General features: G+C 36.7%; 1 protein-coding gene across 4 annotated transcripts; it reads left to right on the top strand.

Moving 5' to 3' along the window:
• The first annotated feature begins 775 nt into the window (after positions 1-775).
• Positions 776-87,633, top strand: CPEB3 (cytoplasmic polyadenylation element binding protein 3). 4 transcript variants are annotated; one of them, XM_050899220.1, is made up of 11 exons: positions 787-896; positions 969-1,686; positions 26,005-26,095; positions 38,322-38,378; positions 52,496-52,519; positions 57,256-57,423; positions 59,287-59,376; positions 79,674-79,792; positions 81,106-81,220; positions 84,038-84,219; positions 87,207-87,633. In XM_050899220.1, the coding sequence occupies exons 1-11, from the start codon at positions 787-789 to the stop codon at positions 87,432-87,434; spliced, it is 1,902 nt and encodes a 633-aa protein (XP_050755177.1). In that variant the 3' UTR covers positions 87,435-87,633. The 4 variants fall into 4 exon arrangements, with proteins under 4 accessions (XP_050755173.1, XP_050755177.1, XP_050755176.1 ...); XM_050899216.1 differs by having other exon boundaries at positions 776-1,686; positions 26,005-26,164; XM_050899219.1 differs by lacking the exon at positions 52,496-52,519 and having other exon boundaries at positions 787-1,686.
• The last annotated feature ends 28,424 nt before the right edge of the window (positions 87,634-116,057 follow it).

Below are 116,057 nucleotides of genomic sequence, written 5' to 3'. Positions count from 1 at the left end.
TGAAGGCAAATATAACACCCATCGGTGGCTTTGTACGTGAAGTGTCTCCACACACGCCCCCCCATCCCCTCGGTCATTGCGATCGCTTCTCCTGCCCTAAGCAAGCAGCGAGCTGTGCGGCAGAAAAAGGCCAGAAAACGATTGTGCAGCCAAGAACCGCTCCCGTATCAGTGCGAGATTTCGTGTGTGCTTTCTCTCTGGTAAATTTAAATAATTGAAGGCTTGTTTGTTAATTAAGGAAAATGGGTACCCGGCTCCTTTAAAGGTCCCCTAATAGAAAAGGGGGTGGAGAGGAGCGAAGACGGGTGTCTTTTTAACCTTGCTGAAGGACGCAGCAGTATTTATTGACGTATGCAAATAACCAGGGGGAGGAGGTGGAGGAGGAGGAGGGTGCTTGGAAAAACAGGAACCAGAATCAGTTTCTCATTGCAGGGTGAGAGCTCTGAGTTCCGGTGTAAGAGAAAAGAGACGTGGCGAAATTGCTGTATATCTCTGCCCTATAAGCACATCTCTCATTTAGACTGAAGGGAAACAAGGCATCAAAAAGGGTGAAGCATCTTAAAAAATATTTTAAAGGCAATCTAGCACGATCAAAGGGTACATATTCCTAAATGGGGGAGGGGGAAGATTACGGGTTTGCCTTGCAATTTGCTGTAGCGTAGCACTAGCAATAGGACGAGATTTTTGGCTGGCAAATAATTAAAACAGCCTGGTTTGTGGTATGAATGACAATGTTAATAATCTGTCTTTGTGGTTTTTTCCCCTACTGTTTCAGCTGCGCAAACCATGCAGGATGATTTACTGATGGACAAAAGCAAAGCCCAGCCCCAGCAGCAGCGGCAGCAGCAGCAGCAGCAAGATCCAAACTCATCAGAAGCCCCCTCTACACCCATCTCGTCGGAGACACCCAAACCAGAAGACAACAGTTCAGTGACTAGTATCGGCACATCGGCTCCTTCCCAAAATAGCAAGGAGAAGATGCAAATGGAGTCTCCCATTTTGCCTGGCTTGAGCTTTCACCAGCCTCAACAAGAACCTGCAGCCGGCACCTCCTTGTCTCCCTCCTTCGGCAGCACCTGGTCTACAGGGACCACAAACACGGTGGATGATAGCTTTTTCCAAGGGATTACTCCAGTCAATGGGACAATGCTTTTCCAGAATTTTCCGCACCATGTCAACCCTGTATTTGGTGGCACTTTCTCGCCTCAAATTGGCCTAGCTCAGACTCAACACCACCAACATCAGCAGCAGCAGCAGCAAGCTCAGCAGCAGCAGCAGCAGCGGAGGTCACCTGTAAGCCCTAATCAGGCACCTTTCGCCCAGAGAAATGCTGCTTACAGCCATCAACCCATCATGACCAGCAAACCGTCTTCCTCCTCTGCCTCCTCTTCTTCCTCCTCCAGCTGGAATAACCATCAAAATGCGGCTTGGAGTACACCTTCCAACCCTTGGGGTGGGCTGCAGGCTGGTAGGGACCCTCGAAGGGCAGTTGGAGTGGGGGTCGGCGTGGGAGTGGGGGTCGGCGTACCCTCCCCCCTCAATCCCATTTCACCCCTTAAAAAACCATTCTCCAGCAATGTCATTGCCCCTCCGAAGTTCCCACGGGCTGCACCCTTAACCCCCAAATCCTGGATGGAAGACAACGCGTTCAGGACGGACAATGGCAACAATCTGTTGCCTTTTCAGGTAAATGACTACATGCACCTTCTACGTGGTGACAGCTATCACAAAGTTGTATTTTTTTGCAGGGGTGTATTTCACGTTACTGTTCTATCTGAGAGGCATCTCCATAACTCATATTTGCATCAAATAGTCACCTTATATGAAAGAAGTGGGGTTGATCCTAGGGAGTGCATACACAAAGATTCCAAATTCTGGCTTAAGGTTTGTAGTCTTATTTTTCTTGTAACTTATTCTTAAATGTGACAGGGCTTTTTGGTTTTTTTGTTGTTTTTTTTTTTTTTTTTTAGCATCTGAAAGGTAGTAGCCTTCCTTCATGAAAAACAGGTTTGGCAGACTATGTTCTCTTGGTGCTGTGTGTTATAATTTATTTTTGTATTCTCTCATACGTGAGAAACAGGAGACATTAAAATTGCTGGCTTCAGTTTTCTAACTGGCCTGTTAATTTTAACCAAAGATGCTTCTTGACCTGAAATCCAGTTAATTATTTTATCACCATTGAAATAACTAATTGTCCTTATGTTGTGGTGGGATTTAATGGGGATTTAATATTTGTATAAGGTATACATATGAAAAGCTGTATATGTTTGATATGTACACCCTGCTGTTATATTCACAGTGGACGTTTTGAATACATCTGGAAGCAGCGTGGGTGTGTATGGAAAGAGTGGCGTATCTGTCCTTTCCAGTAAGGAAATGCCTAATACAATTGACGTGATTTAGAAATGGCAGGGAGGTATTGTATAAAATAAACCATTTTATGCTGTTCAAAATATTTGCAGAGAAAAGAGACAATAGGACACGACCTTCAGAGCCATATTGCAGTGGAGTCTATTTACTAGCTACATAGCTCTGAAATATTTAAAGCTGCAGTGCCCTTCACTGTTTTTTTTATCTATGACGACAAAGCAGATCAATTGCAGCTGAAACTGGGCCACATAGAAGATTTGCAATTTTAATGCAGAATGAAACCTGTCATGGTGTGAAATCCATTTTAAGTTGAAAAAAGCAGAGCATGCACTTGCAGCTATATCTCTACAATGTGAAGTGAATCTCAAATTTCTTCTAGGTTAGCTTTTTTAGTCTCAGACAAAGCGAAATTTTTTGTTTTGAAATACAGTGAAATCATTCATATATGCTTTCTCTTTAGGTAATCGCTTTCTCAACAAAGTATGAACTCTCAAACATTTTTAACTTATCAGTATGGTAAGAATAGCATCTAGATTGACACTTAGTATTAAAAACAAAATAAAAAAAAAATACACCCCCACCCCGCCCATTACTTTAAGAGATTGTTGAAGTAAAATATATACATTCCTGTGCACTTTCCAGTCCCATTCAAGGAGGGCACCTTATAGTCAGCCCTGAAATTTCATTTTGCTGCTTCATTCTGTTTAAAGGGAGAGTTGCTAATTTTTTATTGGCTACCCTAAATGAAGGCGGAGTGGCTTCTGGTGAACTGCTGGTCAATGTCTCTGAAGCACTGAAGTCTGGAGAAAGATTATACTTTAGACACAATATGCCTGGTGAAACTACTATGTTGCACAGAGCACAGCAACACAAAAGCTAATGAATATAGCTCCCAGTCATTTTTTAGGAGTGGGAAATGTGTTTCAATTTACAATTATTCTTTTATTTAAATTGTCTACATGTAAGACATTACAAATTCTGATAAATTTGAATTAGTAGGGAAAACAACAGTAAATGGTCTTATTTCTGTGGTTTGGTTGGTGAGATACATCTTTAATGAATACACAACTTCAGTATTGTGACTGTAAATTGTCACAAATTAAACTAGCAGATATTTAGTCATCACTAGGAAAAAAGTAGATAAATGTCTTTAAAGAAAATTTCATTTGATTTTAAAATTAAAGTTTTGAAAAGCTAACATATTAGCCAATATGTAAATTTGGAAACTTGTTTTCTTCTCTGTGAATTTAGCCTGGTATTTTCGTGTTCAACTGAAAGCAAATACTTAGCACCAGCTGGAATAACAGTCAGATTTCAGAGACTCAGAAAACTTGTATTTTTTTTCCTATTAGGCTCTTTTTAACACAAGCTGCCGAATTTTGCGTACAAGATTGTAATCTGGGTTAATGTTGATTGCTCCTATACTTAAATTGCCACAGAAGTCTTGAAACCATACCATCAATAGGAAGCAACTGTTTAGTTACATTGATAAAAATGAAATTCAAATTCATATAAGAGTTTAATATCTGCTGCCTGCATTCTGATTGCCTTTTTTCTTCTTCTTCTGCCCCCCCCAATTGGGCAATATGTTGACACAGTAAGTTCTGCTTGTCAGCACTCTCAAGTAATTCTGGCAGGTTTATCCATGTACATCTGCCACCCTTCATAACTGAGCATTTTTGATCTGCTTCAGAAATACTTTTCAGTAAACTTGCTAGCAACGTGTTAATGCATATTAGTAAGTTCTTTGTGCGAACCTGTTCTTTTCTCTTATGTTGAGATTATAAGACACTTAAAAATTTGTGGTTTATATTTAATTAATTCCTTAATAAGATGTGAAGCTCAAGACGTTCTAAGTAAAAAGAAAAATATTAATATGTTCACCAATTGAATTAACATCAATGATACCTATTTTTTAATTCGGGTCTTTGCAGTGATCAAAAATTTCAAGCAGAAAACTTCTATAATCAAGGTTTGTGTTCTGAGTCTGTAATATTTGAAGGCAGCTGATACTCAGCTACTGATATATCTAGTTCTAGGAAAAAAATGTTGTATTTGAAAATGTTTCTCTTAAGAACATGTATATAAAGCAATATGCTAGATGTCTTCATCCCCGAATTTGAGTAATACATTAGCGCACCTTGTATGTCAAAACCAATCAGCGTCTGTCCCAAGGAGTTGTGCTGCAGAACGTATCAGAACATTTAAAATATCAATTGGTAGGAATTCCCTTGGCATCTGCCTTGTGTTTGGTGTTGAAAAGAAAGTAAAAATGCTTTGAAGGAGACTGTTTTCATATACTTAGTGAGGAGAATTGATTGCACTGTATAAAAAAATTTGAAGATACAAAGCTGATAGTTGAAAGGGAAAAGAAAAGAAGCGATCGGTCTGGAATGAAATGTAATGTAGCAAATAAGAGTTGGAGATAAGATCACGGGAATAGATGTGGAACAAGGCCAGATATGAAATACAGAAATGTTGCCAGTTTGTTCTTCTGAATATTCTTTGGCTTCTGAGTGGTTCAGGTGAAGGTCCTCTGTTGTGATTGTCATGTGACAAGCAGTAGTGTTGTGCCATTATGCTAGGTGATCCTCATTTCTGGCATTTGAGGCTGGCATTAACTGGTTGTCCCTGGGACCTGGGCAACAGTTTGGTTCCTTTTTACAGCAGAGTGGTGGGGCTTGAAGAGAGCTAATGTCATCTTGTGCTTCTGAGCTGCTCCCAGAATTCTCTTTTCCTTTACTTCTCTCAGGTAAATAGTGTATTGCTTTTGGCCATATGAAGATACTGGGACACAGCTTGTGGGGTTAGGAGGATTGATAGTGCCTGAAATAGACCCTTGGAAGCATGGATAAGAAATTCTTTTTACAGTGGAGAAGATAGAGAAGGAATTAAATGTTTGGAGACCAGTATGCTAATTAAGGAAGTCTACCCTGTGGATTTTTAATAACACCACGACCACTATAGCAATTTCCCAGAAATTGTTCCAAGTTTTGCTGCTTTCTGAGTAATGTTCTTTAGAAACAATAAAAAAATGCAGAATTGCAAGTTTTAGATTTAAAAAATGCATAGCAATTTGGTGCTCTGAAGATTCTAGCATACATCAAGTCATTCTTGGCAGATTTACTGATAAATACTTCTCTAGCAGAAATAAATAAGGTATTTATTGTGGATAAAGGTAGTTTTAACATGCTATCTTTTGCAGGGAGACTGAGAAAGGGTTTTTTTTGGGGGGGAGGTGTTTTGGTGTTTGTTTTTTTCCTCATTGATTTCAATAGGAATTAGTCTAGACCCAGATAAAATTATAAGCTAAATTTAGAAATTATATATAACTTCAATATTTCATACTTAAACAAAGTGCAAATCCAAACATGCAGTGAGTTTGTGTATAAATATAAGTATATATGCATAAATATTTTTGTATGAATATCTATTTATACATTTAGATATAGATACACTAATTAGTAATACATTAGCAGGCACAAATACTTTGCATTGTACTAAACACACTGTAGTTGTTTGTTGAGTGAAATGAAGGGCAAGGGAATGGCCACTGTATAATGTTTATAATTCCAGTGTGACTTTGGTTGATGATTAATAGACAGCTCCTTAAGAGGCTGCTTTCTTTAAACATTTGAAGTTCTTCAGGCCTGTGATATTAGCCCATACTTAGCTTTCTCCATGCCAATACAGATTGATACTCAAAAAAAAATTACGTGCATACACACACATACATATTAATATACACGCTTATGCAGTAAACTAATGCAGAGTGATTTTTGTCTTCCAAGTCCTAGGGAAAAGAATATTAAATACACTATTCACTTCAATTTTATAATGTTTGTTCTAACTTCTTCACAGGCAATGAATTGGCTGTAGATTATTTGTCATAGTTATGTTTCTTAACACTACAGTAACCTGAAATGCATATTAGGATATCTCAGATATGTATACACATGTGTGTGTGTTAAAAATGATGACTGAATTAGAATGAGTTCATGTATTGGAACATTCACGAGTGTAACAAATACAGTTTTCTGTTTATGAGTAAAGGAGTTTTACTGGCTAATACACTCTGGTGACTGTAACTTTAAAGCCTTTGTTTAAGTCTAGATTTTTTTTTTTTCCCAACCAGAAATAGTTGCAATGCAATAAGTATTTGAAGAATAATTTTTAAAACACTGTATTTCTTTAGTCTAAATTTGACATTCTGGGCTCTGGCTTCTTGACAGTTTAGTAGGTAACCATACTTAGTAGCATTACTAATATCTTGAAAACTATTTCTTAACATGTAGTCTAATCTTAATTTTTCTTACATGATGACACACAAGTACTGACAGCCTGCAACTTTATGAACAAAAAAAAAGAAAAAAAAAGAAAAGGACCTAGTTGTTGTGGAAGTAACCGAGTCTGCGCTTCTTTTTTTTTTTTTTTCCCCTCCTCCTTTCTTACATGCTTCTGTTGTTACTATTAACTAGCACAATAAGTAGCCTGATTCTGAATATTAAAATGTGAGAACGCATGTCATGGTATGTCAGTAGTTTTCCAGTGTAACAGGCACAAGCCATACATGATGTTCTGGCCTTAGTAGTTGTGAAGTATTTTACAATTTTTGTTAGATTTTAAATTTGATTGAGTTCTAAATGTCTGTGTTTTCAAATTAATTAAAATACAGTAACAGTACGGAAGAAAAAGCACACAACTGTTTCATATTTGAAGTATGACGATTTGAGCACTAATTACTTACCAATTATTGTCTGGATTTTAAGTAACCAATTGAATCATAGATAAGTCCTCAAAGCTAGTGCAGGTAGAGCAGAGGTGTGAGTTCAGTATGCAGTTGATATTCTGAGCAACTCCATGTATAGGCAGGACTTCCTTAAAAACATTAAAGGTATTAATATAGAACAATGAATCAATAATTTTGTCTTAGAGATTTGATAAAGGAATTATCTGTCTTTGCTTTGGGAGGTAAGGTAGAAGGGAAGGTGAAGAGCATGGCAGTTTATTTTGCTATTTCCCTTCTTGGATCATCTTCCCCGGTTTTCATTTTTTTGCCTAGAGGCTGCTCTTGTGAATTGAATGTAAGAGGAAGAGAGACCTGGAAGAGTGATATTTTCCTGTTCCAGGTGATTTTCAAGAAGAAAATATGAGTTTGCTGAGTGGATGATGAACATTTACATTTCTTAGCAGTTGGTAAAATAGCTCTCCTTTCTTTAAGGTCACTCATGAGTGATTCCTGGCTGAAGCACACGAAAGGGAAGCTGAGAGATAGCACTGCTTAGTTTAAAGTTACATAGTGATCTTAAACTGTATACATCTGGATTTTGCTTGGACTGGGTAGACTACTGTGCTTTCAAAAACTTTTAAATTAGACTGAAGAGAAAAACATCATACCAAAGCTATCCAGTGATGACCTTTGAGAGAGGCTCTAAGGCTCTCTGGCCTTTATTTGTTTTTCTTTTTCCTACTGATCACTTGAGATAGTGTTACAAGTTTGAAAATACTATTCATAAATAAAAGATGCTTGTCCTAGAAATTAAATCAAAACATTATTCCAAATTGTGGCATAAACTCCCACAGGAAATAAAAAGCCTTTACTAACTTCACTGTTTTTCTCAAAATAAGCATGCTGCTTTGCTTTTGCTTTTATCATAGTAACATGTAGTATGTTATTTAAGGAAAAGGATCTGTTCAAGACCTTTAGCATAATGGCAGTTAGCAGACTTTAGATAGAAGTAGTATCTCTTTTCTCTTTCCTTTCCCTATTTCCCCCCACTCTGTCTTGTCAACTCCCAGAAATAAGTATTGAAAGCTTTTAATGTATAATTGTTGGTTGCAATTAACTGCTGAAAATGGAGAACCATATTCTATAGGCATGAAAGAGGATTGTTTACTCGTATTCCATGTCTTCAGAAAAATCATGTTTTTATTGTCAGAAGATATCAAAATCTACATAAAGAAATTCTGTATGATCTTCAAATGGGAGGAGCAATTGAAGTAGGTGGAAGTTACTGCCTTCTCTCAGGGGCAGTCAGACTGTTGTGCCCTTCTAGCCTATTGCAAGCCCAGTTAAGTGCTTAGTTTCGCAAGATGCTGCCTGAAGTAGTTCTTACCATTTCTCATCTCAACCTACTTGTTCGGTATGGTGGGGTGGAAATAAAATTTCCGAAAGGGCAGGAAACAGAGTTTTCTAATTTCTGTTTACTCATCATAAGGTCAGCTGAATTTCCCTTTGGACTCTTTTTGGTGCTATGTGGGCTAATACCTTCCCTCCTATAGGGAAACTTCCTAAATGTCCACATGTGTTTAGAGATATCTTTTTTTCCCCTCTAGCCAGCAAAAAGAGTAAGTAGAACATGTAGTATGAGAGAGAAAAACTATGCATATTTCCAAGCTTTAGGCAAATTTTCCTTTCCGATTAATATTAGTATTTTATGTATAAATATACGCAAAATATATCTGTATGTACAGCTATAATCTATATCTGTGTATGTATAAGCAGTTCATTTTCTCCAAAAAACAATTGTAATTAATTTTCAGTAACACTTGCTTTAGAACTACATCGACAAAGTAGGTTTTGCTGTTATTGAGATAATTTGCCTTTTTTTCATACTTAAACCTGTTTTTTCAGTGGCTGTGTGAGTTGGAAAAGAACTCACATAGTTGGAAACTATCATATTAGTTGGAAAACTAATAGTTTTCCATTCTCATTTTCTAACAAGTATGTCAGAGTTAGTTATGTCTAACAAGTGTGTTAGACTTTTCAGTTTTTAGGCTGCTGTGACATTTTATACCTTCTGTAACTAAATTTAGGGTACCACTACCATGTTTTGTTTCATTGCTACTTCTTTATTTCATTTTTCCCTGTTTCATTTAGTAGAAATTTATGAGAAGTGCAAAAGCATTGCTTTTAAGCAATTATAAGAATATTGTACATACCGATAACAAGCAGGTGTCTCAGTAGTTAGATGAATGTACTATTTTTGTATATAGAAATAGATCTCCATTGGTGTAATCTTTTTATTATTACTTGTAAATTTTAGAATTTAAAAAATGCAAGTTGTGAAATGTCGCAGAAACTTTGCTTGTGTATCTTCAGACTTGGTCAACATTTTCATTTTCATAAGTTTCAATTATATGATGTGTCTTTTCCTACAAGTTCCCAGTAGCATTGGTGACACACAGCTAATCGATACCTTCCTTTTCCTCGTTGTTTAATGTGGCTTTGTCTCTTTATTGCATGCTTTTCAAACTGATCCCAGAGATAAAATTGTCAATTTTTCTAAGATCTTATAGAAGAGAAGCACTGTGCTGATCAGGATAGATATTGATCTGCTTTGTCACAACAGTGTTAGGAGAAGGGGTGGTATGATCTCCATTCTAGGGATGTAAATAAGGGACACAGAGTTTGGGGAAATAATTTTCTTCTCAATGTTCAATCTGAGAAGACTAAAATGTTGGGTTTTTTTCTGAAATATTTAGCATATATAGCTCTTTGAAAACAGAACATCTGTCGACTGTCTCTAAGTTTGCTGTTTGTGTGAATCTCAAATTAGGCCCCAAAAGTGAAGAAAACGAATTGTCACTTGTGAAAAGTTTTAGTTTAAGTTACATGCCAATTATTCAGGAATTAAGAACTTCTCAGCAGGGAAGAGAAAAGAAGCAAAATATTTAATTTCCTTAGTTGAGACCTACTTTTCTCTTCCTTCAGCTATGTCATTCTCTGTACATCTTCCAAATTCTGCAAGAAACAACATAGAATTTCTATAAACAAACAACCTCTTAATTATTCAAAAACATCACTGATGGGCACTGGATGAGATAGGGTTTTGTCGGAAAAATGGTTTTGAAACTTAGCTATAGTTTATTCATGCAAAATGGTAGAAATTAAATTGCACAGGCAGTCTTACTCTTCACTGTACTTCCTAACTTTTTTTTGCGTGTGGCTTTGCAAAATTTGCAAGAATTGCAGTTTTCTTTTAAATTCCTAGAGCTTAAGTAAAATACTTAAGCAAAACCACAGATTCTGTTACATGTTAGGATGATGACCTTCACATGATTCATCAGCCAAGTTGGAGTCTTTTGATCAACTCTACAGATTGTTCTTGGTTTAACAAAGTTAATGGAAGTAATGTGTACAGAACACATACAGTCAATGGGTTTCAGTTCAATGGGTGAAGTGTGATTTTGTGGGCATGGCCCCTTTTTTTTGTTTCATCCAGCCTTGAACTGTTCAACTCCACTCCTTTCAAACTTCCCTTCTACTTCTTTCTGTTCCTGTTTTTTGATCCCCTTTTTTACTGAGGCTTCTTATTTGAGTTGGCCTTCCCTATTCCGCTTTCTATGTCAAAGCTTCAAGTTACAGGGGAAGGCCCAATAAACGCCTGTAGTCATAAGCTGAATCGTGTTCACTTACTCTGTGGGAATTACTCCTGTGCAAACTTAATAGCATGAGAGGTTTTAAGTAGGTTTAAATAAATTCAGGGAGAATGGAGTTTTCAGAAATATTAGCTAGAAGTTCTAAATTTTAGGAATTCAGAAGTTTTAACCAAGTGATAACTTAGTCTGAACATGCTGAACTGATTTTCTTTCGCCATCCCTACACCCAGCTTCCAGAACATGTGACTTGGGATGGATTTTCACACAGATTGACAGAAAAATACTTCTGACATAAAATAAGAAAAACATTATGTCTTTAACACGGACATTTTTTATATATATAATTTTCTTATGTCATAATCGTAAGTGGATGTTCCAGTGAAATTCATCTTTCCTAAATGGAAGAATTATTGCGAAGGTGCTCATCTTAAAAAGATTCACCCTAAAAAGTTATTTTTGGCAACACTGTAAGCAACTTAAAGCTGACCTTTTAATGAGAAATGTCAGGCAACTTTAGAAAGTGATGCTATCTATAATGTATTATGTTTCTGAATTAATCTCTTCTATATTTAAGAATGGCTCTTCAAAACAAAGAAAATCACCCACTGAAGCTTTCTTGGTTTTGTTCTCAGAGTGGTAAAGGCTTTTTTTGCGAGTAAGATTTATTTCCTAAAAGAAGTCTTTGGAATTATGGCTTCTTATGAAAGTTGCTAAAAATAAAACATAACAAACACTTTATTTTAAAACACTTGAATGGTAAAATATTCTTTCAGAATAAATGAAAATTCATAATTCCTCATTGGAAGTTGCTGCTTCATTCTGCTTGAATCAATGGAAATGTTTTAGGCTCTTACTGCTGTTTGTTAGTTATCATCAAGGGAAAAAAAATAAAAGGAAGGAGTTGCCATATTGTCTTGAATGATTATGTAATTCCTACCTGATAAGAATTAAAAAGGCCAATCCAGTGATTTTGACTTGATTTTGAAGGATAAAGTTTAAATCATCACTATACCATCAGTACTACTACATTATCACTACTGTCTAGTTTATTTACACTGTATGTGTAGATAAACTAAATTTAGGAACAGGAACTAGAACCACCAAACTAATTATATTTTTCTTCAATTTTTTGTTATTTTTCAAATTAAGGGTTTTTTTCAGTTATTTCTGTAATTTTCGAAGTTTTTAGTGGTTATGCTTAGCCTTTTATCTGGTCGTAATGAAAAAAAGCAATTTTTATGTATTTATGTGTATGTTCTAAATCCTCGCTACAATGGTGGGTGGGTGTGTGTTGAAGTGTGAATTGCAGGGTTTTCACTTTTTACAAAGTCTTTCTTAACATCCTAAAAGGTGTCCTGGATGTTTCTTCAATCTTAAACTTACTATGCTTATCTCTTCCACTACCCTCAGATTTCTTCTGCCTCTATCCTTATTAAAAAAACAAATTAATAAAAATTAAAACCAAGTTGACAGTTTTTTGTTTCCAGTTTTTACTTTGTTGGTAAAATCAGTAATCATCATGATTTACTAAAGCTTTCTCACTGGCATCTAACTGTGAAATGCCATTTAATTTTAGTTATATGTCATACAATGTATGTAACAAACAATTCTTACCCTGAAAGCTTTTAGACTGTTAAACAAAAAAAGGCATGGAATGGGTGAATAGTTTTGGAGCTTGTGCCAAGTATCATTGGACCATCTTGTCAGCTCAGCTATGCTCAGTGTTATCCTTTATACATATATTTTTACTTTCACCCGGGATGGTGTTCTTTCATGGAATTGTAGATTTATTTTTGTATGCCATCTTTGTACAATTGCTTTTTCTGATGACTTTTAAAATAGTATTTTAAAGAAATATTTATGTTTAGTTTGGCTTACAAAGTTGCTCTATTAAATTAGAATATCTAAGAACAAAGCATTGCAAGATGCTCTATTAAATGTTAGATCATCTCAATTTTTCAAGCATGCCTTCCTCTGACATGACCATGATCATCCAGTCATTCTTTTTCTCTTTTCTATTTCTCTCTAACTTTCAAATTTTTCTATTTCTTTCCTGTTAACCTAAAAAAAGATTAAAAAAATCAATCTTTCCAGACCATCCAATTAATTATTTAAAAGGCAGTGTTAAGTTGAAAAAATTTGACTGGAAAATTTAACCCTTATTTATAAGAAAGTACTTGTGCTTTAATTCAAGTAATGCGTTTTTCTCATGTTCAGTGATGTTTTTTTAAAATCTCATATGCAAGTGTGACAAGCTCTTCTTGAATTGTTCTGAGCAATTCTTGTTTGTATATTACTGGTAATGCATTGATAGAGGTCCAGGAGAGCTTGTATCTGTTTAGTTTATCAGGCAGAAACCTAGAATGTGAAAGACAGAAATCTGAACTTCTTTGTAAAGTTTATCATGTGTTAAGCAGTTGGAAATAAGGCAGAGAATTAGCAACATGTGATAGACAATCATGAGATGTTATATGACCTTACAGCAGTCAACAGATCATACTTCAGAAACTTCAAGTCTAATATATTAAACTCCCATGTTCCCTGTGGTCTCACAAGGAAGTGTTTTCCAGACTACTACTCAGAGCTTTTTTTAGGCAGATCCTTTAACGCAATATTTTGCTTTGTGAAGGAGATTTGTTAAAAGCATTAATGAATTAACATGTAGGTAGCTAGTGTTACTACCATTTACTACATGACCTTTACAGTAACTGTACATTTGTAAAGGGTTAATAAATGATTAATGTATTAACTGATTGTTAGGGTCCAGCACATTAACAGATGGCTTATAACCAAATGTAATACCATCTATTGATGTGCTTAGTAACCATTAAGATGTATAATAACCAAGTCTGTCAAAAGTTTATAACATACTTTGTGGTTTTGAAACTTCCTTTAAACTACCTATAAAGATACCTTTTAGTTTTAAATTATGATTCCCATAACAGTCTGACCTAATATTTCATCTCGTTAAATAATTCTCTTACTCATGTATTCTTTCTAGGATCATATTGTTTCTTCCTGTGACATTTAAAAAAAAAAATTGAAAACAGTGAAACCTCTCACAGTAACCGAAAGGGTTTTTCTTAAAACTCACAAAGCCCTAAGTAGCAGCTAACTGTGCAGTAGGAAGACTAAGGCAGAACAAGAGGGTGGAGGAAACAAAACTCAGGGACAAGAAAAAGCAGGATTTTTATAATACAAAATGAAAGTGAAGTTGTGGCATTTTCGTATATGGTAATCCAAGGTGACAATATACCCATTCACTTTCTGTGGATGAGAATTTCTGAAAATAAAATCTTGCAAACTTTAGGCTGGGTTCGACGATTCAGTGGTAAGAGTCCTCAGCTTGGTGGCTCCTGCTGCTTTTGGCTGCTAATAAATGAAGCTGTACCCGTGACTTCTGAGTAATAAAAGCAACCATAATTGTCATAGAGTTTACAAGTAGTGTTTTGATGCAAGCTTCTGCAGACAGTCTTACCTCCCTTGTCTAAACAGGAACACTTCTGGCATGGTTTCACAAAGTAGAAATAGTAGATTACTTATATAACAATCTTTTTCTTGTTAGGCAAGGGAGAAGTAACTGACGTTGTGTGTGCCATTTAAAACTATTTGAAAATGGATTGTAGTAAATTTTACAATTTGTTTGGAAGGCTTCACTTTCTAGAGAAACTGAAAAGTTTTCTTGCTATTTCACTTACATAGTAGCCTTGTTTGAATATAAACTCGAACTGGTCAATGTTTCAAAATATAGCTCCATCCTTGGCTCTGTTGGGTGTTTAGAGGAAGGGGAATAATTTAAAAGAACAAATACAATGAAAATAGCTCTTTTTATGAATACAGATGTGGATAGATGCAAAAGGCAACCCTACTAGAAGTACCATTTTTCATACAACCTGCAATTTTGTTTACCTTTTCACACATAACATTTATACTCGTGGTTTATAATTGTCCAGAAATTAACTAATAAACTCTTGTCTTTCTCCTTTCTGTGTCCTCCTTTCTGCTTGGTGAGGTCACAGTTTATAGTGAAAATTTTTCCTTAAGGTCATGACCTTGTAGTTAGTGCCATTAAATATCTTGCTTTGCTGCAGTTCTTCAGATTAATTCAGCTCTTTCTGTATGATGAGCTTATCTCCTCTGTATTGATGATATCTTGTAAATATTATTAGCATGTTCCTACTTTAATAACCAACATTATTGATGAAATTGGTCTCAAGATTTGCCTTTAAGAAACTCCATTAGTAACTTTTCTTTAGCAGATTTCTCTGTTTAGCACTATCAGTTCTTTCCCTTTTTGTCATTTTCTTTCTTACCTCAATTGCACTAATTATCTTTTTTTCCCCCATTTCTGTAGTTACTTTGCTTGTAGCACCACATGAAATGCTATATTGAAGTCCTTGTTAGATCAGCCATATCATATTCTTTCAAGAACCAGAAACCATACTTTCCAGGATATTGCATCATTAACGTATGATGCTACATTATCTCTGCTTTGTGTTTCTTAAAGAGAAGAAATCTTTGAATTTCAGTCATAAAAACTAGAAACGGTGTTTGTCATCTACAGTTTCATACCCTGCTTCAGTTATTGCAGTTCTTTCATTTTTATTTTGCTGGTCAGATACACACAGTACTGACATTCTTACTTGGACTAGCTGGAGTTGTTCCACTAACTGTGCCTTACTGACTCTGGCTCCTTTTGATTACAGTGTTCACATGCACCTGATGTCTATTATTGGATAGATGATATTGCTTTGTCTCTTACTGTTTACCTGTCTTTACTGTTTACCCTTGTTTACCTGATTTTTCCCTCTGTATGTGAAGACCGATTATGGAGGCTACATTATTTTCTCCTGACTTCTTCTGATTAATTCTTTTATCAGTCTTGCTAGACTTTTTACTAGGCTTTTGTTGTTCAAGGTACCCATGCTGAACTTGTTACGGTTTCCCTGAATGTACTTAAGTGGCTGAACATCCTGGTTCTTTCCTTCTAGCAACATTTCTTAAGGTGCCTGTCGATCTTTATTACCTTGTACAAAAAAAAAGGAAAATTCTGTTGCAAATCAGGTAGGCTTTTATCTCAAGACATTTTCCCTGTCTGGAGCAATCTTTACTAAATTTGCCCTGTGCTAATCAGTTTAGCTCTTATAATGTAAAAGGAAAGCATTTTTCTTGCTCCTGTGAGTACCCTTTCCAATTTCTGCAAGGAGTTAACATAAAGAAGGTTTCTTTTTGGTTAACTGCCTGTTCATACATGTACTTGTATGTGATTTCTGAATTATTTTAATTCATTAAATCCAAATGTGCAGCAGTAATTTGAATGCGTAACACCTAACTGACAACAAAAAAATGCTTACAGCTTCTTCTCTTCTCAGAGGAAGAAATACCTATTCTGGTTGTTTTTAAGGGTTTTAACATAAGTATTCAGGCACCTTGTACATGAGACAGTTGTTCTTTTCCTCATATCCTGTATGCCTTTAAGCCCCTTAGGTAATAAAAGATGCAAGTATGTATAGTGTGATTCAGTTACTATTTTAATATATTTATTATATGAAATAATATATTTAATGTATTAATTTTGAATTTGTTATTAAACTGAAATTTTTCGTACATGGGATGATTCAGTACTCGCAACTGGAAAAATTCCTTCTTTGTTTACAAAATTTGATCTGAAATGGAATTGCTTGCATATAATTGATTTGAAGAGTTGCTTCTAATTAAAACATAATTTTGGGCTGGGATTTTTTTTCCTCTGCTTGTGCCCTTCCTTCCTCTACGTGGAGCTTGATGCTATGAGTGGTCTTTGGATTGCTACTCGCTGCTGTTTGCCACCTGTTCAGTTGCATATATGCAGCCTTTGGTAACTTTGAAGCTGATCAAATAGTTAATAGCAAATATTCTTAAATTAAAATTTCTAATGTAATGATGCTTTAGGAAAAGGATTGCCTCGTATCCCAGTGGCTACATAGGAGTCCTCAACTTATGTTTAGAAGTAGGTGCACAGCTCAAGACAGCCTGTAGTCCTGTTTCCCTTATGAGAAGGTGGCTGTGACAGCCTGGGATTCTATGATAGATTATGTCCTCGATAAAGCCCCAGGATGGAGAACATTTGCTGCCTAACTATTCTCAATCCCCATTAGGAAGAAGGTGGCAGAGTGGATTTTTGTGTGTACCTCTTTCAAGTAGGTTTTAAATTCTTGTGCCACAATTTGTGATGGATATTAATCATGCTGTAATAATACAAAGTTAGGACTTGGACAACTTACACGAGTAATTTTAGTAATTAAAAGTATATGGCAGCTAATAGGTTAAACTTTGTTTAAATCTCCTGCTGGATGCAAAGTGATGTCACACTGACAAGGTCACCTCCTTGTCTTCTCTGGAAGTTGATTTTCACTGAGAGTGTTTGTGGCCTGGTTTAGGCCTGTGCGTAAATATAGGTAAATGACCCCACTTCCCCCCCCCAACTATTCCCACTATCCTTAACATTTTCTTGGTTTCCTTTTAGAAGTAAAGGGCTATATTGGCATTGAAATGGCAAAATTACTGTCCTCTCTAAGGGTAGTTCTCCAAACCAGTAGGTGAAGATCTCGTCCTGTATGAACAGATGAAATGTCTTACCCCTTTTTTGTTGAAATATCTATCTGGAGTTCTGGCACCTACAAGTTTTTTTGCTCAGGAGGCACTATTTCCTGAGCACAACAGAAATGGAACAGGAGCCTGACTTGAAATATGCCAGTTAGCTATTATTTAGTCATGTTGTTCTTAAAAGCACAATGAGTTTGGGTGAGAGACAATATTTTGTTTGTCATAAGGCTTAAACGTTTCAGTGACACTTTTCTTTTTAACCTTACCAATATATCCCCTATCACTGATGATCAGTAACCGTACACGAAACCACTGTTTCTGTTTCAGAGAAATCCTTGAGATTCCTTTACTGTGGTGGCCATAGTAAATGAAGCTACTGGGCAACGGTGCTCAGACATCTGTTTGACAGTTATTACTTGTATTATTTTCTATCTCCCATTTTGTCTCATTATCCTATCATGTCATGAGACAGACTGCTCCTATTGCAAATCTCAGACAATAGCTTCCTTATACAATACGTCTCTACTGTCTTTTACATTATGTGGTCCAGACTGCGAAGCGTGATCATTCAGATCCTTTCATGCTGTAGCATCTCCAATACTCCCTTCTCCTCTGTTTGCAGTCTTTGCATCTTTGTAGCGCTTTCATCTTGTGATTTGAGGTTTGCACTTAACTCGTGCTGATTTAGCTGGCAAGGTATTCTTAGGTCAATGTTAGTTTTTCCTTGCCTTAGGACACAGGCACCATTCTACTGAACACAGTGGTAGAAGCCCAAAGGTAACTTATCAGTGTTGAACTCTTGCACAGCAGGCCAATGAACCAGTTAAATTATGTCATTTTAATAGCTCAAGGGTATAATGAATGGCCTTGTAAATTCTACTGCTGACATCTTTTTTTTTTCCACTTGCTTGTTTTTGTGAATTGATGATCATCTTGGGTGTAACTACTTTAATCCTGTATTTTACAAGTGTTAGAACCGTTTGTTACTGGGATCAGTAACTATAATAGAAAGTGGATACATCAGCTTTTTGAGATGCATTCAGCAACAGGACTGATGAGCAGATTTTTATCTAAAGCATCACGTTGAACAAAGTATCACTAAACATAAATCCTGTCAGTGAGTGCTCAGTCAATTGTAATGTCTGCAGATCATTCCCTACAGTAGTGTAATGGGTGTAAGAATAATAGCTGTTTTGTAGATTCTTTTGATTTTTTGGTTGTTGTGGGGTTTTTGTTTGTTGGGGTTTTTAAACACATTCTCTAATTGTTTTGATGGCAAAAGGAAGATGTTCGAAATATTAAGTGTATTATATTTCTGTTTGCTGGTAATAAACAGTATTCCCTATTGGGGCATTAGGTTAGGTGATTTAAGCATTTGACTAGGTGCTTCACTGTTTTTGAATCTGAGGTGGAGAAATAACACTAGTGATCATGTAAGTAGTACACTTGGCATGTTATAAAAGTCTGTATTGGAAGAATAGCTAAGGGTGCTTCAAAGAACACCATAAGTGGGCTATTGCTTAGTGAGGCTCTGATGAAAGAAATGAACAATATAATATAGAACAAGATATATATAAATATAGATACAGTTTGTCTCCAGTAGGGCCATATTGTGGTTTGCTCCCTGCAACTCCAAAACATGAATTGCCTAAACCAGGGAAAGAGTTAATGTATTCCTCTCAGTCTGCCCTGTAGTTACCACCTCTATTTAGGAAAAGGCAGGGTAAATTCTATTACTTTCCTCCCCGCAGTTTGCAAGCAAATATTGAATATTCAGTAACTTGTCAGGATATGCTGTTTAAGTGATTATGATGCCAAGTCTTATGGCTATAAAGCCTGAACATTTTTATATATATTTTGAGCATGTATTAAGTGTGTACAAAAAGGGAATCTCATCTTAACTGCAAAGTAAAATGACCTTTAAACTGAATAATATAATTTATATTAGTTTTTGTAGTTTTATATAATGCCTGTTCTATCTCTTCCTATTTCTGTGTTTTTTAGTTCATTTGGAAATAAAAATTGCAATAAAACCTTTACCTTTCTTTGTGGAAAAATTGTTTGAGTAGGTCAAGTTTTCAAGGCTTTTGGATTCAATCTGAGTTCTTGCATGTTAGCTATAAAAATTTATATAACACAAACAAGATGATTAAATATTGTTAACTAGAGTTCTGAAATGTTATTTTTCAAATTGTATGGAAATGTTTCCATAATCTATATACAATCAGGTATTGTTTTATATTTGTATTGAACTTCATTATTTTTCTTAGCTTTTTGAACAAGCTTTAAAAAATTCACCTTTTGCCCAGTGAACTTCTGAACACCTGTGAAAGTAAAATGTGCTACAGTTAGTTGTAAGAAAAGACAAATGTATGAAAAGTTGATGTGTTTCTTCTGTGGGCATTCCAAGAGCAATAATAACATAAGAAAACATTCCCCTTTTTGTTCCAGTAAAGGAACATAATAAATCGGGCTTAGTTTAATACTATCCAAAATTAACTGGAAAGATCAAAAAAGAAAGTGGAATTAAAATAAAATTCCATTAAGACTTAGTACTAGTAGCTCTGCTGTAATGTTCTTTATCATGGGCATAGGTGAATTTACCTATTTTTCCCTCCTACCTACATTTTATGCCTTCTTATTTGTTTTGTTTTATTTTATATTTTAATGAAATCCAATATAAGGAAAAAATTACTGAAATTTCTGGTTATTCTAGTTCTGCGTGCATCTGTGTTGTCAGTCAAGTTGTTACTGGCAGCATTCTAGCACCAAGCTGCAAAGGAAATAACACTTGCTGTTTACAGGGTTTTTTTATTCTTTTGCAAAGTGATCATTTTACTTTACCATGTGACCATATTCCTCAGATTTCCTATCTTTTGAAAGATTTTTTTTTTTCCTTTTTTTAAATTTTACTGAGAATGCAACTGGGATTGCATCACAGCTGAAGCTGCTAGGACCTAAAGACTGCTCAATGAGTATTTAGAGCCTGCTATGTGATCATTCATGTGCACCATCATGGCAGATTAAGCATGTCCCAAGCCGAACTTCCGTAATACTTTTTTTGCAGTTGCTGGTTTTGCTGCTTTGGATTGGGATACTGGAGCAAGACAAACTTGTTTTCCTTGTGTTCTTAGTAATAACCTCTGCTGCAGGTGCTAGAACAGAGTGAGTGAGCCCAGTTTAAAACAGTGCTGGGATTTTACCCCGTATTTATTCAAAGCTGTGCTTCCATTGACTTCAGCTTTAGTTGGCAATGCTTAGCAATCCTGTGCAGCCAAATCCAGGCTTATGTCAGGCACAGAAGACTGAAACACAGCAGTGACCACAGTGAAGGAAGCTTGCATTGATACGGAAGTTGTTTAAGCCATAAGAATTTTAGCCATTCCCCAGCATCTCATCTCTTCATTCTGATCAAAATACTACATGTAATGTCCCAGAATCTAGTAAGTAAAAAATGCTGAGACTTCTGTAAGCCTAACTGGTGTTTTGGTATTCTCCTGGAAACAGTTAATAGTTCAGTGAGTGGAGGCCATCTTGTTGCTTGGCAGAGTTGGGCTGTGTTGTGCCATATACTGGTGCAGGAAGCTTGAAAATCTAGGGCAGCATGAAAATGTAGAGCACTGAAATAAATTACTGAAACTGAGATATTGTTCAACATACAGGAAGCTTGGAAGATTAATAGGAAGTCAGTTAGCAGATGGACTGAAATATATAGACACAGGAAAATGTATCTTTGGAAGGGTCTAGGTACCTGAGGTTTTGCTGCTTGCGTACTAAAAAATAGGCAGATCAGGTGCATCTCTTGGCTCAATGTGTATTTTATGCTACAGATGCAGATGACCATGCCAATAAGGATTCAACACATGCAAAAATACATGGTTAAGGATTTTGAGTATGGACGATAGCTAGGCTTGGGCAACGTGTTAGATTCCTGACATGCCTTCTCAGGGTAAAAATGTTTACTTTGTGACTGTAGTTTAATCAATTAATGGTCAAGTGTCTTTGCTGTCATAATCCTCTGCAGAGACAGAAGAAAAAGATACAGCTTCAGGTTTTGGAGCAAGGTGCATGTTCTCCATGTCTCTGCCATAGGATATGTTGGTCATTTCCTTTTTTAGTTCATTAGTTCCAATTACTTTGGGCTACCTGTTCAAGCTGAAAGAGGTAGTGAGGAAGCCAGGCTGTATTAAGGTCCATTTAATGCCTATTATGGCCCTAGCTATAGATCTGGTCTTGGCTTTGTCATCCATAATGTAGTCATATATTGTTTTCACGTTCTTTACTTTTCCCTCTTACCAGTAAAGACACGGTTTGTGTATCTATTGGGAGGGAACCGAAGTAGTGCTAGGTATGCCTTGCCCTTACATGCCCATGCTCTGAGTCTGAAGAGGGCAGGACAAAGCACACCACATTACAGGGTATGACAAAGAGAAAAATTTCTTTTGATTTCAAATGATACACATACATGTCAATTACATAGTTAAGGTAGTGCTAAGTAATCTTTGTTTCGTAATTAAGATAACTTTAAGAATGTCTTTTCCCCTCTTGGAATTTGCTGACACACTGATGACACCTCAGCCATCTCCTGGAATAAGCAACACAGGCATCTGTCCTAGAGATAAACAGACCTCTTCAAAGCACTGTTTTGATATATTCCTGGAGCTGGTTCATTATGTGTATTGGATGGAGACTAGAGACCTCTGAAAAATTATTATGGTCGTGTAATTAAAGACTAGCATAATACATATGCACAGAAGTGTAAAATGCAGGTAAAATGCGAATTATTGTATTTTCTCATTTTAGTGTCTTGACTCTGCAGTTATTTTTTGGCAAAGTTACTGTTTGGGTTTTTTTTTAATTGACAGACAGATTATAGACACTGTATTTTGTGACATTTTTAATCAGCTTTACAAGTAAGATATTTAAAGGTAGAAAGTTGAGACCCAACTTCAACTGAAGGTCCATTTCATTTTGTGATCCTTCCAAAATCTGATTCTGCATATGCATTTGTAATTTTTCACTATGCTTAACATATACACTTTGAAGAAGTCTGTCATGGATGAATGTATAGATAACAGCCAAGGGCTGGAATTTAAAGTTCTGGGACCCATATCTTCTCTAAAAGTTGTTATTACTAAGCTGTTTTTATTTCTTTCAAGACTACTGTAAGAACTGAAATATGCTGCCATATACACAAGCAGCTAACAAGGGAGGAGCTGCTGTCTGTACACAGCAAAAGTACAATCCAACATGGGCAGGCTGGACTTTGCTAACTTAATGATTGCTGTGTAGCCAAAGGCAGTGCCTTGTAGCTGGAGATTTCTCTTCTACCCATAATGTAGTTTATCTAAGTAGGTCTTAGGATCTTTGTCTTCTCTAGAAGGTCCCAGGAGATTTTCCAGACTTGCTGGATTCTCAAACTTCTTTTCCAAGTTTTTTATTCTGCTTTATCATTCTGTATTTTATATTTTGATTTCCATTCATGGTCCTACTCCCAGAACTTCCTTGCAAAGTTCTCATGTGCTACTAAGGACCTTTATGAATTGTTTCCATTGTTGGGATTGTTTGGCAGTAGATCGGTACCCTGTGGAAACAATGCAAAAGGCAAATCCGGGAGATGGAACAGTATCAGTTCACAAAACCAGGAGAACCTGTTCATGCTGAGAAATAAGGAAACATCATCCTGTGCGTGTGTGTGCAGAAGCACCAGGCTTGGAAGAAATTGCTGAATTTAGGAAACAATCTTCAAATCTGCTGAGTATAAATGAGTTACTACTGAAATGAAAGCTACTAAGAAAAATGGTAGTAGCCCTTTTACTTAGGAGCTAGAATGTTAGCCCTGACTTGTTCATTTTACCACCCACACTACAGAATCTGTAGTCAGCATGCGTTATACTTATGCACATGCCACAACATACTCGTAAAAATTTGTTGTGCCTCAGTTTCCTTTACTTGATTTAGCTTGCTCAGGTATTATAGTGGGAAGTGTTATAATTGCCTATGTAAAGGCTTTTGATTAAATTGATCTTCCTGTGTCCAGTGTAGGTCTCATTTCATCTTGAAAATATATTGCAGGTTTGTATGCACCTTGAAAGGTTAGAAAGATCCTGCAATCTAGCAAACCTGTCCTGTATAGCCTTGCCTTTGATGCTTTGATTTTTTTTCTCCCTTTTTTTCACATGTGTCCATGTGCACAGCTCCTTGGGAAGTTTTAGAACAAAGTAGGACCTCCCAGGGATTTGCTGCTATAGTAGCATACTTAAAATATAACATACATATGTTAATAAAGGACAATTAAATTCAATTTGTAGGCTGTGTCCTCATCTGAACTCACTCCTTCCGGCCTCTAAGACTGTAATCTCAGGAATGTTTAAAGCTGGAATAAACTATCATTATGGCAAAAGCAGCAGTCCTGCCCTTTTGCTCTCCTGCCAGTGTTGGTTTTGCCAGCTCAGCTCTGCTACAGCTGTATAGTAAACCAGATTAGGGGACTGATCTGACTGAAAAATACTTCCCCACCCCTATTTAGGATATAAGCTGTATGCTTTCATATTTTCTTTTCAAAAAGATGCTATGGTTCAGTACTGTAACACCTGACCTGTTTACATATTCACAGTACAGGTATTTAAAAGGTATTTAAAAGAAACAAATAGAAAAAGACAACTAAAATTCGTGCTTTGAGGGAATAATATAGATCCTATTTAATCAAGTTACTAATATATCACAAGAATGGATTTTTTTTTTTTTTTTTTTACATCCAAGTTACACTTTTTCTTTTCAATCTAGCCTTGCATTTCTTTTAAGGAAGTAAATATGAAATAAAACAAACTCTTCTCTCCTACTGCATATTACCAAGCAGTGGGTTGTTTTAACCAAAATAAAGTTTTCTGTTAGGAAAAAAAATTACCTCAGTGTTTTGCTTTTTTAATTTGGTCCCTCCCTGCCCCCATCTATTTTAGATTTCCTGGGCATAAATTTTATTTTATATTCCATATGTATTGATCCACTTGGATAGGTGAACAAGTACTCTTTTAAATACGGTATACAAATGTTGGCATTCTAAGCAGCTGTAGAAGACATAAAAATCATCAACAATGAAAACTGAAAATCAGTGAGCTTGTTTGAACTTTAGTGCTTAGTATAGCTTCTAACAGAAATCAAGTACTATTCTTTGGACATCATGTTTGACTCTCAGAACATGCTCAATAGATGAAATAAATGTGTGAAGAAAATAACGCTAGTCCACTTATAGAAAATACAACACTAGCATGTTGGAGAAGGGAAGTGGGATCTTCAGTTTAGAGTAGGCAGGCTGTGGGAACATGAGATTTTTGGCAGTAAGAAGATCTGTATTTCAGAGCTTTCTGTAACAGCAAACTTTTAATAACGTGTATTTATTTGAATTCCAGAACAGGAATACTAAAAGAAAGCTTAATTATACCCGTGAACTCATTCTCTCCTTTAGTTTTATTTAACGACAACCTAAGAAAAAGAGGGTTCAAGAGAAATAATACTTATTAAGACAAAAGTTTTGTTACATTTTCTATGGATACTGCTGCTTCTTGTCTGAGGATTTTAGATTTTATTCTTTCAAGAAAGAAGATTATCTTGTAGTAACCAGCATGTGGAAAACATTGTTCCAGGAATTTTGGGGGCATGTTACAATGAACGTTTCAGTTTGCACAGTAGAATGTTATACCACTGTTTATTAACTGTAGCATAATATAGTGTACAAAAATACCCTGCTATCTTTTACATACTTGTGCTTTACTTTTTAATGATAGTGATGAGACTAAGAAAATTAATGTTTTTTAGAAACTGTCTGACTACAAGTGGCCCTTCTGTTATGCTGTCCCATTGCACACAGTACTCTAGATACATGGGCATAGGTAGATTGTTCCCTCCATAAGATTGTTCCTGAACTTTGAAACTGGTTATTTTAATAGGCCTGCTAAAGGTTGTTTGTGGTTTGTTTTTTTTTTTTTCTTTTTCCCTTTTACTTACTTAAAAACCAGAAGCTGAACTACAGTGAATTAAAAATGAGAGATTTAAACAATACAAACCAACCCTTGCTCAGGTTTTTGAGTGCCCTAGTGTGAAAGAGTTGCATATCCTATCTTGCTTATTGTTTTGTCTTGCATCTAGTGTACTTCCCTTAAACCTGTGAGATTCATGTTAGACATTTGAAGAATTACTTGGTACTTTCTGGAACAAATGTGCCTGCTGGCGCCTTGAGCATTGCTTGCTTCTGCTCTAATGTTAAGGTAGCACTGTGACAGAAGGCAGATGATGAAGCTGTAAAACAAAAATCTCCGAACTCTGAAACAATTTCATTTCTCCAGTGTAAACATTAATATTGCTTTATTTCTAAGTTCTTATTTAAATTATAATGTTTAGAATTAACTATTGTTTGTATCTATATTTTTAGAACTATTAAAAAGCCTCTCTGCATAGCTGTACTGGTGAAAGCAGCGGTTGCAAAATGAAGGGTATCATTGTAACGACTGTAGGTTTATATTTATCAATTTTTTTTGTAATATAAAAAGTTCTATCAAGAAGAAATGTAGAATTGGATGCTGGAATTTTATACAATAAGAAATGAGCTTGTGTTAGAAAATGATTTTTTCTGTAACAGTCTTTCTTTCCTTTTTTGTTTTTTTCTTCTAGGACCGGAATAGGCCCTATGACACTTTTAACTTGCACTCTTTGGAAAATTCCTTAATGGATATGATAAGGACTGATCATGAGCCTCTGAAAGGTAAACACTACCCTCCCAGTGGCCCACCAATGAGTTTCGCTGATATAATGTGGAGGAATCATTTTACAGGTTAGGAATATTCATATGTCCATGCTTGCTTGGTGTTTAAACAAAAATCAGCTTTTCAGTATTGCTGTAAACTTTTTGCTAATGAATGAGTTGTCAGTTATGTAAAACTTCTGTTTTCCCATCTTAAGATAATCATCTCTGCTGTTGGAAGATAAGGTGAACTGTGTATACATTTATTGTAAGTGTGCAATCATAATATTATCCAACTGGCATTTCTGAAACCTGGTTTTGTGTATGAGCAAATTGCACAGTTGGGTCTCCTGCTGCAGTCACTGAGTTCAGAAAATGTGTAGTGCAACTGGAGTCCAATTGTTATGTTCAACATCTTATTCAAAATTAATACTACTCTTATTTTTGGATCATCAGCTAGTATACAGGGTTCTAAAACAACCACTGTATCACACTTACTCTCTACAGTTGTTTCAGGTTTCTTTTAAAAAAATGGATCTTCATTTAGATTTCAGATTGTTAGGGGGAGCCAAAAGCTATTAGATGTTGTTAAGTGCTGGGAAAGTTTTGATTATTTATGCCACTAAACTGTGTTTGTTCTACCAGGTGTAGCATTGGAGATCAGAAACCATTTCTGATACTTAGCTGATACTGAATAGTGAAAGGTTGTGGCAGCATTTCAATGAATAAATATTCCTGATCGACCTGCACACTCCTCTGTCTTAATCTTTCATTGGTTAAGTTTAAAAATAGGTACACATTCCTGCTCACATGCATTCTTGCTGACTTTGAAGATGGAAGCTAGTAGTAAGCCATATACAAAGGAAGTATTGAACTAGAAATGATTCCCAAACTCTAAGAAGTCAGGACACTGGAACTGATAGAGAAGAAATTTAGTTGTGTGTGGCACTTCCTATGCTAATGCTTATATACATACTTTTCTGATGTCACAATTGCCTCATTTGCTCCCTTCCCCATTTATATATTACATGTGGAAAAATATTTTTTCTTGGTCTAAGCTCTTGTGCCTTTTTCACCATCTTTCTGGGTACAGAGGTTTTTTATAACTATACCAAATTGGGTTCTGTACTCTCAGCTCTTTTAACCTGTGCTTTCCACTATTATCTTGAAATTTGCTGTGCTATGGCCTTCACGTGTCTTTAACCATTATTCAGCTGTCTAAAATGGCAAGAAATACTGTCTCATGTCTATTCTGATCATAGTCCTCCAAAATAAGTGTTAACCTGAAACTTAGAAAAAACAAACTCAACAAAATTGAGATTTCTGCTGGATATACATTTCATATGGTTGGTATTAAAAAAAAAAAAAAAATCCAAATTGCTAGTAAGTAGATTTAAGTATTTATTGTATCTTATTAAATGTATTATAATCTAGCTAAAATGCCATGTTTTTTTAAATCAGTATTTATTTCAATATACAAATTGAGACCAATTTCTTAAAGACTGAATTTCCATATGAACCTAAGCATGGTAAAAATGAGAATGATTGGATTAGTAATTGTATTACTTCAGAAAAAGACTTTAACATCATATAAGTGCGATTTTGCTTATACTTTTATTATTGTCTCTTTATAACCATTTTAAAATGTTTTTTGATTGGAGTATTAGCACATAAAATAATAATGGGTACAAATCTTTAATTCTTTTGTGTTGTTGGGTCATTCTATCAGGAATAGTTTTCCAATACTCAGCTGAACTAGTCTATGTAAGTGTTGCAAGTGGCATATTCCACAGCTGCCCCTGAGTGTCATAACGCTATTTAATGTTGGTGTTTTGCATAAATTAGAAATGAAATTCTTGGTTTCATTAAGCATCTTCATGCTTTTCAAGAAAAGTATCCTGTCCAAAACAAACTTAATATTTTCATCTCTACTTTCATCCAATTTACATAGGAGACTGACTAATTTAAATGGACATTTGAAAGTAGTAGGAACTGTTTCCCTCTGCTCAAAAAGTAAAACCAAAGAGTTGGATATTAATTGTAAAGTTTGAATTGATCTTTTCCATTTGCCAGTGGGACTGTTAGCTTTACTTTTTCTCTAACAAACATTTCTGTCACTTACTGGATATGCTCTTTCTATCTCATTGTCTCACTCAGTGCTGCTCACCTGTTTTGGCCTTCCTGCCTCGTTACTTAGCTCTCTTCCAGTGTCCAGTCCAGTAACAGTTGGAGAAGTCTTGTTTACTATTAGTTATCTCTCTCTGCCTCTGCCCAGCTGTTTTTTTTCCCATTGATATAGTTAATTCCCTGTCTTGCTTTCTTTTCCTCCTCCCTCTAACTACAGGGCTTACTTTGCTAACCGCCAGCCTTGGCTTGACCTAGCGTGCACGTTCCTGTACTCCTGTTTTAACACTATGCAGCATGATCGGCAATATTTGTAAGAGTGGCTGTTTCAGGACATGTTCATTATCCCTTCCAAGAAGTGTTGTCTTCCTCTATGTTAACAGATCTATGTTACTATTTTAACTGAATCCTTTTCATAAAAACCTAACTATTTTTCTGCAAACATTGATCCACTCCTCAAATCACTTTCCTATTGCATTTTCATTGTTGCCTTTTCCATGAAAATTGGTCTTGACTCTTCCCCTGTACCTCCAACTTTCTGCTTTTCCTCTACCAAAGATGCAGAAGATTTTCAACTACTGTCCTTCTCTGCACCTTCCTCAGATTTCACTTAATCTTGTCTTCTAAACTCACTTGCTTTTTTCTTATTTATCCCACTCTCCTCTGGCTCTCCTCCTTAAAGTGGCAGCACATTTTAGTCTGTAATCACCTTGAGAAAGTAAGTGATCGACTCTGCTTGCTTTTGCTTGTTTCTTAAGTCATTGTCACATTTTCATTTATTTTCAACTTGAAGCTTTTTGAATATACTGGTTATGTACTTCAGCTTGATTTTTCAGTTCCTCATAGACATTCCTGTGTGAATGCCTCTTGTGTGAAATTTCAACCGCTCTTTCTGGAATCTTATTATCTTAACCAAATCTCAGAGCTACTTCCTGTTCATTTTACCTCCTCTGTCTTTCATAGTACACTGAGTGTGTTTTTTCCCTTTAAATCTTCCCTTCCTCTGGCATCTGTGACTGTTCTCTCTTAGGTTTTGTGTAGCTTTTTCTTGTGTAGATAGAAAGTAAAACAACAAAAATCCTGGTTTAAAAAACAAACAGACAAAGAAAAATAATGAGATGGCTTTCAAATGACTTTTTAAATTGTTCACCTTTTGGTAAACGAGCCTTGTTTTCTCAAACAATTTTAGCTAACAGCACTTACATGTCAGTTGGCCTTCAATTTAAAAATTTGGATAGTAAATATAAGGGGTGAAAAGATGAGTGCCAAAAGCCTCTGATTTTGAAAACAGAAAGATTTAATTCTAGAAAAGCTATACATGTCTTGGAGCCTCCAATGCATATTACAATGTCAGTGCAGCTATTTCAGGATCATTTCAGGCTGCCGCTGGCAACAAAGTCTTCAGCAAATGTGTATTTTTAGAAGTACTGGCTGTATATGTATTCATTAGTAAAATACTGCAGGTGGTTTATCTGAAGTTTGAAACTTTGCTTGGAACATAGCCCCTCCTGGCATATGTGCCCCTTCACATCCCAGCAGATACTTGAAAAAAAAAAAATTATCTTGGGTATAGAACAAGGGCTCTAGATTAGAATGTGGATGGGAGGGTTAACCGTAAAAGACTCTGATGTGAAGACCAAATTGAAATGGTTCTGGGATATTTTCTTCTCATTTTGGGGTGTAAGTTCCTCATGCTCTGCATTGTTCAGTGGAGGTAGTGGAGAAGCTCAGGGGTGAGAAAGGAAGAGTCTATCCTCTTGTTTGTAGTAGTTGAAGCTTCATACCTTCTCTGAATCTGAGGTATGATCAGACTTTGTCCTGCAGGCCATGGAAATCGAGTTTATTTTAAGGTCACCAAAGCAGGTCACTTTATAAAGCATGATCCACTTGGCCTTGAGAGGGCATGTGATTAAGTGACTTTTTTTGGGGGGTGTTGCTTTCAAGTGTGGAACAAGAGAAAGGCTGAAGGATTGTTAGTGCAGCAAAAACTAACTGATCCTCAGTCTTGCAATATTGAATTACTTATATTGAGCGAGTGCTAACTCAGTCTGATTGGCAGGCTGGCTTGGTGCTCTCCAGCTAGGAGAGCTAGGGTCACTTAGTTCTTTTTGGGTGTTTCTTGCTGTAAGAGAGATTTGATACCTAGCTCTGAGGTTTCTGGACTTAGATAAATTACCAGCTTATCCATCTATGTTGCATTTTATCTTGAGCCCAGTCTTGGAAGAAGGTGTTCAGTGTCAGCTCTTGTTCTGTTTCTGTCTAAAACTGATTTCTTTTTCTCAGCTTTTCCTGCCAGATAGGGGTACCCTGCTGTAGGTTCCTGTCTGTCCTTGTAGTTTGGGAACTGTGTAACTTTAGAAATTGTTTGCCATTTTCATGCTTTGAGATCTAAACAATGTAAACTCATTAAAAAGGAAGCCTTATTTTCTTTTCGCCCAAGACAGTTAGGCAGACCTCCTTACCTGCTTTCTCTGCCATCAAGACCAGCTTCAACGTTTTTCTTCTCTTTCAGTCAATACTTGTAAATCCCTTCCTCCTTTCAAAAAGGAGGAAAAAAAGAGGAAAAAAGTACAGTAAAGGAATTGTTAAGCTGCTTCTAGTTAAAGACGAATTACTGTATATGGCCAAGGGTATCTGGTTTTTCCCTGGGTCAGTCATAACCAGGCCTATATGACAGAAGTCTGCAATATCTTCTAAGATGTTTTTCCTGTACTGTCTTATTTATTTTCTGAGTTGCCAATGAAATATATTATGCTCTACAAAAACATGGGAGAGAGTTTTGCTTTAACGAGGAAAGGATATATTTGCAGTATTTTATAACCTGTTGGTATTTACTTACTGCTTCTACCTAATGCTGTAGGGCAAAATTGAATTATCAGAATAGCTATGGGTAGATGCTACTTACTACTGACTGAAACATTTCTTTCCTACATCAGTGTCTCCTGTCTATGGTGTAATATGTCACTGTTGCAATATGTTTATCCATGTCAAACTATTGCGTTACAACACAAACAGAGGCATTCTGATCTATAAAAAATATTTTGATCAGTAGTAACTAGCAGCTGCCTTTGTTCTATTTTTAAATAATTAAATAAGATATTTCAGCTGTGTTAGATCATATGCTATGCACATGTGCTACTGACAGGTCATGAAACTGAATCAAAATATAAAATTGAGGAGAGAAATCATGTCCCTTCGAAATATTTAGTTTAAATTTACTATTACAGTAGATAACTGTAATATTTGGGTTTTATTCTAAATCAGAATGGAAACAAACTTTGTAATGTGCAAATCCCCAACTAACAAAAATTCTGAGGTTTTCATAAAGTATTGATGTGACACATCTTCAAGTATGAGTATTTGGAGACAATACATGTGCAAGGAGAATTTCAAGAGTAGGCTTTATTAAAACTAATGGATATCATACTGTAGAAGGATAAATAAAATATGTGCTGATTATGTCATAATATTTCAGTAGAATGTACATGCTCCCTGACTATCTTAGCATTTATTGTTCTGAGATTGTTTGAGACTTTGAATACAAATGTACAACAGTTCAGAGGTAGAAACAGCATCTGTGGGGAAACTTTCTATCTTGATTTTCAATACTTAATATGAATGACACCCATACATTTGCACAACAGAAAACTGAAGTTACTGGAGTTACTACTTTTTAACTATTGTAAAGATTGTATCAAGTATATGAAAACTAAGTAAAATCTAAGATTTCCTGTTTACATTTAACTTAACTATGTTTATGAGGTTTGACAGCTGTGTTTGAAGATTATATGCAACTTAGACAATATTGTAATACTTCTAGAGTGGACCTTTACTTTTCCATCTTGATACTCAGTTAACTTCAGTGCATGCCACCAGATTTTGTTCAGCTCTAATTGTTCATGACCTTTTTTTAACCAAGCAATAAGTTTGCCACATGACCTGAGAAAAGTGAAGGTGAATGGATCATACTTGTGTTTGCAGTCAGCAGCTGAACACAAAGGTTGTGCAAATAGAACAAATGTTGTCATCTCAGTCCTAGAAATGGTGCCACCCAGTTAGAGCTTTTTGCAACACTTTCGTTAGAAAAAAGTGCACTGTAACAGCATTTCTCAAATCTCGATGCTCATCAGGCACCTTTCTGTAAACGCACATGAAAACCAGAGTGAGCAGACAGATGTGTTTGCACATTAATTTGTGTGTAAAATTAGGCCGCTCAAGCTAATCCTTTTAAAGGAAACATACTCTGTTTCCTTTCCATTTGAAACTCTGCTTATTTAAGAAAATCCTCTAATACTTTTTTTTTCAGTACAGAATATGACCATTAAATGGTTCATATTTCTTAAATTAAAATAAGTGCTTTCTTCAATGATCCTGTAGTATGATCATACTTCCTAATTTGCTGCTGGCATGCAGCATGTCCTTGTCTTTGACCTGCTGAATCTGTTTTGGGCAGGATTGGTGGGGGTTTTTTGTTTGCTTTATTTAGTTTAAGGAGTGGTGATACAGATATCAATTTTTCCTTCTCTTTATTTCCTTTTTTTCATTGTACTATCGAAGACTGGCCTCACAGAAACCTAAAGCTCTTTTTCTTTTTTTTTTTTCCTTTCTCACTTCTCTACTGTTTTGAGGGTTTTGTATATTTTAGCATAGATTGCTAATGGAAAAGTCTGCTTTCGTATTCATTTATTTTATTCCCCCTAAACTTGCCAATAAGAATACCAATATTACTCTTTTGAGTACGGTTCTAGAACTACACGTAGAATGGGTAAATGTGTACATATACTTGTCTACCCCTGACAAGTAAAGCCAAATTTCTATGTTCATCAGGTCTTGCTTTTAAAGTACTAGTATTTTGAAAATATAACTGTTTTCAAGCTAAAAGTGTTTGCAATACTTAAATATATGCAAGACTTTTGTGTTTTATTGGAGCAATGTAATTTACTTATGAAGAGTGCATTTCGTTGTAATGTATATGCTGTTATATTTTATAGGTTGCTTTCTCTACTGATGGCATATATTTAGTCAGTGATAGGAAGAAGTTAGTATCAGTAAGCTTTATTGCTGATATTCATAGCTGATAATTATACACTTTTGTTCACATTGCCACAATATATATTTGCACAGTAAAAATATATATGTGTAAACACAGTAATAGTTCTTCATATTTCCCTTCTAGAAAACAATAGTATTTTTGTTCTGCTGAGTATGTTAATGTGTAAAAGATATGTAAGTCCCAAGTAGGTGTTTCAATTATGGGTGTGAAAAAATAGCAGATAAACTTAACAAAAAGGAGGGGGGGGAGGGGAAAGAAAAAAAGAAAAAAAAAAAACCCAACAGACTTCTTCAGGGAGTTTTTATAATTCTTTATGCAGACCCTTGCTTACACAGTTCTTGCTTTTGAAATTGTTTTGGGCATGTATGTTGAGTTAGTGTAGCATCAATTTCAGGTGTCTATTTTTGGGGAAGAGGGGAGAGAATGATCTGAAGTCTACTCAGGTATAAATGATTAAAATTCTTATATATACACACATGCTTCATGCTTTTTGGCCATTTGTGAATCATGGAGCAAAGACTCATAGTTGAGCTGGAGTATGGGTGCTAGGTTGTGCTGTATGCTAACCCCCGAATACATATGGGTCAAAATAATCTTGTTTCAGATATTTGAGGGAATACTGGTCTTGCTTTGATTTTTGCACTTTTCTGTGTCTAAACTTTGCCCTACCCCACTTGCTACCTATCTGTCCAAATAACTATTGCTGTTTTGTAATGCCTGTTGTTGGCACCAACTTTGAAATCATCTGATAGAAGAGATAAGAATGATAAAGGAGGTATTATTACTAAGGAAGTATAGCACACCTAGTCCTGTTGCCAGTTTCATTTGACCTTGCCAAAGGAGTCTCTAGTCATAACTTGTAAGTGATATCAACAATGATCTTAAGAACTATGTGAGAGGAAGGTCTCATTCCCAGTAAGTTCAGACAGGTCAAAAGCAGGCCAGCTTTGCTGTTTTCTAGCAAATCTTATGCCAAATACCAATTGCTGAATTGCTGTAAGTGGTTGATCTTGGTGAAAATGATGAGGTGTAACAGTGCAAGAAGTTTTACTCAATATATTACCAATGAACATTGTTTCTTGGAACGTTGGTTGTAACATGAAAATGATAAGAATAGTTAACTGTAACCTTAAAAATCCTTCACTGAGTGAGTGTTCATGTGCAGGAGCAGACTGGATTTCACAAGTTCAAAAAACCATAGAGCACTTAAGAAGAGAAAATGAATAAAAAGAGAAAATTAATAAAAAGAGAAAATGAATTCAGAAATCTCTTAAAGCAAAAACAGTAGTTACAGATCTGGAACTGGTTAATCACTGGTGTTTGTTTCAGACATGGGAAAATAATGGTAATGCCAGCACATACATACAAAGATGAAATCAAAGATTGGTTTTATACTTAGTTGTAAACAGATTATGCTCATAAGCTTGAATATCTGCTAAAAGTAGTGGACTTTAAAGTTGAGATTAACGGGACCACTATAGGCAAGTCTGGCACTAGACACTGTCAAAAAACTGCAATAGTGGTAAAACTGTGCCTGATGTCCAGGTTTCTAATTTCTGGAACGACGTTCTTTCTCAAAACTGTTTATGTAACTTGAAATTATCTAGACAATTAAAAAAAAATCAGATTATCTCTTTGTGAAAGATTTAATAAAGAGATTTATGTGGGAAGGGTATACTTCCTTAAGTTATTGGAAAGACTTTAGAATTGTTTCAAAATCATGACTCCTTTCTACAAAGAATTATGAAATTCTTTGTTAAATAACTGTTTAAAAAATTGTTAAATACCATTTAACATCATCTTATTTCCAATATAATACAGAAGAGAAGATGCACATACTTGAGATGTGCATTAAGAAGGAATCAGGCTCTCTGCCATGACAAGCATGATACTGGACATGCAGCAGAGCACTTAAGCAGTCCAGCCAGAAAAGTCCCTCCAAATGCTGTTAGGAGAGAGAATTTAAGGAATTTAATGACATAAGATATGCAAAAGAGCAGCCTGGGCTATAGAAGAATCATTAAACTCTCATTTATACTCTGAAATGTTTAAAGAGCAAGAAGTATACAACTGGATTAATTTTTTTTTTTAAATTAGGAATTAAAAAGACTTAGGTAAAACAGTGATTATTGTTGCAGCCTAACTGCAGTAATATAAGTGTGTGTTATAAAAGCACATAATTGAAAATATACTCAGTAGATAGTTATGAAACCAAGACAGGCAAACTGAAAATGGCAGATGTACACTGAACACAAGTACTGGGGATGTTGTTACTGGAAGGGTTCCTATTTATGACTTCAGTGAACTGCTGGAGTCCATAACTGCTGTGCTCTAACTTCTCTGTGTTTCTGCTTATTGTGCTTAAGATTCTTGAAAAATAGAAATTTTATCCAGAGATTTCATTTTAAAACTCTAATTAGAAATATGTGCTTATATAGACTTCATAAAGGTTCAGGTAGCATACATGTACTTTTCGTAAAATTGATTGTTTTCCGATAGTCGTTTCTGTGTTTAACCCAAATATGTCCTTGAAAGTACATATTCTTAATTGCATCTCACGATTTTACATTGCACCTTTAAATGAATACATTTATAATTTCATTTTTGTGCTCTCTTCTTGTTCCTTAGATAATTATGCAGTTTTGTAATCTGCATATGGCCTCTTTTTTCAATTGAATAATTTGCTTCAAACAGCAAGATATTCAAATGTTATAGCTAATATGAAAGGCTAGATAATTATTGGTAAATAATTGTCTTATGATTGATGCATTACCAGTCTGTGTTGGATGCTTTTAATACAGGTGTGTTTTGAAAGTATTCCATTAATTTGTTTGTATAGAATTTGCACTAGGGGACCTCCGAATATGCACAGAATTATCGCACACTGTTGCTTAGCTCGGTGTGAGAACACGTCCTTCTCTTGTGCTGCTCTGTATTTTCTGCTCCTCTTAAAAGATAGCTGACAAGAACTGTTTAAAAATAGCAGGCCAAGGGCAGGTGACAAAATGTCACACAAGCAGCACCTGGTCCAGTGACAGCCTGTAGGGAGGAAAAAAACAAACCCAGATGTCACAGATACGATTCTATTTCTGAAGCTGGTCAAACAGCAGAATTTCAGCTTCAGCAAAGGAAAAGAGAAGGGCCCATCTAAGCATTATGCATTCAAATTTTACTCTAGCTTTTTCATAGCAGTTCCCTTTTTTATATTACAAGTATTAGTTTACAAGTAGAGATTATTATATACACCTTTTTGCTTTACAATACCTGTAACCTCATGCTCATTAATATACTGTTAAGGAAAAGGGAATTAATGTCAATCTGGCAAGACTTCTGAAATATTTTAGCACAAGCTTATACTAACTGAAATAATAGCAGCTTTAATGTTTCTGCAGTGCCAGATTAATGGAAAAATATGTATAGGAGAATTATGTCTGTAATTATGAAATCTGAAATAGTTAATGAAGACCTCGTTAAGAAGCTTTGCTCAAGGAGTTGAAAAGTAAAAATGGAAATTTTATTTACCTTCCTTCTCCCCCCGCTTCTTCCTGGAGGTGCTGTTTGCTTCATAGTCTTATTGTGGTGGCACTTTTTTCTAAAAGAATGAGAAAATTATAATGTGAAGAAAATATATATTTGCTTTTCTTAAACTGCTTGTGACTTAGTTTCAGAAATGTACTGAAACTTCGTGTTGCATCTGTTCAGAAAGACTATTAATTACAGCACATCAGTCTCTGACTGGAAATAGAAGGCTTTAACTTATTGATAGGAACTAAAAATGTTGGAGGAGATTGGCTTTAGTTCTGCTTTGTCAAAGCTTAATTGTTAAAACTTGGTTTTGCAGAAGTGCAGGAACTTAATGGTTATATTGGTTCTTCAGTATAGTGAGTGGGTCTTGAGCTCCCATATTTGAGTGCCAATGTAGTGAAGAAATGTGAACTGCCTGCTTCCTTAGCTCTCCCAAACTTAACCACAAATCTAGAGATATGGAGAGCATATGGAATGGATTACAACACTTGTAAGTAACTTAAGTTACTTACGTTACTTAATTGAAATAAATTTTTATGTGGCTATAATAATCCTTTTATATCTTTTTCCAGACAAGGACTAGTATCAATTACGGCTTTCAAATTGTTTTGGGGGGTTTAATTAAGAAAGTCCTGTTACAAAGTTTCTTAGGGGTAAGCTTTTAATACTTCAGCTCAGTTAAATAGTATCTAAAACTAAAACTACTCTGAACAGTAGTAGAGTTGGCTCATTTCTTGCTTTGATGGAAGAAGTAGATTTCTGTGGACTAAGTCTCCTTTGAAACAAAGTAACCGTGTGTGAATTTGTTCCCACTTCCAGTTCCTGAAGTCATCAGAGATCTTCTTAAGGCAACCTTTCAATTGTTAAATCTCACCTGAGAAAATCGGTACTATTTTGCATCTCTCTAGCTTCCTGGAAGCTGGTACTGGAAACTGATGGTCCCATATTATGGGTCAAGAATAAATATTTCTCGAAGTACATATGAATGTACCCCATGGGAACAACGCTCCCTCCAACCCGGTATCTTATCTCAAATAGTAAGTGATAGCAGATTCTTAGGGAAGAATACAAAAACAGGATAAGCACTCTGTCTCCAACGATCTGTTAACTCGAGAGGTTTTGGTGTGTCAGGTAGTATGGAAAATAGTGATTTATTTTTACCAATTAAGTGGAGTTTTTGTAATGCTGTACTTGTTATTTGAAGCCTACTATAAATGGCATAACTGCAGCAAGGATGAACTTTGAAGCCTTATTTTGAAAGGGTAAATGTAATACTTTCCTAGTACAAAGCAAAGGGATGTATTAAAAAATAATTATTTCATTGCTTATTTTGTTTATTTTGTGATTTTTCAGTATTTTAAGTACATAACACTAAAGGTACTACAGTGTTAAATGTCATAAATGTGTATTCTTGGGAAGTTGTATTCAGTAGATGGAGGATTTGGGTACGCTGACTGTTCATCCCCTTTAGCAATTTTTCATATTAATGAATTTAATTCAGTTTTGAAATAAAAAGATTAAAAATAGCTTTTATTTACATTGCAGGGCGTATGGGAATAAACTTCCATCATCCAGGAACAGACAATATTATGGCTCTTAATAGTAAGTAGTTAATATCTAATGACTGATATTGTCATGTTGAATACTCTTACATTTATTGTGTACGTAGCTGTACAGTCAGACATAAATATGTGTAATAATAATACTTGCATAGAAGTTTATGTGCACTCTCTTGAAATGATTTTCATAAATCAATCATCTCTGATTTTATTGGTAGAATTGGTGATTTTTTATATTAGCTTTATAATAGCTTTACGTGTTCCACTGGAAGCTTCATAATGCCTGTTATAGATAATATTGCAAAACAGTCTCTGTTGTTCCCTCTTCTGTGGGTGTGTATGTGTGTTAAATCTATAACTTTAATTTCTGATATCTCTCCAGACATATTTCTTCTTGTTGGGATGAGTTGTTACAAGTTTTGCATACAATTACATTGACTGATGGAGTTTACTTTGTTGGTTTCCCTGAAACATTATGTAGGCAGGTCTGGAGAGAATGTTTAGACCTCTAAATAACGAGGAAAAAGTGTGGGGCTGAACTTCACTGAAAGCTTATTGCTTTTGTTTGTGTTGGAAAATAAAAATAAATTACAAAAATACAGTCATGAACATAGGCATTCAAAAAACCTGCCAAAATGGATCTGGCAGCTCTAGAGACAGCCTCGTATCATGTAGTGGGGGGGATGGGGTGTTAGGCACCACCAGCATAATGTAGAACTGAACTATGCAAATCAAAGCATAGTTTTTGTCCGTCTAGTCCTAAGAAATGCTAACTATTTTGAAATGTCCATATTTGCTTAGAGTGTTGTATTAGAGGTGTTAGGATTAATTTACTGACTTCTCTAAAATTTTTTGCCTTTGCACTGTCTATATAAGTTATACTGTGTATAGATGAAAACTGCATTTTTTTGTGTAGTAGCACACAGAATTAAAAATTTTATAAATGTAAAGAACTGAAAATTTGTAATAGACGAGATGCAGGTTTTTAACATTTGGCTTTAAATGACAGCTTTTGGAACCTATAAGACTTTGCTTGTGCTCTTTTTCTTAGTTTTACACTGTTAATGATGAGGTGATATTTTGCAGAGTTTCTGTTGTCATAGCGTATATGCCGTATTTTCTTATGAGCACATGAAATTATGGGAAATCAAGTAATTAACTGAGAGAAATGCTCCATTTGATTAAAGACTTTATTAAAAGAGGAAGCTGTTCATGTGGGTGTGCGTGTGCGTAAAAAAGTTCTACACAGTACAGTCTGCTGCTGTTTGACATAAATTCTGGTCTCGATATATTTGTTGTTCTAACATGGGCCTTTCAATAAGCTGATTGCAATAGTAATATAATTGTGAAGATGGGAGATTATGATTGAATTTTGAGTTATTTTTAAAAATTGACAGTTACTATGGAATATATAGCAGTATTTCTTACAAAGTCTTACAGAGATTTTTTGAAAGACAGGAATGAAAAACTGATGCAAAAAGCTATACTATATACTGTACTATATCAAAACAGAGTTGTTTCATTTTGGGATAACTCACTTTTATCCTAAATGGATTAATATATTCTATTCTGACTTCTGTCATTGCTAGATAAATTTAAAAAAAAATAAAAATTGCCTTTTTAATGGAAATAATATTTAAGAAAATATTTCTTCCTGTCTAATTCCTTTGACATTTTTACAACAGCTATATAATGTAATTGTTTATAAAAAATAATGATCCTTTGCAGCTATAGTCCTGGTGTATGGCTAAAATATTAGTATAGCTAACTGAGGGACCTAAACAAAATATATTTATGCATTTCCAGTATTTGAAATATTATGGTTTTATTGAAATATTAACTGTTTACAGACTTACATAAACTGGAATCATAAATATGCAATTTATGCAAAATAGTAGCAATTGTTCTTTTGAATGAAATTCATCACAAATCAGAAGTCTGGATAAGTTCCCGTATATCTTCCCTCTGCTGCATCTCATCTCCCTCCCATTCTTTACTAGGTGAGGCCACACCGTTTTTGGCCATTACTAAAAGCCCAGAAGCTAGAATTATTGTACTGTGAAACCAGTTGGGTTTTGCTCTTAAATCTTTGAAGAGTTGAGAATAAAAGCAAGTATTCAATTACATAAGCTTAAAAATTACTTTCTGTGATTTAAATCCTCTTTTGTATGCAGCTAAACCTGAGAAATTTAGAACTATGTAATTCCCATGTGATCCATTACCTTTGTCATGGGGAAATATACTAAGGAAAGTTAGTCCGAGAAGAAATATTCTTTCCTGTGCCGGAATGGTTGTGGTTTGGGTTTAAAAAAAAAAAGTAAAATAAAATAAAAATTCCCCAAAGATATTTCATCCCAGTAATTTTTGGAACAATTTGGAGAACTTATGTAACTTCTTTAAATCATAATACTTGTAATATCTATATATAATTTCTGTGAAACCAAACACTGCTGAATCTGCAAATCCAACCTTCACATTCTATTTATAGTCGTTGCTACATAAGCATTTTTCTCTTTTCCTGTGAAGACACAGTAATAATCTTTAAGATTTATTACTCAAAGCTCAATTTCTCACTAACAATGTACGCAGTCTTTTGAAGCTGGAAGACAACATGGGCTCGTGCCAACAGCAATGCAAAACTTTACTTCACGTGTTGTAGGGAGAGGGGAAGTTTTCCGAGGGGTGTTCGTCTCTTTAGCTCCTTCTCATCCTTTATGGCAACACTTTCAACTGTACTTCAGCTGGTATCTGTATTTACTGATTACAGCCTTTTGAAACTAGGGATTTTCCTGACTGACTGTCTTGAGCTACTGTCTGTAAATGTTGAAGGGGATTGTTTGGTATGAGGGAAGGTGTTACTTGCTTAGTTGGCAGGGCTTAGTGTAGAGCATACTACCACCATTTTGTTCATCATTGTGCAAAGCTATAAATCATCATCATCTCAAAGCACTGAGTTCTGAAATAATAAAATTAGTGAGATAGAAGAGATTACTTTTAAATGCATAATTATTATGAATCTCTTCTTGTCATTAGTGGCCTTATGCTTGAGTACATACACAAACTGTTGCACATGTGTAGAAGCATGTTTATATTGTAGAGGCCCTTGAAGTTCTCTATCAGAATTAGACTTCTATTGAGGAATGCAATGTTCAAATATTCAGAGAGATCTGAGCAAAATCCTAAAGAGCATTTAAACAAAAGAAGGATGCAAATATTTCAATTCGAAACATTGTGCAAAGGGAAAAAGCTATAGCTTTTGTCTATACTAGCTCTAATTGAAATTTCTCTAATTGAAATTTCTCTAATTGAAATTTCTCTAATTGAAATTTCTCTAATTGAAATTTCTCTAATTGAAATTTCTCTAATTGAAATTTCTCTAATTGAAAGTGTTTTTAATCAAGTAGTGACATCAGTTTGTTACCTTTTCAATAATGTCATTCATACTGAGCTAAACAGTAGAAGAATTTTTATAAACTTTCACCTACAGCACCTTATTAAATACAATTGATACTGTAATTTCTAGGGGAAATGTGGCATAAATTGAACTATTGATTTTACTTACGTAAATTCATGTATGAACTTAAAGAGAAACCATCTATTGACGATACTTTTAGTAGATGTTTGCAATACTAATTAAAAGTTATGGTTACAATACTAAGCAAAACCTGAAAATAAATTAATTTGCTTTGCCAAAATTAACTCAAAGGTGTCTTCCATCCCTTTCTCTTGCTAGTATTCACTCCCATTTGCAGTCACACATTTCTGCAGCCGTTGCTTCTGTTTGGGGGACACTGGTCATTCTCTTGAGTTAATATGTGCTCCTTTTTAATTAGCTATGTAAATAGGACTAAATGATCAGCATGAATACACAGTCATCTACGTGCTAGGTAGTGAGCTATCTTTAATGATTCTTGTGAACTCCAGAAAGCCAACAATAAGCTTTAGTGGGAGGGAAGTGTAGCAGGTGAAAAAGGGAGATGGGAAATAAACGAGGGTGTGTGATCTTTCTAAGGAAGCACTGAACTGTATTGCTGGGATCCCAAACGAATTTCTGTAAAATGAGTTTAGACTAAAGGTAGGTAAACCAACAAATGAGAAGAAACCCCTTTGTGAAATGCTGGAATTTTGTTTTTCCTAAAGCTCCTCTGTGCAGTGACTTTGCACTGCTGTTGGGCTTCAAATGTTCCATCTGCTTCCAATGTTCATTCTTGTCTCATGGGAAAATGTGTCATCTGTGAGGTCTGGTACTATTTGCTCTCCATCTGACTGTCTTTTCTTCTTTTCATTAGCGTCATTTAGTTCTGTTTGTTCTGAGTAAAATAATTTGAAAAATACATTAAGGCAAGGGTTTAGGGCACCTTTTTAGAAGTTTGTGTAGAGATTTTGGTTTTGTTTTATTAATATAGATAATAATTATGTGGGAAAGTCGTTGTGCCATGACAGAAAATGTAATGGCAGCAAAACAATTTCATATTTTATTTTCATGCTTCTATTGGTTTTAAAATTGCCTTGTCTCCTTAAGACCTATTGTACTTGGCTCTTCCTGTATTCTGATGTATTGTTTTCAAACACATACAGTGTTTAGCTATAACAAAGTTGCTAAAATAGCATTTTCTATTTAAATATTTTGCCAATGCTATTGGTATACCTTGAAATGAACTGCTCCGAATAGAAGGTTTATTGAATTATTTTTGTCTTACAAAATCTTGGGTTGGCAGTTTAATAGCTAATAAAAGCTTGTTTTTTGTAGTGATAATATTCTGGGAAAATGTGCGGCTAAATTTTTAGAGGCATCAATCTCTTCTAATAGTTTGGTACCTGCATATAGGAATTTGCTGAGCTCTTTAGCCCAATTGCCAAGTTGGGTTACTAATGTGTTACTAGCTTATTAACATATAAGGAGTAACAGAAAGGAATAAAAGACACTGAGAGAGCTAATGAGGTTTGCAAAACTAGACCTAATTTAATCGTGAAGAGATCACAGTTTATTTAACTGGAGGGAAAAAATGAATGATGTAAATTGTGCCATGGCAAAGGCAGCAGGGTTCATAAGAGTCCCAGAGTGTGCGAACTGTCACTTTACACATAATCTTGTTAAGTTTTTCAGAACCAGCTGTATGGTTAGTATTGATGCTGCCTTGGGGGCTGTGAGGCAGGCTCGCTGGTATCTCAGAGTTCCTTCTATACCTGTTTAATTAAAAAAAAAAAAAAAAAAAGAGGGTGGGGAAGGCAGGGGAGCAATACAACATGCTTTTTCTTTCTTCCCTTCAATTTTTTATATTAGCATCTGCACTTTCTGAGATCTGATTTGGCTATTACTGAAGGCAGTATCTCTTATCAGTGACTGCTAAAGTCTTTTTCTAGCAGAGGAAGATTTCTTAAATTGCCTTCCTTTCAATCCAACTTTGTAGCTCTTTACTACCTTCTTGTTTGGTTCCCCCCCCCCCCCACTTTTCCTGCCTCATAACCTCACCAATGTGCTTTCCTTTCATCTATGTGATCCTCTCTATTGTGGGTGAATGCCATCTGTTTCTGCAGAATTTTAAGAGCAAGATTTGCCAGGCTATTCCACAAGCATTATATATGATGCTAGAAGAGATGAGACGGCAGTCCAGAATGAGGTTTAGTAGATTGGAAGCAATATGAAGGAAGTTCCTATCAGCCTGGCTGTTAGAAATGTGAGTTTTATCATTAATCTATTTTTTTAAACTAAAACAAAGAAATGAAAATAGATAAGCCTTCTCTCCTGCACAGATGCTTGGCTGCTCAATATGCCTAAGGAAGGAAGACCTAAGCTGTTTAAACAGTAGTTTTGAGTATCAAATGCAGTTCAAGTGTTTGATCAAGTGTTTGAGGTCCAATGCGTGGGCCTTAACTGCATAGAGCTTGCATGTAGATTGTATTTTTCTGATGATAGAAGTCTTGTCCTTTGTGATCAGCTTTTCTAGCCATAGAAAAAGGGGAAGAAAGAGCATTATTTTCTTAAACAAGCTGTTCTGTTGCATTGCTTGTCATGAAGAATAACCCCTCAAATCTCAAATGCTGAAACATGCTGAAGTAAAAATAATTGCAAATGCTATCCCTGAAAAAGGGAGGCCAGTGTTCTGCAAATAACAGATTAATATATAGAAAACTTTCTTTGGAAGCAAGTAGATTTCTGTGCACATAAAGCTCAGTACAAACATATTATGGCAAGGAACTCAAAAGTTAATATAGTGAATCAAGTTTAATTCTTCATTCTCCCAAATGTAATTCTTATTTTTCCCCATACTTTTATGCACATGACTTATGAGTTTTATCATGTCATGTTCATTTATCAGCTTGCTTCTTATCTAGATAAAATCCAGAAATTGTTATTCAAGAAATAGTATTTTATATGCAGTAAATTCATGCTAGTTCAAGCATTGGCCTCATCTTTGTATGCAAACTGTTCTTGTCAGCTTTGACTCCTATTTTAGTTAGTAAAAATGTTGAATTTATTCTAAACTACGTTTATGTGCATGTAATTTTTTTATGTTGATTGCTACAAATTAAGTTACTCAAACTGCTTCCACTTTAGCTACTACCTTTCATATACCTCCAACTGTATGAAAATCCACTTTTTAAATAAAACGTTCCTTACCTAGGTCCTATTCAGTGATTTTTTTTTTTTTTTAATTATTTTTTTTATTCCCTCCCCCCCCCCCCCCCCCCTCCATGTTTTGACAGTTTGTTAGATAACTTTGACCATTCAGACAGAGTAGCATGGACTGACAGAGTGATCAAAGAGTAAAGTTTTAATTTGTCTTGCTGGAAATGCAACTATGATTTTTCAGCATGGGTAATTTGAGACTGGTTGGTGAATGGCAGATACTTTTAAAATCATAAAGATGTAAATAAACTTTATTTCTGTATGTTATAGCAAATTAATTGACTGAAATTAGCAAAGTCAAGAATGTTTCCCGAAGGAACTTTGAATATGTGGCCCAAAGTTTAAAAGAAATCTAGCACTTTACAAAGATACAATATTCATATGTCTCATTTGAGAATTTTATTATGACCCAAAGGAAATCTTCAAATCAGTTGATAGGAATTCTGACTATGTTGCATGCACTTCTTGCATCTGTGTTTCTTGTTATATGCACACAAATACTTGATCTCAGTCTATGTATTTTAATGGCATAAAAATAGAGTTCCTAGATTATTCTGTTCATTTGCTTTTTGTCACTTTAGCAAAATGAGTTCTTCAGTGAGTTCAAGGTGTGTGCTACAGAGATATTGTTATAGCAAGGATACATTGCATAATTATACTTGATTCTATCACCTTCTCTCAGTTCATTAATTCATTTTCACTGGCGTTGTAAACTTGTAAACTTCCAGATCTCTAAGAACTTCAGAGACCCACTATTCAAAAGAAAAAACTTGACATATTTTCCTTTGTGATCTTAGAAAACTATTGGACAACTCATAGTGTCCTAAAGCAAGTATTGTTCTGAACTGCTGACTGCTTCAAGATTACAAATGAGTTTTCCAAGTTAGAAATAAGATTCTGGTACCTTAAAAATCAAGGAGGTTCCCAGTTCTGTCAAATAAACTTTCCTTTAGCCCTTCTAGCTCCAAAATTTCAAATCTGGAAATGTTGACTTTTTTTTCATAGAGATAATGCTATTTGAAGTCAATTTAAGGAGTGTCTTTAAGATTCCCTTGAAATGTGTATCTTTGATATTGTGGACACATTATTGCATGAACAAGATAAGTACCAACGGTGAAGAAAGTTTTTAAAAATCTCAAAATATTTTCTATTAAGTCTTCCATAAAATGTGATAATACAAATAAATGGTGTCACTTATTTCTGTATTTGAAATTACTTGATCAGATTCACTTTTAGCTATGATATGAAAAGAGTGTATATCTAGTTCTTTTGAGTTAATGTTTTATGGATTCACTAATTTATTATTTCCGTGAAAAGCTATTTGATCCATATACAATGTGCAGATCCAATCCCACATTATAATAAAGCAATGAAAAAAAATCAGAAAAGAAGTCTCATCGAGATCAGATGTCAGTAATTTGTAAGTCACTATCTTATTTGGCATATAAGATCTCATGGCTTAGACATTTTAGTTCATTTAAAATAAAGAAAAAATTTTAAGGGGTGTGCCTAACCAGTAAAGATTATTTTCATAGTCCAACATAATTTAATAACATTATAATAAATGTATTTTCAGTTTCTTAATTTTACAGAGTTCTTTCAGTAAGGAGCATCATGCAGTCTTCAGGCTCTAGCACAAATTAATCCTGTCCATACCTCTGCTGAAATCTGTGAAGAGGATCTTTCACAGCTTGTCAGTTTTATGTTGCTGTTAGAATATGATTTAAAAGACAAGTCAACAAATTAATTTGGCAATATTATCTCCTGTATGAACATACTAGAAGTACATCAGCTTGTCTATAGACTTAAGTTATCAGATTTTTAATAACGTTTGATGCATTTGAAAAGGTTCTCTAGGAAGTTCTCTCGCAAGTTAATAATTAAGCCATAATGAAGCTGCTGAAAGCTTTTGACCTGCTTGATGTAGGTGAACAATATTCAAGTTTCTATACAGAGCATATTCTTGATGGTAGTGATAGTAACATGTTGAATAAATATCAGCATGTGATTGACTGGCTTCATAAAGAAATATGCTTTAAGAAGGTGATTGTGTTTCAGTCAAGCTTCTTAATTGTTCTGCCAACTTTCTCCCTTGTGTAGCTAGCTGTCTTCCTAGGGGGAACTTTTCCCCACAGTTTCTGATCCATAAAAATTGAACCCTTAACTAGAGATTAAGCTGTTAGAGTGGATACTCATTGTTCCACATGACTAACATCTGTTGTCTCCAGGAGATGAAGTAAGGTGGTTTTTGTTTTCGCAAGTGTTTAACTTCAAAGGCTTGGTTCACAGGGATACTGAACTATAAGTTATTATTATGCCTTCTTGTACTGATGTATTGTGTCAGCATTTAATTGAATTGTCAGATGATACACGTTTCTAGGTTGAGCTTTTGTGTAGTCATCACTGATACCTATTTTTCCCAAGTGCCACCGATTTTTATTTTCTGTTATCTTATAACTGAAGTGTATTGTGAACAGTGCATACTACAAGCCTTGTATGAGTATAGCCAGCCCAGTTACAGGTGTGATTTGAGACCAGAATAGTAAACCAGTACAAGCCCTAAAGCATGCATAGTTTTTGTGGAAGAATGAAATAATCCTGTTCCATAGGAATAAATTAAACCAGTGACAGCACATAACTTTGGGTTTTTAAACTTTTTGTCTTTGCAGCCGTGGGTAAAGCTAATGAGGCTGATAATGAACATCAGTTTCACTGCTCTATTTCAATTTTCTCTATCCCCTTTGGAAGCTTTTTTCTTCCCTTCAGTTACCTATGCTTTTTCCTTATTTTGTATTATCAAAATAGCTAACTACTAGAATACAATTTTCTCTGGATCTTATAATTGTCCTTCCGTATAGTCTGTCTCTACTGTGACTGTACTGAGTTACCAAGACATTAAAGAAGCTGAAACACTTCAGTTTGGGGATGAGAAGGCTGAAGGTGAATGTGATGGAACCTTAGAAAAATCACAGGGGAATGCAAAACTGCTGTTCACCACGTTCCACAGGGCTAGAACTAATGGGGCAATTGGTGAAATTTCTGGTAGATCCATTTAAAACCCACAAAAGGAAGTGCTTTTGTAGTGCTTTTGGAACTTGCTGCCACGGGAATTTGTGGAAGCAGATAGTATCAGCAGGTTCAAAAAAGCATTAGACAAATTGTTAATAAAAGGCCTTTAAGCAGGTATTAGAAGTAGGTGAGAGTGTGCCTCCTAACATGTTTCATCCAATGACTGTGAATGTGAAGGTAATAGAAGAGAAACATATCACTGATAGTGGCCAGTCTAACATACTCTTTCTAGTCTCACTATTGAAGACTGAATACTTGTCTGAATGGTTCATTGGTCTTACCCAGCAGGGCATTGCATATGAGCTCTCACAGGTATTCTAGCTGAGCTATATGGTTCATGTCTACGTTTTAACATACACTAAGAATAAGTTTATAAGAATATGTTTTAGACAAAGTCCTTTCTTTTCTGTATGTTGTCACTTGGTTTCATCTCTTTCAAATAAATTGCAGAACTCCTGCCTTACTAATAATGATTCTCAGAAATTGTTGGTGCAATTCTGGTATTTATTTACATGGCTTGCTTTTATCACACAAATTGCACAATGTCCCTTTCTATGTTGGAACCTTCCAACACAAACAACAGAGCAAAACCAAACTTATTCCCAGCCTAAGTAGTGAGCTGAAGAATGAAGGTGGGTTGCTTGTTGATATACAATAAGCAATGTTCTGTTGCTTGATTGTGTTCTTGGTTTTCAGGATGTATATTAACTGAGCAAGAGTAACTTTAAACAGCAGAGTAACTTCCCTCGTCCACATAACTTTTTTTCTCTTGCCAACTTTGTTACACTGTGGGTGTTCTGGTCCTCTGCCTTTCCAGGACCATAAGCAAGGGTTGTTAGGTTGCTCCTTCCTTCTGAATCCTTGAGGGCTATCTGGCATGGATGTGCGCTTCTGTGTGTCATGCAGCTATGCTTGTCTCATAAACCACGTTATCTCAAGAGTTTTGTGGCTCTTCATAAAATTTTGCGAGTGTGTTCTGATGCCACCAGCAGACCCCTTCTCCCTTGACTACCAGATAGATGTTTGCAAAATGCAAGCCTTTGAAGTTCTTTTTCATCAGTTTCACATAGCCTTCTTTGAGATGTAGTTAAAATTTGAGCATTTCAGTTGAGTGTGTTTTGATTTATTGCAACAATGGGTAATCTTAGCTGCAGGCTTTTGGGAATTCCAATAGCATTAGCACTAAATTTACTTAATTGCATTGCCAGATTTGGGGTTTGGGGAGTTTGTTTTGCTTGTTTGTTAAAAGCTTAGAGTTCTGTTCTTCAACTTACAGTTTCATGTTTGTAAAAATACACTCAACTTCTGGGATGAGGTGAGTTAATAGTTTCAGGAGAGTTATCAGGAGGTAAAAAAGAATGTATTGTTCCTTTGTATTTGAGTACATGCAATTTGGGACATAGTGGTTATGTAACTTTCTACCTGTCAGTTAAAGAAAGTTGCAAACACTAACACAGTGGTGATCGTTCTGGGAGTTGCACAACTGATCAGTGCCTGCTTGCAACAATGTCACATTTTATATGGGAAAATGTGCTCATCACTTCTTAAAGCCGCTGTGTTTTCATTAACACTGTAGTGTTCTGTGGGGTGCCTAGGAAAGAATTACTTTTGTGTTGAATTTTGAAACCTTTCATGAGATGGTTTTCTGTGCAAAATGACATTCATATTTGGCACCAAAACCAGTATATGGGAGTGGCTTCATTGGTGGTGGGTACAATTTTGGGAGCTCCCAGTCTCTTTTCTTTTGTCTTCTGTTGGAATTGCCCAAGAGAGAAAGTAGCTTCAGATATATAACACCGGTAATTTAATTGTTTGTAATAGTGCAATAATTTTCTTATTGGCTCCCAAATATCTTCATTCAAGAATAATTTCTAAATTGTTTATTTTCTAAAATATTTACTCAAACTGGAGGAGTTATGAAATCTACCTGATGAACCATTCTTTCTGTTAAATCTGTTGTGCTCTGAACTTTGACTTATGAACAAGATGGGTATTTTTTATTAACTTGTCTCAAATGACACATTCTTATTTTGCGTCCTGTGTAAACAACATAATAAAGTGTGTTTTGACATTTTTAAGTTGCCATGCTGAGTAACTGTCAGCTTGTTGGAAAAAGTAACATTTTAATGTAAACACTGGATAAAACTGAGCTCATTTTCAAATTGTGTGTGTGTGTATGTATAAAATATAATCAACTATGGTAAAACTTCACCTTCTTTGAGTGTTTAAATGTGATGCAATGTTTTTAAATCAGCAAAAGCTGACTAGGCTGACTGTCTTGCTGTTTAAGTGGATTGTACTATTTTCCTCCTAGAATTTACAGGCAATTGTAAATATACCTTCAGTAAAACTTTTTTATGGACATAAAGATTATGTGTGTGAGTGCATATATAAGATAAAAGTAATATTATGCAGTGCCGTATAACATAGAAGTGTTAAATACATGAATGGCAATCGGTTATTCTAAAATTTACAGAAGTCTGTGGTAGATTTCTGCCATCATGTAGTGTTACCTTGTTCAGAGCCTAAATGTTTACATTAAGCGTATAAAGCTTTCTTTTCTTAAAAAGAAACACAGAAGTCTTTTTAATCTCATACAAAATTAATGCTTCTTTATTTACTTTTTAGATTGGTAGCATTCTGTTTGAGATGCCTCTTTCAAATAAATTACTCTCGAAATGTGTTAATAGCTATACTTTGATGCATGCTTATTTTTTGGTGTATGGGCATTCATCAAGACAAGGACTTGCAACATGAGGTCTGACAGTGATTCTTTGCCATCATAATAAGTAATGAAATGCGGCTTTAGCAGTAACTAGAAAGGAGGAGGATTAATTTTATTCTTGCTGCAGAGCCAACTCTAGTATTAATTCTCCCTATCACTTGCTGTGCAAGAAGCAGAGTCTGTTTCAGGGCTTACCAACTACCTCACTGTGGCTGAACAGTTGTTCACACAAACAGCTTCTACTGTTATGTAAGTAGAAGTAACTACTATGTATGTTAAACATAAATTGTGAAGCAGTTCTTCATCATAGCCCTTGAAATTTTTAATCCCGCTAATGAAATACTCATGTAGTTGATCTTTTGTGGCCTCATTGATGGTGGGAGAAAAAGACATAGGCGTATGGTGTCTGAGACCGTGTTTCTTCAGGGCTTGACGAAGAAGCTACTTGGGTAGAAGAGAGGTTACTAGTGCCTGTGCTGAAGGAGGTTCAGCCTTGCTCTGGGTAGTCCCTGGGGCCACTCAGAGGTGACAGCTGGGGGACCAGTCAGCAGATGAGTAGTTCTCAACTAGCCACAACTGATCTGTCACGTAATTGCTGGCCAAAGAAAAGTAGGTAGGGAAAGCTGAGGGGTATGGTGGGACACCTCAGGACGTGCATTTGAAGATGGAAGTAGAAAAATGGGAAGAATGGAAGGTTTTATGGTAGAGGACACTTGGGATATAGGAGGAGGGAGTGGGAACTAGATGAAGGGGGATTGTAGGGAGAGCTGAAGGAATCACATCTAAAACCTGGGTGTGTAGGGCAGGACCAGAAGGCATTGTGTTAGTTTTGGAAATAAGAGGTGGGGTTGGGAAGGAGGAGGAACACAAATAGTATTGCAATGAAGAGAGAAAGAAACAAAACAAGGCTCTATTACCTATTGCCTAAGCTCACTTTCTGTTGAAAAACTCTACCTGATCCCTAGCCTTCCACATTTGATTACCTTGGAAGACCACTGATGTCTTTTGTGAGAGATACAAGTCGCTGTGTAGAAGACACTGTTTTCCAGATTATTTTCTGGTATTCTAAAATTTCAGATCAAAAAATGCTGCCTTTTGCATTTCCCATGATATCACGAAATATGCTTCTGCACTTGTACAACATTGTGGATTTTGCCATTGACATGTCTCATTGAAATGCTGTATTAATTCTGGTAGTTATAAAGACGTTCTGTCAATCTGTTTTGATTAGTCTGAACGTACTGGCTATTGAGTTCATATTGTTTTGGTAGGATTTTAGTATTTACAGATGGTTATTTAAATTGAAACATAATCAGAAAGTATGTTCTCCACAACTAATTAATAAAATGCAGAATAAATTCTTTTAATTAGGATTACTGTTCATGATGTTTATTGCCTCTTAAAACCATAATCCTAAATTATTATTTTATAGTACTGTAAATCTGATATGCCTGATCTTTTTAATACCTTTGCTATGTAGAAAACTTGCACAGCAGGTATGTTCCTTTTTTTTTTTTTTCCTCTTCTTTCCCCCCCCCCTCCCCCGGCTGTGTCATCTTCAAACTTTTTCTCTTGTCTTGGGTTGTTTGAATTTCATCTTGCACTTTTTGAACATCTTTTCCTTCTTTATGGTGGGAGGGGAAAAAGAGAAGAGGTAGAAGCTACATTTTCTTTGCTTTTGGAGCTAAATCTAATGACAGCTGTACCGACAATTTTCTTCTGTGTTTACATGCAGCCAGGAGCTATGGGCGGAGAAGAGGTAAAAGTATTTACTAAATGTTTTGTTTGCTGAATAGTGGGGGAAATAAATATTTAGTTCTCTTATGATAAGATGTTACCAATTTTAACTTATTTGGTTGATCGATTGCTTCATATAAGTCAATCTCGTATTCTTCATTTGCAAAACATTTCCCTTTTAATAGCCGCTTAAAGCAATGATGATCTTGAGCTGATAACTTCAAGTGTGTTGCTATTACTAGTGAACTGGAGGATGACTGAATGTAAAGACTCTTTCATGACATATTTATGACTTTAAATGCATAGTGTTCAAAAAAAAAAAAGATTGTTTTCAAGTTTGGGGTTTTTTTGGTAGAAGTGCAGTGTGTAACTAGTGCATTGAACATTTCAGAAATACTTTTTTCTTAGATGAAACACCTTTCATTGAATATTACACTTGAATATTACATTGGATTGCCTTAGGTAGAACATCGTGAATACCAGTACTACTACTAACTGTCCTCAACAGTGAATATTGATAATAATAAAAAAATGATACAACATTTGAGCACACTTTAACTTTATTTCATCATAGGCAACCCTTAAAAAATAAAAGCAGTCTGAAAACATTTTACAAATGTACAGTGCTGCATATAAGTTTATTCTGAGAGATTAACGAACATGGACAACAGCAAACTTGCTGACTACCAAGAAAGCTACTAATGTAGCTTACATTTATGTACTGTGCTGTAGCTTACACAGAGTGGTTTTTATTGAGAAAATAACAGTGAAGATTGCAGCTTTTAACAATTAGTTAGGCAGTGCCATCTGCTTGGGGTACTTTGGCATTAAACTTCATTTTATCTGCTTTTTCATGTATGTTCTTTGACAGCTATGCATGTGACATCGCTTCCTTTTCAAAATGCAGAATTTGCATCACGTTTGTGAAGAAGCTTGGAGACAAACGTAGCCATACAAGCAAGCCAATAGCGTATAAGTAACTTGTAGTTTGCACATACGTATGGATTGAGGTAGTAGGCTGTACAGGCTATACTAACACAGTTTATAATACAGAATTTGAGCTGATTTTGTTCAAAGCCAACTAGTTTTAGTTTTTGATAGCTAAAACAAAAAGAAAAGATTTAAGTTTCCCCACAAACTTACCTTCCTATTTTTCCCCGCTTCCAGAGAACAGGCTATTGTTAACAGATGTTGAAAGCATCCTAATACTTATACTTGTTCAGTGCTCTCATGGTACTGAAACAAATTGGAAAGTATGCGGAGTATATAATATAGTATGCTCTCTGTGCACGTGAACACTGTTTAATTTCATTTTAAGATTGTGGCAAGTGTTTCCAGGTTGATCAAATGGCACCAAAGTAGGGAAGGAGGTGGGAATCAGTTGGACATTATTAACTTCTTGCAACTCATGTTTACTTGTAGAAGTGAAATACAGTAATACGGCAGTAATTGTGATGAATACACTGTACGCTGTTTTATACAAACTGTAGTGATAACAAAACAGGGCAAACAAGTTCTGAATGTGCTGGACTTTCAGAACTTTTTTTTACTCTACCAAAAAGCATGTTTCACTCCATAATAATTGTTTCCTATGTGAAATTCAGGCTTTTCTAGAGCAACAAGTAGATTTGTGTGTGTGTGCATGTGTCTTGTCATTAATGTTAGGGGTTTTGTGACTTGCCTTATTCATACAATATTAAAGTCTGTGATATTCATGCTTTTTCATTACGTTGAATTTTATAATGTTTTGAGCTTTCTTAACCTTAAGAAACATGAAATTCTACAATAGTCTGTTTAAAAAATGATGTGTTGTTTATCAAATGTTCTCATATATCCCTCTCTATTTTTTTTTTTTTACCATTTGCATTGTGGTAATATGCAGAGTACCCAGAGGTGAATCTATGCAGGGACTCATTTCATATTTATTATACTTGGATATTTTCATTACTGTTTGATTCTGTCACTGTGACTACGTATCTTCAGTGAGAAGAGGTTTTGTCAGAAATTTCTTGGGGCCTGCCATAACCTGTCAGTTCTCTACTTGATCCTCTGTTTTCTTTGAGTAAAGAGGTGACCATTTCTTTGTAGGCATCATGCTTAGAGCTGTTGAGTCATGTTCTTTTAGGTACCTTGTTTTTAACTTTTACAACCAGTTTTTCAGGTACGGATGTAAGCACAGCTATGGGAAATCAGACCAAAGGCTATTCTGCTACATTGACAACTCGGAGATGCCAGGGGAGGGGCACGGGAGTATAAAAATAGGGCATTTAGTGATGCTTTCCCATAATACTCTCCCAGAGATTTGCCTCTGGGGGTTTCCTGAGGTGATGTCTCAATATTTATTGCTTCAGAATGGGTTTTTCTCCTGTTCTTGCTCGTTCCCTTTTCTGAACCTACATAAACCTTTCAGCATCCTAAAAAGCCTGTGGCAAGGGGTTGCGCTGTTTGACTTACTTTCAGCCTTGCCAGGTACTGACTGTGTTCAATGCACTTCAGTTTCCCTTTACTGGAAGAGACAGTGAACAACCATTTCCCTGTTCCCTTGTCTGTATGCTTTGCATTATTTTAAATGTATACTTCATACATTTAACTCTATGCTTGACTTAACTATAAAGTTTTAGATCATCTTTTGCATTCACTTAAGTGCAATGCTTGTAGACTGTCAAGCATCTGGCATAACAGGTGATACCTTGCTTTTTAAGCTGCTGTGCATTTTTATTATTTTCTTCAGAAGTCAGCACTTAGCCTCCTGTGTAGACCTGTATTTTAGTTGAACACCTTGTTCTAGTATCTATTAATTTGATATGTCAGCTTCCACTAATGGCTCATGTTTGTTGTTTGTTTTATTTTTTACAAAAAAGTAGGTTGTGGGGGTGGGAATTAAAAGATTATTTAGCTTCTTAGTAATGTCAGTCTCTTACGGATATTTTCAAATTTCCTACTTTTCAATGGGTTTTCTGATTTGATATTTTTACACAGTTTTAGCCTTCCTAATTATTATTTCCCTCATGCCTGTGTTCTCTTTTATGCTGAAATGCACATGTTTATATATGTGCATGACCTGTTTGTCCATTAACAGAATATTCATCAATAGTCTTTCCTGTTTTATGCTCTAAACCCACCATTTCTGACCACCAGTCATACTAGAGTTTGAAGAGTAGCATTTCTAAACCCTTCTCTGATTGTGGCATTTACCCTAGTTTTTTATGTTGGTGCTTAAAAGCACAGTAGGATTTTTGCTTCAGTGGATTTTTGTATCTGTGATCTCTGTCAATGTTGTGCATTCAATATATTCTTTCTAATCAAGACTCTTCTAGTGCCTGGTGTTCATAAAAAATCAGGTTGGTGTTCTGTGTCAGTCAGAACATCTTTCCTGGTTTTTGTTTGTTAGCTTCTTTTCCATAGATAAGATTGCTGCTTCTTTTTGTAATCTGTCCTTTACTACTGGAGAATCTATTACTGATATTTTCAGTGTATACATTTTTCTGACTAGTGTCCCTCTGCATGTCTTGATTTTTCTCCTTGCCCTGGTTTTTATTTCCTGTACTTCCCTGTGCTGTGAATACCAGCATGGTATTAATTCTTTCTTAGGTCTTGCTGGAAGTCAGTTTCATGCCATCCATTACCTTTGAATTTAATTACGTGCCCTGCTATTTATATTTGTAATTAACCCCCCTATAAACTGTTTGTATCAATTATTTATAATTCCATCCCTGGGGAGCAATCCTCCGTGATATGAGGGGACAATTAGCCTTTTCAGAGTTGAGATGGGGTTCCTGTTTATACATCTCTCTACATTGCAGGATTTATTTTTCAACTCGAGTACAGAGAATTATTAAATTCTAAAGTTGGCGTGTTCTACAGTGTTGCTTACATACAGACTTTGCATATTTCTTTACTTTATCTTCTGGGTTAATAAATCTGATATGTGTGTATACTTTTGTAGTAATAGCAACAAATTAATTGCATCAGATGATCACAAATGAATCCTTCACTTTTCATTAACAAACTGAGTAGCAGCCATTTATGTTGCTTTTTGTTAATTCATTACTGAAAGGGTGTTTTAACACTGAGTAACAGCTTGACAGGCTGTCCTAGCTAACAACTTTTTTCTTCAAGTGCAAGTTTTTTGTGGTTTATTTAATAAGATTTTAGAGATTTTTTTTTTTCTTGTTAGCTAAGCTTCTTGCTTCACCTACATGTTTAATATCCACAATACAAAGCTTTTCTATGTTTATTTTGCTGTTTGCCCCTCTACTCAGATTGGGCCTCCGTTCACTCAAGGAGGAAGTGATGCAGCCCTTGCGGTTAGGACCCTGTAAAGCACTCTGAAGGAGACTGTCCTGCTCTGCAGTGCAATGGCTTGAGGGATCTGCTCTTTAAGATCATTCCTTCAAGATCTGTTATGGAAGATTTAAATCTCTAAGAATCAGTTTGAAATGTAAATCTTACAAAGGTTCTTTCTATAGCTATGACACACAATTCCGTCAGATAACTTGTTGGTTTTCATTGCTAGCCATTTGCAAGGGTTTGTTTTAAAGCTAAATTAGGTTTATTGTCTTGTAAGGATACTATAGTCTTGGAAAAATAGAAGCAATACTAATGAACATCATTTGGATAACTGGACCACTTAGCGGGGTCCTTTCATGCAAATTCTGTTAAAGCAAAACAGTAAAAGGAAAACATAATGTTTTTTACTGAAATATTTAATTCTCCAGGAAACAGCGTTAACTATAGATACTACAAAATCTGTTACAGGTCGGTCTTCACTCTTTCCTTTTGAAGATGGCTTCCTAGACGACAGTCATGGTGATCAGTCTTTATCATCGGGTCTCAGCTCTCCAACACGCTGTCAGAATGGTGAAAGAGTGGAACGCTACTCTAGAAAGGTGTTTGTTGGAGGTCTTCCTCCTGACATTGATGAAGGTACTGTGACTAAGTTACATTGGTGAGATGTGGGAATTGGCTTTCATGTAATTACTTTAAAAAGGTCAGATTTTCATAAAAGCAAATGTATTTTCCCAGGTATGCCGCTTGTAGTGCTTGTGGCATTATTTAAAACAAACACACACCACCACCCCCTGCAACACCTGAGAATTTACTTGACATTCTTTTGTACTGTAGATCAGAGGAGATGGAGACAGAAATGCCCGCATAGCAGGTCTTCTATTCTGCAATAGCAGCATGTGTTCCCACGTATGTAAAGTGGGAAAGCTGAAAAAGGGAACTTAGTGGGTACTGTCACTCCTCCATAGTCTTTCCTTGTTCTTTTTAAAAGATGTGGTTGACTTTAAGGACTTTGTTAATACAGTCCTTACCAAAATAAATTGGGCTTTAATTAATCAGCTCTTATGTCCAGCATATACGCAGTGTTCAGTTCACAAATGTAGGGCAATTAATATGGTTACAAAATAATAACCAGCTTAGTAGGGATGGTCAGTTTTTTTTTCTCAATGTCAGTCAATATCTGCTCTATTTGTGTGTGCCCCCACACACCCTGACTCGCAAACCAAAATTGTGATAGGTTTTGGTGTATTTTTTGTATTATAGCTGGAATCCACCACTATCCATCTTCAACTGGCATACATAGGGAATTTGAGGACGTCTTATAATGAAGAGAGAGGGATCTCCAAATCCGATCTACTAAATTGAAGCCTAAACCATGTGCAATTTTAATAAAGACATAGTATGAGTTGCCAATCTATGGTTTACAAACAGCTTAAATGCAGTTTCCATGTCACATAATGAGTTGCAGGACTGTCGATACAGGGACTGCTGGCTAATCTGAATCCCCAGCTGTAAGAAGAAGCAGGCCAATAGGTACAACTGATGTGAATATTGCTGGGTCACTCAGAATCAAAATATATGCCCAGCCTATCCTGTGAGGAAGTAACATGGCCACTTGGGAGCTGTTACCCTCTTCCATGAGAGGTCTACTCCAGTAACACCTTCTTCCTTCAGCTCCTGGGTTATGCAATATGTGTTTTGTGGCTCTAGTCGCTTGAAAAATCTGACCTGCAGCTCATGGGGTCAGATAAACTGGACACATCTCAAACAGCAATCAAAAAATTGGAAAACCACTGCCTTTGTCTTCAAACTCTTCTCCTGATGGACTGTTGCTCTGATCTGTCTAGCATCACATTAGACACAATTTTAAACTAATTCTTTCTTTAAAGTACATAAATAAATGTATTGAGAAAAAAGATTTTTAAAAATAACTGACAATACTTTTTTGTGAAGCATTTGCATGTAAACCAAAATTGTCCTATAGGATAGTTTGAGAAGTGCGTTCCACAGTGTTTCTAAATTGATGCTTAAAAAGCAAAGGAATAACTTGGTAATTCAAGGCAGATTTCCAGAGGGGACTGAGGAAGGTGAAATCCCCACAGTCACATGACCTGATGCAGCCTGCTTTCTAGGGCATGCTACAAGGAATGGCCATGCTGACATGGAGCTCCTCCGTCAGTCCCATGTGGCTGCATCTGACCCTGCTTTGTGGTTATAATTAGAAATAGACTGCAGCTGAAGCATATTCACTTCTGATAGATCATGTTTGCATTTAATCCTGCTGCAAACTTGCATTAGTGGAATGTAAAATTACTTTTTTAAGCAGCCATGTGTAGCATAGAAGTGAAAGAATATTTAGGCATCCTCTATGTACATTATTGCACTTTTCACTGTTCTTAATAGGTGTAGAAAACAGTCTGTCTTTTTTTTAAAGTAAGAATTTTTACCTTGCCACTGTCAGTCTTCAGATTCTCTCTAAGGTGCCTCATTTGTTTTTTGTAGATGAGATCACTGCCAGCTTTCGTAGGTTTGGACCTCTTGTGGTGGACTGGCCTCACAAAGCTGAAAGCAAGTCGTATTTTCCACCTAAAGGTAATTAGATTAAAATACATTTATGTAGGCTGTTCTGGTAAAAGGAAACTATGTCTGCAATGTGGCAATCCATTACAAAGAAAAGATTTGACTCTTTATGATGCATTTTCTCTCTTTCAACAAGCATATTTTCAGCAGTTGTCATGACAGAAAAAACACAATTCAGTGACTGAAATGTGGTCCTGTGTGTGTACTTCTTCAGCAAGTCTGGAGTCCTTGAATCGTGCCTTAATTTATACTAGGCGTACTTTAGAAGGCAAGTTGCAGAAATTTCCTAGTGCTGATTCTGTTGCAGTTTGCGTATTGTAGACACCATAGGCATAATAGCTGGAAGTCACTGGTGGATTGGGTACACAGTGTTTTGTAGAGGAGCGTGAGTCCGCTTTGTATTGCTGCTGTGAACCGCAGCAACGAGCTCTGCTAAGAGAGGGCAGGCTGGCATCGTGCACCACGGTCACAGAGTTTCTAGGTTGGAGCCGATTTGGTTCAGGGTGGTTTAGAGTGTGTGCAGGTGGGGCAATCTCATATCTGTCAGCAAAACACTATGCAGGCCTGTTTTGGTTTAGAAAGAACAGTTTATGGGAAATCTGTTTGGGAGAATTACTTGGCTAAATCAAATTGCTCTTATTGTATCCTAGTCTCTCAAATGATTTAGTGTTATACTATATACATTCTATTCTCAGTCACACGTGCCTCTTGCATATAGTGTGGGAGTTTACTCGTGATCTGAAACAGTAGTATGAAGTTATACACAGAATTTCTGATCTATATGTTAAGATTTTCTGTTCTCACTGACCTTGAAAGCTCTTAATTGCTCATTAAGGCCACTGATTATTTTGGCAGAACAATGGGCTGTTCAGTCGGTGAACTAGCTAATCCTACAATAGTTTGATAGATATATTTTGACTGTAAGAAACACACAAATAAAAGCCAACTTAATTTATTTGGAAGCTTAAGTGCTGGAGGCGAGATAACTCTGTGACAAATGCTTGCCCTGTAAACAGTATTTGTGGCACTTAAAAACAGAACAAAAACCCATACATGCTCCCTCTTTCTTGTTCCATTCTCACAACTCAGCCTTGCTGTCAGTAGTTATTATGCAACATCTGTTCTTGAATTTAAAAACAAAACAAACAAAAAAACCCAAATCCAGCAACAAAACACCCCAAACCTCAAAAAACCCCCATATATTCCTAAGGATAGTTGGTAAAATACATGATTTTCCCTTTTTATTTTATTTTTAAAGGTCTTTAAGGTCTTTCTGGCTAGTAAATTCCGATTGTACCTTCACTTACAAGTTAAAAAAAAAAGTAGTAAAACCAGCTTCTCCTTGTCCCTAATATCCCCTAGTACTCTCCACTTTTTTTATCTTTTTTCTTTTTTGTTCTTATTAATTCAATAAGTAACTATTCATGGTAGATCAACATGGGACTTCCAATTATGATTTTGTTCTGTATCTGACAGTGGACTAGTTATGCCTCGCCAAACTTGTAAAAATGTTTTTGAGTAAGATCTATTTTAGCAGAAGACAAGGGAATGCAGCCTCACTTCTATTTTTGTCATGATTCTAATATAGGAAACAGCTTTCAAAGCCCCTGCCAGTTGCCCTGAACGTCTGTCTGAAAGTGCTAAACAACAGTCAATCCCAACTGTTCCAGATTTATTTATAACTGACTTCTTAGTTATCAGTCAGGGCTGCAGCATCATACGTCCTGCATTCCTGTCTTTGAGATTCACTTACAGTCATGTTAAGCTCGGTAGGTCAAATGTACTTGATTTACTGTGATCCCATGTAGGCAGCATCTGCATAGAAGACAGAATGTTATTACCAGGAGTCAAAGGGTAAAGTTTGAATGTGTATTATAATTCTTTTCACAGCTTTTTGGTCTATTTTATATTTATGAAGAGTACTTCTTTTCCAAAGTTATTACGGAATCATTGACAAAAGTACCACAATAAAATGTCTCCACTGCTGTTTTTCATTAGAAGTTCCTTTAGAACTAAAATTGTCTTCTTTTTTTTAAAAAAAACTTTTTTATTTTAAGCTGTTTTGATGCATTATCAGGCATTTCTTTAAAAAACAGAGTGAAATGAAGAGATACTTGAAATTACACTTGGTGCAAATTTCAGTGACTTATTCAACTGTCAAATACTCATGAATTCAAATGTTTTCTCCTTTCCTTTTTCTAGATATCTTTTCTTCCATGTTGCATTGCTAATCTGTAAATTCTCTGACATTTTGAATATGATTCTTTCAAATGGAAAATGTGTCAAAAAAAAAAAAAACCCAACCCAAAAACGACAAATTAAATTATAGAGGAGAGAATGAGTTTGTTTTTGTGTGCTAGCAATCTCAAAGGAAAACAAGAAAAATGAATTGTTGGAATGCAGTGGGGATGATGTGGAGGCTAATCTCTGTTCACACATTAATAAAGCCTGACCTCCAAGGCTTCTCCCACCTACTTGAATGTGCCCCACTGGCAGTAAAATTGAACCCTGCTCTTTCTGAAAATACGCCATCACCTCCAGACAGACTTTAGTGTCCTTTTGATGGATAGCCTTTTTCATTACTCCTTCGTGTCTGTAGGGTCATACCAGTGGGCAGTGTCTGGACTTGTAACAAAGGTCAATATTTTTTTGTTTGTTTGCTTTGATGAGCGTTCAGTTAGAGGTTTGGCGCAGACAACATCAGTAGTTGATGCCATGGGTCAGCATAGTCAGCCAAGTTTTACACTGGAGCCATTTTACATCATGGTTTTCTGTCTTCATAGTTACATCCCGGTGATGACATCCCTCACAGTCCTGAGTATATTAATACAGACTTCCAGGATCTACTTATTGGTATAATTTATTGAATTTGTGGAATATTTACTATGTTGGTGCAATATATGAATTCCCTATAGTCGCACTACATTAGGAGCACTTTGTTGATATCCTTAGGGCTAGGAACAAAAGGCTGCAGGAACTATTGGCCATGGCTAATCTGATCAAGCATGAAATCTGAAAGATTAAAACAAAATGTTGCTTACAGTCTAGTGACCTCCCCCCCCACACCCCCCGAGGGCTCTATCTGGTTAGTTTAGTGGGCAAGTCAGGCCATAGATGCGTAGTCAGTTCTAGCAAGCCTTATTAGCTAATTTATTAGTTGGTATGGTTGATTAGCTTAGGTGCAGTGGCATGTAAGCTGTTTTCAGGACTAGCTGGAGTCCAGGAACATTCCTGCAGTGTTGAGCTTGAACAAAGAAGGTTTTCCTGGATGTGGCATCCTGAGCAAGATGGTGTCACCACAGGTCTGCTTAGGCACATTACCTCAGATTTAGTGCTGGACCTGATGGACATGAACGGCTGTGTGTGAAATATGCTGAACCGCAACATCCAGCGTGGTGAGTTACACAAGGCTTATTTCAGTGCAGTGCCAACATGATGATTTTGGACCTTGGGAGATCGCAGATCAACATGGATGTGTCTGCACCATATTCCTCAAGCACATCTATACTATCAACATTATCCAGGTTTTCCTGTTTTCCCAGATATTCTAGGTTTTTGTTACCCTTACAGAATCTTGCCTGACATCGCAGCGAGCATGTGTTTGGGAGAGCGATCTAGCTTGGTCAATGGTTGAGTTTTGGTTATTATAATAACAAAACCAAAATCATCTGATAGATCAAACAGCCCTTACAGGATGCATGGGTTGCCAGTAAGCTCAATATTTAGGTTGCTGAGAGAAGAGGGACTGGTGGCACCCAGCTGTTTTGTCACTGAAAGTGTGTATTAGGCACTTAGGCAAGAGAAGCTGATAACAGCTGACAATGTGTATAAGAGGTTCCTATTTCTAGTTCTGAGCATCTGTATTATTGTCTTAACATTTCTTTTTACCCCTCCTATGCATCGTAAAGCCTAGCACCATGTTTTTATGTTGGTGTCATCCATGACGTGATTTTAATGCTTTGCTTCTGAATAAGGCCAATTCATTTCCATTGCCTGAAAAGTCTTTGGATTACTTCCTTTGGCATCTGTTCGGATACGTTAGTAACGGAACTGGCAAAATTATAAATGCCATGTGTTGGTCTTGGGTAAGCAGATGCCAGTTCATAATGTGTTTACTTGGCTTTCACCGCAGAGTTTTGGGAATTAAATGTGGTTTGTGGCTAAGTATTTTTTGAGTACCTATGAGATGTTGAGAAATAATGAAATATGCACTAAAGAATGTTATCAAATGTAGTTACACATTACCATGACAACTTTTTCTCTGGCAAAATTTTTCCTCTACTGTTTTTCTCTGGCAAAATCCAAATAATTCATATTTTATTGAAATACAAATTGATGGGTTTTTTACTTATTTGCTGGTCTGCCGAGTTAAGCAATGCTTATGCTAACTACAGTCTTTTTTTTTCCTTTTTTTTATTAAACAGATGGTGCCAACCATTTCAAAAACATTCTTTTAGGTTTTTTTAACAGATTGCTAGCTTTAAAACAACTTTTAAAAAAGTCTTTACTGAGTTTTCTTTGTGATAACTTTGTGAACTATGATTTTTCTAGCAATCACTAAAAACTGCACAACGTATTTTAAAATTACAAAAATAATGCAAAAGTCTTCCTCTGTTCCTTTCCATTTAGGAGGACTGATGTTTGGATAAAGGTGAGATTTAGAGTGAGAAAATGAAGCATGGCACAGCCTGGAGATAGGATGGGTTTGGAACGGGAGGAATGCTTTGGCTTTACAGTTGATTTAGATGTGTGGTGCAGCAGTCTGATCCTCTTGTGCTTTCCCTGTTCTTCAGTTAGTTATTCTGTTATTTGATAAAAATAAGCACACTTGTCCCTACTGCTCCACAGAAGACACTAAGGGTGAACAAGATCTCATGAAGAAGAAAATAGTGTATGCAAAGTTGCACAAAGTAACATTATGAAGTGATTCTCACGCTTTAATTTAGAACAACTGGTGGGACAGACTGTATGAGCCTTCCTGATGATCTCTAAGGTAATGTTAGATGGGAACAGTGTTGTTGGTAGTCTTCTGACTGATCTTGATTTCATGGATGAGGATCATTTGCATGGTTTATTCCATTGCCACTGCAGTAGCAACGGTGGTTTCTGCCAGAGCAGCAAGAATGAACGGTTGCAAGGAGAAAGTATGGAGTCATAATTCTAATTTCATCAGCCATATTCACAAGAAGGTATCTCGTTTGTCCGAATACAGCAATCTGTTGTACTGAAACTAATCGCTTTGGCTTAACTGATCTAATACCATACCACCGAAGTCCAGCATAAAATGCCTAGCCAATTTTTGTATTTTAAAAACTGAAGTCAGAGATCATAATATTTGCTAGAATGGAAACTGACGTTCCTTATCCAGAAATACATTGTATGGCAAATAGCGATGCAAGATCTTTTTTAAACTTTGTTTACATATGTTCCAACACACATGTGCGCAATATCAGTCTTTTACCTATTGACATCTGAGGCCATGTATATAATTTGTAGTCCCTGTGTCTTCCCACAGCAGGGCAGCATAATCCCAAATCAATGCAATTCACAAAATGTGTGGTAGCAAAATGCAGTACATATTCATCTGCTTTTCTGTAGCTGTGTAACTTAAGGTTGTTTTTGTATAGAATTTTCTTTTAGGTTTTCGATGATTTTTGTTTAAGCCTCCCTTTGTAAAGCTCTTCACACTATTTCCTGTCTTGTCCTAAATGTTTGAGGATTCTTGGTGGTGTACTGATAATGATGATTTTAAAATGTCTGTCTTTGAGACTGCTGTGCCAGTTATCAAAGAGCATTCAAGAAGCTTGCTTCATATAAGAGAATCTCTGTCCCTAAAACTATGCCATTTGCAATTTCTTTTTCTAGGGGTAAACAAGAATCTGATGAGGCAAAATAGAAAAATATTTTTTGAGCAATCAAGCCTAGGCAGAACAAATCTGATTCTGAAGTAGCGTTGCAGGATTATTCTCTCCCAGCTTTCATGTTGCTTTCAACAAATGCTATTTTCTTTCAGAATTGCTAGGTTGCTATAGAATTTTTTTTTATCCCTGAAGAAACCACAGTTTTTTAGCAAGCATTTGGTGACCCTTCCTCAGTCAGCAACTAAGGAATGACCAGGTCTCTTCAGAAGGGGCTCAGCATCCATAGTCTCCACAGGATTTGGTAGTAAAGGTGTTTCTATCAGTCTTACTAGTTGCATATGACTACAAGAAAATAAAGGCTATTTATAATGAGAAGAATGTAATGATTGTAGCCAAATATTCCTAATGTAATTTAGGTTATTACTGAAAACCTTATTTTGAGAGCCAGGACTGTGCAAGTTTAGAAAGGATGGGTGGTATAGAATTCCAGAATGAAATTTGGGGTTCTGGGTTCTAGTACAAAGTCATAAAGCAGAGTAAATCCAACTCCAGCAGCTTCTGTCTTTCTCATTAGTGTAAACCAAATGTTCCTATGAGAGAAAAATCTTATTTTTCAAAAACCAATTTCTCCCTTTCTGCCTACTTCTTGCTCTTCTTTATTCTCCTTATGTGGTGTCAGAAAGCTTTTTCCAATCAAGACATGACAAATTTGATGTAATGCCCACAATTACTGGATCAGCTCCATTTTAGGACTGTTTTTGAGGGGTGGGGGCAGGGTTGGGAGGGGCAGACGTTGGGCTGCAATTACTGATAGTGGCTCCCAATTATTAGTCTCAATTATTATTCTGTAAGAATTGATCTTGCAACACCACATGCTTGATAACACTCCATAAGACATTCTCCTAAGTGGAGTAGTCTCTTGTGAGATTTTATGTAATGGGACCAAATCAAATTATTTTCTGCCTATAACACAGAAGAAGGCTGTTGTCCAAATTTAGATCTCTGTCCTATCAATAAATTTATGCCTCATGTATGTTTGGTTTGTTTGGGTTTTTTTTTTGTTCTTGAGAAATTGTGGTTGACTTTTAGTCTACAGGACACTTGTCTATGTGTAGACTTTTTTTTTCTTCCCGCCCCTTTTTTTTTCTTCTTCTAAAGACTTCAAAGTTCTTAATATATCTCTGATAGGCTGGAGTACATCCTCAACAGATTCCTGGTTATCCACCAGTGTCCTGGCACTTTTGGTAGTTCTTTTGTTCAGATGAATAACATTTTTTAGGATCAACAGTCAAGTCACATTGGATAATACAATATCTGTGTACTGTAATATGTTGTATGTGTACAACAGACAAATAACAGACTAACTTTTCCAGTTTTTGAAGAAGTAATATGCATTTGGGGCTAATGTGTCACACAGGAAATAAATTCAGTAGCTCTCCATCACCTAGGTTCCTCTTTGTTGCTCAAGCAGATTATTTAAGCAGGAAAAGTTCTATTGCCTCAAAAGTGAGAGTTCAAGGGCTGTGATAGTCCTAGCGTAGCTTCTCCACTGCATGTTGCTAATATGATAACAAGTAAGTCTGACTGTAAAATTTATCCACATGAAAATGAAGATTTTAGTATTGGTTTCTGAAGATGAATACAAGTCTACAGTTTCTCATGGCTACACTTCTAATTTGCTAGAGAAACAACTTGTTTTTATACTCTTCCTCACTAATGTGCTAGTCCCCAGAGTTTCCAGAAAAAAATTGTAAAGACAATCCTGTGTGATGTTTCCAGTTTCAGCCTGGATGTGCATCTGCCAACCAGCCTCTTTCATACCTGAATCTATTGGAAAGTGTTTTATATGATAGGGGGTTGACTGCAATTAACCATGTAATTTCATGTTACAGCCTTAGTAATAAATTGCTAGTAGGGTTTTGTAGTCATAACTGTTCAGAGGCTGTTCAGAAGTTTTTGGTAGAGGCAAAATACCTTTTTTACAACACAGAAGTCAATATGGAAGGTTATTTTGCTGTATTCAAAACTGCATTAAATTCTAGACTACTTTTGTTGGACTATGTGAGTCTTGGAAGAAGATGAGATGTCTCATAACTTGGTCAGCAGTCTCATCAAAAGGCCTTGAGTTTCCCACAGAAAAGATTTGGGTTTCTAAAAGACCTAATTGATTTGTTGGTAGCAATTAAAGGAGGTGTACTTTGGAAGCTCATAGACATGCTCAAGCAGTCTATGTATCACTTTTCTATTAAATTGTATCTAATGCCTCTCAGGTTTGCTTTGACTGATGGGCTAGGTTACATGAGGAGAGATACTTAGGCCACATCAATTGCTTCCAGCAAAGCCAGTTTTGAAGTTCATACACATCACATCTGCACCTACTGATAGGGTTTTTTTCATAAGCCTCCTGACTCTTTAGGGAAAACTAAAGGTCACATGTTGGAGTTGCATAATATTCTCTTTCCGGAACAGTCTGTCCATAAATCATCTATATGCTTTTCTGTTGGTCGTATGCCAAAGAGGCAGGCTCTTTTCTCTCACTCGCTGCCTGGAAGGGTTAAGATTGCAATGGGATTTCTTATACTTTACATGAACTACCTATTTTATTAGAGTACATTGAGTTAAGTCATAGTTGATATTTAAGGCTTGTCTCAAGGGGGTTGCTGCTTCCAGAATCTAAACAGCAGCTGACTGGAGTCTGGTTCATGCATCTACTAATCACAACTTATCATCACAAGCTTTCAATCAAATGCCCAGTTCAGTAGGTTCTGTTTAAATAGCAATTCCAAGCATCCACTTTCTGGACTAGCTGTTGCAGTAAATTTGTTTGGGCAGATCTGAAATAATTGACTAGGAATTTTCAATGAGACTTACCTGTGTATAGTGCCCATATTTTTTCCTTCATTGTTGTGCAGCTGTTACCTGCAGTAAAACTTCTTGAAATTCTGACTTATTTAGACTAAATATACCTCTGACTTAAATGGAAAATAGACAAGTGTGTGGTTAAATGATGCAGTAATCTGAAGAATTGATGGTGGCCAAAAAAAAAATCAAATTTCAGACAAGTTTACTGATGTCTTTTTTGGACAGAAACTGGAAATCTTAAAGATAGTCCTTATTAAAGAATGCATTCTTTTGAGTTTTATGAATATTGTATGTAGTCTTAGATTTTTCAGGAGTATGTCTTGCATATTCAGTATTCTGTAGCATATAGAGGTAACTGACACCAACTTACATGCAAATTGAATATTTTTTTAATTTATTGGGCAATTAATTTTAATAATGCTAGACTTGGTTGTTATCACAGGTTTTAAATCTTAATGTTCTTAAAGATGATCTCAAAGAGAAAGGAGGAGCCCTATGAATTTATCTTCTAATAATCAAAGATGAATCTTACAAATCATCAGCTATCCAAATCGGGGACAGGGTTAAGTTCAAAATTTTAACTGTTTTAGCTCTTACTTCAGGAGATGCAGATCCTCTTTTAAAGAAAGCTTTCCGTTTAGTGAAACAGAAGCACATAGAGCTTCATGACTGACTTCATGACATTTCCTAAATAAGAGCACTGAATCATGCATTTTTAGGGGTGTGCATCTCTCTGTCATTTTTGTGGATGATAAATAAATATATTAGACTGTGACATATAGTATACTAATTGAACGTACATGTATATTATATTGCTTAGATCAAACCGAGTCACTGAGTAGCTTACACATCACACATGGCCTGCTCAGGAGGTAAAAATACAGTCTGGCATAGATTCCCACTGGATTTGTACCTCCTATGAAATGTCTGTATGGGGAAGAAAATATGAATTCTGATTGAGAAGTCTCTTATTGATGATATATTTAAACAGTGAATGGATATTTAAGCTAAAATGAAGTATATTAAATAATTCTATGTAGCTACTGTTTATACTGAAATTTTGCATAGGATAATGGCTAAAAGACCCCTAAGCAGACTGAAAATATGTTCCTTCTTCACTATTGTCACTTCATAGTACACATATGAAAGAAAATGCTGCTGATTCTGATTTGAATGACTGTCAGTTCACAAAATCTAGCTAAATTTTCTTTCAAAACCCACTAATGTCTAAGACACGGAAAAAAAGGTTTAAGCTGGCAAAAACAGAGTGGAGAAGTGAAAGCATTACCTGGAATTTGAACATATCTAAGTACAGAAAAAGCTTTCCATCACTTATCTATAGGAAGTAACCAGACCACTGTTGTCAAATGGAAGCAGTTAAACGTTTGTCTGATTCTCATTAACCACTTCTAAAGCCAAGTAGATTTTACTGTGGTTTGCGCCCCCCCAACCCCCATCTAAATACTATTTTCGTTAAATGTTGCCTTTTCTTTTGTTTTGTAAATGGAAATAGATGAATTGATCTGTAAGTATTATGGGCTCCAGGATAAAAGCAGTCCTTTCAATAGTGATATCGAGGACTTGACAATATTTTGTGCTTTGCTAATAGCTTGTGCTATGTCTTGTTTTGCTAATAATTTATGAAGCACCAAATTCTTTTAAATCATTGAAATAAGTTTAAGGGCATGATTGGGGGTGGTGGTGAAGAGAGAGATTCTCTACTAGCACTGCAGCGTATTCACTGTTTCTGAGGGTCATCTAAAAAATAAGTCGTTCCCTACTCCTGCCCCCCGACCAGTTGTAATCATTTCATGCATTAGAAGCTTGTGCTGTCTTCGTAAATTCCTATAAGCATTATATTTATAATATTCCATATTCTGTTCCTAGAATCACTACAGTGATGCACAGAATTCTACCCCTAAGATAATGATACAGGAATATAAAATTAGTGCAATATCATCTGAATATATAAATCAGCAATTTATCAAAGGTAATATCCCAAATTATCCTTTTGTTCTCTCAAATCAGAGGTTAGGACTGGCAGTGGGAATGCATCAGGTGCTGGAATGAAAGATGCTGTGGATGCCTCTGCCCAAGGCAATGTATATGCGCCCCTCTGATTTCAAAAGCTAGGAGCAGCTGAGAACTGGTGTCTCTCTGATGTCTCAGTGCTGTGGTTGGCAGTTTTTATCTACTTTATACCATGCAAATTCTGCCTAGTTTTGGGACCTATGGCGTAGGGGACTACTGATTATACTGAGATAGTATCATCAGTAGTCTGTTGTATACCAATGGGAGGCTGTACAGTTTCCATTTAATAAAGTGAAAAACATAATGTTTTAGAGGATTTGATAAATCCACTGATTTTTTTGGTAAGATGTACCATTCTGATCTCCCAGGAAAATGTATACTCTCACTAACCAGAAACTTTTTTTTTTTTTGAGAGAGAGAAATTTGTTCTGCAAGTATGAGTAATCAAGTTTTAGAAAAACCTTCCATTATTAAGGAAGGTCTTTCAAGCTGCATCTTTTCTATATAGTCAACAAAGACAAGAAACTTGAGCAACTAGAACCTCTAAACAATCCACGAGTAAACATTCAAACCAGTTATTAACCGGCAACACACCACAGCAGCAATTGACAAACTGACTACTTGATTAAAAGAAGAAAAGTCAAAGCCTAGTACTGAAGCTCTGCATTCTGTCTTAAGAAATGTCTTACAGCTTCAGTTCCTCTCTAGGCACAGTTCACTCACTGTGAGTGAACAGATTATCTGTCTGCTCACAGGAGAGTTAGAATCATACAAAACCAGGAAATATGTTGCTGGCTTGGTCTATGTAAATGATATTGGGTATCTTCTCTTTTTGATTGAAGTTCCTTACTTTAAATCAAGCTCTTGACAACAGTTCCAAGTGTTTTTGTGTATCACAGCTCTAGTAAGTGCTGTTTCTTTTCTTCTTTAAAAATAGATTTTAAGAAAAACATATAATTTAAAAAGGAAAACCATTTATATTGTAAACTCCAATATAAAATTTTATTAATTAAAAATAACTGACTTCAGCTAAAAAGTAACCTGGATTTTTGGACCTTTGCTTTCTTCCCCTGAAAATCTTTGTGTTGAATTTATTTTACCTCATGCTGACACTCTGCATGAAACAGAAGCTGAAATCAAGCAGACGATTTATATTTGTCTAGAATTTTTCTATGTTAATGTTGCTTGGAGTAGAATTGGAAATTGGCTTATTTGCAAAGAAGAGTAACAGGTTTTTTTCAAACTTGGAAACTGATCTCTTTTCAGCCATCTGTTCAGAGTAAAAGCAGCGGCAGACCTGACCCCCTCCAGATGATGACAATGAGCTGCTCTGCCCAGAGCAGTCACCATTTCATATTGCCCTTGAAAACCAAAATTGAAAAATTCAATTCTGAATTTAGTTGCTTTTTTGATATTTAGGAATGTAAATGCATGTTTTTTCATGCTGCTGACTCAGTAAACTTCACAAAGATAGCTCTTGCCTCATCAAAAATTTAGTCTTATATGATTAATTCATGTGACTACTCATATAACTACAGTATACCAAATTGCATGTTATAGCCTTTCTTTTATATTTTTATACCCTTTAATTCTGATTTATAGCTGCTACAGATCATGTTGCAGTCTGAAGTCTGAAGTTTTAAAATGGCTGTGACCTTTGAAAGAGGAGACAACACTATAAATTTGCTGTTGCAATATTTTACACTAGTGTAAAAGTAAAATGCCAGATAAAAAGAGAGGCTTTAGTACGCTTATAGAATATTCTTTCAGTTGGGGGGGGGGGGGCAAAGGCATTTCAATGTTTTCTTTTTCAATACAGGTGAGTAGGTGTATTTTTACTGTAGGACAAACTGAGATGGTATAGGTATACTGGGTTTTTTTCCTCATAAGCGGTGAAAGTCTTGAAGTAGTGATGACTAGCAAATCCTTTCTGCTTCTTGACATGTTTTGGAATTGAAAGGACTTTATAAATCTTTAGCTGTATATATTCATTACAGCACTATTGAAATGTTGTCCTTTCTATTCAGCACTGAAGTGCAGAGGAAACATTGGGGCACGTCTCCCATGTCCCAAAAATAATGCATGTCCTCATGGAGCAAGCAGACATTCTGTGGGTGGGTTTTTTTCTTTTCCATTTAAATTGAAGATGTGGGGAAAGACTCTCCCCAATATTTATGACAACATAGGAGGTTTCTAATTTCTCTGTTATTTGTGATATGGTAAGATCATTAGTAGTAGGGGTTAAATGTTAGTTTCTATTCTTTTGGTAATCTCAGTGATGTGGACTATTTAATGGTAAAAATCGAATGATGAAGACATGCAATTTATTTTACAGAAGCTCCTGATACAGAACCTGAGTTTTCATTCAACTCTTCCATATGATCTGCTTGCTTGCTGACTTTTCTTGATATGTATCCTGTTTTCCATTTAACTATGTACACTTCATTTAATTGCTATTTAGATTCAGGATCCAATTATGTTTAAATGGAACTGAGGATATGGAGTACATACCTTTAATTAAAAACAAACAAAACCTACCCCAAAACCTGTCTTTAATGTGGCATATGGGGAATTTCTTACATGTCAGACTACTCAGATTTAGTCTGGTACTCATGAAAAACATGTAAAAATGAATAGGAGTCTCACTGTAAGATGCTAAACCGTTCACATTTCTTATACACCTTTTGTTTTTTAGAGAAAGGAATCAGCTGACAGGGTCACACGCTGCCATTTAAAATTAGACTGACTAAAAGAAATTCATCTTTGCAGCCCTGACTAATACATAATTTCACTCTTCTGCAGTAGCTAAGTGAGATTACAGCCCTTTCTATTTTGAGGTTTCTTAAGTATTTAAAGCCTTTGATGTTTTTTGAAAATCCAGTCATGTCACTGCAATCTTTAAAAGAAAGTCTGCATTTTTTTTTTAACGCCTCAGATTTTTATTTTTCAAAAATTGGTTTCATTTTTAATAGTCGTTTCATCTTTGGATTTAGAAATGTGTTTTATTCATGTTCAAAGCATCTTCTAATAAGATTACTAAGGGTGACTGAGCAATGACCCTTTGTCATCACATCAACTGATTTAGAAATTTGGTTCACACTGTTTCTAAATGTTCCTTTGCTGTGGGCTTTTAAAACAAATTTATTCTAAAAGTTCTAGTAAACACAACCATAATTCAATTCAAAACTATTTTTAAAAATCCAGAAAAAAAGAGTGCTATTTATATTTCATGAAAAAATTAAGTCTATTTAAATCTACTTTTTTGAGGTAGCCATCTCAACCATCTAAAAATAATCCCAAAGACATGAGACTAGAATGTTAATTTTCTTTGCCAATTTAACTCCATCTTATTTTTTACATAATAATATATGGTAGATATATATCTTGAAATACTTTTATAAGAGATCTTAGGTGGATGGTAGATTTTATTGTAATCTTGAGCCTATAAAAACATCAGAAAAGACATTGTCTAAACTTTAAAAAGATAGAATGAAAGAAAATGTGCTTCAAAGGTAGTTTAACTTTTTTCAAGTATAAGTAGTCCTTCCATTTTGCATATGAAATGATTACATGTGACTACCCAAAGACTGTTCTGACTTGCGCTGGAGTATGTAAAGAGAAACGAAAGTCCTTCTCTTCATTGTCTTAGTTCTGCCACCCAACATCAGTGTTATAAAACTGAAAACACATGACCCTTAGAATATGATTTCTATATCTGATTTTGTAAGTGGGCTGAATTTTGGGAATTATGGATTTGAGGTCAATAGGAAATCAATAGATGATATGCAGACCTCTGACATGGATATTCAAATACTCTTTGACATCATATCTAATTCTTCATTACAATTTTTTTCTTTATTTGAAAAGTAGCCCCGATTCTAAGAGCCAGAAAGAGGTTAATCTTTCCCTATTGGTTCTATAACTTTTGAATGCCAAAATGCTGGCTTTGTACCGGAAGATGCAGCTCATGGTTGATGTATTTGAACAGCAATTTATATATTGCTGTTCTCAAATGCAAGAACTTAAAGAACTTATGAATTACTTCTAGGATTCACAAGTTAAGCATAAAAAGGTAAACTTCAGATAATATAAAGAGATGGAACTAATTCACAATTACCTGAAATTTCTAAGAAAAACTTCTGATTGAATTCAATCCACTCTGGACTTCATTGCGAGATCTGCGCAGCTACTCCATTAGCGCCTTTCAGTATCACTCAGTAACTAGAGACTGTTCAGACAACCTTAGCACTCGTAACATTAGTAATTAATCACTTAAACTGAAAGGAGTGTAAAAATTCTAGTATACCGAACTTCTTTCCTACCTTCTCCCATGGGTTACAAAACACAATGGTTTCATTTGACTCCACCAAACTTTGTGCCTAATGATGGAGCTGTACAAGGAAGGTGTTACCAGCTTTAGAAGAATAAAAGAAAGCCTTTTTTTTTTTTTTTTTTTTTTAAAACCATCTTTTATTAATGGATGCTCTGAAATGCAGTCAGTCTTTTCCTGGTGAGGCATGAAGTTGGATCATCTTTAACTCTGAGAAATATTTTGGTCTAGACAAGAAGATAGTATTCTCTGATGAACTCTACCAGCTATGGCTTGCTAAGTTGAATGGTGTCTACAAGGCCCCTAAGTTTTTCTCCCTTGTCTGATACACTTAATACACATTCTGCCCTAATAAAGGTTCATGAGTAGTTCTTTTCACTTTAATTACATTGAGGAAGGATGGGCAAAACACATGCATGATGCACTTCTACCTAAAACTCCAATATGATTGCCTGTAATTTGTACAACATGCCAGTTTTTAACATAGAAGTATGAATATCAAGATACTGCTATTATAAGAAAGGCAGAATAAGCACCTTAATAAGCTTTCCATCTAGCATGTTGTTTTGAAGAGATCACTGAAGCCTTATTACAAAATGTGCTTTCAGTAATACAGAAAGGTTCCCATCGTTAGAGAAGGTATGCCTATGTTGATATTAATTGAAACAGAGATTTTCCAGGCTGTCTAGGCTGGCATTTTCCAGACTATAGCAACATTATATGGTAGTTCCAAGTGTATCTTGCATTCAGGTGACAACCTTGTTTCAAGCTTGTGGGATGCAGAGTATATGCCAGATTTTCCAGTTTGTTCTCAGCAAGGTTAAGTGAAATTAGACCAGCTGGACTAAATTATCCTTTCATATGGAAATTGTGTCACTGTTTAGATGTCAGAATGGGACAGGTACAAAGGAGCTTAGTTCTTGTACTGCTTTCCATAAAATAATGAATCCTTGAGCTCAAGGTTGAGGAGCTCCTAGGCTGTGCTTCAGAATCTAGGGAAATTAATCTTCTCGTCACCTTCCCTCTGCTGTACCCCTTTAAAAGTTGTAGTGACTTTTCTTACAGCAAAATACGTTGTTGCCTTTTTCCAGTGAACTGCAAAGTGCAATGTTTATTGTCAGCACTACAGCGATGCATTGTACCAACAGCTGAGAAGGAGCTGGATTGTTTCTGCTCTGCCAAGAAGCCATATATCTGTGTATATAGAATATTCAGCTGTTGTCAGGTACCTTGCTATTTTCTGGGGCTTCAAATATCTCACCTGTTTTACTTTGTGGAACCTGAGTCAGGAGCAGTCCCTTGAGCCCTCAAACCTTTAGAACGTCTGGTCAGGTAAGAAAGGATCACTGCTGAAGTTTGTCCGCAACATACTACCACAGCATGCTACCAAGATTCTGCTGTAGAGGATTCAAATTTTGAAATTCATCAAATCTCTTACTTCTTGGAAAAAACCCATATGCTTTAAGTCATATGATACCCGTGATGCACAGAGAGGAGAATGTGCTGAAGCACACAATGCTGAGGAATTTGAAGCAACTTTCAGCATCTGCTAAATAATTCAAGTTATTTGGATTAATACATTTTTGTTTTGGAAACTGATTGTCTTATTAATTTTACCTCACCTACTGTCTTCAAACATGAATTAAGTTTCTTTTAAACCTAGATGCCCCTATAATTGCCCATTCTGAATGTTACAAGTCAACTGGCCATGCAGTAAAGCTGTTTGGGGATTAGGCTCATCTCTCATTGTGTGTAGTAGAAACAGGAATAGAAATACACAGTAGAACAGGATATAATGCCTAAAGTAGACGTTTTTGAGAATCTCTTCAGGAAGGAATACTCTTACAGTTTTATAAAGTTATAGCCAAACTTAGCATTTAAACACAGCTGACAGAAAAAGAAAATGAATTACTGTTAATTTACAGATTGGCGTGCTGTTTTTTCTTTACATTGTGGCTGAAGTTATTAAAAATGGTGTTTTGTTCCTGTGCAAAAAAGTTATTTCATTATTCAGTTGCACCTAGTGTGAGATAATTCTTTATGCAATGTCAGTTGTGGCATGTGTGTTTTCCAATTTCATTTTTTATACTGGAATCTGAGTTCAGAGTGCATCTCCTGCTATAGAGTTCCAATCAAATGAAGTGCATCCATGGAAGCACATATTTACTTGTATGAACAAGCAAATGCAGCTCTAAACAGTGGTACTGTGAGCAAGAGGGTAAGTCTTCAGTAATAGCAATGCCTCGTGCTTCCCACTGCTCACAGGAAGGAGCTGCACGTTTCTGGATTTAAGGTTATTGCATCCCTATGCGCTTCTAGAAAATGAGTAAAAATACCTTTAACTTTGGTAGGTATCTTTCTTGTCCATATCAACTTCTACATGATCCTTATATTATCTGAACTTCTGTTATTTAGTTATTTTTCATTGCAGTGTAATCTTTGTTAATCTTGAGTATCAAAAGTCCTTGAATAATTGGAGTAGATGTGCAATCACCAGGTTTTGAAGTAATGCTGGACATCATGTCATGCTAGTCCAGCCTGCTTGCTTTTCTAGATTAACAGAAGCCTGCTACTGTAAACTGCTTACCTGTCTTTCTTCAGAGGGCCCATACAGCCTCCCTAGCAGGCAGGAGAATGTGTTACAGTCACAGAGGTCTAGGGAAATGAGGAGGTGTTAACTTCATGGCAGGCGCTAGCCCCAGGTTAGAAAACTGAATTCTTACTAACTTGGACTGCTCTTGTAATCTAGCGGCCAGAGAAAATTAACAAGTATCTGTTTGGTTAATTTTAACTGGTTTGGGAAATTATGATTATACCATTTACTGAACCCCCAAATGGTTGTCAACTCCAGCTACCACAGATGTAACCTCTTACTATGACCCAGAAAAACCTGAAAATGCTTCATAGAAGAAAGAAGCATCCCAAGCTGTTGCCCAGATTTTTGCTAAGTAATTAAGCCACAATAAACATTTTCCAATTTTCATTTTGACTTTATGCTAAAGAAATTTCCAGTATTTTGCTGGTTTAAGATTATAAAAGTCTGAGTTCAAATCTTATGGTTTGGTCAGAAGATAAATCCTAAATGGATATATTTATTTAAATATATTGTAAACCTTTCTTTTAAAGTATGCATAAATGTACATGTAATCTTATTTGGATTGCATAGTACTGGAATGATCTGCACTGCATCTTCTGTGAATTTGTCTCACAAGGCATTTATATAAAATATGAGGCAAGGATTAGGCTGAACCATAAAGTGTGATCAGTTGGCTTTGAAGGGGTAGTTGCCATGGTAGTATTTTCCAGGTATCTAGTTTTCTAACTGGGGCATTTTATAAGGCTGAAAGAACTGCTAAACTAAAGATACTTCAATTTGTAAAAAGTTTTTGCTCTGATTACTGAATATAATCAGAAGGGACGGTATGGAGTGAGGAAGATATAACAAGTGCATGGATGGAAAATAAAATGAAGCTAAAAGTGATAGTGATTGCAAGCTAATTATTTTCATACTCAGTTAATGTAATTAGTTTTGTAAAGTCTAAAACAAATGTTGAAGTGTGTTTGTATCTTCAGGGAACTGTTTTAAGAGAATTACGTCTGCTAGAGAGGGAACTGATGTTTTTACTCAAGAAGTATTTCACTTTTTATTGGGACTGGTATCTTTAATCTACTCCAACTCTAGGTGTGCAAGTTCCTTGTTTGCTAGCAAGAGTGGTGATCAAACTATTTTGTTTCCTTGGGGAAGTCAGTCTTTCTAGATGTGTTCTGGGCTATAACTATGTTGTTAACGCAGACTTTTTTTCGCCTCTGAAAACAGCTGCATAGAACTTAATATTCTTTGAGAAGTCACACAGGACTAGAGATAGTAGGGTAAGAGGTAATTTGGTAGATAATAACTCTACATAGGAAAACACTTTTTCAGTGTCTACCTTAAATTTTTTTGTAAATCAGAGTTGTGTAGGATTTATCTAAAAAGGACATGCCAAATAGTATTCATTCAATACTCATTGCAAAATTAGGGTAAGTCACTACTGTATTAATAGCAAATAGACTGTGTAAAGCTATATCAAAGGTTGTTATAATTTAAATATGGTGTATCATTATGTAGGCACTTCGTTTGTGTCAAGAGTCTTCGGCAGAGAAAGTCTAGCAGTCCCTGCTTAAACTCCAGCTGCCTCTAATTGCTGCAGAGTTTCTGAAAAGAGATAGCCTGTAAGACACACAAGTGCTAAATTATGAAGGTCAAAGCCAAAATGTTCACATTCAGTGAGAAAACCGCGTTGTACTGATTATGGAGCAAAAGAGCAATGCATGCTCGATAGAAAGTCCTCTTAACTAGGCAGCTGTATTCAAGTCTAGCAGCCAGTCTTTAGATGGCTTTGCTTAGTGTAGAGTGTGCTGTATTAGCTTCACTTCTGAGGTAGCAAAAGCATGGACTGCTTGGGTCAAATCTTCATTCAAATTTAACAACATTAAGTAAAACTGAAGAAAGCTTTCTTGCCAGCTGCATTCAGAAGAGCACTGAATGCCACACACACTTAGGACTTTAAATTAGCCAGTAAAACTAAAATTCTGAATCACTTGGAGCAATTTTTATTCAACTTTCTTCTTTCTTTCTTTTGAACTGCTTTATTTAAATATAAATAACAACAGCAGGTCTCATTTGACTCATGAGTCTCTTTGACTCATAATAAAACATGACGCATGCCATTCTTTTTTGCTCATGCTTATTGTTTTTAGGTAAGCATTTTTTTCATAGTTAAGTGTGTCAGCATAGAAGTCTATTTATCTGTTTACCTGTCCACTTTTTTGACCCTTTCTTGTAATATTTATTCATTGTATATAGTAACCAGAAACTCGGTACATCCATTTTAAGATGATAATCACTGATGCCAGCAGATACCGCTGATAAATAGCTCAGATACAGTTGTTGGATAATAAGAACCCCTTATTCACCAGCCTATATTCTCACTGCTCAAAATCATTAATTAATCAAATAAACATACTCATATGCAGCAAACACTCTTGTCTCCATTCTGAAATCAATACTGTATGAGGGTATGATCTATTTGGTGAATTTAATTTATGAAAACAAACTAACAGCCTTAACAGTTATTTGTAATTTGTATATCTTACTCACTTCTTGAGTTTGTTTTCTTTATTTAAAAAAATGCTTTATAAATTAATCTGTTCTTTTTCTTTCTTGTGCCTTTATCCTTTCCAAGGTTATGCCTTTCTGCTGTTCCAGGAAGAAAGCTCTGTACAAGCTCTGATAGATGCCTGTCTGGAAGAAGATGGGAAACTTTACCTGTGTGTGTCAAGTCCCACAATCAAGGATAAACCAGTAAGTAGCTTACGCCATGACACTTATGCTGGTTGCTAACCCACTTGCTGTTACTCTTTTCAGTTAAGAAATAAATAAATACTTACAGTTAATTGACTTGTCCATTTCCTGTTGCTGTCCTTGCTGTTACATTGAATTGACCTTCTGTATTAGCATGACATGGTTTTAACATTTGCTTTTTTCTGATAAATGCCATGTTCAATTAACTTTATATTTGGTACTTCTGGTGTCTCACAGGAGTATGCATCCTTTCACAATGTTAGCTGTAAAACAATCAGATTATAATTTTCCCTCTATATTATTTGAAAGAAAAGAAAGCCTTATGCAATGAAATAAAGAAACTTAACCCCCCCGCCCCCAAATTAAAATCCGGATAGCTTCAAATATCCCCTATACTTCATTAGGTTTCTTAATTATTATTTTTTCTGCAGGCAATAGCTAATCAATTTATAATTTAGGTATCATTTACCTTATATAAACTGCAGGGTAAAAACAAGTAACGCAGACAGCTATAGCAGCATAGAAGACATACGGTAACCTGTTTCTATGGTTTACATCTCTAACATTCTTTAATGCTTGTCTTTTTTGTGGCTATGGATACATACAGATTAGATGAAAACTACAGACAAATATGATTAGATAGAAAATGTGCTGCCTCTTAAAAACACTATTAAAAAGCTTGCACAGATAAATGAACAACCCAATGTTACAGCACAGTGAGTGTGCTTACGTGATTTCTGGGATCAAAAAAATGGATGGATGAACAGCTTTATCCAAATAACTTCTGAGCAGGTTTTTTTGTGTAATCTAAAGATTTCTTATGAACTGTGTTGCTTGCTGCTTAACAGAAGTGAGCATTCACACATTATAAAAACTCCTTTTGTATCCAAGCACAGAAATTAATTTTATCTCCACTCCTATCAGTGCTTTAAAATTTGTGGATCACTGTATGTGATTTCAGGAAAGCCAGAAGCCCAAACTGCAACTGTAATTGCACATACATGGTAAAACGTTCTGAAGTCCTTTCACAGATTTCTTATTATAATGGCAATTAGGGGCAGAGAATTAATGTGGTAGGAGTTTGCTATGATGAAATTTAACTCAAGTCTGGCCTCTAGAGGTGATAAATGAATTGTCCACCTTCTTTCAAACACAGATAAGCTATGTTCTCAAATTGTTTTGGTGTCTATACCACCGATTTACTGCTTTGGCTAAGTTAAAATTATATTTTTAATTATAGAAAGATTTGGCAGTTGTTTGTTAATTTTAATTGAGTTGTCAAGTTCCTCTACTAAAAACAATTTTTAATACAGGTGCAAATTCGACCTTGGAACCTAAGTGACAGTGACTTTGTGATGGATGGGTCTCAGCCTTTGGATCCAAGAAAAACTATCTTTGTTGGAGGAGTTCCACGGCCCCTCCGAGCTGGTGAGTAGAAGGAAAATGTAGGGCATGTAGTAGGGGGTTCCAGATTAAGCAGAAAAGATGAGAAAAGATATATAGTGTATGTAAAAGAGCAGAAAATATACCCCGTCTTTTCCAAAGATCGTAGCTCCCTTTCTAAGTCGGTGTCTTCCTGTCTACAAAAAACTGTGACCATTTTTTCTCTTTTAAATAGGTTACTAATTAGGATTTTCAGTAGAAACAGTTTTTCCCAAGTTTGCATAATATTCTAGAACTTGGCTGATTTTTCGTAATGTATACCATCTTAATCCTAACTCTGATTTGCTTGCTGAGATGCAGACAAGTTCCCCTTTCCTTTGACTAGAAGACAAACTTCTCCCAGCCCCTTTCCAAACCAATTCCAACTGCAGCTCTATGATTTCTCTTTCCCTTTTTCTCAGCCCTAACCCTAATTTTCCCATGGAGCTATAGACAAGGCCTCTCAGCCATTATCCAGAAGAAAAATTTCTCCCAGCCCAGGTCTCTTGGTGGCCCCACTCTGTACTGAAGACCACTTTCCAGACCCACTCCTAATGTAGCTCTTTCTCAATCTTTTTTCTTCACCCTGAACTTTTCTTCTTCACTTTTACTTGCAGAGCCATAGACAAGACTCCTTTGCCTTTGGCCGGAGGAAAGATTTATCCCATCCCAGATCTCCTCACAGCCCCCACTTTGTTTTGAAGGCCCCTTTTCAGCACCACTCCCAACTATAGCTCAACACTCTTTTCTTTCTTCCTAACCCTTATATTTTTGGTGAGCCAATGACAAGGTCACGAAGCAAGCTGAAACATTTCTCCTAGCTAGGTCTTTTGGCAGCCCTCACTTCGTTTAGTAGTCCCTCTCCATCCTCACTCCAAGTCAGCTGCATGGTTTCTCTTTTTCATCCTCTCAACCCTAATCCTAATTTTCCAGGGCTGTAGTAGACAAGGCCCCTCAGTCATTGTCTGGAAGAAAGACTTCTGGATCAGGTTTCCTGGTGGCCCTCACTTTGCTTTGGCAGACACTTTCCAGCCCACTAGAACCTCAGCTCCTCACTTTAGCTTTCTCCTAATCCTAATTCTTTTGGGAAGCTGTACACAAGGTCCCCCAGCCATTGCTGACAGTAAGACTTCTCCCAGCCCAGGTTTCTTGGCAGCTTTCACTTTCCTCACCACCTTAAAATAAGGCATAATTGTAAGACGGTAATTATGTAAATAGTAACAATTAAATATTACCTCATTTCTCATTATAGCCTTTATAAAACTGTATGTCATTTGGCCTGTCATAGATTACATTTGAAATGCGTTACATCTGAAAACTGATGCCTTAAATAGTTAACTTCTCCAAAGCAGACAAATAGTTTCCAGTTTTTCTTGTTTGCAACTTAAAGATCTGATACAGAAGTTTTTCCTAAGATGTCTGAACACTGCATGGTTTCCTTGCCCTGGAATCCTACATATTCTTTGTCTATTGGCAAGAGTAACTTACTGGAACTACTATTGTAAATGTTTTTAAGTGTTCCTGATGTCTATTCCGTACTGTCACTTTCTGAGATCAGTACCCAAATGATGATTCCAAATCGTTAGAACGCCGAAGAATCTGCTAGGCAGTACATTATGCTGATAGTTTTCCCTTACTGTTTGGAGCAAGAGCATTATCTGGTTTGGTAGAACGAGTCAGACATTTGTTTGCTTGTTGCAAACGGACAAATTAGCATATGGCCTTCCCTTAATGTGACGTGCACATTTATACAAACACACGTACATACTCAATTTAAAAATTGTCTCTATTGTATATATAATTAACTAGTGAGAATTTTGTGAGAACTACAAGGATTTAAATATTTCGTATATCTTTTTCATTTTATCTTGGATAGCTAAATTTTAACTTGCTACTGAAAGTGTTTTCAGACATTAGCATAAAAAAATGGCTGACTTGGCAGGGCCTGTACAGGTCCCAGTATCTTGCTTTGTGAGGGTCTGTCCCTCATCCATCTGACAAATTTGTTTGCCTATCAGCTTTTACAGAGAACTTGGCTCGGTGACCATACATCTTTGCACAGTTTACATGCCTCTTCTCCGCTTCCTTCCGCCTCTTTTCCACTTCCTTCAGTTCTTTCCCTTAACTTTCCTCCTGTATGTTCCTTCAGCCATGCACTCAGCCTGTCTTATTTTATGAATGATATTTATAACTTCCTTAGAGTTATTCTTAGTGTCAGAAAAAGCAACAAACCACTTTAAAAGATCCACAATCAAGTTAATTTTCTACCAAAATACTAAGAGAAGTTGCACCCAAAATGTAAGCTTGCTTTAAGTATAATAACTTCTGATGTTTCACAAAATTTTGTTTCAAATGTAAAACACTTCCTTAATGTCTTTTCAACCTTAGTACTTATGGCAAAATATCAGATTCTAAATACAGGAATATCTTTAAGTGATCTTATATGTAAACTAACATTAACAAGCCTGGCTGGAGCTTGGGGAGATCCTGAATACCTAATCCCAAATACCACAGTTTTAATTTACAATATGATAAATTCTAAAACAGTTGACCTGATCCCTACTTTAACAATGTAACTCTGCATTTTTTTCACACTTCACTCACACCAAGTTTCTTTTTACAGATTCTGGTTTTTGCCTTTGTATTTTACTGTAATTCATGTAGGGTTGATTCAATCTGTTAAAACCAACGTTTGGGTTTGCTATTTTAGACTTTGGAAGACAAGTATACTAAGGCAAATAGTGCTTTTTTTAATGCAACAAACCAAACGCAACACTATTACTTATGTTAAATCTATAATATTTAATAATTGACTTCTTGCAGTTGAATTGGCAATGATTATGGACCGTTTATATGGAGGTGTCTGCTATGCTGGCATTGATACAGACCCAGAGTTGAAGTATCCAAAAGGTGCTGGCAGAGTGGCTTTCTCCAATCAGCAGAGCTATATTGCTGCTATCAGTGCTCGCTTTGTCCAGCTCCAACATAATGACATTGATAAACGGGTAAGTAAAATAGCATGGAACAGAACGGTTGTCACTCACAAGACTGTACAGAAATGAAAAACATCCTTATATTAATATTGTGTTGGAGAACACTGTAACCTCTGTTCTTCAGATGACATCTGTTAATTGTTTAAAAGCTTATTTAAGCAGCTAAAGCAGAGTGAAAAAATATACCTTAAACATCTTAAATAACTGTTTAGCAATAAAACCAGAAAATAGTTGGTTGTAAGCTCGTTTGTTCTTGGTTTTTGTTTGAATTCTGAAGGTCAAACACCGTAGAATTTCCCAGCTTCTTTCTCCTCCTTTTGTCATGGTTTGCTCATTGTGCATCAACAGCTTTTAGTTAGTGGCTACTTATATAGCTTCTGGCACTTCTGCTATTATTAGGCAACATTTTCTCTCGGCAATGTACGTCTAGACTTGAGGTTCCTAAAACAGAGGCTTATCAGAAGTATAATAGGTAATGCTGACCTCAAAATTCTTGAGAATTATTTAACCAAAACCAAATGCCAATAGATGCTTGATAGGCAAAAGGGGGGAAAATGAGATGGTTTTGTTCAGTCCATATGAAATCCTGGTTTCTGAAGGGCTTTTCAAGTATAAAGTGAAATTAAGGGATTTACTGAAGTCTGAGTTGAAGACATTAAAAGAAAACATTACTTAATTTCCAAGATTATTTTTTTTTACCTTTAGGCCTTCTGTCTTCACCTCTTAATTACATGTACAAATAACACCTATGTTTTTGAGGACTCGGCATCTAGAATTATTCAAAAAAACATATAGCATGCACTGCTGCTATGTATTTTTACAATAGGGATGGCTTGTTTTCTACTTAATCAAATATATATTGTTTCTTAAGAAGTCAGCTTGACAGGTATTGGGTGTGTCTATTATGTGCAGTATACACATAAAAACACACAGCTGCAAAGTCCAAGCTATTCTAACTTTCTCTTTAAAAATCTGAACTGAACTTTTGGTCAGATTAGGTAAGGTCATGGAGTTATAAGTCTTCAAACTATTTTTCTATGGTGCTAGTATAGCTCATGATTTTAACAAAGACGAGGCTGTTCCTAAATATTTCTTGTCCATTGAATTCTGAAAAATTTTACAGAGAGACTAAGAAGATTAATTTTGGAGTCTTAATCACAGTGTTGAACCCTTTGAGATTTAGTATCAGCCATGCTTTAAAAACTTGGGGTTTTTTCCAAGCTTTAGGATAGAGCCACAAATGATGCTAGCTGGTAGTTTTTTCCATCAATCAGTACTTTTCCCAGTTGGTTGACTGATAATTTAAGTTTACTTAATTATCTTTTATCTGTTTTTAAAATAGGTTTATCTGTGAGTTTGAAGAAGTATGAAGTCTCTTAATCAGTCCTTAAATATTAGTTTTTAAATCTAATAGCTTGAAATCCCTGAATTGTACAGCATACCTTCTTAAAATTATTTCACTAGTAACCAAAACAAGAAAAGGAGTGAGAGAGAGAATCTACTTCAGACCTTCACAATTCATGCTTTGGAAATGTGAGTAGGTGGGGATCTAGAGATGTGCTGGACACTGGACCTGCTTTCTTCCAATTTCATTTGAGACAGTGCTGTTTTATTTTACACGATGCTTCTAATTTTAGTGGTAGGGCATCTGATATGCACAATGGCAGTTATTCAGACTTGTTCCGTGCAATACTAGTAGTACAGTGTAATTTAAAAAAAAATAAATTGGCAGTTCTAGCTGTTCCATAGGCAAGAAATATAATTCACTATATAAGCTTTACTTCAAACGAGTAACATTTGTTGAAATGTGATCAGGATAAGCTGAAGTACAACTCAGCATAAAGCTTTTTTGTATAATACATTTCTTGTTTTTCAACTTAATATCTCATTCTGTGTTTCTTTAGTAGTGTATGTATTTAAGCATAGTTACTGGAGTCAAGTTTTCCTTGCAATATACAAATTTTGCCAGACTAGCGCTTGTGCAGTTACAGCAAAATTATTTATAACAGAAGTATGTATATGTCAATTTTTTCTATCTCTTTTAATGCAGTTGACTGTACTTAAACCGCTTTATAAATAGCATCATAGAGCTGTAAAAATTACACATGCATAAACTAATGATTTCCCCAGAATGAATAAACACTCAATTTAAATGTGTAGGCTTGATTCTTAGGAACAAGCACACAGGAGAGAACTTGCATGTTGTCAACTTCTGCAATAGTATTATTGCAAGCGCCTAGTCACGCATCAAAATACTGCTGTGTTTGGCACAAGTACTTTAAAAACAAGAATTCCAGTCCTAAGATGTTTGGAACTGAGTGTAGGACAAGTCTCAGCAGCTCTCCAGCCTATTTGTAATTGATGGCAAGGCCATAGTTGGAACAACTGTGAAATCTTACTACACTTCTAGAGCTAAAAATCTTTAGATAGCGATTTTTGCCAGCATAAGGCAGAATATTTAATGCAAGTGCATTTAATCTTGTTTAACTTGAATCTTCTCTTCATTTATTAGTCTGGTCCTGCATTTTGCAGTTCACAAAAAACAAAGAAACAAAAAAACCTCTCTGGAAAAAACCTCTGAAACTCACCAGATCTCTGGAGTTTAGAAATATAATTTTGTTCTTTATCATTTTTCTTCCTAAATGCTGCTCTCTCTTGCCCTGCCCCTGTAACGACTGTATTCACATTCCTGGAGGTTTCTTAGACAGCAGCAAAATCCTTAGAGATGCTATTTGTACTGTACTTCCACCTTAGTACTTTCACATACCTACCTTTTCCAAGAAATGTTGAATAGTTACCAAAGCACGCTCTTCTTTCTTGAGATTTTCTGACAAGTAAAGTGATTGGTATGAAAATTTAACTACCAACCTCTTTGGGTTAATCCAGGATCAGTTGAAAACCTTCAACAGAGTCAAAAGAATTAAAATATTGTTCCTTCTGTTCATACATAGCAAAACTATGTAATCTTCTTACAGTTATTTTTCGTCTTCCTGGTGCAGGTGGAAGTGAAGCCATATGTGCTGGATGATCAGATGTGTGACGAATGCCAGGGCACTCGCTGTGGTGGAAAATTTGCTCCATTCTTTTGTGCCAATGTTACCTGTTTGCAGTATTACTGTGAATACTGCTGGGCAAGCATACACTCTCGTGCTGGGCGAGAGTTCCACAAACCACTGGTAAAGGAGGGAGGTGACCGGCCCCGCCACGTCCCGTTCCGCTGGAGCTGAACCCCAGGCCTTACCCAGCAACAAGTACTGGAGTAGATAAAAATCGAGTGAAAAGAGCGCGCTGCCTCAGGGCTTAGTGTTCTGGAAATCTGTGCATTCGTCCTCGACTTTAATGAAGATATGGGTCTTTTTATTACTATTATTATTATTTACAGTCACATTACTGAACTCAGTGTCCAGTATAATACCAACCGGCAGAGTGTAACTGTACTGATTTTGCACTTTGATTCACACAAACATCTGCTTGGTACCTTAATTTCCTACACAAGACTTGTCACTAGTGACATTATGTAGACTGCCATTCTCATCAGCCTTCACTGGGTTGATGTGTATGTGATGAAGATTTTTTTATTATAATTATTTTTATTTTTAAACTGGAGCATGCACTTATTTTCAGAAATTTAGACTTGCCCCTAGCAGATGACTTACCAAAGGTAATATTCACAAGTAGGTGGCAGATGTAGCAAAAACTTAAACAGATATTCAGCAATCATTAGTTTGGGTCATTTAGAGTAGTAATAACCCTTAAAGAAAATAAGCCTTTAGTTGCTCTCCATTTTGACTTGTAAGGATGATACCTCATAAGCTGGATCAGACTTTTTTCTTTTGTTTTGCTGAGGGTTTTTATTTTGTTTGTTTTGTTGTGTTTGGTTTTTTTGTTTGTTTTTTGTTAGGTCTTTTAGTGTTATGTAAATGTATGCTGCAATAGCTTTTGCTGCTATTAAAATGGTATTACTAATACCATAATACTCTATTCAGGCTAGGGTATCAATTAAAAAATGAATATGTGATTAAAATAGTGATGGCTGCTGAAAGGAGATCAGTATAGCATACAGAAAAGCTTCCAAGGAAGGTCAATATTTTTTGACTGCATGTTTACTTAATCAGGTTGCTGCATGCAATAAATTTTATATATGTCTAATATAAAACCTGCCCACAATGCACAAATTATGAATCTACGTAGGCTACAAAATACTCAGTAACAAAAAAAAATTGATTACTGACTGGAGGAAGGCATGCCTCAGTAAATGTAATGCTTCTGAAATTAGGATCAGCCCATTACAGAATGACCTATATTACAACAAATATAAAAACTAGCTGTAGGATACTCTTAAAACAAATTTGTGGATGGTAGATGAAGTACTTTGCGGTGCTCTGTTATATATTGTGCAATTTATTTTATATAGTAAAGTGATTATGTCTAGTACTGTGATCAAACTTAACTGTTAAAGCCTCTGTATCCAACATTAACACATTTTTGACAGTTCATAACAGGTACATAAACAGAAATGAGCTCTTAGTTACAATCTCTCTCCTAATGCTTGCATCATTTACGTAGCTGCAGACCTTGTCCAGAAAACCAAAGAGCTCATGCTAGCGTACATACACTACCGATTAGATAGTCTGTCAAACTAATAAACTAGGCACATTTAAGAAAGTTAGGAAAAAAAGTGGTGCTAAAGAAATGTCTGCATATAAAAGTAACATGAGATGTCTGCTCTGTGGATGTGGCGTTATCTCTCTAATCCCTGGATGTATCCTGTGAAGCTTGAATACAATTAAGACCTGCTAACACAGTGGACATTTTTTTAGCATGAACTATGGGGCTGCAGATAGCATATAAATAAAAACACACTTGGTATACTAATGATTGTGAGAATGTGTACACTATTTTTTTTCTTTTTCCTCCTTTGTTTTTGCAGTTCTGGGGACAATCTGACTGGATATGACACCGCATAGTAGATTTAAATGTTCTGGGTTTTGTTTGTTGTGATGTCCTTGTTTGTGTCTAATTTAGTAAGTTGTTTTTCCCAATGTTTAGTTGCGAGTATTGGCTTTGAAAGGATTTTTTCTGTTTTTGGAAAAAAAAAAAAAAAGAAAAATAGTTTTTTACTGGTTTAAAATGCTTATTATAATTATCCCTTTTGAAGTTACTTCTGGGCTTTTTTGTGATATTGCTTTTCCCAGCCCAGGTGTCTTTTCTGTTTTTTTTCATCTGTACAAGACATTTTGTTATGCACTACTTTTTGTATCTAGACAGTTTTCAACAGTCGGCTGATGATTTTTTTTAAAGAAAAAGGCATGCTTTCTGACTGACATGATCTTTTGCAATACCTCAATTTTGAAATATAGGAAAGAAAATGATATTTTCTAAGTAAGTTTATTCAGAAAAATATATATTAATTTAATTCTGCAAGAAAAATGATTTAACAGATGGGTAACTTTATTTTTTTCATGCTTATTTGAGTTTTTTTGAAAATGAAGAAGTTAGAGCTTTATAACTGTAATATTAAAGATCATAGCTAACCTACAGAAATCTACCTAATTATGTGAAAGTAAACCTTTTTGAAGAAATACCCCTCTTTCATGTAGAAAAATACCCCCAGAGAGAAAGAGAGAGAGAGAGAAGCTGGAAAATGATAATGTTGGATTAAATCTAAAACAAAATCATCATAAAGAACAGGTGTAAACACAAACTCTATTTGGTGCTGAAAGTTGTGAATAGAAGGTGAAAAAATATTTTCCCTTAATTTGTATATTTATAATCAAGTGTGATTATGCACGACTGACCAGAATTGTGAGAGTTCTTCTGTTTGTATTTTTTTAAAGAGAACTTTTTTTAGTTTATTAAATTATGACATGCTCCCTTTTGTTTTGTAAATGAATGTGCCCCTGAGTTGTTAATATGTTATATTAAAAGAGGGTCCTTCAAAAAAAGTTATTTTTTAAAATATGGAGTTCTGAACTGCAACTTGACTAAGAAGCCCCTGGGTACAACAGGTCCTATTGTGGCCTTTTCTGATGTGAGACTTGAACTAGTCGATTTTTTTGAAGGCTAACCTAACCTCGACTATTTGTTGTTATGTGCAATACTGTTTGTACTGTTTGTATAAAAAAAAAAGAAAAATGAAAAGAAAAAAGGCATAAATCTTTATTGCAGATTTATTTTCATTGCAGACTTTAGACATTGTGATTCACTAAAATCATTTTTCTACTGTCAAATATGTACCTTTTCTTCATGCTGGTATTTTTTCAATAGTAATGTAGCCTTTGTACTGAGACAAATTTTCATTGTTATTTTTAGAAAGATTTTTTGCTAAGAAAAAAATTAAACATATTTACATATTTTTCATTTTTATTTCGTATTTTCTTTAAGGAGTGCTTTCTCAACCATTAATATAGTTGTTTCTGGGAGAGACTTTCATATCTGGTCAATGTCATTAATATTATTTTGTATTTTTACTTGGAATAAATTAATTTTATGATGCTAATTCTTTAAAAGTTTATTTTTTTCATTTTCAGTTATTTTTGAAGCTAAAATCTTTGTAATATTGTTACTAAAGTGTCTAGTTTTTTGAAATGCAAAGCTTTATGTATTAACTTGCTGATGTGGTTTACAATAGTGTGGCAATGATGAAAATGGTTGGTTATGTAAAGTGATTGGAAAATTGTAACAAAGAATTGGGCAATAAAATGACAGAATGAAGCAGAAAAAATGTGATATTTTGAAAAGCCTTTTCCTTTATCAAAATGATTTAGGGAGATAATAGGGATGTCACAGTACCAGTTCACTGTCTAGATTTATACACCACCAGTGTTGATGAAATACTATTGCCGTTATAAGGAACTAAATCTATTGAAACAATGGGTTTTTGACCCTGCCCATTCAGCATAATGCTCCATTACTTTTCTTGTCATGAACTCAATAAACTCTCTTTTCAATAGTCTTAGATTGAACCTCCTAAAATATATATTCTTCATTGTATTTTGCCACAGTGTTATTTATTTAATTAAATTGACCCTTTCCTGCACAACTTCCTTCCTGCATACGTTTCTCAGTGGCAGCATGGAGCAGACTGTAGGTACCCACATCATTTTCTAACGAAGTTACCACATAGTGTTGGTAGCTGCCTAGTTAATGCAAAGTAATGTATGTCCATTTCCTGGTAGCAATGCAGTAACCCATATTGCCACCATGTCTGAACATCTGTTCAGCTTCTTTGTCTTTCTCCGTTCTTCTCTGCCTCTCTTGTGTCTTTGTCCTTTTTTTCTTTTGTATTGGCAATACCAAGTGCCAGTATCAAAACACCTTTCACTTCACCTCCATATACATCACCTTTGTTTCCCTATGCAGCCAGAAGAAACCCCTTCCTGAAGCCAGTGACTCTCTGTTCTGGCACCTGAAACAATCCAGACTAAAACTGGTGTTGCGTAAACAGGGCATACAATTACTTTCTCTAGACAAAACAGTTACTTCAACAAGTTATTGATGACCTTTTAGACTAACTTATGCTAGAGTGTTAGAGTGGCTCATCTGTAACTTGCGGAAAGAAATGTGTCCAGAGTTGGTCTATTGTGTATCCTCTGTGTGTTCAGTTCTGTAAGTAATGTATAGACTAGATCAAATAGTGAAGTAAAATTTAGACTCAAATTAGGTACTACTGGTTGGAATGTACACAAATTGCAAACAAAGGAGATTAAGGAATGAAGAGGGAATAAAAAAATTCCTGCTAAGTGGTACAAAGTTTATGCTTATATTTCTGCCTACATGCTTGTATTTTATAGCCTGCTAGCAAGGCATGGGCTAAAACAAATTGTATTGCAAATACGCAGTTAGCAAATAACTTTGCTGATTTCACTATCTGTTAGAGTAGTAAAAAAAGAAAAAAAAAAAAGAAAAAAAAAAAAGGCGCTTAACTGGGAAAAGCTCCCATGTTAATATTTCAGTATTGTGACATCTCTACTTGCAAGGTATGAGTGAAAGATTAGTCACGGATTTGTAGAAATGTCTCTTTTGTTTAATCTGGCTTGTATGTAGTTGCTTTTATGCTAGTTTGTATGATGTCAGCTAAACCCTTTTTCTTTTTCCTTCCTTTCTTTCTTTTTTTTTAAACCAGACAAACTTCTCAATCTCTGCTGCTATAGTGTTCTATCATACCACAGAGTATTTTATATTCATGTTAGTGACTACTCTATACCCCAAATGGGTAGCTGGTCAGAAATCACATTGGTCACATAATTCTGACACACTCAAATTTACATGAGAAAAAGTTTAGCAGTAAGTAGAAAACCGGGGTGCTAATAAGAGATAATTTTGGCTCTTTTTTTTTTTTTTTTCTCCTGGACGTAGTTCTGTTGGGGTATAAAGTATTAGATATTTGTAATTTTACTGTCAAAATAATGGACATAACTTTTAGAGCATTCACAGCTAAGATCTCTGTACTTGTTTTTCAACTAATTTTAAATGTACTGTATCTTTTATTACATGTTCTCTTAGATTGTTTTTGCTAGTAATTCTAACAAGGCTTCTTCCTTTTTGGCTTGGACTAATGCTTGTATGGAACTGCAGTACTGTGACTAAACATGGAGCTCAATGCTGCTATTGCTTACAACTGCTTAAACTTTGTAGTTTGGACTTTATTTTTTTCTGTAATAACTTATTAAATATAGTTGTATGAAGTACTGATATTTGTCATCCTTTGCACATGCTAAGGACATCTTGGGAAATGCATTATGGGAATGTAAACTAGCTACAAAAACCCCAACTCTTGTACTGGAAAACTGTTTACACTAGATAAGGTTAAGCAAATACACACCTTACATGCACACAAACTATCTTTTCTAGTTATTTTATAATACAATTATATGGTCCACTTATGTTTTCTCTCTAAAATGGAAAAGCCACCCTCAATAAGGCATTTGTTATGCTAAGCCAAAGGTAAATACAAAAATATATACTATGGAAATGTTTCTGAGAATGTAGTTTTCCCCACCAAATGCAGTATCAAGTGCCTTGAAAAAAGGAATTGTTTAATTACTTTCTCTGAATTTAAGAAAAATTGCTGGCTAACTTATATTGCACTTTTTTATTAGGAGTTTAACAATGGCTGCAGGCTAGAGATTAGACTGATCAGTTAAAAAAGAAAAAAGCACTACAACATTAGTTTCTAATGGTTTCTATTTTAAGAATAGGAGACAATTAAAGCTCAGCAATATAGCTGTTTGGAACTCTACAGAATACTTCCTTGAAAAAATGTGAATTCTGCTATGTCAGGGCAAGTGAAGACCGCAAGAATAGCGCGTGTTCTATGTCACTGCTTTCTTTCAATGTCTACATAAATGCAGCTCAACAACCCTGCTGGAACTATCAGCACTAGAAATTACAGGCTGACTTCAATCTATGTGTTCCACTTAAACAGGAACTGCCTAGGATTACACTAGAAATTAAATGCCCTTTGGAAACTATATGAAAAGCTGATGAGGTCATGTGTGCTGACTAAGTAGTGTGCAGAGCCCTGTGGCTTGTGTTATGCTATTTTATCCTAACATTACCATGTGCAATAGCTCATACACATGAAAGAAGAAAGCTTGGATGCCAGAAAACAAAGAGAACGCTCAGGCATGGACTTGTTTTCAAACTGGTAGTCAATAGCCATAACTCTCAGGAGAATGGTCTAGTGACTGTTCTTCCAGGAGAAGTGGTTTTACAAGACAGTGATCCGTAATAGGAATTCTAGCAGTAAATAAATGTATGAGAACTTGTAGGCTTCCGGTTACTTCAGAGTTAAATTTGAGAAGGGAGTTCTTATAAATACCTTCCAATTAATGAGTGTTAAACTGCTTATTGTAGCCTCTCGCCGTACAATGTTCTGAGTCCATCTGGACAAAATCAGTCTGGGTTTACCCCCTTCCTCTATTACAGAGAACAATTGTGGGAGGAAGCGCAGCCTCTCTGGAACTTCTAATCCCCAATCCTTCCATTATTGCATTACTGATAAAGTAAGCCATGCCACTTGTAAGGTACTGATACTGACAATTTTCCTTCTCCAGCTGATAGCAGTATTTAACTCAGCCATTGCTTGCATTAAAAAAAAGGTTGCACTAATTTAATTTAAGCCAATGCACTTACTTAAATAAGTACAAAAGGCTGCATGACCTCTTTTGCTTCTGGTTTGTATGTGTTACTTTTGCTAGGCTTAAACTGAACTAAAATAGCTACCTATATGACTATTGAAGCTTGTGTATTAAACCTATTTAGGCACGCTTTTAAGCTAAACATTTTTGTACTCAATGCACCAAAGCAACGTCGCCCCACACACAGACCTGCAGAAAAGCCAAAACTTAGCTCTTAAAAGCCATAATCTGCTTTCCTTATATTTAGCAAAAACTAAACAGCATGAGCACACGGGGAGAATTGCTGCATTCTCTCCTAGGGATCAACCAGAGAATGCATTTTAAAACAAGCAATGTATTTAACCTGTTTTCATAAAAACGTTACTAGCTACTTGCAAAACCCTTATGCCACACAATTCTGTTATGAACACAGGACAAAGTTGCATACACCAGATGCACACACAAACTATGCCTGTTCAAATGAATTCTCTCTCCCCAGTGGCAAGCAAGGTTTTGAGAAGTTTATCTTGGGATGACAAACTGTACCTAGAGCAATTTGAGAAGGAAACATGATAAAAGTCCAGAAATCTCCCCCTTTTCCTGTTTTGGAAGGAGAAATAAAATATCAGCAAGTATAAAGTCATACAGCAGGCCCTCGGCAATAGTTAGGACAGAACTCATGCTGCCTCACTCATAGCACAGTAGCTTCCCAGTGTGGCCATGCCAACCGTTACTTGGCTAGCATGGTAGGCACTTGGGTGTAAATCAGTAAAACCAGGTATCCATTTGCTACTTTTAGGTGCCTGAGTGATATTTATTTGCTACCAACTTCCTAAAATCCCCTTGAGCTGCTGCCTAGCATTGCTTGGGCCTATGTTTTTGCGAACAGGAATATGTAAAACTGCTTGTATCTTAATACTTCTGAATTGTTCAGTAACCCAAGATCTACTTAGATTCTCAGGGTATTTCCCTGTATTTTTTTTCACCTGCAGGCCTAAACACAGAAAGCACTTGTAAACATGTTTATCAGACCAAGTTTCACATAAAGGACAACAGAGGTGTATTTATCCTTCTCTATCCAATAGCCTGAGCGGTTAAAACACTTGGGGATTTTTTTTATTATTTTCTTTTTCCAAATTTCCTGCACTGTGGAGCAAGGACTAAACCTTTTTACTCATGGTTATAGCAACTACTCTAACTATTTTGTGACACATACTTTGGTCTCTACCAAGTGAAGAAAAATGGTCTCTGGAACAGCATAAGCATCACCACTAAGATAAATAATCAAAATGGTTGTTCATAAAATTACATGTAACAAGATAGTGCCTGCTGATACACCCTCTTGACTTCCTTGCCGGCTTCAACATGTACTACAGAGCCATTGAAATGTAAGTCTGAAAGAGAGACAGAGCTGGTACAATCCATATGCAAAATAATTCTGCAAAATACTGCCAAAAATCATGGCAAAGATACAACTCATGATCTCATCTCATCTTTCCTCCAAGATCTTTGCCTTTCAAAGTTACAAAAAGGCCTCTAATCTCAGTCAGACTACAGAGCATGGTCTCAGTCAAATAAAAACCACATGAAATTCTGAGAGATGGGCAAAATCTTGTTTATAGTGTAACTAATCCCTCCAACTGTTCCTTATGCGTATTGTTGTAGCCAGAGCCTGCATCACAGAATCACAGCATACGCACATGTGCCAGAAATGTCCTGCTATGCATTCTGCCTCTACTTTTCTTACTTCTGACTAGACTTGCAGGCTATCGTTTGGGCTTTTCTCCAATTTCATAAATTGTCATCAGTTTATGAATGGATGAAAAGCAATGGTAACATTTCTTTGCTCCATTTCCACAAGGTTTAACCTGTCACAGAGCACCAAAGTAATATGGGAATGTTTGTTAGTAAGATGATGTTGCACAATGGGGAGGATTCTGCCTAAAGCGGTCATTTGTAAGGGGTAAAATTCAGAGTAGTCATAACTTACTCTAGAAGGCAACTAGATTCTCACTTAAAAGACAGTGCTAACATGACACATATTCTAGGTTGTGGGTTGTTTGTTGTTTTTTTTTCCCCTGATCACTACCTGTTGTATAATTTGTCACAGCTCAGACCTGGACAGTTTTACTACTGAACATATACATTTGCATCCCTTCATCTGCTGCTTGCAATGACAAAAGGAAAATATCAACCATGAATGAACATAAACAAAAGCATTTCCCCCCTTAAGAACTTGCTGCATATGTTACAAAATGTAAATACCTTTAGACAACATGCAACCAACATGTTACCGCTATATAACAAGCTCCTTATATGCTGAACACATTGATGTGAAATCACTTGCTAATCAAAATAGTATGCAATATCAAAGGCCAAAAGAATGCATAAAAGATAAGGGATAGAATATTGTTCCCACTAATTTGAAGACAGAATTCTGTCTTACAGACTTCAGTGGGATACCACTTCACCAGAAAATGTTTCAACTTTCACCCAGCTCTAGTGGCTCCAGCTTTAGACAAAACATTAATGTTACTCTGGTTACTTTCTTATGTTACAGTCTATCTAAACATGTTCTAGTTTAAGAAATGCCTAATCATTGCTTTCTAGCCAGTGATGAACTTAATTGAACCTAATGACCTGCAAGTGCACACTAGCAAAGGTGAGGTGAGGTGAAGAGGAATGGGCAAAGGGTGGGTGTCCGAGTCTTTCAATTAGTAAGTCATTCCTTTGCTCTCACCCTCTTAGCCCAGAGTCTTGATTCATCTTATATAAAGTGGAACAACAGAAAGTAAAAGCCTTCCTCCAGCTTCAGGCAGCATAACACAAGCTAACTCTACTGTCATGAGCATGAAATGCTCTGTGTTATAATCCACGCTGAAAAGCCAATTAGCCAATGCTAAAGCACCTTGGGTATCTCTACATCACATTTATCGTGCAGGTGCCTAACTCAAGGACATGGATTATGCTCTGGCCACCATGAACTAAACAGTTAGACACAGTGATGCTCTAATTCACACCACCTACATAACTTTGTGGATTTGGCTTTGTGACCTTGACCCTTTTTTCCTCCTCTCAGTTGAGATTTTTTTATCTGCTGAAATGTTTACATTAGGTGTTTATGTTGTTCTATTCAAAGATGCTTGATATTGATGCTTGACCACAGCAGAAAAAAATAGACTCCAACAAGCACTGAAAAAAAGACCTGCCACACAGAGGAAAATGACAGTAAAGCCTCAAAGTGCTGATGAACCTGCATCCTATGAGGTAAAATATGAAAGAAGTGATAATGCAAACCACACACACACACAACCCTAAAAAGGACAAAAAAGCAAATCCAGAGCTAGAATGTTCTAGCACTTTTCTGTCAAGAGAATTTAGAGGCAGAGAATTACTATTACTTTACGGCCATGTAATGGATGCTCTACCCCCACAGCACATAGGATATAAACATGACAAACTGTAATGGTCTCTCTCTCTGATTAAAACAAAGTAAAAGTCCACAGTTGTGATTCTGCGACACATTTTTCCAGTGACGAGCCAGCAATTTAGTAATGTTTGTTCTGGAAAAATCCCTAAGGTACCAGGAAATTTCCATGCTAAAATTCCTTCAGTAATACTACTTTAATCACTGCCCTGAAAAAAGTTTAATATAGACTATATAGCCAGAAGGCCAAAAAACCCCTCTAGTCATGAGGAGGTATGACTTACTGAGTCTGCAAATCTTTACATCATTATATAACTCGGCAACTCTTGTATCTAACTCACTGCTGTGTAATGGCTGTTGACAGCTAATCCTCAGTGAAGCTAGGTGTCGTATGAGACAAAGAAAAAGGAAAACAAATGCTAAGATATGTGGATCCTCTGCATTTGTCAGACTATTCACACAGAATATATAAAAAAACCTAAATCTTAAATTCACATCTGTCCTATGAGTCTGGGCTCCACTGTACAGAGTGCATAGAGTGTAAAGTAAGTGTATAAAGTAAGAGGAAAAGCAGCAAAAAGTGTGGGGGAGGATGAATCTCTCCTGCAGTTTAGCCTTTTATTAACACAGTATCTGAGACATAAAAAAGGACTGTTCGTAGAAAACATAGTTCAGTATGCCTTTGACAGAGCAACCACGGCCCTGAACTGAAGATGCCTGCCACTGCTCTAAAGTAGGACAACGATTTCTGTTTGGAAAAGGATTTTAAGGAACACCATTTCTGTCTTGTTCTTTATTTCTTGTTTCTGAACAACATATGAGACCAGATGGGTGACAATGGCCTTTCCACTGAGGAGTGACGCCAGAAATAGGACAACACTACATGAGATTCTCCTTTTGCTCTTTTAAATACTATTCAAACTCACAGTCTCCTAACCTAATTTGAGTAGAATTTAGAACTATATTTATAGCAGCTTTTCCACTCTGGAAACTGCCTTCACTTGCAGAAATGATGTTCTCTAGTAATTAAGTTGTATATTATAAGCTGCAGCATTGCCTCTGAGCAAAACAGTTTGGGCTAAGCCTTCCTGCTTTTGATCCCAATTTCCTAATTATTATGGATCAACCTCTTCACTTGTGTTTCTGTCAAGTCTGAAGAGTTCATGGGGATTGGTTGTGTCAATTCTTTTCACAGGGGAATTAAGCAGCATTCAAAATGCTGCAGGAGCTAACGCAGAGTCAGCAAGTGGCAGTGCCTTTCTACCAGAGAGTCCTCTTAAATCATGCTCTGAAGGAGGGATGTAACAGAAATAGCATTAGCCAGAAGTGAACATTTCATGTCAAATACTCAAACTGAGTCTTTGCTCAATTCCTGAGCCAATTCCAAATACACTTTCAGATTAGAAGTTTTGGGGGATTTTGTCCTCTGTTTTGCGATCCTTGCAGAAACAGGACTGTGAGAACACCTCGTTGGCCCCAGGAAAGGGAGTCAGTGTGCTGTAGAGTCACTTAGCTGCAATATGCAAGTTCTGAAAACTTTGCCCTCTCAGCTTCCTAAAGCTCAGGCTGTACAGCTGAGCCAGAGCCCATGTGACCATGAGTCTGCCCAGCTCCTGCTAAAATGAGTTCTCCCTGGCTATATCTCCAGCACACATAGTGTTCCCACAGACTGAGCCTGTCATCACCAGCTGTACCACCTGCTTGGACTCCTGGGCCCCTTCTGCAACTCCTCCTATTACCAAGCCATGTACTTGTTATAGCCTCATCCTGGCAGTGGGACAAGGCAATCAGTGAAGATACTGCTTCTCTCTGGATCTGAAGAACATGATATCCCTTCTGAGGCATCAGAAGGTGACTGATATCACCTGTCAGTTCCACCTCTCCCCATAAGCACAGTCCCAGCCATGCTCTAGACCCTTACACACACCTCTCCTCAGATCATCCTCACTCTTAAGTATGAACAGAAGCCTTAACTGCAGCACTGCACAGCTGAGGAAAGCAGACAGCAATACCAGGCTGTGCTGTCCGATGCAACCCACAGAGCTACATGCTCCCATTTATTCTATAGAAGCCATGAACACCTGTCATAAACTGCACCCCATTTCTTGCTGCTTTGCTTGGAGATATTTGGGCTGCACCTGGGAACAGCTGTGGATTTTCTGACAGAGAAGACACTAGCTACAGCTGACAGAACTCCCCAGCTACTTGTGCCTCTTCCCACTGCCTGGACGAAGAGCTGAAGATGTGAAAGTCAGCTAGGACATAGTGGGGAGGGTGGTGCCCAAGACTACAAGGTGCTCATCTAGCCAGACCACCTCTGATGTGAAGTTGCCTTCTGTAGTTACAGACAACTGAAAGGCCCAGGCAGTACTGCAGGAGCGTAGGAGCTGCCTGTACTGATCAGCCAATGACCCGCGTAATTCCACATCCCATCTCAGAGAGTTGCCAGTCTCAAATGCTTAAGCAGGAGGCAAAAGAAATCTTATTTTGGCAACTGTGGAACAACTTGCCCCATAGGCAAATTATGCTGGAATATGTCAGAAGTCCCAGGAGATGAGAAAGGGTTTGATGTGTGTGTACAGCAGTGGCATGCATGGTCCGTGGTTTGGAAAACCTAGCACTGAACAAGACTCTTGTAAAAAAGGGCTCGTGTCCCAAAACGGTATAGGCAATGCCAGTTTTGAAAACAGGAAAGAGTTAAATACATATTTAATGAAATAGCAAGTAAATTTACCTGATACATTTGGCTGGTAAACAGCAAAAGTGCAGCCTTACAGAAAAAGTAAGTCTATCGTTGCTTTTGCCATTCTCCCATTTTGGCCTGGGCCAGGCTGTACAGTCTGCTCTTCAAGGGAAGCATGTGGTTAAAAAGGAAGGGACAGGCCTACACTGTCAGGCAGTACTCTCTCCCTGTTATAGATTGATTCTTCCACAGCAAGGGTCGAAGTGGCAGATGGCCTGGAGACATTTCCTAGTACAAGTGAGTACAAATAAAAGATCCGACACATCACTGCCCAGAGGAAAGGAGAAACTCCCTCATTCATCTAGGTTAGGGTGCAGTAAAGTGAAGGATGCATTTTTTTTTTTTTTTAAATCGGGACAAGGAATAGCACCATAGATTTAAATACATTTCCCTTACCTACAAATGTCCCAAACAGTCCTTCCTCTCCCTGAAGAGTTAAGCTGCGATATCTTCTCCTTTACAGCCCTGAACAATATTTATCTCATGTATAGCATGGAGCTGATGTAGATTCATGTTCTAGTTCAACTAGTTCAAAGGAGCTTACACATTTCTTTCCCAATCCCAGTGCAAAAGCAATTCAATTTCTAACATGTCTCTTGGTTCTTATTCTGTATTGCCCTATTTAGGCTCTGTAAACTTCTGAACTTTGTGGAATAAGCGCTCAACTTTGTAAAAGCTTGTGTAAATTTTTTGCCAATTAGCTAGGTTGCACTTTCATGCAACCTAGCTAATGAGTATCAGCTCTAGCAATACATATTGCTTAGCCTCTCAAAGTTAACCATACGGTGTTTATTCACATCAAGTTATCTGTCCAATGCATAAATGATAGATCCTCACACGATGGTAGCTAAAGCAGATTTGCTGTCTGTGCTGACAGAGCAAAGCAGGCTACCACTTTTCTACCACAGGAGAGTAAAGCAGAAATGCTGTTAAATTTGGAGGAAGACTCCTGGGAGCCAAGATCTGAACAGCTATAGGAGCCAGAAATTCCCCAGTCGGCAATGCACTTTTAAACACAAGCCTGACTGACTGGAATTACTTATGTGCTTAAAATTACACACACACTGAAGTAATTGCCAAATTGGGGCCAATGGCTATATCTAACATGGTGAGCCAAAATATTCCCTACCCCAGTATGTACCAATGTTTCTGCTGTTGAACCTGCACAAAGACCGCTACCATTAATATGTTAACTGAAGCCCTTGACTGAAAGGCTATGAAGGACCTAGTGCTAAACATTAAACTAGACATTTGTCGACCTGGACATAGATCATATAGGTGTATTTGCAGCACATCAAAGCCAGCTGTAACCTGTAAAAAAAAAGGAGCTGACCAGCAATCCTTTCAGATTTTCTGGGCAGCTGTGTCCATGCTTTCAAAATATACTCTGATGACACCCAGGACAAGCAGATTCCAAATCTAAAACTCCTGAATGAGGACATGAACCTCAGACTGAAGGGAATTCCTCTGGTTTGTTATCTGTTGAGCCTTTCATCTGCATTTGCTCCTGGCTGATGTAGTGACACCTCATCAAAATGGTTTCTAAGAATATCATATGCATCACTTAGAGTGCCTGCCACATAATTCAGAGCTGAGCACCACGGCATAGGGAATTAGCCCAATTTCCATTTGTGGCCCTTAGAAGAGAGAGTCGTTAATTCAGCAGTCCATTTCAAAGAAAAATCTAATATCTGCCCCTTTTCAAATCAGGTGGGTAGGTGAAAATTCAGGGTTGGCAGATCAAGCAGACAGACCGCAGGCAGAGAGACTGCACATAGAGTCGAGATGTTCTCTGGTGTGATCCTATTTATGAACAGCAAACATGAATTTCTCCTTCTGTCAGCAGAGGAGAAATAAGTGAAACACAGAGACAGTGTCTGAGGTCACAGCTGCAAATGCCTTTGAAGGTGAAATTGTTGGTGTGGAAAACCTTTAGTATCGCCTTAATCATATTTCACTGTAGGGCCAAACTGAAAAAATAAAAAAGGATGTAATTAAAAATTAAAGTCCAAAACTGTTCCTGAAAACTCCTACTCAGCTGCTGCATAACCTTGAAGCTGTCTGAACTCTCTGGCCAAGTTGCCTAAATCTGCCTCTGCACAGACACAGAAATGCCCGTCCTGGCAAAGCAGAGTAGGTCAGTATATAGTACCTGCCTGAACAGTACCAAAATCCAAAGAGCAAGTGCTTTTGTACACCTCCATTGCACACTTTCATTTCACACCACCAAGCCAGAAGCTGCACCCTACACCTTTTCTCACAATTTATAAGAGCTTCAGTTATAGTGACATGTTTAGGAAGAAAGCAAAAAAAATTAGATGACTGCAAGGACACACAGGTGTGAATTCCAGGTGACATTCCCACATGCTAAAGAAGGGCAAGATCTCAGATGTGCTGCTGCCCACACCACCTCCTGTTAGCTAGCTCTAGCAAAGTTGCATTGCCAAGCATGAAAGCATCTAACTGCCCTTGACACTGTGCAGGTTCAGGGTTCTCCAACTATCTAACACGTATCTAACAACCTATACAGATCCACTAACTCACTGGATTTATGAGATATTACCTCCATTTATATACATGTAGGCAACTGAACAATGAGCCTGCCTTGAGGAGCGGGAGCTCTAATGACCTAGTACTATTTCTCAAATAATTACAACTACTAAGAATGCATGTTAGTGAACTAGAAGGTGCATTAGAACAGTCCACCATGATGATACCAACAGACTATCTAAACCTGGACCACTCCCATGACAGAAATATTTTCTCTGATTACAGAGGACATTTTGGCAGCCACAAATCTTCTGGGTGAAAACACGTACACCACAACTTTCGTGTTGCATCTGTGGAATAATTAGTAACACCACCTATGTTAAAAGTTCCTTGTACACCAGAAGTGGGGTGAAGCAAACTGTATATACTCTACCGGTACTTAAATGTGCCCTTCTATGATTACATCAGTCACTCTGTTAATTGAAATAATTTTGGTGGGACTTCCTTTAGCTTTCAAAACAAAGAAATTAAAGGCCAGGGTAATTTCAACAGTGACTATCTTTGCAGGTGCTCCTCATCACAGCCTGGCACCAAATCAGTGAGAAGGAATTTCTGACTGCACTTACTTGACACACCCATAAGGTCAGGGCTGACTTAATCAGTGCATGTTCACTTGCTGTGTCTTCTGCTGCTGATCACGGTTAAGAGGTTTCCAGTCCCTGGATACTTAACCCTATGTCTCTGCCAGAGTTCCACCCATCTCAGTTCTTCATCTAATTACTACAGAATGCAGTCTGACTCTATTAAAAAAGTCAAGTTAAAAAAAAAAATTTAAAAAGTAGATCAATTGGCAGAACTGAGATGACAGGAACTTCTGGAGAGAAAAAGGTTATAGAATGTAGTCAGACCAGGCACCTCTTAAACAACTTAATTTGCCTCTCTCACTGTGCCCTGAGACCAACTGCTCTTTGGAGGAACAACAGCCTTTTTGTAGCAGGGTTTGTACATTGCCTTGCTCTTTATGCTGACTGGGACTCTCAGGTGCTACTGTGATAAAAATAATAAAAAATTAAATAAAGGAAGGAATGGAAGATTTATATAATTCTTCAAAGTAAAGCCTATTTTGATTTGTTTGTTTTATAGCCTAAATATTACCACATGGTCAAGCTCCTCTCCCTCGAGGCACTTGATGGTTAAATTTTATAAGTAATCATGAGCGTCTGCTTAGGGCAGGGAGTTCTTTAATTTTTACTAACCTCTCCTGGGCTTTGGGTGCTATTGAGGCTTACAGGTGTCAATAAAGCTAATTTGATTTTCAGCCAAATGCAATCTAACCACTCACAATCCACCTCCTTCAGAGTCTGCCACAACTGTGCAAGTATTTTGAACATTTATAAAGTTTGCAAAAATTCCCAGTCTCTTCCTTTCCAAGACAATATTAATCAGCAGATAGGGAAGAGCAGTAAAAATTCCTCCTTCTCAGGCCAGGCTATGACTTCCTATTCAAAGCCAGTGTTGCTAATTGTCTTTGAAAGTATTTATGTTTCATCAGTGTCTAAAGGCCTCAAAGTAAAGCAGAGCTTTGTTGGGCCCTGCATTACATAAAGCAGAGAGACAGATTCTGTCCTGAAGTGCTTTCAGTCTAAGTAGGCAAAACAAACAGAGCATGTAAAAGGAACAGAAGGATTGAAAATAAGTGACTTGTCTGAGATCATACAGCAAGTCAGGAATGCGCTGGTCTCACCTGTAATAATCAATAAACTCAGCCCTTTTTTCAAAAGAAAAAACTAATCAGTGTGATGATCTGTTTTTGCCTCTGTCTCCACTGTAGAAAACATTTATTGGTGCCTATTAATTTTGACACTTGACAACTACAAGGATTTAAGAAGCTTTAATCACTGGTTCTTTCCCACTGTGTAAAGAATCAAGGTTGAAAGTCTGATCCCTGTTTGGAGGGACTGGGTTGGGTAGAGAGGTTATGCTTGTTTCACATTTAACCAGCTCCCTACCCCCAGCACTAGATTTTATTACGTCAGTGCTTCAAAGACATGGCTATGATGTCCAATAAAGACTATGGCAGCATTCAAACAAACCTTGCACTCAGAAGAGCACAATACAAGAGGCTTCTTCTCAGAAATATCCCACTACATACACACTCATTTTCAACTGAGACTGAATTAGTCAAAACCTATTCAATGTACTTATGTTAACGCTACAAACCCCTTTGGATTGCAAATCAGATTGGCAGAAGCAGGAAGAAAAGGATCGCTCAGACATTAGGAACAATTCAGGCATCCAAGCTCACAAGAGTTATGACTCAATCTGGCTTGATTTCTGGTAGGCAGATTAAAACGCACTGTTTGTACAAAAGTATCGCCTTTGTCTGCCTCTTGCGCTGCACTGCTGCTAGAGCTGTAGGAGACAATCCCCCCTACTGGTGATACTCACAAAGAGACTTTATCCTCAGCTTCCGGCTCCTAAGAGATTTTATGGTGGGGCAAGGCTGGGTTCAGCGATGCAGAAGACTGTTCAAGTAGTTCTCAGCTTCCCTTTATCTTGCCAAGTCCTAGGGTCAATATGGTGAGATTGTTCCTATTCTTCAAGTTGCTCTGATCCAACCACTCTATGTAAGAAATGATAACAAAGTGGTGTTCTTATTAGCGCATTTGATGAATTACATTCTAAGGAATGCAACTCTGACCCCTGCATTAACTTTTTTGTTTTGCTTTATTCTTCGAAGAAGAGGGATATTCTTAGAACAACAGGGATATTCTTAACTTACACTGAAACCAAGGTTAATAGAAATTCGTGTGATGTGATGTAATTTGGGGGAAACAAACTCCCTTCTGTTTGTTTTGTTTCTGTATCCACTAGACAGTCAAGACAAGATTTTTCAAGTAACTGTAGGTAAGTAGCAGTTACATTACCAGGACTTTTTTTGCATTTTAGCCAAAGGAAGTTTTGCTTCATGTGCATAAACTGAACAGTCCTTGATGCAGAGACACAACTATAGTCTCTCCTATAGAGAAATACATAAAATGCCAGACTACAGAGAGCAGCCCGATATCCTTACGCACTCACTCTCACACTCTCTGCTCCTTATGATACTTCAATTTGTTTTGCATTGTGGCAGAGTTTCAGGGTAGAAAGGAATCTCACATAGATCCACTCATAGCCTAGTGGGTTGCATGTCTTTACACTAACATTGCTGAACAAGCACTCTAGTCAGTAAAAAGAAAAATAGAAGGACCGGCACTGCCACTTCCCCCTGGTGCTCCAGCTGTGCTCTAAAAGACAAGGACAGCAGCTGTTACCAGGTATTTGTGCTCTGTTATGCAACCAGGAAGAGGAGCACTTATTTCTGAATCCAGCTTTGGTTTAGGCGAGACAAAAATACCAAACTGCTCAGAAAGGAAAAGTTACAGGCATATGAGAAAGCAGAAATTAGATGCCTAGAAACACCAAAGTTGGCATAATGAGGGGCCTCTGCCAGCATTTCCTAGCTGAGGTTAGCTCACAGGTTTGGACCTTTGCCCTCATCTCTAGCCAAAGGGCAAGGTATAGGCTTGTGAGTGGTCAACATCACTGTTCCTGACTATCTGTTCTCACAATCACACTTTGTCTAGCTGTATCTTGAACTACAACTGAGTAACTTGGTTACCCACTTTAACTCCTAACAAACTTGAGTCCCACTGCTAAGTTTTTTACTATTACTCTTTTCATTTCAATGAGCTGTGGACTACACATACCAAGGGGCTACTGCATTGTGGGATGTGTAAAACTGCCTGTGTTATTTGCTCCTGGGACCAAACTAGCTAACTGAACTGTTGCTGTACTCACCATTGTAGAGACCTGCTTTTCCCAAGCCTTGGATCGCTCTGCCCTCCATTCCCCCTCAATACGGGAAGCTGACAATTGTACCATCTATCACTGCATAAAACTACATCGCCTCACCACACCTCCTCCTGGGACATAGAGTCTTAGACTTTCTAGCTTCCAAAGTTTTATTTTAACAGGATCCACCTACTTAATTTTTTTTTCCTACTGATGTTTCAGAAACTCGGGCGGCAAGAACACATCACTTAAGCAATGCAGAATGTCTCCAGCAGTAACGCAGTACAAATGGACTACTTTGGAAAACATAATTACTGAGCTGGAGTTTACAATACATCTCTGAAAACATCTCTTATAATTTGAGTCCTGATTATGCTACCACCTACTAACACAAAGAGTCACCGAAGTGGAACTGCTCTTTAGTCTCACCATGATTAACACCTGCCACAGGAGATGTAAATTCCCTAGCAGCTGTGAGCTAGCATTAGAGCAAGGCTGAGGTTTCTCATGGTTTTGGTGGTTTTTTTTCCTTCCAGTGATGAGGAAAAATAAAAAGTTGTAAGAGACATGGGAGGGAACATTTTTTTCCACTTTTCTCTTTCTCTTTTCCCATTTTTCAAACACAAGAGATATATTTTTTTTCTTTCAGAATTTGCTTTTGAAACTTTAAATGCTGATGGGAAAATTAGTTGCAAGAATTTTTGGAGCAACCTCCCCTCCTGTACTTCATGTGCTCTATCAAATTTATACTACCTTAACTACAAACTCTACACCCTGCACCACTAGGTACTTCCTAAAATATAATTCACAGTTCATGAAACATTTGCTGTAGGTCTGCACAGTACTGGATGATTACATGATCCCAACACCTTTTTGTAACTCAGTATGTAACCTGGATAAATATATGAAAATACCTTCTTTCTTGATTATCAACTTTCCGAGCAGGCAATGGCAATTCCCTAAGAATTTTTATCAGTCATCCATGGGAAGCAATGAGGTAGGACTCAGCATTCCCAACTCCCAAATATTTAGGGGTATGTTTCTTGCTCCCTTCCCCCCCAGTAAAGCTCTCTGCTAGAACCAACAAGTTTACACAAGATCCTTGAATTTCCAGCTATAATTCTAGTCCTCATATGGCCAGATAAAAGTTTGAAAACACGATGCCTAACATTTTTGTTATTTTGTGAACTGCTTTAGTTTAAAACTAATGTCTGGTTCTGGTGGAGGTATGGATTGGAGTATGTGGAAATAGCAAAACTTTGTGCTGTAAAAAACCTTGTATCCATGCTACAAAACATTATTCTAGAGGATATCGGGTATTGAGTTGTTCTAGTCATAGACAAATCTTGATGCTTTTCAGCTGCTTTGAATTTCTATAAGTGCTGATATACAAAACCTCATGATATATAAAGTATGCATCTGGAATCTTTCAGTATGCGAGAGATCTACTTCTGTTATTGTGTCCTCAGCTTCAAATACTCCTAATTAGCAGCTGTCTCCAATCTTTTAATGAGTCTGTAACATCATTTAGTTCTGAAGCCACACGCTGTTCAGATTGCCCTTCCGATTTTAATGTGAGTTAAATTAGGGTTTAACTTTTACTCATCTCCCAAGTTTCTCAGTTGTGATTAATCCTTACAGCTCAGTGATTTGGCTGGTATTTGTTACCTGTCCCATGCTGCTAAATTGCTACTACCTGTCCTCACAAGCTCTCTGACTGGGCCAGCTGACAACTGTCTAAAAACAAAATGAAAGGGAAAACAGCAACAAACTCTCCTAAGCTTAATTGGTTGGTGTGAAAAACAGGTTACCTCATCAGCCTTTGTAATTTTCACGGATTAATTAAAGGATAATGCTTGTTGCAGAGGAGTTTATGAGGCAATAAATAGCTTTTGTGGCTGATTAAATGCCAAAGCAAAGCTGATAAAGGCATCTAATAATTGCAAAAGCTATTTAGCGCCTTGAATACATCTCTGCCATGGATGCAAGTCTTAATATATGACAGATCAGCAGCAGACTAACAAAACGGAGAGGAAGTCTCCTTGCCTCTAGAGACCTTGAATAAAGAGATAAATTCATAAGGCATTCAACTCAGCCACAAATCCAGGTTGATGCTCGCTTCTCAGGAAACAGACAAAATGCCCATGAAGATAGTGATTTTGCTGCTCTACAAACACTTCAATAGCACACAAGCCAACTCCTTGAGCCAAGCACCATCGTTTTACCAGCAGGGCTGCAAAAACCCTAAAAACCCCACCGGAGCGCCCGGCGCCCCCCGGCTTTTCTAGCGGCAGCCGAGCGGTATTGCTGCCGCTGAGGGAGAGGACTGCAGCCGAACTCGCCTTGTCCTTCATTCTGAGGTGGTTTTGGAGCGGGGGGGAAGGACGTTTCAAGGCCGGCTCGCACCGGGCGGCGGCGACCGCTGGTGCCTCAGAGGGCGGCGGGGGGGCTGTCGGAACGAGCCCGTGCGGTCCTTCTGCTGCCCTCAGAAACGTTACGTTACGTGGGCAGGCAGCCGGAGGGGACCAACGGCTTCTGGAAGGCTCCGCGGGCAGGGCGGGGCGGGCTCCGCGTGCTGCCCAACGGAAACTAACGGCCGCGCGGCCCCTCGTGGGCCGACTGCTGGCTCGTGATCCCTCCTGTGAGTGTTTTGGGGCGCGCTGGAGGAGAGTGAGTGTGAGCTCTGAGCTCCGAGGACGAGTGAAAGACTTGTGATTTTGAGGCCTTTTCTTCTATTATTATTATTTTTATTTTGTTTTGAGCGTGAGGGATGGTGAAGGTATGAAGGCAGCCCTGGCTGCTACATCCTTGCAGCCAGTGTTGGGCCTTGGAGTCCGTGTGTAAGGGTTGTAGTTTCTCTAGGTTTCTGTGCAGATGCAAGAAGCTGTGGGCTCTTCGCAGCCATCTGCCACTTAAGCTTATTTGGACCTCCAGGCTGGCTGGTTTGTTTTCTCCTCTGGTGGTGGCACACCAGGCTCCTGTGTTGGTGGTGGGAGCTACTTTTCCTGCTCAAGTGGGAAGAGGACAAAGCGGCACACTAGGCTCCCGGGGGTAAGGCATTCAAATCTCTTCCACAGCGGTACTGTGGTGGCTTTGGGAGCTATGACCACAGCTATATTGGAGGCAAAAATACTGCACAGTGGGAACTTGGGAGAAATGAAATTGAGCCAGGGAAAATGGGCTGATGACAAGTGCATCTCGTGTCCCTTCCTCCTCCTTCACTTTCCCTGGCCCCACACAGCCCATGTAAACTGTCATGGGTTTTTTGGGTTTTTTTTTCACTCTTCTTGCTTTGTTTGCTGCCTTGCTCTTCAGCTGATAAATAATAGGCACAGCCAAAGAGTGATGTAACTGTGAGAACACAGAGTTCTGCGTTTTATAAACAATAATTAACTACTTCTGACTGTGCTGGCTGTGAGAAACCTGAAATGCTAATCACATCTTGCAGCTCTTACCAGGGCAGCAAAGAAAGCAGAAGTATCAACTTTGAATTCTGCCACGTTGTCCTTTCCAGCTTGCAAATGAACCGATAATTTAACTGATACGATACCTAAGTGGGTGAGCACTAAATTCATCGTAAACAAACAGTGGTGGGCCAGTGTTGACTGTTGGTTTAGTTAGTGTGCATGATGGTTTTCTCTGCAGTCTCTTGAAAGTACATTCTCCTGAATATGAGTATGGGCAGTATTTTGACTTTATGCACAGATACGAACTTTGCCTGTGTTTATATAGGTATCCAAAGCTTCCAAATGAACAGGAAATAGCACCTCTTTGAGTACTTTTGGTTTGGTTGACAAGACTGTTGTGTTTTGTGAGTGATGATACTTGCAAGATAGAGGCACCAAGGGTGAACAGTTGCAGGTGTCCCAGAAGTGTTTTATGATTTGGACAGAGTGGAGATGTGGGCAGCATGGAGAAATAGATCAAAATACACAGCAGCATTTTCCTAAAGCCACACTTGTTTGGTAGCACAGAGTCAGAAGTCAGTTTTGCTCCTGAGTGAAGTAGCTCTGATTCAGAAGAGAGGCAGGAATCAGAGTGTGTTGTTTTCTGGGGGTTGATGTCTTTTTAATGTCTTCCTTCTCTGGTTATGGCAGAGATCATGTACAATTCAACTGACTTTTTCCAAGCTCTGTTTACTAACTTGCAAAAGCAGTTAGATTTGAACATCTGCATTAGCTCTTCCCTTGGGTTATGATTACAGATTTCTACTTGAAGTCTTTATTTCTAGGATGCTAGGCTGTGATTGATAATTAAATCGCCCTAAGTGCAGCATGAGTCATGGGAAACAGGGTCAGAATACATAAACGTGTATCTGGAGAGAACAATATTTGCTCAAAGAGAAATAACACAGAAACAGTAGCAAAAAGCATACCACAGCTAACCACTCAATTCACTTGCTGCCGGTATACTGATAAGTTTTCTCGTTGGAGTATCTAAGCAGCCAGCCTGCATAAACTATGAAATGTAATTACTCTGACATATGGGAAATCTGGCAGGCACAGACTTGGCATGGACAGTGCAGCATCACCCTGCAAAGGCCCCTGGAACCAGAGCATATTGGAGACGTGGCCAGCATGTTCCGATAGCTCAGCTATTTCTGAGCCTCTGACTGAACTGCAGATTAGTTCAATTTGCTGCGTTCCTGGAACAGCCCTTTGCCAGGATGCAGTGTATTACTCTTCCTTTCTCCCCATTTCTGCACTTCACCCTTCCCTACTTTTCCTGCAGTTCTAGTACCTGAGTCTGAATTTATGGCTTTGAAGTTGCTGCGCTCTGGATTGACTTCCTTCCCTCATCTGAAAAGGGAAATTGAGCAGTAAACATTTTCCTTTAGTATGTGGAGTTTTCCTCTTACAACTTAGAAAATCCTGGTCTGAATTTTACTTTAAAAGAAAATACTGCAGATCATCTGTAAGAGCGTATGTTTGTTGATTACTTGCTAAATTAACAACAGACACCCAACACTGAATTAGCTATCCACATGATAGAGCTAAGAAAATAGCACAAGTTTTGAGCATGTGACTTTTTTAATGTTTGGGGGAGGGAAAGGGAAAGATAACCTAACAAAGTTCCTAAATCCATGTCTGAGTTCCCTAGTGTTATCTGATGTTAAGTACTTTGTTTCTTCAGCTATTCCTTTCTTCCATTTAAAGTATTCAAGATTTGGCATAGTTTAGCATTAGAGTTTGTATATAGTCTTTCACATATTTACATACTGAAATGGATGTAAGTGGCAATTTTTTAGTCAGTGTAAATTCAGTCTTATCCCTGTTTGTGTAAGCAGCAGATCTAATTTTTTCATAGAATCTCGGACTGTTCATTTGCGCAGAAGCTTTGGATTCTGAAAACCAGCCCCTTGTCTCATTCAGCTGTATGTTCCTCAGTTTATTTTAATGAGAGATCAGTGGTGCACAAATCTTGAGAATTACAGTAGTGCGTATAGAGGAATGACACGTTCAAAGTGACGATGTTGAGGGTGGCACCTCACTCAGCTGGCATGGCAATGTTAGCACTTGGAGAGGCAATTGGAGTCACTGGACTGGATGGGCTCTAGTTGATAAGAGAAAAATCTATGAGAATCGATAGATATCAGAAATTATAGTCCTTGCCATATTGCAGCTTAAATCTTTCTCCTGAAAGCTCCAACAGTATTTGAAATGTATCTTTTTTGATACTTGTCTTCCTTTTTCTTGGAAGTAAGTGCAATTTTCAAACCTGAACTTGGTGGCTAGTATACTTATTGGTTAATCAGGATATGAGCATCATTCCTGACTTTATGAAGGACTGAGCAAGTAGCCTCATTGTGTGATGGTGGGTATTCTTACACGGGCATGGTGAAAACACCATACCCTTATCTGTGGTATTACAACATTGGTGCCTGGAAAGCTCTAGGTAAAAGTTGAACGTAATGTGGCTCCCTTGTGCCAGTACTTTATGACCACATGCAGTTCCTCCTTAATCTTGTTTGTTTAATAAGATCGGTATTTCATTTTCATATTTTGCACAGTATGATCCTAAGCCTTTACCACACCTTTTACTGCTCAGAATTCAAACCTTCCTCTGAAGATGGCTTCCCCCCCTGCAACTGCTTCTGCTGCTAATCATTATAGTATCAGAGTATCTCACTATCTCAGTTTTAGAAATCCCTTGTGAGATGAGGAGGTGGTATTTCTCCTTAAGCCTTGGCCCTCCTCTGTAAAAGTAGTAAAAAGACAAATCTATTAAACTTGGGCTCCTGACATAAGGTACCAGAGATCTATTTTTATACTGACTACTCTGAGAATTAACAAGTCATTGTTCCAAAAGACTTCAGCTTTAAGTGATGGGCCTCCTGGTCTTAACTCCTTCCAACCAGTGCCAATAGAGACCTTAATTTTACTGAAATTGCGTTTCATGAGATGTACTGCACTTTCTTGAAAACTCATTTAAATTGAAAAAGAAAGTACTAAATCTATTAAAATATTTTTGCACAGCTCTACTGATAGGTGAAGAAGATTTTTAAGTGTTTGAAATGTTGATGCTCATGTGTGCTGGTTTATGCAGATGCAATGCTGGCTGGGTACAACTTAAATGGAGATGTAAAGTTGCAAATTTGGATCACTGTGTCTACAAGAAGTTCATAAAAATGGCTTAACTTTAGCAAAGGACAACGATTAAGAGTTACTCTGTTGTCTTCTTGCATATCTATTGCAGTTTAGAATTAAAAAAACCAAGATCCCAATGGGCCTAGTACACTTACTGGGAAACAAAAAAATCAACCTTCTGAGCCAACAGAACAGAGCTGGGTTTTTCAATAGAAATAAAAGCTAAATATGAGATATCTTAGGTCACCCAGCTTAGCTCTTATCAATACAGGGTTGTTCCCTAGAATGCATAGCTCTTGTTCTAGGTTGTGGGGTTTGTTGTTTTTTTTTTTTTTAATTAAAAAAAAAAATGACAAGGCACATTTTCTCTTTTACCTGGAAAAAATGTTCCACAGCACAGCATATCTCAGCAGCAAGAGCATTTTCTGGTCAGTCAACTAGTCTTTCTAGGATGGGCTACATACCTTAGCCCGTGTAACTTCATTTTTCTTTTTCAGGTGGTATGTCTTGGTAATCTTTGTTCAGCTTCACCCATATTTAACTCTTCTTTAGTATTTCTGTAGGAAGTAAATTCCTTTTTAAAGCCTTTGTTGTGCATTTGTTGTGGAGGCAATACAAATAAAAACATGAAGATGTGCCATTTCAAGGTTCCAGTAGTATGCCTTGCAAATAAATGCACAGTTGTGTGTAATAAAACCGAAAACAGTTCTCTGCAGTAAGAGCTGGAAGCCTGTGCATTTGTGGAATTCATTGTAGATCGTTAGGCGCAAGTTTTTGGTATAAAGCTTAGTTTATGGAAACACTTGCAGTGTAGAAGCACCTTTTTCTCACCCTGAACAAGGGTAAATACAGTTCTTAATTTCCTCTTTGCACAGGACTACTGTGACTGAACAAACATCCAAACTTGAACAACTTACCGTAGCATTTAAGCAATGTTGAAATGCTGAGTACTGAAACATTTTGTTTTCCTAAGCTATTCCTAAGGTTTTGATTGCTTTAGGCACATGCAGTTGTTAATCCCAAGGCACTAAGAGGGTAACCAAGCTCTTACTAACTGCTAAATTTTGGACAATATAGTAATAAAGAGAGAGTGGTACAGAAATGGAGATCCTTCCTTACTTCAACGTTAGTGAAGGAAGGTCTTTTGGAAAAAAACCAACCTAGTTCAACATAGTGTATTTAGCTATTGACCAAGAAAAAAAGATACATAGGAACTTGGCACAGATGTTCTCTCTGTTAAATTAAAGGTACCTTACTGTAAGAAATAGAAGAAAATTAAGTTTTTGTTGTTTTTTATTGCATAAGGCTTATGAATGGAGAGGACTGAAAGCCTGCTCTAAATCTGGGGATTGCCATTTGGTTTTTTGAGATGTGCTCACTTGTTTAGTACCTTCCCTCCCGCAATGCCACCATCATGCCAGCAGAAGGCTCTGCTTGTGCATGCGCACAGCAGAAGGAAGAAAACCCAAGATCACTGTGAGTTACGTCAGTGTGCAGTTAGAGCTCTGTTATCCTGCTGCTGTATAGTCCTCACAGGAGGACCTTGCAGGAGTGGAGTGGCATCCCTGTACTGGAGAGGGTAGTTTTGTCAGTCTTACACCAATGGAGACTTTCCTTTGTTGGGTAGAATCCCCCATTCCAGTTAGGGTTTGACTCTGGTTTCAGCTGCCAGAGTAGCAACTAAAGCTTGATTCCTGAACAGTGAGTTAGCCTTAAAAATAAACAGTGTAACTGAACAGATACCTCCAAACCTGCTGTAGAGGAGAATATTGAAGAACTAGCAAAGCCACTAGAAGATAAGGAGCCAACTAATACAGTTTCTGACACAAATACAAAGGTCATGTCTTTTACTAGGACACTGAAAGAATTCGGATGAATAATCATCTCTGTAAGAGTGCTTATGCTCAGAGAGCTGCCTTTGAAGTAACTCGCTTAAATGTGATTTAAAAGGTGAATTAATTTTTACTATAAAGCATCTCCCTGCTTGGCTTAGATTAAAGAAAAAACTGCAACTTCCAAGCTTTTGATTACAAAGCAACTTATCACCAGCCACAAATCAGTATTGCTGTGGTCCTTAAAAGATTTAAAGCTTGCCCTATGCCAAAGCTCTATTTAACGCTGCATGCCTAGCTATATTTAACACTACATTATTTGCCATTTGAAGCAAGTTAATAAAATCTTATATATGTGAGTATGTTTTCATCCTGGAAGTTTTCCACCGTTCCTAACATGGCTTAAGTTGCCCTACTTCTGCTTGAATTAAGACTTAATTAGAAAGATGTGCTCATTGCCTTAGTAACCTGTAGAACCATGGGATGGTAGTAAATTTGGGGATACCACTAATGGTAAGTGTAAGCATTTGTCTTTAAATCTGGTAATTTTAAGATAAAATACAAGCTTTCTAGAGATAATGGGCATCTAGTACAAAGGACTAAAGCAAAATACTAAACTTGAACTGATTTGAGTTAAACTAAATCGTAGGTATACGTACTTTGGATCTTCAGTGTAATTTTAATTTCAGCAAGCTTGGGAAAAAACCTCCAAAAGCATTAGGGAGCAGGATAAAAAAAAAACCAAACAAGCAACCTGCAATAGTCATAATTACATTTGCAGAAAGAAAGCAGCTTCATGCTTAAATGGATTCCAAA

Source organism: Gymnogyps californianus, chromosome 6 (assembly GCF_018139145.2).
Source record: "Gymnogyps californianus isolate 813 chromosome 6, ASM1813914v2, whole genome shotgun sequence".
In the NCBI taxonomy this organism is placed as follows: Eukaryota; Metazoa; Chordata; class Aves; order Accipitriformes; family Cathartidae; genus Gymnogyps; species Gymnogyps californianus.
This window is presented reverse-complemented; position numbering and strand designations above follow the sequence as displayed.

What these genes read in the sequence shown, in the direction of transcription:
- CPEB3 (XM_050899216.1), top strand. Translation starts at nt 787, where the DNA reads ATGCAGGATGATTTACTGATGGACAAAAGCAAAGCCCAGCCCCAGCAG. An exon ending in ACAATCTGTTGCCTTTTCAG is followed by an intron (nt 1,687 to 26,004) that starts GTAAATGACTAC and finishes TTTTTCTTCTAG; the next exon opens with GACCGGAATAGGCCCTATGA. An exon ending in GAGCTATGGGCGGAGAAGAG is followed by an intron (nt 52,520 to 57,255) that starts GTAAAAGTATTT and finishes AATCTGTTACAG; the next exon opens with GTCGGTCTTCACTCTTTCCT.